Source organism: Ursus americanus, chromosome 12, assembly GCF_024610735.1.
Source record: "Ursus americanus isolate L20-20 chromosome 12, mUrsAme1.1.p, whole genome shotgun sequence".
In the NCBI taxonomy this organism is placed as follows: Eukaryota; Metazoa; Chordata; class Mammalia; order Carnivora; family Ursidae; genus Ursus; species Ursus americanus.
This window is the reverse complement of record NC_142138.1, coordinates 62,675,061-62,819,239: the sequence shown is the minus strand read 5'-3', so window position 1 is coordinate 62,819,239 and position 144,179 is coordinate 62,675,061. Positions and strand designations below refer to the sequence as shown.

The 144,179-nt window shown below is 45.3% G+C and overlaps 1 protein-coding gene across 1 annotated transcript; it reads left to right on the top strand.

Moving 5' to 3' along the window:
* The first annotated feature begins 60,885 nt into the window (after positions 1–60,885).
* Positions 60,886–112,456, top strand: NGF (nerve growth factor). The gene is made up of 3 exons (XM_045801333.2): positions 60,886–60,934; positions 104,569–104,692; positions 111,570–112,456. The coding sequence occupies exon 3, from the start codon at positions 111,582–111,584 to the stop codon at positions 112,302–112,304; it is 723 nt and encodes a 240-aa protein (XP_045657289.2). The 5' UTR covers positions 60,886–60,934; positions 104,569–104,692; positions 111,570–111,581; the 3' UTR covers positions 112,305–112,456.
* The last annotated feature ends 31,723 nt before the right edge of the window (positions 112,457–144,179 follow it).

The following is a 144,179-nucleotide window of genomic DNA, read 5'->3' as shown; positions in this document are numbered from 1 at the left end:
CAGTGGGATATAGACAGAGGAGGCTGGGATTACTAGAAAAGAACTGTGTGTGTATGTGTGTATCCTTATTCTATTATTCCAGAATGTTCTTTGCTCTCTGTGAGGTAACCATCTGGGTTATATTCAGTGGGGTGCTGGTAAATGTGCAAAAACTTGCCTATCAGGGGAAAAAAGGCACTTATTTGGAGTATTTGCTAATTTCCTTGGTATAAATACTCCCAGCCTGGTTGATTTCAAGATACTAAAGTGAAGTCACTGAACAAAGACTTGAGAAGAAACGCACATCATCAGCTTTGCCTGCAGTGTGAGTCTGGTCCAGCACAGGGGGCTAGAGAGACCAGGGAAGGTTTATAGAGCAAGCAATTCTGGAGCTTGAATCTAGAAAGACTAGTAGGTATTTTCTGAGTAGATACAGACATGGGGGGAGAAAGGCAAGACGCAAGTACTTTTGGCAATGGGAGAACAACTTTAGCTGCATTCTAAGTGTATACGCATACTTGCTTGTGTGGTGTGTGTAGTGTATGGGAGCTGGATTGAGGGAAAGACTCCCTCAAACAGGCCATGTGCGGCTCTAGCAATGAGCCTTCATCATCTCCCTTATTCCCGGATTAAATGTAACATCGATGGTCTCAAGACTGTGAGTTCTAATCCAGGAGGACTATCCTCTCCAACTGGGCTCCTTTGGAAAAAGAGTTGTTTCAAATAATCCTTTGGTTACAATAGCCAGTGTCATAGTGCAATAGTCTTTATTCTAGGAGCCAACATCAATACTCTATTATTACAGAGAATGGCCACACAACAGAGCACAGCCAAGCCAAGGAAAAGGGAACTTCAGACTGAGAGGCTGGCAAAGGTCATGCTGTGATTTGGTCTGCAGAGGAAGTGGACAGAGTTTAAAGGGAAGAGTGATGCACTGTTTGCGTCAAAATACACGCTCTGTGTAACAAGAACTATTTCAGAATAGTCTAATTACCAACTGTCCCCATCACATTAGCTTGCCCGCCAAAGGCTACGTTTCCTTTGCTGCATCCAAGGGCAATTCCAAGTGTTGCTCAAGGCATGAAGTCTGGTATTCTGAAGCTGAGTGCTGCTGGGTCTCATTCCCCTCAAGGAAATCAACAAATATTTACGGAGTGGCATCTCAGCCCATGATAGCAGGCTGTCCTTAGTTCTGGCACAGCACCTCGAGGCTCTGAATGCCCTCCTCTCCCCTGCTCTCGCTGGCATCTTCAGAAAAGAAACAAGGATGTCTCTAGAGATTTCCCATCAGCTGGTTCCACTCCTGCTTCTTGACCTACAGGGCAGGCTCCAGAGTTTGGGGATTCTCAGACATAGCTTCTCTGGCTTCTTTGTCTTTCATGAGGATTTTATATTCAAGCTTCTGTAACTCATTTAACTATTGTTTGTATAATTTAATTATATTTAAACATATAATTTAATATAGCAAGATACAAAAATACTATATATAAACTATAAGTTAACTCTATCTTGTAACATGAACACGTTCTAGAGGCCTTTGGTAATGAGTTTTTTAAAAAATGAAACAGAAAAATTCACCACAGTTCAGGAGCACAAACTGAGTTTCTCCGTTAAGGTCCTTTTTTTAAAAAATGAGTTTGCCTTTTTTTTTTTCAGCTATGGGAAAAATGCTAATTTTCTTGCACAGGAATCTTTAACAGTCCAATTACAGTGAATAGTAAAAATAGTTTCCTAGTGGGAATATATGTTAAGGCTATTGAAATAAAAACTCATTAAGCATATTGTAATAGTTGGATTATTTGTGGGGTTTTTTTGGTGTTGAGTCGTATCAGTTCTTTATATATTGTGGATATTAACCCCTTATCAGATATGTCATTTGCAAATATCTTCTCGCATTCAGTAGGTTGCCTTTCTGTTTTGTTAATAGTTTCCTTCACTGTGCAAACCCTTTTTATTTTGGTGGAGTCCCAATAGTTTATTTTTGCCTTTGTTTCCCTTGAAAGAGGAGACATATCTAGAAAAATAGCTGGTGTCAAAGCAAGTACAAATGACTGATGGCAAAGAAGTTGTTTTCTTCTAGAAATTGTGGAAAATAGTATGAAGGGTCCTTAAAAAATTAAAAATAGAATTAGCATATGATCCAGTAATTCTGCTACAGGGTATTTACCTGAAGAAAATGCAAACACTAATTTGAAAAGATATAGGCACCGCTATGTTTATAGCAGCATGATTTACAATAGCCAAGATATGGAAGCAAACCAAGTGACTTTCCATTGGTGAAGGAACAAAAAAGATGCGGTGTGTATATATGTATATATACACAGGAATATTAGTCATAAAAAGGCATGAAATCTTGCCATTTGCCACAACATGGATGGAGCTAGAGAATATTATGCCAAGTGAAATAAGTCAGTCAGAGAAAGATGAATACCATATGATTTCACTTTTATGCAGAATTTAAGAAACAAATAAAAAAAGAGAAATAAAAAAACAAACTCTTAAAAACAGAGAACAAATAGATGGTTACCAGAGAGGAGGGGATGGGGAGATGGGTGAAATAGGTGATGGAGATTAAAGAGTACACTTATTGGGATGCCTGGGTGGCTCAGTTGGTTAAATGTCTGCCTTTGGCTCAGGTCATGATCTCAGGGTCCTGGGATCGAGCCCCGCGACGGGCTCCGTGCTCAACGGGGAGCCTGCTTCTCCCTCTGCCTGCCACTCCCCCTGCTTGTGTGCTCTCTCTCTCTGACAAATAAATAAATAAAATCTTTTTAAAAACAAATAAGGAGTACACTTATGATGAGCACTGAGTAATGTGTAGAATTGTTGAATTGCTCTATTGTGTATCTGAAACTCATATAATATTGCACTCGAATTTAAAAAAAGAATATTGACATAAAAACTCACTGGTAATGGATAATTAAGACAGAAAAGTTCTCATAAAAGGCAGAAATAAGAATGTGGACGTAGTTTATCACCTAAGTCATCATTTTGCTGCCTGGTCCTAGTGGCCAGCGTGCTTCCTCCCATGTTGTTTAAATAAACACGAGATTAAGGTTTATACTAAGATAAACATGATTAAGGTTTTTATCACCCTGCTGCTGTCAACAGACAAACTTTTAAGTGCCATTTCCCTTCAGTTACTAAGTAGCTGCTCAGAAAAGACCTGAGAGCCAAGAATGGCCATTAGGAGACATCACTTCCCTAACACAGTGACGCATGTGTGGTTGTAAAGAAAAATAAATATAACAATTTATATTAGGTAAATAAAATTTTAAATTCTACAAAATTGCTTCAAAAGGAGTTTCTGAATGAGAGGGAGGCCACCCCTGCTAGAACCGCAGGCTGAGGGCTGGGCTTTTTATAAGGTCATCCCCACCATCTTGTTTCGATCACTTTCAGCCAAGCCCCATCACACAAGAGAATGAAGATGGGGAATGAAGTCATTCTCTAGAGCTCTGAGCTCTGGAGCTGAGCCTCCTCTCAACCCAGGGGTGGCCCAGGGCTCATCTCTCTTCATCTCAATTGTCCTGAGGGACCAATGGAACCAGATCTTAAGAGAGCTTTCCTCCGGAACACAACACTCAGAGAGAGGTGACCATATGGCACAGCAGGATAACCAGGTTAGCCTCGTAGCAGCTGAGTGAGTTGGTGGGCTATTTAACCCCTCTGAACCTGTTTCCTCATCTGCAGAGTAGAGCTAATGATAATTACACGACTGTTTGAATGATTAAATAAAATGGGAATATAAAGTGCCTGGCACAGAGTGGAACCCAGTCAGTGATGGCTCTCATCATACTTCCAAGTTACTGCCAATCCTCTCCAGAATGGAGTTTCTTTCTCTCCGCTGCCAACAATGTATTCCCCTCCACCCCAAAGGAGAAAAGAGTGGCTGGCATTGCCTCTGCTAACATCACACAATAGTCCAACTTCAAATGAGGGTGAGGGTGAGGCTGATGGAGAGGAATGGGGGCTGAAGCAACTTTTAGATAGCTCTGGAGGAGCTGGCTGTTCTGAGGCCAAAGGTCTCATGGTGGGGCAGGAATAGCTTTCAGTGGACATAAGCTTAGCTCAGTAAAGAAGGGCCAGGTCCCATGCTCTGAGAGGACAGGCAGCCCCACCTCTGCTTTCTACCACTTGGCCGGGATGCAGAATGCTTGAGCTGCCCAAAACTACCTATTCTACACACAGTGTACATTGCTGTTTGTCTGTCTGCCTGCTTGTGTTTGTTTTCAGTGTCTTAGCAGATTGGCTCTGGGTTCGTGCTGCGTGTTGTGTTTGGCAAGAGGAGGTGTTTAAATATCCTTGCCTGACTGGAACCATCTCAATGCTGATGAGTTCAGTTATTTTGAATAGGATAAAGTATTGCTCCAGGTTTCTGCATAATCATAGCATGGGACAGTTCAACTTTAAACTTGAATTATCTATCTTGGGAAATAATCACTAAAATAACCACATCTGGAGTGTTCCCTACAGGTTCCTGGAGCTCTGACCAACTCGGGCAAACCATGGACGTCAAAACACACTCGATGACTTATCTGAGCTATAATCTGGGAAGCTGAAATTGATAAAGCATCCTCGTCCCTACCCTTGACCTTCCTCTGTATGTGTCTGTAATCCAGTACCTTAAGTGGGTGAGATAGTGAAGATTCAACAGTTTCCTTATTCAAAGTTTCTGTGATTTATATTCGGTCCACAAAGAATGTGTCCACCCACCCAAATGAAGTAAGGCTGAATTTATTCACTCATTCAAAAATACTTTATTGCATCCATTTGTACCAGACACTTTATAAGCACTGGGGATACAAGTGTGAGTGGCCCAATCTCTGCCTGAAGGCCTCACAGTCTAGTAGAAGAGGCGGTGTTCAGACATGTGGACCTTCCAAATGAGGGGAGTGGTCAATTCCATAGGGATTGGAAATCAGGAAAGATTTCATGGAAAAAGTGACCTTTGTTCAGGATCTAGACTTCACATCAAGAAGTATTTCCTGATTTCCAATCCCCATAGAATTGACCACTCCCCTCATGAACTCAGGATTATCCTAGCCGCCAATGATAATCAATCACACTGTGACAACTTTTCTGGCTTGAATTATCCACATAGACTAGTGACCCTAAGTTCACTAGATAATAGAACAGTTACTGGTTTTATGACATGTGTTCATCTTTTAAGTCAGCAAAAGAAACTCTGCTTTGAAATTTGACAACTTCCACAGTTTTAGCCAATTCCATTAAAGACCCATGTGACCAAGCTCTTTAAACAGAGGCATTTGGGGAAAAAGAAATATTTGAAATCATGACCTTTGTTTATAGCCCATGTCTCCACAATAGTGAAAGTTTAAAAGTTGACTTTAAAAAAAATTGAGCTTAAGATGAGCTGCCTGATAACAAAGGCAAGGAGGGAAGGCACGAATTGGAGTATCGAGCCATTGACAATTAATATGATTTCAGAAGCACTGTATGTTCGTTCCTAAATGTTTCTCATACCTCTACCTCCAAGTAATAATATCTAAACTTCCACTGGTAGAACTCCCATTTCTTTATTATAAGGTTTGATCCTACTTAAAGTATAACTATCCCCATAGATAGATGTCTTTTACTCCTTGGTGTGAATAAATTTATCAGATTCTTTCTTTAGACTGGTGGGACCACAGATGAAAACAGGAGTTCTGCTAAAGCAGAAAGAGGGGAGGAAGAGTGAATAAGATAAAGTCTGGGGGTACCCCTAAATTGTCTTTGTGTTGTTTTTGTTTTGCTTTGTTTTGTTTCTTAACTTGCAATTTGCTAAAGGTCAGCCCTGGTCACAGTTTAGAAAAAAGACAAAAATTCACAGGTGAGAATGGTACCCAATACCTGAGATTCTAAAGAGCTGTAAGGCAGGTGAACTTGATGGTTTTGATAATCAAGACTAAGACACCCCACCCTTCTTCTCCTGCCTCAGCTTGTAGTCACATGAGAGTTTCTGGTCCAGAACCAATCAGATTGCAGCAGGTACACAGTGGCATGGCCAGATATCACCTCCCCCCATGGCACTCTGAGAACACAGCTGTGGTCACAGCTCCTCAACAAGGACAGTCAGAGTTGCATCTCCATTTTCTTTTTTCCACTTTTATTGTAACATGACAGTCCCTGTTCTTAGATCTGATTGTTGTGGAAAGCATCGCATTTCTCAGTCCCCACCCCATGGGCCAGTACAGACCTGCTGGGGATGGGATGAGTCAGTGTCTCAAAGCCCTAGTACAGTCACCAAAGGAGCTTTCCATTCCTACCTGGGCAGAACATTTGCACATATTCATTCAAAAGTATGAACTGAACACTCTCTGTGTAGCATATTGGGCCTGCCCTGTGACAGATATCAGAACAGTATCAGACACAGCTCTAGTTTCATTGTGCTTATGATTGTATTGGAGAAACAAGTCATGGAGGTAGTGGAAGACTAACTCCCCAAAGAGCATTATAGCAGGTCAGGGAATGGAAAGATCCCCATAACTGGAGTGGTTAAGCTCCATGAGGGCAGGGACTGTGACTAGCTGTTCATTGTTGCATCCCCAGGGTCTATCACATGATGGGTACTCAATAAATATTTGTTCAATGAATGAGTGGATGGATGGGTGGGTGGATAAAGATGGATAGATTGGCCATTATGAAATGATCCATGAAATAGATAGTTTTTGAAGCCTGGCTAAACTTTTGATACAGAGGAGAAAGGGCGAAGGAATATCAGAAAAAGTTCTCCTAAAGAACCCCAAGACATCAGCATGATTGGGATGTCACCAAGTTAGGGCAAGCATTCAATACCCTTGGCCAGTCCTAAAGCCCTGAGCAATGCCACAACTCCAACCTCTATCACCATCAGTGGGCAGTAAAACAGTGTCAGCCTAGAACCCAAAAAGAGAAAGTAGGAGATAGGAAGATAGAAAGATAGAAAGGAAGCTTCTTGTTCTAAACACAACCCCTAAGTCACTGGAGGTATCTCTTCCACCAGCCATTCATCCATCTGTGGGGCAGGCTCACAGAGATTACAGAATGCCATGACTGCCTGTGTCCGTGGTAACACTGAAGGAACCAGAGCCAACCTGTGTCAGTCACAAGTTGGACACAAAGGAACCTGGGAAGACCAGGATACAGCAGGTGACAACTTTCTCATCCCTTTATGCTGGGCCCTACCAGGTTTGGTTCCAGTCTGAACCCTGGCTTTTCCCAAGCCGATCTACTTGATCCATATCCAGAGGTTCTCAATACCCAACTACTTAGATACATCGAAGCACTGACAATAGTATCAAGCCCAAGACTTACGGAGGCAGCAGGAGGTATTCAAGCTGAAGGCAGTGACTGTGCTTTCCTTTGTATTCCCAGCATCTCACCCAGTGCCTGACATGTAGCAGGAACTCAGCAAATGTTTGCTGAATGAAGGAGTAAGGCAGCTCTGGTTCCATAGCGCAGATCAGCCTTCTGCTAGTCTTCCCCTTGCAGAACAAGAAAATACAGTGTTGATGAAATTAGCAGGAAAGACATAAAAAAAAAAAGGAACAAGGAATAAATGAATGAATGCCTTCTACCCATCAGGATGGCCTGAGCTAAGACCTGTTTTTGCCCTCTGCCAACTATTCCGATCCCCTACACCGACTATTCCCTCCCTTCGCTCCCCCTAGTTCAAGTGCCTGAACCAGTCCTTCTCCCTTCTACTTACTGCCCCCTGCCCCTAGTCATGAGTCCTTTCCTTGTCCCATGTGGAGTGTGTACTGCTGTGTCCCATAATATGATACTTTGTTTAACATTGGCCTTCACTTTTATAAATTCAACTATGTGTTCTCAGCACTGCTTATGGTTTTAGAATTTAATGATATGTATTTTTTGTACAACTTGGCTCCTAAATAGTGCCATCTATTTCATTTGGCACAAAGAAACACTCACTTGTTCCAACAGTAAGGGGAAATTGTTAGATTTGTTTAAAGATAGTAGACTCTGTTCTGGACTTGATGGACAATTTAAGGGATTTTTTCAAAGATACTTTTTGCCTATAAAAAATTTTTACCTTACACTCTGATTTTATTGCATTTTTAAAAATTTCATCTGTATAGTTCAGGATGTATCTCAAAGAGACAAGGAGTACTTTTCAGTAATAATCGCAATATCATCGTCACACAAAGAAAGCCAAACATTCCTTACATTGAATGTCCTATACATTTTGTATTTATTTTTATATATTTTTGAAAAGTTTGAGGTTTCAGTTGCAATCTGAATAAAGTCCAAACCCTGCAACTGGCAAAAGTATCTCTTAAATTTCCTTTAATCTATAGGTTACGTCTCTATTTCTTTTTTTCTTTTTTTTTGCACTTTTTTGGTTGTTCTCATAGAAACCACATTATTTAGCTTGTAGTCTCCTGCAGTCTGGATTTTGCTGATTGCACCTTCATGGTGTTCTTTAACATGGTTCTTTGTCCCCTGTATATCCTTCAAATGGCTAGTTAGATCTAGAGGCTTGCTGAGATTGATTTGATTTTTTTTTTCTCAAAACTGTCTCATAAGAAGTATTGTGCATTTCCATCGGGAGGTACAAAATGCCTGGGTGCCTCTTTTTTTATAATGTTAGTATCCACTGATGTTGTTGCCTAGGCCCATTATTTCATTAGGTTTTGTGAACTAGTGAAATTCGAGTCCCATTATTCCTTCTTCAGATGATACCTGAAGGTAATACCTGAAGAAAGCAAACTTTCTCTGACCTACTATTTATTTGCCCTAAGCTATGTGGGTTTTGTTTGTGTTTTAATCAAGAATGAATACTTGATTGCATTAGTTCTCAGTTTTTCAGTGGCTCTCTAATAATCTTCAGAGGTGATAAATGGAAAAAACATAAAATATCTTTACAAACGCATGGATTTAAACATATTCGATGCATTTCATTCTATTGTGGTTTGTTATTAGCCTTATTGACGTTCAAACTGTTCCCTCTTTACCCAAAGGGAGACTATGTAATTGGCTCCCAAGCCCTTTGGCATGACCCCAGTAGTTTCTGGTAGCTACTTTTAATTTTGGTATGACAAGATGTTTACATTCATCTTATGTAGCTCCTGCCCCAGACCTGGAATCAGCAATTTCTCCAAGAAGCCCTGCTTCCTTTTAGTTGAAAATAGGGTTTATGAGCAGTAATTTAGGCCCTAGGGGTGCTCAGTATATTGTACTGCTCGCTGCTGCTAGGTCTTTTTGGTGAGCTGGAAAAATCACGGCTTTATAGAGATATGTCCAGTTCAAATTCAGGACTACAGGGTTTTCAGTTACCCTCATTGCTCTTACCTCTGTGTTTCCTTTCTCCCACACCAAAAGTCTTCTTTCCGATGACTCCACATTATTGTTAATTTGCTCTATCCCACAATACACAGTTTTAATATAATAACAATAACACTACCATAATAGATCAGTAAAAATAGATTAAGATCTTTTTTAGCTTTTGTTGTTTTGTTTACCTTTGATTATACACTATGAGGACCTATGGTCAAATTACTGTGTTTTAAAGTCATTGCAATAGTTTCAATCAACTAGATGTGTCATTAAATTTATTTGGTTCGTTTTACTTCTGTTTTTAGAGATTGTCGCTGCAATCTTAATTTTGGCTTATAATTACAATCTTAAATTTGGCTTATAATTATAAAATTGGCTTAAAATTAAAAATATTTACATGGTTTCAAAGTCAAATTTATATAAGAAAATAAATTCAACAAAATCTATCTTCTCTCCCTCTTCCTTATTTCTTCCCTCCCAACAGCCGAAACTTAAAAATATTATGACTTCTTCTCCCAATTTTTAAATATAAACGTATACATATATGTATACACATGTGCCGGTGTGTGTGTATCCTCCTCCATTCCTAGAAAAAAAGTGGAATATTATATGTACTATCAGTGTATCCCGGAGACCACATCGCTGTAGGATAACAGCCTGAGGAGAGACCCCCCATTCCTTTACATAGCTGCACGTGCTCCATTTATGGACACAGCGTAGTTTATTCAACCCATCCCCTTGTGATAGATATTTAGGTTGTTTCCGTCTTTTGCTATCACTAATAGTGCTACAATAGATTGCTTTGTGCATACATCTTTTCATAGTTTTGCAGGTGTATCTTTGGAAAGATTCCTAGAAGTAGATTGCCCAGATAAAGTGTAAATGCATAAACAATTTTACTAGATCTTGTCACATACCCCTCCATAGGGTTCAACCTTTTGTATCTCCACCACCAAGTTTTGAGGATGCCTATTTCCCCATAGATGTGCCAAAAGACTTTGTTCTCAAACTTGAAATTCTGCCGATCTGATAGATGAGAAATGATATCCCAGTGTGGTTTCTTTTTCATTCTGCTTATCATGGGTAGGTTTGGGCATTTTTCATAACACTCAAGACCTATTTCCACCTTTTTTTGTCAACTGTTTATATCTCTAGCCCGTTTTTTCCAAAGGGTTGTTGGCTTTTTACTTCTCTATTTCTATAAATTTTTAAATAGATTATGAATATTAGCCATTAGTCTGTGCTATAAGTTGCAAGTTTATCTCTTGTCTTTCACTTTACCTATGATGTATTTTTCCATGTACACTTTAAAAAATTACATAATTACATTGATCAATCTTTTCCCTTAACGAATTTAAAGTTTTCACTACTTTCAGGTTATAGAGGAATTCAACCATTTTTTTCCTCTGGTACTTGTATTTGTATGATCTGTTTGGATTTATCCTGGTGTACAGTGTGAGGGATACATCCAATTTCATTATTTTTTATATGACTATCCAATTATTCTAACACCAGTTTTTAAAAAGTTGATCATCTCCCTACTGATTTGAGATGCTGCCTTTATCATATGTTAAACATCAATATGCTGTTGGATCTATTTTTTAAATTTTTTCTTTAGATCTCTTGGTTTGTCAATTCATGCCCTAGCACAAATCTATTTGAATTATAAAGCTATATAGTAGCTTTAGTTTCAGTATATTTTAGTATCCAGTATGGCAAGCACAATTCAATACTCTTCTTTTTTAGGCTTATCCTATCTATTCATGTTCATTTGCTCTTTCAACTGAACTTTATAACCCCATTGGTTAGGCCTAAAAATAACATGATGGCATTTTCTTGGGATTGCATTATATTTATAAATTAACTTAGAACTGACATTTTTATAATTTTGAGTCTTTCTATCCAAGAAAGTAGTATATCTTCCATTTCTTCAGGTCTATTTCCATATCATTCAGGAGAGTTTTACAGCTTTTCTCTTACAGGTTTTGGATATTTCTGGTTAATTTTATGTGTAAGTATTTTATTTTGTTATTTGATATCACAAATGGGGTCTCCTCTTCCATTAAGTCTCTAATTAGTTTTTATTTACATATAGAGAGAGAGACTATTGATTTTATGTAAATTTTATAATTTGCTACTTTATGAAATTCTGTTATTTTAATAGGTTTTCTATTGATTCTTTTAGGTTTTCCAAATATATAATCATGTTTCCTAAGAATGAAGATAGTTTTGGGGTGCCTGGGTGGCACAGCAGTTAAGTGTCTGCCTTCGGCTCAGGGCGTGATCCCGGCATTACGGGATCGAGCCCCACATCAGGCTCTTCCGCAATGAGCCTGCTTCTTCCTCTCCCACTCCCCCTGCTTGTGTTCCGTCTCTCGCTGGCTGTCTCTCTCTGTCGAATAAATAAATAAAGTCTTAAAAAAAAAAAGAATGAAGATAGTTTTACTTCTTTCTAATTATTATGTCTTTAATTGCTTTCTCTTGTCTAATTACATTGATTAATACCTCCACTGCAATATTAGCCAAAGACTTAAAATCTAACATCAATCTAAGAAATGACTACACTAAATCGTAAACAAACAGCCTCTAAGAAATGATGAAGAGTTAAGCTATGGTTTCTATGTCAGATTAGAAGACATTAGTAACTATATTTACTAACTACAGTTACATAAATTGGTGACTTCCAATGGAAATAGGTCCCTCTTTGTGACATCTGGGAATATGCCTCCCCTAGAACTCCAAAAGATAAGTAGATGTTAAAGTTGATAGGATCCTTTCTGAATTAAGCCTCAGAGGTCTCATGGAAGCTCACTAGAGAAAGGATAAAGTTCATCCCATGAGTAAATGCACCAATCTTTCCACTCCTCTAACCATTTATAACATAGATTTCTAAAGTTTTGTTTTATAGTAACATCTTACTCATTTGAACTTATAGAAAAAAATCGATCTAAAGTAACAGAGAACTTGCCACACATTTAATGTTGTTTGTCTGGATTAGATGGGGGTGATGTGTTTCTGGTGTCAGGTGTGGCTCCACACCTCAGAGGCACGTGGTACTCCAGGTCAGAAGGGTCTTTACCCACTTACTAGGTCACAGTCAGGGGCTTAAGCACATGCCACCATCTTCTGGGAAATTAGAACCAGCCCTCACACTTCGGTCTACATATATTGGACAGCCTGGCTTAGTGGTTAAGAGAGCAGACCCTGAATAGATCTATACCCAAATACTAGTTTCCATACTTATTATCTATGTGGTCTTCAGCAAGTTATTTAACATCTGTTTGCCTTGTGTTGTTTGCAAAATGGGGATGTTTCCTACCTCCTGGGGTTATTATAAGGATTAAATGAGCCGGTGTATACAAAGTGCTCATTTCTATTATTAACCTAACAGAAAATGCCAAATAAGCAATATATCAGTGCTACTGCAGTCTTAGCCATAGAGATTAAACTGTCAAACAGGAACATCTTTGAGCTGCTATCAACATTAGATTTGTTTAAAAGTATTATAAAGAAGAATTATGTTGGCCATTTCCTATTGTAAAGTAGGTGGGGAATAATTAGTTTTCAGTTAGAATTCCAATTGGAAAGTTACTTTCTCCTCTCATTATTACTGAGTGCCCCAAAATATAGCTTTTCTTCTCCAGCATCCCCTCTGGTGTGAGAGTGCTGAGGATCTAATCCTGGGTGGGCCTTGGGAAGTTAGACACTAGAGGGGCTGAACCTGAGGTTGGGATGAGAGTCCAGCCAGAAAAATAATGGTCACTTTGAAACATCAAGACTAATGTTGCAGGCAGAGGCAAAACTGGAGCCAGGAGCCAACCACTGGCCACCAACTGAAAGAGGTGAGAGAATTTGGAGTTGAAGCTTGACAAGGTCACTGAGGCACAATGAGAAAGAAACTGTGCTAGCAAGGTGCTGCTAAGGGCACCATGAGGTTTTGCACAGATAAGCTGAAAGCAGAATGCTCACATCTAGGCAGAGAGATAACTGGCCGTCCTAGGCACAGGCCGCCAAACACTGAAGTCATTCTCAGGCTTGTTATTTTGTAGTTTTAAGTGACTTGCAAAAATGAAAGGAGCAAACTTCTTTAGCTATGTTGACTTACATAAGGTCAAATTCCTATAATTAATCAGATATTCCATACCACTCACAGTGGTTTTGTTTCTTTGACCAGACATGAAGTGATACATAATTTGGTACTGGAAGTGGGTGCTATGGTAAAAAACAAAAACAAAAACAAACAAAAAACAAAACCCTAAACATGTGGCATAAGTTTGAGGATAAAAACTAAAAAAAAATATAGAAAACAGGTATTTTTAGACATTGGACAACAGGCAGCACAGGCGTGAGGTCCCTGATAAAAAGGAAACAAACGAGGTGAGACCTACCAGTGCCTAGGCTTTCTGTGCGGGGTAATTCCAAGGTTGTGGCACAGGGACAGAGAACCTAAAAAGAGTCCACCAATCTTGCTTTGTTGAAAAAACAAACGTCAGGGGTCTGGGAAACAGAAGCAGCTAGAATTTCAAGGGTAAAAATATCCAAGAGAAGGGAGTGACACCAAGAAGGAGCTCCAGACACCAGCAGATGGATTGAATACCAACCTGTACCCATGTAGAGGAAATCCAATGAGGCCAAACAAGAGTAACATCAGAGAAAAGGACGGTCACTCGGAGTTACAAGACAAACAATTTCAGCAGCTTGCACAGAGCCAGGGATTGTTCAAATTCTTTTCAGACAAAATAGAGAAATCTTGATGTATAATACATGGGGCATAAACTACAGATTCCCAAAAGGCCAAGCCTTAGAATTAGGACTAATTTAGTCCTAGAATGAAGACAACTTTAGTCTGCCTTAAAAGAATTTTTTAAAACTACAAGAAGGGGCGCCTGGGTGGCACAGTGGTTAAGCATCTGCCTTCAGCTCAGGGCGTGATCCCAGAGTCCTGGGATCGAGCCCCACATCAGGCTCCTCTGCTGGGAGCCTGCTTCTTCCCCTCCCACTTCCCCTGTTTGTGTTCCCTCTCTCGCTGGCTGTCTCTCTCTGTCGAATAAATAAATAAAATCTTCAAAAAAATAAAAATAAAAAATACAAGAAGAGGGATGCCTTGGTGGCTCAGTCAGTTAAGTGTCTGCCTTCAGCTCAGGTCATGATCCTAGGGTCCTGGGAAGCCCTGCATTGGGCTTCCCGCTCAGCAGGAGGCCTGCTTCTCCCTTTCCCTCTGCCACTCCCCCTGTTTGTGCTTTCTCACACACGCTCTCTCTCAAATAAATAAAATCTTTAAAAAAATTAAAACTACAAGATCAAATTAACTAATGTGTGATACCTTAATTGCCCACCAATAACAGTTCAATACCCTTTAAAGTAATACAACACAATAGAGTACTCAAGATAAAATTCACAATTTGTAGCATTCACTGTAATATTGCTAACATGCAAAAAAAAAAAAAACCCAAATTAAGTGACCCATAGCTAGGACAAAAGTTAGCCAATAGAAACCGAACAAGAAAATACAGTGTTGATGAAATTAGCAGGAAAGATAGCAAAGCATTATACCAAGACATCAAATATTATAAATATGAGGCTTGTTATGGACTAAATTGTGTCACTTCCAAAAATTCATATGTTGAAGCCCTAACCCTCAATGTAACTGTATTTGAAAATAGGGTCTTCAAGGAGGTAATTAAGGTTAAATGAGGTCATAAGGGTAGTGTTCTAATACAAGAGGATTAGTGTTTTATAAGAAGAGCCACCACAGAGGAAAGAAAGTACCCTATAAGATAATACTTATGTGAAACTTTAAATTTATTCAACCTCTCTCTCTCTATCTTCCCCCACCCCTGTCTCTCTGTCTTTGTCTCTCTCTCTCTCTCCACCACCTTTGTGAGGACACAGTGAAAATGTGGCTATCTGCAAGCCAGGAAAGGAGTTCTGACCAGGAACCAACTTGACAGATAACCTTGATCTTAGATTTTCCAGCCTCCAGAACTGTGAAAAATAAATTTCTGTTGTTTAAACCATGCAACCTGGAGTCTTTTTTTATGGCAGCCCAAGCAAGCTAATACACTCCCACTCAAGAATGTAAAGGAAATATCATCATGATGAGAAAATTAATTAAAGATATTAAAAAGACTGAAGTGAACTTAGAAGTAAAAATACAATAACTAAAATGAAAAATATATCAGTTGACATTAAGAGAAGATGAGACACTGAACTTGAAGATGTAGCAATAGAAACTATCAAAAAAGGTGCAAAGAGCAAAAGATGAGAAAAAAAAATGAACAGAGCCTCAGTGACCAGTGGACAATATCAAATGGTCTAACATAAGTATAAATGGAGTCCCAGAAGAAGAAAAGGAGGATCTAGAAAGAATATATGAAGAAATTATGGTCAACATTTTTCCAAACTTGATGAAAATATGAGTCTATAGATTCAAGAAGCTCAACAAATCCCAAGCAGAATAAACAAAAATAAATCACACTATGGCACTTAATAATCAAATTGCTGAGAACCAATGATAAAGAGAAAATACTGAAAGCAGCCGGAGGGCAAAAAGACCATCACACACAAAGAAACAGATATGTGAATGATATTTCAAGCAAGTAGACATCTCATCAAAACAAATAGGACAGAAAACAATGGACTAACATCCTTAAAATATTGAAGAACAATTCAATCTAGAATTCTACAACCAGCAAAAAAATCTTTCAGAAATGAAGATTAAATAAAACTTAAAAAAAAAAAAAGTCAGAAATTTCATTGCCAGAAGATGTGTATCACAATCAAGTTTTTAAAAGTTCTTCAGATAAAAGGAAAATAATAATAAAGAAATTTGAATTTGGACCAAGGAATAAAGATCACCAGAATATGCAGTTCATTTTCTGATTTTAGAAATCTATTTAATAGATAAGATCACTTAAAACAAAATTAATAACATATTGTGGTAGTTATAACACATGGAGAAACAGATATATGATAACGATAGTATAAAGGAAAGAGGAGGAAGGGAAGTGTATGATGGTAAGATTTTTATAATATATGTGAAGAGATACAATACTATTTGAAATTAGACTGTGATAAGTTACAGATGTGTATTGCAAGCCCTGGAACAACCACAAAAGTAATGAAACAAAGAGGTATAGCTAATAAGTTAATAATGGAAATAAACTTGAACAAATGAAAATACTTAATTTAAAAAAAAACTGGGGAAAAAGATTAAAGGACTAGCAGGAAAAACAGAAAATGAATAGCAAGATGGTAGACTTAAACACATCTATATCAATAATTAAATTGAATGTTTAGTGGCCTAAGCACTCCCAATTAAAATGAATAGATTGTCAGATTTGACTGAAACAAAAGGAAAATCTAACTACAGTTGACCCTTGAACAACACAGGTTTGAACTGCCAGAGTCCACTTACACACGAATTTTTTTCAGTGAATACAGAACATCTCTCTTCCTTATGATTTTCTTAATAACACTTTCTTTTCTCTAGATTACATTATTGTAAGAAAACAGCATATGATACATATAACATACAAAATATATGTTAATGGACTGTCTATGATATTGGTAAGGCTTCCAGTCAACAGTAGACTATTAGTAGTTAGGCATTTGGGAAGTCAAAAGGTATACATGGATTTTTGACAGCTGGAGGGGGCAGAGGGGTCAGCATCCTTAACCCCTGTATTGTTCAAGGGCCAGCTGCATACTATTGACAAAATACTCACTTTACATATAAAGACATTGATACATTAAAAACAAAAGGGTAGGAAAAGATACACTATGCAAACATCAAACTAAAGAAAACTGATGTGGATATAATAATATCAGAAATTTGATTCAGAAAAGGGAACAATACAAGGTATAAAGAGGAATATTTCATAATGATAAATGGATTAGTTTATCAAGAAGACGTCCTGACTGTAGCAATCATTTTCTTATGTATACATATATCAAATCATCATATTGTACCCCTTAAGCATGTAGAGTTTCAATTGAAAAGAACTAATCTAGAAAACAAAAGAAGGCACACAATGCTAAATATAGTTACACCTAATAATGGAGGTATAACAAAACATGAAGCAAAACCTGACAAAACTGAAAGTAGAAATAGACATCAGCAATTACAGTTGGAGATTTTCATAGTCCTCTCTTAATAATTGACAGAACACATAGACACAAGAGCCCGTGAAGATATGGAGGACTTGAACAATACTGACAACCAGTCAACTTAGTTGCCACTTATAGACCATACTACATAACCATAGCCGAATATACATTATTTTTAAGTGCACATAGAACATTCACCTAGATCATATTCTGGGCCCCAAAAATAGGTCTCAATAAATTCAAGAAGATTGAAATTATACAAAATGTATTCTTTCATTCCAGCCCAATCAAACCAGAAATTAATAGAAAGTTAGCTGGGAAATCTCCAAATATTGGGAGATTAAACCACACAGTTAAAAATACAGCATGGGTCAAAAAAGAAATCACAATATTAGAAATTCTAATAGAAAATATTAGAAATATTAGAAAATATTTTGAGCCAAATGAAAATGAAAACACAACACATCAAAATTGGGGGAATACTGCTAAATAATGCTTAGAGGGAAATTTATGGCATTAACTGATATTAGTGAATAGTTCTTAAATCAATTATCTAAACTTTCACCGGAAGAAGGAAGGAAAATAGCAAATTAAACTTGAAGTAAGCCAAAGGAAAGAAATAATAAAGATAAGTTTTAAATTAAAATTGGACAAATAATAGAGAAAAGACTAAGAAACCGAAGCTGATCCTTTGAACACATCAATAAAATTGATAAGCCTGTAATCTGTTTAGGCTCATCAACTCATCCTGGTTTGTCTGGGACTTCCCCAGTGCTAGTCCTGAAGGTTGCACATTTCAGGAATCCCTCAGTTCTGGGTAAATTCAGACAGTTGGTCACTTTAGCCAGATTGATCAGGAAATAGAAAGAGGAGACACAAATTACTAATATCAAGAATGAAAGACAGACATCATTATAGATCCTAAAGACATTAAAAGAAATAATGAGAATATTATAAATAACTCTATGCTAATAAATTTGACAGCTTAGAGGAAATGTACAAATTTCTTGAAAGAAAAAAGCCCTACCAAGGCTTACTCAAGAGGAAGTAAATAATTTGAATTGCTCATTGTCTATTAAGGAAATATTTATGGATCAAAGTCTTTCCCCAAAGAAGACTCTAGGCCCAGATACTTTCACTGGTAAGGTCCGCCAAACATTTAAGAAAGAAAAATAAAACCAATTCTATAAAAATGCTTCTAGAAAATAGAAGAAGGAAGGGGGGGTAATCAGAAGGGGGAATGAAGCATGAGAGACTATGGACTATGAGAAACAAACTGAGGGCCTCAGAGGGGAGGGGGGTGGGGGAATGGGATAGACTGGTGATGGGTAGTAAGGAGGGCACGTATTGCATGGTGCACTGGGTGTTATACGCAACTAATGAATCATCGAGCCTTACATCGAAAACCGGGGATGTACTGTATGGTGACTAACATAATATAATAAAAAATCATTAAAAAAAAAAAGAAAAAGAAAATAGAAGAAGGACTTCTTACTTTATGAGGCCAGCATTATCCTGATACTAAAAGGAGATAAAGACATTACAAGAGAATAAGACTATAGATCAATATCCCTTTTGAACGTAGATTTAAAGATTCTTAACAAAAGTTTAGCAAAGCCAATGCAACTAATAAACCAAGTGAGTTTTATCCCAGGAATTTCAGTTTGATTTAGAATTTGGAAATCATTAATGTAATCCGTCATATTAACAGACTGAAATAGAAAAACCATACAATCATCTCAATAGATGCAGAAAAAAAATTTGATAAAATTCAACACCCATTCATGATAAAAAAAAATTTCTAGGAGAGTGGGAATAGAAGGGAACTTCCTTAATCTGATAAAAGGCATATAGGAAAAGCCTACAGTGACAAATAGAATATTTTCCTACCAAGATCAAGAGAAAGGACTGACAGCTGCTTTTACTGAACAATTCCGGGGTTAGGCGTGCCGACCCACCCTCTCCATAGTTGAAAATTCACATATAATTTTTGACTCTCCCAGAACTTAATTATTATGGTCCACTGTTGACTAGAAGCCTTACCAATAACATAAACAGTCGATTAACACATATTTTGTATGTTGTGTGTATTATATACTGTATTCTTACAATTAAGTATGCTAAAGAAAATGTTATTGAGAAAGTCCTAAGGATCAGGGTGCCTGGGTGGCTCAGTCGGGTAGGCATCTGCCTTTGGCTTGGGTCATGATCCCAGGGTCCTGGGATCCAGCCTGGCATCCAGCTCCTGGCTCAGTGGGGAGCCTGCTTCTTCCTCTGCCCACCCCCAACCCTGCTCATGCATGCTCGCTCTCTCTCTCAAATCCAGAAATTAGAAATCTTTAAAAAAAAGTCAAAAGGAAGAGAAAATAGATTTACAGTGCTGTGCTATGAACACTCCACTTTAGGCAGTGTGCCGGGCAATCCTGGGGATCTGTGCCTTGCTTCAACAGTGTTTGGATGGAACAAACCCAAGAACACCCCTTCTTCCAGTCTCCAACCACCCTCCAACCTCTTTTCTAGTTGCAATCTTCAGAACCATCTTCTCAGACATCCTTTGCATCTGGGACCAGCCAACACCGCTTTTGGAGCTTAGCTCCTTATTGCCCATCAATCATGAGTTTCCGGATTCTTTACAATTACTCTCCCAAAGTGAAGTCTCTCTTAATCCACCTGGTCAACATGCATCTGTACCTACCTCCCTCTAGGCTGCTATTTCCACCATGACTAACGAGATGGCTCTGGAGTGCGCCCTCTCTCAGGATGTGCAGAAGCCAGCCCAGGATAAGGGGGGTAGACCCTGGAACCATGGAAGCCACTAGGGTCTTGCAGAAGACCTCACCCAGGGACCTCCTGGATCTGCATTCTCCGGGCTCTGCAGGCACAGACTCTCTGATTTTCTGGAGAGCCACTTCCTGGATAAGGAGGTGAAACTCATCAAGAAAGTGGCAACCACCAGACTAACCTCTGCAGGCTGTACCCCCTCCCCCTGCTGAGTGGTGCGAGTATCTCTTCGAAAGGCTCACCCTCAAGCATGCCTAGGAACCTCTGGAGCCCAGCAGCCTTTCTCTGGAGGAGTCCCTCTGGCATTCCCCAGTGTCAGGGCTTCTGTCTGAGTCTCTCTCTGCAGCCACCAAGCAGCTTTTTAACCACCACGGAGCTCTCTCCCAAGCCATGAACCAAATACAAACAATAAAGTTTTAGAAAGAAAAAAAAATCCACATGTAAGTGAACCAGTGCAGGTCAAACCCCTGTTGTTTAAGGGTCAACTACTTCTGTTCTTCAGTCTACCTGAGATCCTAGCTACTCCAATCAGGAAAGGAAAAAAAGGCATCCAGGTAAGAACAAAAAAAGTAAAATGGTCTTTATCTGCACACATGATTATCAAAATAGAAAATTCTAAGAAATCTATAGAAAAGAGCTAATAATACCAGAACTAATAAGTAAATTTAGCAAAACTGCAGGACACAAGGTCAATATACTAAAATCAATGGTGTTTCTTTATACTAGAATCAATCATTAGAAATTGAAATCTTAAAAGATAACATCAAAAGCATTGAATTCTTAGGGATAAATTTAACAAAATAGGTGTTAGACTTGTACAGTGAAGATTACAAAACATCGTTGAAAAAGATGACGAATTCTTAAGTGACACAAGGTATGGTGTTTTTGGATTAAAAGACAATATTGTTAAGAAGTCTAATTCTCCTTGTGTTAGCTTGCTAAGGTTGCTATAGCAAAATGCCACAGACTGAGTGGCTTAAACAACAGAAATTTATCTTCTCACAGTTCTGCAGGCTGGAAGTCCAAGATCAAGGTGTTGGCAGGTTTGGGGTCTCCTGAGGCCTCTCTCCTTGACTTGCAGAGGGCTGCCTTCTGTGTCCTCACATGGCCTTTTCTCTGTGTATATGTATCCCTGAGGTCTGTTCCTCTTCTTATAGGGACACCAGGCATATTGGACTAGGGCCCCTAAGAGCCCCATTTTAACTTGGTCACTCCCTTAAAGGCCTTTTCTCCAAATATAATCACTTTCTGAGGTACTAGTGGTTAGGGTTTCAACATACGAATTTAAGGGGAACACAGTTCAATCCATAACACTCCTCAAATGTCCTATAGATTTAAGTCAACTCCAACCAAAATCCCAGCAGATTTTTGTAGAGTTTAATGTTCGTTTTTAAAATTTACATGGAAAATCAAAGGGCCTAGAATAGTCAGAACAATTTTGGAAAAAAAAAAAGAATAAGGCTGGTGGACTTACACTACCTGACTGTCAGATTTACTCTAAAGTAAATCAGCAAATAACACGTTGTAATATTGGCATAAGGCAATAAGGCATAAGCATTTGGCAAACCTCAGGCCACAGACTAAGTTCCTGTTTTTATAAATAAAACTTTATTAGAATACTGCCACCTAGTCATTTATGTAATGTCTATGCTCACTTTTGCACTATAACAGCAAAGTTGACAGGTTATGACACAAGTCTAAAATATTTATTCTTTGGTCTTTTGAGTAAAAGCTTTCCAACTTCTGATCAGTAAAAGAGAACAGAATCCAGAAATAGCCTAACACAGGATTTCTTAACATCTGCACTGTTGACATTTTAGGCAGCATAATTCTTTGTTGGAGGACTTACCTGAGCATTGCAGAATGTGTAGCAACATCCCTGGTCTCTACCCACCAGATGCCAGTAACATCCTATACTCGTGACAAACAAAAATGCCCCAGATGTTACCAATGTCCCCTGGGTGGGCAAAATGGTTCTCAGTTGAGAACCACTGGTCTAATACCTATTTGGTCAATGGATTAGCAATAGTACCAAGGTAATTGAATGGGGAAAAAAATCTATAGACTCTTCAATAAATGGTACTGGGAAAAAATCAGATATCCCTGTAGAAAAAAAAAAAAGAACCTTCCACTATATAAGAAATTAACTTAAATGGATCATCTACCAAAACATAAGAGCTAAAAGTATAAAAACTTCTCTAAGAAAATATAGGAGAAAATCTTCATGACCTTGGGCAAGTCAAAGCTTTTTTGAATAAAGACCAGGCCACACAAAAATAATAATAAATAGAGACTCACCCAAATAAAACTTGTGTTCTTCAAAGAAATTGTTTAAGAAAATGAAAAACAAGCCACAGCCTGAGAGAAAATACCTGCAAAACATATATCTAATAAGTAATTTGTATCCAGATTATATAAAGAACTCTGACAACTCAAAGAAAAACAGCCCAATAAAATTTGGGCAAAAGATTTCATAGTCAACTCACCAAAGATTATACAAATGGCAAATGAAAGCCCATAACAAGATTCCCAAAATCACTAGTCATCAGGGAAATTTAAATTAAAATCCAAATGAGGTACTGCTGTGTACTCATCAAAATGGCTAATGATTTCTTTAAACAAAACCAAACGGAAAACATCTCTGACGACACCAAGCTGCCAGATTTGTGGAGCAGCTGGAGCCCTCGTAAATTGCTGACAGGTATACAAAATGGTACAACCCCTTCGAAAACCATTTGACAGCTCCTACAAAGGTAAAAATCACTTACCATACAACCCGGCATTTCCACTCCTAGACATCTTTTGAAGAGAAGTAAAAACATGTGCCACGAAGACTTATAAGCAAATATTCATGTGACAGCTTTATCATAATTGCCACAAATAGAACAAGCTAAATGCCCATCAACTGATGAGGGAATAAACAGATTGTGGTATATCCATATGATAGAATACTACTCAACAACATAAAGAAAGAAGCTACTGATACCTACAATGGCGTGGATGAATCTCAGAAGTATTTTGTGGAAGATGGAAGCCTAACACAAAAGACTACAGATGATGGAGTCTTCTTTATGAATTCTAGATTTCTGTTGTAAGAGTGACAGAAATGAGGTCAGTGTTGCCAGAGACTAAAGGTTGGGGAGGGGATTTATCGCCAAGGCGTACACGTGAACTTTCTGGGATGATAAAATGTTTTACATACATGACAGTGTATAATTAGTTCCACAAAGTGTCTACAACAATCAAGATCCTTGTGATGGGAGGGGAAGATTGGGTGGTGGTTGCAATGGTGGCCATAGCAGGAGCTGTAGTGACCCGTTCATGGAATTCTTACATTGTGACAAGCCCTGTGATAAGCCCTTGAGATGCATGATCCCATTCAATCTTCAAAATAACCATTTGAGGTGAGTACTATTGCTTCCTCCTGTTACTGATGAGGGAACTGAGCCAGAGGACTTAAGTTACATGTCCAGAGTCATTCCCTGGTCAGGAGGTCTCGTTGATCCCCAAGTCTGTGCTCCAAATGAAGCTCTTACCCCAAAACCTGCACAGATGCTGTTTTGACACTTATTTCTATCTGATTGTGTTGCACGATGATACAATACCAGTATTTTTTTCCCCAGCCTGACCCTTCACAATACAAGCTTGTGTGTTTGTGACATTTTAGGCACAGGTGGTTAGAGCATTTCAGCCTAAATTGAGATTCCCTGAATTAACTTTACCCTGGCCAACTAGGAAAAGACACATCAGGTCTTCCTGTGCGTTGCAGGCTGTGTTCTCTAGAAGCAGCTGCTGAGACAGAATGCGGGGTGCAAATTCTGTGACACTGTGAAAGGAAGCAGAAAAAGCAGGACTGGGCCAAGGGATCAGTCACACAACTGTTTAGACCATAAAAGTCTCAGCCAACCCACTGGAGAGATCTGGGGTGAATATCGTCCTCAGAGTAGCCCCACTGGGCCCCAGTGGTCATGCTTTCATAATCCCACCTCACGCACCCACTGGCTAAGGGTTGCCCCAGGAAGAGTGTGACCTTGAGCAAGGGGACTCTCTGCAGCTGATGCAGCCCTAGGCACTGTGGCTGGGTAGCAAGTCTTTCCTTGAAGTGGGCATCTGGGTGGTGCACCTCTGCATCTATGGCATGGTGCTACTCTCAGAATGCTTCCCCATGGCACTGCAATGTCACTAAGCTATCCCAAGTCCTCCCAAATGTTTATTTTTTAAAAGCATGTAATATTTCAATGGACAAAATGATACTTTAAAAAGCAAACAAAATCTGGAAAGTGTTGTTTTAAAGAACTGGATTTAATGACTTAAAACAAAACCACCAAACATAATATCAATGTTATACTTGTAACTAGATGCTACTAAAAGATAATAAATTCGGTTTTATTACCAATAGCATTTATTTAGTCAACTAAAGTGTATGGTGCCCTCCTATGCACCAGACACTCTGCTGAGTATTGAAGATATGAAAACAAATACAATATGGTAAGAATGAATGAATGAATGAATGAATGAATGAATGGAAAGACAAGATTCTTATCCTCCAGCAGCCTAAAATTTAACACGTGAGGACAGTTGGGAATCAAGTGACAGTGAAACAGTATGCTGCCTGCTTTATGGAGAGCAAGAAGAGAAGAAGCATTGTAACCCTGAGCCGGCCCCAAGGACGAACTGTCGGAGCTGGATGTGAAAGGGTAGAAGGACACCCCAACAGAATTGGCAACAGAAGCAAAGTCAGAAATGTGAGCTGGCCAGCGTGAGGATTGTGTAGGATTGGATTGGCAGAATGCAGGCTGGTTGGGATGGATTTTGAGTGGCCTTGAACACCATGCTAAGGAGGCTGGAGGAGTCACATGAAGGCTCTGGATAGACAGGCAAATCCATTCCTGTGTCTGGACAACTCAGTGCACATGTCCTTCCAGACTATTGGGATCCTTTTTGGTTTTTGCTTCAGGCTTTGTCTCTCTGTGTTTCAGGACTCTTGATTTGTTTTCTTTCCAAACCCATCATATTCTGTTCTTCCATGTCATTTCTGACTACCGCTTCTAAAAACAAGCCCTCCCGTCTCTTTGTTAAGCAAGACGGGGATCAGGCCACATCAGTAGCAGCAGGACCTTGAGCTGAATGAGCAGCAGATGTCAGTCCTACAATGTAGACACCATTACCCTTGGACAGCAGGTGAATGTGCCCACACCTTGGGCGCTTCCTCCTCTTCCGACCAGTGCTGAAAAGAAGAGATAGCATCACTGTTTTGTGTGTCCTGTAGTCCTTGTTTTGTCCTATGATTTCTGCTCCATCTGTGTGCCCACTTTCAACAGGACTGGATACAAATACTGTATTTTGACATGATCTCTTAGAACTCAAAGAGAAATCTAACAGATTCACTTAACTCAATCAATTTCTAGAAAATCTGCCTCTGAATCACACAGCTGATTTACATATGGTAAGTAAAACAGGAATTAGCAAATATTTTCTGAACTTGTAAAATGTTTTTAAGACACTCTGATGAGTCAGTGTTTAATCCCTTCTCCATAAATAGGATGAAAGATCTTTGCCATGTTTTCTCTTAAGTAAATATATTTTAAAACTGTGCCTACATAGTGTTCCAGTTTTCTTTACAGCTGCCACTATGAATGGACATAGCAGCTGGAATGAAGCATAACACATCACACCTCAACTTTGAATTTCCTGCCTTTTGTTTTCTTGAATCATAGCCTTGATGTTGTTTAAATAGTGCTCTGTATATTTAATTTCCCTTTTCTCTTCACAAAGACCAAACAATTTTTTAACATCACCCCATCTTTCACAGTGGGTTATAAAAGTGTTCTTGAGCTGAAATTGAACTGGTCTCTTATTTAAACATATAAATATATATTTAGGCATTTTAGTCCACTGTCGTTTATTTTATTGATTGACTGCTTGGGCAGAATTGTATTTGTGCACATTTTATCCATGTCATGTGCTTTGCATTTAAAGATAACACCGCTAATAGTGCTGCTAATTGTATGCACAGATGGCTGGGCAAAAGAACAGACATCTTCCAAGGTACATGTACACAAAGTCTGTTCTCTGCTGTTTGCAGACTGTGTCGCTTGTGACTCTCTCATCATCTCAGGTCTTCCCCAAAGAATCAAAGATAGCTGGCATTAGAAGGACACTTAAATATTATTAAGTCGAGCTACCCAAATAAAGCAGGGCACCCATCATTCTGCAGCCTCCACTTGTAACTTTCAGCAATAAGACAGCCAGCACTTCAAAAAGGTAGCCCATTTCATTGTCATCCATCTCTAAGTACTAGAAAATTCTTCCTTTTATCGAGCCAAGGTTTTCCTTCCTGTAACTTCCACCTATTTGTAGTGTCCTTTAGACCCACACAGAATGAGCCCAGAGAAGTCTTTCAAAGGCAGCTCTTACATCTTCCCTTATGACTTTTCCAAATGGAAATTTCTAATTTCTTTCAGGGTTCCTCACTAACGTGATAACTGCGTATCAGGACACATCAATTTGTCAACTTTTCTCTTTCATGCAGATCTTGAAACTCCTCATGTGGACTGACTAGTATAGTGGGACAGAGGATCCCGTACCTTCCCCTTTCTCTTCCTTCCTCTAAAATGATCTTACTAGTGACTTGCCAACTTTGGCAACCAACTTGCATTCTTGTCTTATAATTAACTTACCCTTCAAAATTTTATATTTTTTTAAATAACCAGTTAAGTCATATCTATTCTGTCTAGTACTTGTTTATTTTACCATTAAGACTAAAATGTAGGACTTCGTTTTCAAGTCCTATCTTGTCTCATTCTTCCTATTCATTGTTCCAGAATTGTTTTTTGTTTGTTGTTTGGTTTGTTTTGGTTTTTTGCCAATTCTGTCAACAAGCATAATAGTTCTCTCTTCAAGTTTGGTTTCCCCTGAAAAGTTGGCAAAAATATCCTTTGTCTTCATTTAAGCCATTGATGAAAACATTGCATGGGATAGGCTCAATATGGATCTTCATAATATGCTATTAAAGATGCCCCCTCCTTTCCAATTATATATCAATTTTTTAATCAACAACACCTAGTTAATGGCCAGCAATCTCTGGCCTAATTTCTGTCCTGTTCAAAAAGATACAATGAGAAACTGTCAAATGCCTTACTCAAACTATGCTATGTCTGAACAGCACCTTCCTGGCCTACAATTTAATAACCCAACTAAAAGTGCATTAGATGCCCCTCCTAAGTGCTTCATAGCAAACTAAACTATGCTCATGCATGTTACAGCAACTAATATGTTGCATTGTAATCACTTATTTATACATATTTCTGTCCCAATTAGATTCTAGGCTCTTTAATGGCAGGGAATCACTCTTTTTATTCAGCATTGATCCCTGGTACTTACTGATGGAGCTTGGCAGATGATGGGTACTCAATAGATATGGGTTAAACTATTGAATAAGTGAAGAGTGGCATGATGGAATATAATAGAAGCAGTTTGGAGGACATGTGGGGTGAGATATCTGTGGGTGAGTGCAGTAGATTTCCACATTAGTCGATTTTATGTACAGGTTAGGAATTCAAGAGAAAGACAAAATAGATTTTTGAATAATCGGGAAAATAAGTGAAATCAAAGCCAGGGCTAAATGCATGGGGTTGCTTAGGGGGCGAGAGTGTGGGGTGAGAAGGAAAAGGAAGCAATATGGTGCCAGTGTGCCATCAAGGCCCTGGGGCTCTAAAGTCAAGCCACCTGAATACTAGTTCTCCCACTTTCCCACTTCTCCCACTTCTTAGACAAGTAATAACCTCATGGACTTTATTTTCCTTGTCTGTAAGATAGGGATGCAATAATAATTACTACATCATATGCTCAATGAGTAGTATAAAAGATGGTCAGAGAGGTAGAAGAGGAACTAAGGAAGTATTTTGTCATATAATCCAAAGGAGAAAGAGTTTTGAGAAGAAAATGCTCATCAGCAATCCAAAAGGCACATCAGTGACCTGTTTGGGGGAAAAACTTCTCTCCAGATGTAGCAGAAGAAGCCAGATTTTAGTGGCCAGAGGAAAGTCAAGGAGATGAGCAAGTGCAGAGAGCATGTATTGATGGTTCTCACAAAGGTTGAATGTGGAGGGAAGGAGAGAGGACAAAGGCTAGATGGGGAAGGAAATCAAGGAATTTCTTTGCTTGTTTTGTAGACTAGGCTTGACTTGACATGGTTACAGGCTGGGGAAAAGTGAGCCATTTGAGAGAAGAATCTAGAATTACAAAAGAAAAAGAAGAGAACTAAGTAAGACAGTACCCAAGAACAAATGGGAGGTAGAAGGGGGCTCAAAAGGAAAAAAGAAGGACCTCTGTTCCCCAACAGTCTGTCCTATCTTTGATGACAGAGGAAATATGGTACCTATCTTTTCACAGCAGGTGGATAATAAATGTTGAGACCATTTTCTAGGGTGGGAAGAAAAGAGGAAAAGATGGTGTGAATAGAGGTTGACAGGTGAGGAACAGCAAGTTGATGAGCTCTCTTTTTTCTGTGGTATAGGCAACGATGCCATCTTCTCAGAGGAAACAGTTGAGGGTTGAGTAAGGAGCTTGAAGGGAGCAGCTGAGGGTGAGTCTAGAGGGAAAAGGCCAGAATCGGTATGAGGATAATTGGTGGAAGCAAGACAGGAACTTCTTGTTCAAAATTCAACTGTATTTATTGAGCATTGACTATGTGCCAGACACTGTTCCAAGTGCTGAACATATAGCAGAGAACAAAATAGACATTCTCCCCACTTTCACAAAGCTTATATTTTAGTGGAAGAGACAATAAGTAAACAGATATGGGCAATTTTGATAACTTAAGTGTTATGCAGGAAGTTAGGGTGGATTTGGTAGATTTGAGTAGGAGGTGGAAGAGAATACAATTTGGATGTAGAGAGGTCAAGGAAACCTTCACTGAAAAAGTCACACTTGAGTTAAATCCTGGAGCTGGGGGGAAGACAATGGTGTTCTGATTAACTGAGTCTCAAAAAAAAAAAAAAGATTAAAAAGCCCTAACCTGTATAGTTTTGTTGATTTTTATGGTGTAAATACACCCAGCCTATTTCCAGATGCCAACATGATGTCACTGAATTCAGAGTTGGGAGGAAAGGTGCACAGTTGGCTCTGGGAAGCTTGGGCGGGGGTGGGGGGGAGCATTCCCAGCACACTGCTGGAAGAAAGTTCTAGAAGAAAGAAGAGTATGTGGAAAGGCATTGTAACAGGAAAGAGCTCAGGGTGACTAGGGACAGGAACTGAGGAGGAAGGAGTATGGGAAGTCAGAGAGGTTGGCAGATGTCAGAGTTTCCACGTAAGGAGTTGGATCTCATTCTAAATGAAGTGGGACAAGATCTGATTTACATTGTAAAAATGATCACTCCTGTTGTTATGTGGGGAATGAATTTGAACAGGGGTAGGAATAGAAGCAGGTAGCCAGCTAAGAGTTATTTGAAGTTTTTCAAGCAAGAATGAGGATGAGAGCTACAGGAATGAAAGAAGTGGATATATTTGGGAATATATTTTTGAGGCAGAAAATAGGACTTACTGGTAGAATGGATGTGACCATTCAGGGAAGGAAGCACTCAGAATGATTCCTGGATTATCATCTTGACCAAACAAACCGTTAGGTTTCCAATGCCATTTGCCAAAATAGGGGAAGGGTTGGGAGGAAACTAGATCTGAGTTTGGGAAGTTTACTTGATGGTATAGTAGGTGTCCATGTGGAAACATCAAGTAAACATTGGATATAAGAATCTGAAACTGAGGGGAAGACTGGGAATGGAGATATAAATTTGCATGTCATCTGCGTCAGATGGCAGTTGAACAATGTGACTGGTTGGGATTGCGTCAAGAGAGCAGATTGATAGAGGAGAGATTCACCCATGAAGAACTCAAGCATTCAGATGTCAGCTAGAAAAGGAGAATTCAGCAAAAGACACCAGACAAAGCGGTCAATTAAGTCACAGAGAAACAGATCATTGTGCCATCACGGAAGCCTGGAGGAAAAAGTATTTCAAGAAGGAGGAAGTAGTCAACAGCACTGAATCTGCTGAAAGGTCAAGTAACACGGAGACAGAGAGTGCCCACAGGATGCAGCAACATAGAGGTCATGGGTGGCCTTGAGGAGAGATGTTTCAGGCCCTGGTGATGCAGAATGAATTGGGGTGACACCCCCAACTCTGACATAGCAAAGCAGAAACTTGCTTAGCCTGCCCCATCCCAGAGTTAGTCTCTCCCCTGGAGAAACTGTGTGATACACTGGGGAAGAAGTAGGTGGAGGCTAACAGTCTCAATCCACCCTCTGAAGAGCTGTGTGATTCTAATTAACCAGATAACCTCTCTGGACTTTCATCTTCTTGTCATTAAAATTAGAGGCTCTGAAATTCTATTTATTCATTTACTCATTCAGCCAATAAATATTAAGCAGCTATTCTATGCTAGGTCCTGAGTAAGAAAAAGACCATGTCATGCCCTTGAATAATTGTCTCTAAGTCATTGACTTACTTTTTTGTGTTTATATGTGACTTACTTCCCCAGCAAGTTGGTAGAGTCCTTCCTTGGGGCTGTATCCTTCTCATCTTGGCCACAGTGTGTAGGACAACGCCTGGCAAATACCATGCATTTAATATTGGGGTCATGAATATGTTGTTGTCCCATTACAAATTATATTCATCATTTTCTGATTTGTGTACAAATCTTGACCCTGCCATTCATTGTTTGGGCAAGTTACTTAACCTCTCTGTGTCCCAGTTTCCTTAACTAAAATGTGGGTCATAATAGTATTTATATAATAATGTGAAAGTTAAAATGGGTGCCTGGCATGTCTTAAGCTATTATTTTTTTAAGATTTGATAACTTTATTTTAACACAATTGATTTACTTTACAATCCTATATATTTTATGTTATGCATTTTATTTTTTCAATTTAAATTCAATTAATTAACATATAATGTATTATTGGTTCCTGAGATAGAGGTCAGTGATTCATCAGTCTTATATAGTACCCAGTGCTCATTATGTCACGTGCGCTCCTTAATGTCTATCACCCAGTTACCCCATCCCCCCACCTCCTCCCCTCCAGCAACCTTCAGTTTGTTTCCCGTGATTAAAAGTCTCTTACGGTTTTTCTCCCTTTCTGATTTCATCTTGTTTTATTTTTTCCTCTCTTCCCCTATGATCCTCTGTTTTGTTTCTTAAATTTCACATATAAGTGAGATCATATTATTATCAATAATATGTGCTCAAGGTAGTAAATCCATAAAAATAAGACGGAGAAGTAAACTAAATTACTCATGACTTCACAGCTAGAGATAAGCACCACTTTGGTGTATGTCCTCAGTCTTTTCTTTGCATGATGAATTATCTCCTGAACTCATATGGCTCAGATGGCAGCTGCATATCATGGTGCTTTTAACTGGAAATATTGTGTAGAGTTCTTGATATTATGGCTTTTACTTTTGCTTCATGAAAAATAGGGTGAAATTATGTTCATACTATTATGCTTTAAAAAAAATATGTGTAATAAAAGCTACAAGTTATGAGTCTTTGCCATTTGAATCCTAAGCATTTTTATATATTATCTTACTAACTTGCCACAACAACACTTTTTGATAGTTACAATACCCATTTTATTGATAAGGAAAATGAGGGGCAGACAACATGGCATTACCATTGTTCAACAATAACCTGTTCTACTCTCTTTCGGGGCACATGTGAGTAACTGTTCTCTGCCATATTGATATTAGTTGTGGCCATATGAAATGTGGCCAGTGAAATGTGACTGGTATGTGTTACTTCTGGGGAGGAATGTTTAATTGTGGGTGTTTAAATCTCCACCAGTCTTCCCTCCACCATGGTGATCATGGAAACCAGCATAGACGTGGAAAGTTAATGCTGAGCCATCATGAGAACAGCTGTGCTGGAGAGTTGCCAGCCCTGGATCAGATTTTGCTTGAGCAAGAAATAAACCATTCTTGTTTAAAGCCACTGACATTTTGAGATTATTTGTTACCACAGCATTGTTTGACTTATCCTGACTAAGGTAGAGCACTGAAGAAACTCCCCAAGGTCACAGAGCTTGATTCAGACCCAGACCTGTGTGCCCCGAAGCCCATGTTCACTAACTTACCTAAGATGAGTCAGACAGAGATTTTGTGAAAAATGTAGCTTAGAACCTACTGTAATAGTCACTACTACCAGCTTTCTCATTTCACCTTGAATATGGCAACGATAGCTTTATCTTTGAGGTTGTATGGCATTTCTCCAGAACTGCACTTATTGGGGAAAATATAAGCAAAACAGAATAACCTTGCTATTTATGGTGGGATCTGTGTTTTGGACATTGTGGAAGAATAAGGAAATGTCACATTACACTTGTGAAGCAAAGAGAGGTGGTAGCAAAGCTTGAAAAGGAAGTATCTAAATTAAATAGTATTAATAAAAAACTTGTACTCAGCAAGAAGTTTCAATACTAAATCCTTCAGAAGAACCTCAGGGAAGCCAGTTCAAGAGTCTTTGGGAGGCAAAGGTGATACAATTGATAAGTCAAGCTGCTGGATAAAGGTTTTAAGGACAGAAAGTGCTGAGTACCTGCCAGACTGAGTGGTTAAAAGAGGAGAAACAGGCAGAATACAGAAACAGTCATGGTTTTCAGACTATGATGGTCACAACAGCATGAAGCCCTATATTATATAAAGAACTATAACAGAAACGCCCTAACTGGTGGAAAAGGTCCTACTCCCCTAGAATCTGATTGCTGGGGGATCTCTTTCAAAACCTCGGGCAAAAACCATGTGGTTAGCTTTTGTTGATAGCATCCTTCATGGTGGAGGATATATTCAATTTTAATGTGGCCCCTAAATTATTTCAAAGCAATTAAAGATAGCATCTCCTTAGTATCTCTAACCCATCAGCACAACCTGTTCAAATTAGGCATTTCTTAAAATCAGAACTCTAATTACAAGGAAAAGCCATCTCTTTCTTGTTCAGTAGACAGAGAAGGAAATGGCTCCAACTGTGTACGTCCCTACTCTCCCAGCCCTGATCCCAGGACAGGATATTATCATAGTCCAGTCACTTTCCCCTTAGGGATGGATGTGATGGATGACAAATGAGGTGTTAATGGCTCCTCTGGACTAAAGTTCAGATGCATGTGGGTCTTTGCCAAGACTCTGGTCCAGGGAGACCCAAAGGAATAAGCTTGGGTCTTTGTGTATCATCTAAACAGAATGGATATAGCACCAACTGCAGAAACACAGGCTGTGAGTAGGTTCTGGCATCTTCTAGTCTCCTTATCAGCTCCATTCACGAGAAACAGGCCTATTCCTCACCAGGTTATTTCCACCATGGCTATTACATCAGAATCTGAGGCTTCATCAGCACTAGCTTGGTTGCTTTATCTGATATAAGACATTTATATCCAAGAATTAAAAATTTGTGTTGTCAAGTTGTGCAGAGCATTACAAGGCTGCTTGCAATCTCCTGGCTTTCTAAACTGACACACACTCAGATGCTAAACCTAAGCCAACTCAAAATAATGTTCATTTCACTTTTACTCAGAGGGAGATAATAATAATATTGCTTAAGAAATTCCTCATAGTGAAGATGTTTTTGCCTTCTTGATGGAATCTCCTTCTGTTAGTATTCCAGGTGAAAATATTTTACTCCCTCATCAGCCCTTTGTACAGTGTAAAGAGAGCCCTATGTACCAGAGGCCTCTGTACATTTCCCTAGCTAGGTGGCCAAAAGCATGGCTTTGGTTTCCAGGGACACAGAGCACATCACTAACTTGTGGCTTGGTAATGTTCAATCTCCCTAGATAAAAACCAGTATGCAGTCAGAGTGCTTCTGTTTTCCAATCTCTCTCTCTCAGCACTTCTCTGCTTACTAAAGGAATATCTCAATTTCTATGCTGGCAGGAAGTATATAAAGAGTCCACATTTATTCAGCAAACACTATTAAACACCTTGTGCTAGATAGTAGAGACCCAAAATCAAATCACGCTTCCTCCCAAACATGTCGTCAGAACTTGGGGTTGGACTGAAACTGGTTGAATTTTGACTCTCCTTTTTATTAGCTTTGTGACTTTGTGCTAGAAACTTAACTTCCCTAAGCTTTTGTTCTCTCATCAATAAATGTGGACAATGACAGTCCATTTCACAGGGTCATGTAAATATTTATGATTGACGTAGTGAGTTAGAACACTGGCTGACCCATAAGCTCTCAATGAATGCTAATTCTTCTTACTAGTATTATTATCATCTTCTGGGGAAGTTGAGGATGAACAAGATAACCCAGAGCTAGACCTTAAACTAGATTTACTGAAGCCATGCTATATCCAGCTTTCTCTTAAATGCTAGATGTTTTCTGTCTCTCCATTTTGCTGCCTAAGGGTGGCTGTTTCATCTTAAACCTGGTTCACATCATAGTGTAGGATGGCTGTTGTAGAAGTCAGGGCTACATGCTTCCTGGTTCCCACCCACTTGGAAAACAAGACTGACCTTAGGTGTCTTTCGTTTAAGAGCAAGAAGAAGCTTTCCCAGCAAACCCCTCCCAGCATCACGTTCATCAGAACTGGGTTACACAGTTATTGAGCCAGTCACCTGGAAGGGGGTTGGAAAGCTCCTTAGAGTTTGGGGGCCCATGGGCTTTTTCAGAGCATTTCCTTTCTTCATTACTTACTCATTTATTTTATTATATTCTTTAAACAGTTAGGATTGGAGAGACTTAAACATGTTTATTCATGGTTCATGCTATGATGGTCAATTGATTGTAACAAAGATGGTAAACGTCATAGTATAAAGCTTCCAAGAATGCAGGAGGGGATGGGAGTCAAACACATATGGAGGGGGACTGGCCCAGGTAGGCGAGGGAGCCCTCTTTTATCGCAACAAGAGACAAGGAGGAGCAGATGGTCCCAGTCTAGGCAGGTGACTCCAGCTACCTTTGTTCCCTTTGGCAGTCTGGGTGGAGCAACCCACTGCACAATTTCAAACACATTTACTGCCATAGGGACAAGCTTTCTGCTTTATGGGCTGCTGCCAAGCCCTGCCAGAAGAAACCATTGAAAAGTGTGCCCATTCCCAGAGTGCCAGCATTTCTAATTAGGCTTTTCCTATCAAGGTTTGACATGGTGGAACATTCTCTAAGACATATATTTAGTTTCCTCTTTGGATACTGTCTTCTCCTCCATTCACTGCCACCTCATGGCAAGCTCTGGCACTGCTTTGGACCAGTAGCCTAGAGGTTCAGGCACAGGCTTGTGGGGAAGATTTGCTGAGAAAGCCATGAATGCACTCTCCTTATTTATCGAAGTTCTAATAAGGAAAGCTACCTCTCTCAAGATATTTATTAATTACAAAGGGAAAACAGTAACTGTAGAGTAGAAACACATGGCAGGCACCAAATAACCAACTGATCAGGGTTAATATCACTAGTAATAAGCCATATTGACCTTAGGTACTTCCTAGATATGATGAACAACAGAAGGGCACATCACTTCTGTGGTACTCATGCCAAAAATGCCATAATCTTATCATGAGAAACATCAGACCAACTCATATCAAGAGATATCCTACAAAAAACTAACCAGTGCTCTTCAAAAGAGTTGAAGTTGTTCAAATGTCCTTCAACGGATGACTGCTTAAATAAACCGGGGCACATCCTACCATGGAGCACTTAGCAAGAATGAAAGCAATCGATACACACCACAACTTGGATGGAGCTCAAGGGAATTATAATGAGTGAAATAAAACAATCTCGAGAGGTTACCTACTGTAAGATTGTATTTACACAGCATTCTTAAAATGACAAAACTCTAGAGATGGAGAACAGATGAAAGGTTTCCAGGGTTGGGGAGTGAGAGAGGCAGGGAGATCACTGTGGCTCCTTCCTTGTGTACCACAAGGGATCCTTGTGATGGAACTGTTTTTTGGTGGTTGTCACACAAATCCACACATGATAAAATTGCATAGAACTAAACAAACCACGCACATATACACCAAAATCCATATAAAAGTGGTGAAATCTGGAAAAAGCCCATGGATTATATCAATGTCAATTTCTTGGTTGTGATATTGTGCTATAGTTATACAAAGTGTTGCCATTGAGGAAAACCAGGTGAAGTGCATAGGGATCTCTCCGCATTATCGCCTCGACTGCAGGTTTATTCTTCTCAAAATAAGACGTTTTTAGAAATATGTTGAGATTGTAAAAGTCAAGAAATTTTGAGAAAATCCTAGATTAGAGGAGATGGAGTCATGAAACTAATGATGGAGTCAGCCCAGCAATATGGGACTTTGGTTTGGATCCCAAGCCAGAGAAAGGACTTCAGTCCAACAAAGTCTATAGTTTGGTTCATGGTACTGTACCAATGTTCATTTCTTAGTTTGATCAATGTTTTATAGTTATATAGGATAGTGACATTAGGGGAAGCTGGGGGAAGGGGATTCTGTACTATTTTTGTAACTTTTTCTATACGTTTAAAGTAATTTAAGTTTTTTAAAAGATTTGTTTATTTATTTGAGAGAGAGTGGGGGAAGGGGCAGAGGGAGAGGGAGAGAGAATCTCAAGCAGACTCCTGGCTTAGTGTGGAGCATGACACAGGGCTCAGTCTCATAACCCTGAGATAACAACCTGAGCCAAAATCAACAGTCAGACACTTAACTGACTGAGCCACCCAGGCATCCTGGTAATTAAAAAAATTTTTTTTTAATTTTCAAAATTTCAAAATAAAACGACTTTAGAAGTTCTATAGAGGAAAATTCCTTTTATCCCAACTAATCAGAAATACAATAACTGTCTTTTAAATATAAACTGGAAAGCTAGTAAGTAGAGTAAGCAAAATAAAAAACAAAGAGCATATGTAAGTCTTAATATTCTTACTGATAGGTTTCTTCAAGTTTAGGACCATTTATAGCAGCTATCATATAAAATCTGGAGTGAAAGTATCACATCAATACTACTTTTTTATTATAGCAGCTTCTACAATCCACTGTGTTAAAATTGCCTGATCTGATATTTGTTCCTCAGAGCAGCTCTCTCCCTGATGACTGTCCTATGAGCAAGTATTTTCCTGCTTTCCCTTACCTGCTATTTATGGTGGAGACCAAAGTGGGCCTTGGGATTGCCTTGACTAGTTCCAAAGAACCCATCCAGGCCGCTCTAGTCCAGAGGAATGACCCAGCATGACTCATCACGTTTTGCAACATGATTGGTTGAAATGAGACAGAATTCTCCACACCCATGGCCTCTCAGTGTCATACTTCCAGGGCCATGGGCTCAGAGGAGACAACTAACTCCCACCTAGCATTGTGCCCTGTGCAACCATGCTCTCCCGGCTCAGCTTCTGCCATGTTTTTTGGCCAAATCGTCTAAATGAGCCAGGTTTTGCTGTGTGTGGACTTTTTTTTCTTCCTTTAAATAAGTATTTTTCCAAGCATGGAATTCAGAGGAGAGGTCACTCTTTCTGCATGGGAATCTGTCTGCTTTCTTTTTATGGTCATTTCTATATCCAGAAGGTCCCAGGTCCAGTACGCCATGGGACATTCTAGTAAAGCTCCCCTGAGCAAATGTCCCTGTGTTCGCCTGCTGTCTTGTCACCAAATCTCATTCAGACGCCACTTTCTTGAGTTCCCTTCAGTCCCTAGTTTTTCTGCTCAAGTGTAAAAAGAACACTCCTTTAGTTTCTTCTTTGGGTTCTTATCTGTGCAGCTCTAATGCAAGGCAGGACTGGTCTGGTTTTCATCCATCTAACTGCAGAGGTTATAGCAGGATGGACAGAAGTTTGGACATAGCAGTCTGGGAAAACTTCTCCCATAAACCTGACTTGATACATCTGTCCTGCTGGCAGCCAGAGGCTCACCAGGCGTCCAGCTGGCTCTTCGCCTCTTCCAAGAGGCTCAGTCCAATGAGGAGCTCCCTGATATTCTTCACCCTGGAAGAAGCAAGTGTCCTGCCCAAGACAGCCTGATGAGTTGGGCATATCATGGGCCCAGGTACTCCACAAGCAGTCTCCCACCCCAGCAGGTGCATAAGGGAGATCCAGGCATCCAGCAAGGGGAATAAGACTGGAAGACCAGATTATGCCAACCCTTTCTGCTTTCGGAACATTCTCTTAGAAACACAAAAAAACAAAGCCCCACGTACATCTGTCTGGTTCTGCTAGATGAACCATTAGAGCATAAGGCTAAATTCCCAAGATCCAGACTCCTGAGTCAATATGTTTATTATTATACAGGAGATCCAGCCTAGAACTTCAGGTACTTCCTTTTCAAGCCAAGTTGTCTGGCACCAATGACTTTAAAGAAAACCTGACCCTCCACCCAAACTTCACTGGCATGAAACCCTCACCCAGTAGATGTTAAGAAAATTCACCCCATTGGTATCTCAGGATGTGTGGCAGCCCTGGAGAAGGGAAAACAGGCCAGGACACAGGAGGAGCGGGGTGCTGTGTCAGCCTGCAGCAAGGGTCTCTGCCCCTTGGGCGATGCCGCTCAGCCACGAGGGTTTCCAGGCGCACTGCAGGGAGCGGGCGGGCTGAGCTCATCGCACTGGTAGGCTGCGGGTGCTTCCCGGAGATTGCCTAATGACTATCACATGGCTGGACCGAGATCCCCACCCTGGGGCTCAGAGCACACTCCAGCCACAGCCTGAGGTGCGAGGCGGCACAGGAGGGGGCCAGCCACTGCCATTCTCACCCTGCTTCTCACTGCACCTCCTGCTGCCTCCAGAAGGTCCTCGAAGGAGGGCCTCCGGGGCTCTGGCTGCCATGGGCACTGTAGGTGGGGGAAATCATCCATGGAACTCTGACATTTTCTCTGTTTATTCTTTATATTTTAATGGAATTCTGTGGTCCAGACTTGGTTTCAGACTCTGTGCTCTCAGAGTCAGCTAAAGTACAAAGGGGAAAAAAAAAGAGAAAGTAGTGGGAAAAATTAGATTCTTGATTTGTGTCCAGATGGTACTGGACGAAAATAGACTCAGAGATTCTCACTGCAAACTTGCCTCTGGTATGAAGCTCCCCTCCCCTCTTCATTTAAGGTCTTCTTGGTAGAAGAGGGAATGGGAACGGGAAAAATACTGGGAACATTCATTTTTCTTTTTCCCAGCCGTATATTACAAGGCTTGCACAGGTTCCAGTTGGGGACGTGGTGAAACACCAGGAGTCGCACCACGCGCGTGCAGGGCCCTGGGGCGGCAAGGCGGGCCCGCAGCAGGATGCGGCTGCTCGGCCCTGCAGGCAGCAATCGCATGGGGCATGCTGGGCAGTGCGGCACCACGGGCCTGGCCAGGAAGGGCCACACCGCCCTGCTTCCGGCTCCGCGTTCAAGGACCTGAAATCCAAGGAGGCAGGCAAGGCACAGCCGCTGGGCTCTGGGCCCACCACCTGCAGAGAGCGGCAAGGTCTCATTGGCGCGCCATTCTCCTTCACGGCAGAGCGAAGCACGCAGGGGCTTGGCGCCCGCTGGAAGACCAGCCAGAACGCGGAGGGCACTCAGTCCTCTCGGAGGGTAGCGTGGGGAAGTCTTGAGGGAGTCCACCTGGCAGAAATAGAAAACCCAACAGATGGCTCACCTTGGATTCCACCCAGCATGAGCTTGACCACAAAACCAAGTGATCCCAGGGCCTCATCCTGAGCAGATAGAAGTCATGCCTGCAGTAGTCAAAGATTATTCCCCATCATTCTTCTGATGCTCCCTGGGAGCCCAGTGTCCATAAGCCACCACACAGGGAGGGTATCCTAACGTCTAGGACCTCCTCCACTGACGGGCAGCCCAGTGGCAGTCAATTAAATGCCAACGGAATGAGTAGTGGTCAGATGGAAGGTACTTTTTTTTTTTAAGTGCAACTTTCTCACAATTGGGTTTCCTTTCTAATGTTTAAACTGTCTTGGAGGACAGGCAGAGTGTCAGTGAGTCCGTCCTTGGTTCTGGGAGCTGGCGCTGGGCAGGGAGAAGAGCTGAGAGGTCTCAGGGCCCAAGCAGATGTCAGAACCAAGAACGGGCACAGCATCCAAGGAAAGGATCCATCTGAAGGCCAGGTGCAATGAGACAGGTCCCAGGCCACAGGCAGACACTGGAAGAGACACAGTCCAGAATCTCTCCCTGGGCGCTGGGATTCAGAGGCAGGGACTTCTCTGCAGTTTGCCTGGGGCCACATCTGGGTTCAAAGTCAAGTTTTCTTTTAGAGCTTGAGGGTTTGAACTAAAATCTGTGCATTTTCCTACCCCCCCCCCCCGCCCTTTGCCTATATGTTGGGTATTTTCTCAACTTCAAATAAGCATCAAGGGAAACCTTACTGCATGGCCAATGCCAGCAATATGTTTGAACAGAGAATAATATCTTACATGTTCCTGTGTTTTATACTTGACAAAACGCTTTCATATTTTTTCCCTCATGTAGGCCTCAGGTGTGCTGTGTGAGGAAGAAAGGAAACAGCTCCCAGTGAGCTCCTTGTTCACTGTTGTAACCTAAGCTCTTACTATGCTGCCCGCACAGAGTAGATACTCAAATGTTTGCTCAACAAAGGGATGGGTAGATGGATGGGTGGAAGGGTCAGAGGATGGATGGATAGAATTGGCCTCAGTTTTCAAGCTGGATTAAATTCCCAGTTCCACTACCTACCTATACGTGGCTTTCTCCAAGTCTCTAAATGTTCTCCTCATCTATAAAATAGCAGTAAGGATGTCGTTTCTGCTACTACAACAAAGAAAAAGACACAGACTCGCTCAGTGTCATAGGGATTAGGAGCAGAGCCAGGGCTTGAGCTGGGATGTCCATGGTATGGCCCATTGTATTATGGCGGAAGAACGGAGCAAACTATTAGGTGCTCATCTGTCAGATTGTGCTTTAGGAACTTAAAAATCCTTACGACAGTCCTATAGGGTAAGTATTATCATTATTATTATTATTATTATTATTATTATTATTATTATTATTATTAATTCCCACCTTACAGATGAAGAAAATAAGACTCAGAGAAGTTATGTGACTTGAAGCTTCCATAGCGGAGGTGGGCTTAGAACCCATCTGACCTCAAAATCCAAGTTTTTCACCACCTGCCATATTTTTTTTTAGCACACACACAGTCCGTGGTCGGAGGCCTCCCAGGTTCCCCAGCCACCCTGGAAACAAGACTGGCAGTGGCTGCAGAGACTCTGGTCCTGCGGTGGAAGCCGCCACCTGAGAGGCCGTCAAAATTTATCTAGTGACCAATATATACAAACGGCCCTTCAAAGTCAGAATATTTTGAACAGAAACATGGCTGTCCACTGCCACATTCTAGAGCCTCAAACTGCTCTCTGGTTGCCCAGATTTTTTATTCCAGACAGTCTGAAAAACAGCAGGTAATGGTAACCTTTATGAGACTGATTCTATGGAACCATTTACAGCCCAAAATAAACTTGAGGTATATAAGGATTTATTGTGGAAGTCACAGTGGAGGGAAACCTGGAGGAAAATGAAAACAGAGCTTAGTCTAAATCATTTCATAGCCTTTCTATTAGAGCAATTGGTTGAGGGCCCTCCCCGCTGGGAAGCAGGTATACAAAGCAACGGAGCATCCAACACTCTGATTCACGATGCTCCAATATGGGGCACACCTGTGCTCAGGAGGAGGCGAAGAAAAATGGGATAGAGGAGAAAGAAATAGCTTTAATCCTGGAACAAATGGAAATTCTTAATGGGTGGGGCTCGACAATATCTGTCTCCAAGATGTACTTCTCTATCAGTTCAAGCTCAGCTACAAGGGATAAAGAACGCAGCCTGTTAGTCTAAGCAAAATATTAATTTATAGGTCCACATAACTTATAAGTGTAGAGATAGGTTGTTATAGGCCAAATATTGCTGTCTGCCTTCCCAAATTCATATGTTCAGACCCTAGCCCTCATTGTGATGTTATTTGGAGGTGGGGCCTTTGGGGCTAATTAGGTTTAGAGGAGGTAATGAGGGTGAAGTCCTCATGACGGGATCAGTACCTTCATAAGAGAAGACAAGAGCTTTCTCTCTCTCTCTCTCTCTCTCTGCAATGTGAGCACACAGCAAGAAAGGCAGCCATATACGAGCCAGGAAGAGAGCCCTCACCAGAACCTGCCCATGCTGGCACCCTGACCTTGGACTTCCAGCCTCCAGAGCTGTGACAAATAAAATTCCGTTGTTTAAGCCCCCCAGTCTATGGTATCTATGATAGCCTGGGCTGACGAAGATGCAGGTCTAGCTTCAGGCATGGCTGTCTATAGGGGTTCAGAGCTGCCATTCTTAGCTCATTCCTCTCTCCCAGTATCTCAGCTATCTGCACTCTCCCCAGGCTCTGTTCTCAGAAAAGCTCGTGCCCCAGTGAAACAAAAATGGCTTCCAGGTTCAAGTTGGAAGGGGAACCTACATGGAGGCACCTCCTCCTGTCCCAGAATTCCCAGCAAAATCTCATTACACCTCACTGGCTCTGATGGGGCCACGTGCCCGTCCGTGAACCAATCTCTGTGGCCACAGAATGTGATGTGCTACCTGCCTTGGGCCTAGGCCACATGCTTCACCCTGATTCTCCGGACACAGCCCCACTAAGGAACGCAGTTTGGGTGTGGGTGCTGAGGACACAAAGAGCACATCCTGCCACAATAGGCTAGCGGAGCCCAGTTAGATCTCAAGAGCAAACCACTAGGACAAGGAAAGAGTGATACCACAAGAGAACAGACAAACACCAGCAAAGAAAAGGCCAACTTTTATCAATAATCCAGTACGCTGCTTATCATCAAGCTGTGAAATGTTTTATCCCAAATAATAACTTAAAAGATGGAGTTTGTTACGATGAAAATTCATACCTTATGGAGTTTAATCTCCCAAACTCAGGGCCTCGGATTCAGCAAAGGGTTGGTTGATCCTAAAGAAACGTGTTCTATTTAAATAAATACAGGTGTGTCTCACCTTTCACTGTACATTCATTCCTGAAATTATGTGTAGGAACTGAATTTGAGACCAATGGATTGTGTTTTCCAGTTTGGGGCCCTTAAAGGGGTACTGCAAAATTCATCAATGGTGTGAAAAATCTTCTTTATTTTCACTGTAAATTTGGATTGTGGCCTATTGGCTTTTTCTGTAGTGAGGCCACGGTAGTATTCACACACACGCATGTGTGCACATGCATACACAGACCCCATAGCAGTACCTGCAGAAGAAGTTCAATTATTTTTCCCCAACAATCTTTCTGCATACGAGTCCATCCTTGGAGGACTAAATCTCTTTAAATTCACTTCCCCAGACTATGTTCCTCCCCGGACAACAAATCCCATAAACAAATGGCCCTCCAGTGACTTGACAGCAGAAAGACTCCAGGAGCCAATGCTCCCTGAGCCAACAAACAAAATTCTGTTTCAATACTGTTTCCACTGGATCAAGGGTCAGGCCCCTGTGCATCTCGATGGCACGAATTTGCAGGGCGCTCCAGCAAGTTAAACAGAGTTCACTGGCAACACCTACCCCACGCGGAGGAGCAATAAGGATAGCTGCCAAAGCAGGCATAGACTGTGTGTGGATTGTTCTGAGTTGTCAATTTGGAAATTTTACTTGAACTGTTGATAAGAGCTGATATTTAATCAGTACTAGAACATAAGTTGTGTTTATTAGGAGTTCTCTCTTGAATAGGCTGGGAACTCAGAGATTTCCTTCGGCCAGGGGCATGTGTGGCAATCTTTTAAGAACACTGTCTTCTAGCTGAAATGCTCTGGGATTTATGAACATGATCTTGACATAAACATCTGAAAGTAGGGCAACAAGGACAAGAGGACGTATTTTCGGCCACTGTATAATAAGTTTCTTTTTCAAGCATGAAGAGGGGGAGGAGCACATTGCAAAGGACTTACTTTCACCATCCCTGTGCCCTCCCAGGAAGGAAGCAGAGAAGACTTTTCCTAGGAGGAGCAGGGAACTCCCATCCTAGCAGGGTTTCTGGGGGCACCTGCCTCACCCCAAGGAACATCTCCCCCCAGGTGCTCTCCTGATGCCACAGCTCATTCCCTAGCGGGCACACTACTTAGTTCCTCAAGTTCAAAGGTGACTGTTCTGGGAAATGCTGGCTTAAATCCACTAACATTGACCTTAGTGATGTCAGAGCCTTTGCCGAGAAGCCGTGTTGATGGTATCATTCATTCATTTGGGGAACGACCTCATTTAATCCTCCAACCAACTTGATGGACAGGCATATGCTCATTAATGACATTTTACAGATGAGGAAACTCACATTTAAGAACAGTAAGGTGGGGCACCTGGGTGGCTCAGTTGGTTAGGCATCTGCCTTTGGCTCAGGTCGTGATCTCAGGGTCCTGGGATGGAGCCCTGCAATGGGCTCCCTGCTCAGCAAGGAACCTGCTTCTCCTTTTCCTCTGCCCCCCCCCCAACCCCTGGCTCGTGCCCTCTCTTTCTCTCAAATAAATAAATAAAATCTTAAAAAAAAAAAGGAGCAGTAAGGAATTTGCTGTGGTCACACAGGGTTTCAAGAAGTGAAGGGATTGGGAAGGGGATAGAACAGTATGAGGACAGGTAGGTTTCACCTGCTTCACGGTTGTTCCTAAGGCTGAACCCCCAAACAAGCACAGCACAACTCTCTTCCCCCTCCTCCCCCAAAGAGAGAGCGCGGCCAGAACAGGCACAGGTGGGGCGGGGCGAGAGCACATACCCAGCCAGAGAGGAAGTGAGGTACAAACCATGCACCCTTCTGGGCAAACAAGTCCGCCCTCATTTTGCCCTTCCAGGTTCCGAGGTGGAAAAGAAAGGACCCAAGGGATTCTCCCTTCTTATCTCCCATCAATCACAAACATGTTCCCATCCCACCAACCTTTTACACCTGGGGCCTGAAGCTTGAGAGTTGCAGACAGGAAAGACATTCCCCACGGGCCTCCCGCGGAATCAGACGCTGGCGAAGGGAATCTAGTCCAGAACTCAGAATTAAGGCACCTGATACTCTCCCTGCGTCCCCCCTTCACAAACACTGCCATATGTAATGCATTTAAAAACATGAACCGCCCTGGTGTGTCCTCACTGCCAGGAATTTCCTCTCAGTATCTACACTTTGCTTTGTAACCCTAGGCGCGTTCCACCAGGAAAGCTCCAGTGCACCCACACGGGGCAGATCGAGAAACCGCTGGCTGCTGAGAGCTCCCTCAGGCAGCCACCCACCTGGGAAGGCCCGATGTGCTGGACCGGATCGCGCTCCCATGTCCCCAGGAATCCAGATGCTCCTCGTTAAGACACTTCAGGTTTGTGATGTTAAATTAATTTGTCCAATTACAAGTGAAAAAACAGGCTCTGATAGCTCTCTTTGCAAATTCCCACAGTTGAGGGGATCAAAATTCTTGCAGCTACTGAAGAGGGAAACTTGCCTTCCACCCAGTGGATTTCTGAATCAGTTGGCTCATTCATTTCTCAAGTCAGTATTGAGCCCCTACTGTGTGCCCAGGGACAGCAGCTGAACCTTCAGAGATCCCCCCAGGGGACACCCTGGAGACAAATCATGACAGTGGTAAGTGGCTAATTTGCAATAGGAACAGGCATACCTGGCACCAGGGGAGAAGAGGGCAGAGTTCAAGGCTGACAAGTGAAGGGTTCACCATTACAGGTCAGGCTCAGGTTTCGTCCACACTCTGGGATCCATTTTTATACTCAGATTCCAAGTGCAGCAGGACGCTTCCCGATACAATGAAACCGCGTCACCCATCACACATCATTATAACTAAGGAAGTCCCCAGAAGCCTGTAGAGGCAGGTGTTGCAGGGCCCCTGAGCCCGTGCAGTCTGGCCTGATGGAGGGGGCTGGCCCCTCTGCAGTCCTCCCCACGCTGAGGCCCAGGAGCGTTGAGGGTCATGCGTGGGCCGGAGTAGAGTGAGCCCTGGCCCGTTTGCCCAACGTGCTGTGCCAGTCATTCAAGCAGTCACTCACTTGTTCATGCAACAAATATTTATGCTGTGCCTACTGTTGCCAGACGCTGCTCTGGGGCCAGGGCTGAAAAAGGATAAAACTCACTGTCCTATGCCGCTGACAGCCAATGGCAGCCAAACAGACAACAGATCAGAATAGCAAGGACTATGGCTGTGTGCCAGTTCCCAGTGCTCTCACACATTTCACCGTCACCACCGCCCCGTGAGGTGGGCACTATTATTAACCCCGACATCCACACGAGGAAACTGAGACACCGAGAGGTCAAGTATCCTCCCCAAGGTCACTAGCTAGGAAGTAGAGGCGTCGAGGATTGGAACCAGAGTAATACAGAGATCATGCTCGCAATAATTATTCTTTGTCAGAAAATAAATGTCAGTTCCATGTTATATTAGGAGATGATAAATCCAGAAGAAAAAAAAAGAGCAGGGAAGCAAGATAGGAAATGCTGGGGTGTATATGTGGGAGAGCGTGTCTTGTATTTTTAATGACAGTGGTCAGGAAAATCCTCAATATAAAGGAGCGCTTGAGCAAAGAGTTGAATGAATTGAGGAAGTGAGCTCCGAAAGCTCTTGGTGGAAGAGCCTTCCAAGGAGCAGACAGCAAGTGCAAAGGCCCTGAGGGGGAGTGAAAGTCCTGCACCCAGTTTCAGTGTGGGGGGTAGGGGAGTTCCACACCACCAAGCAGTTTGGACACTGGCTGGGTGTCCTCCAAGTCAGCTCAATAGTGACAGATCCCACAGGCTAAGGCTCAGTCCTGCAAGACTGTCCCCTTGCCCCTGACTTCAAACGCCCATGGCCAATCCAAGTTGTCACTTGTGCTTCTGACCCATCAGCTATAGATCAGAGGTTCCAATGACGCCCTCTTTGGGTTCCGTTAGTTTGCTAGAGCCTGTCAGAGAAACATTTTACCTACCGGATTGCCAGTTCATGACAAAAGCATGTAACTCAGAAACAGCCAGATGGAAGAGGTCATAGGGCAAGGTATGCGGAAAAGGGGCAGAGCTTCCAGACCCTCTCTGAGTGTGCCACTCTCCCCCGATCTCCACGTGTTGACCCAACCAGACACTCCGAACACGCTCCTTTTGGGAGGCTTGGTTACACAGGTACCGTAGATTAAATCCTTGGCTCCTAGTGATTGATTCAACTGCCAGCCCCTCTCCCTACCTCTGAGGTCAGGGGGTGGGGCTGAAAGTTCCACCCCTCTAATCACTGTTTGCTTCTCCTGGCAGCCAGCCCCCATGCTTAGGTGTGGTCCAAAAGTCACCTCATTAACATAACAGGAGATACCTTTATCGCTCTCATCACAGGAAATTCCAAGGGTTTGAAGAGCTCTGTGCCAGGAGCTGGTCCAAGACCAAATATACATTTCTTATTATAAGTCCCGATATCTCAGGGGGTCTGCCTGTGAAGCAGCCAGCTGAAGTGGAGGGAAAGGAGAGTAGGATGAGGTGAGACCGAGGGGTAATGGGGTTGGAAGTCACACTTGCTGGGCCCTGGATGGTGTGATGAGGACGTGGGATATTTTCCAAGTGAGAAGGGGAGCTGTGACAGCCATTATACTTCTGCCAAATATTTCCCATCTTCCCCCTTACGGCCACAGGAGAGGATTGCCCTTCTCGTCCTTTTGAGGCTATGTGTGGCCATGTGACTTACTCCATCAACAAAATGGGAGCAGGGGTGATTTGGTCACTTTCAGGCAGAATCTTTGATTGGAAGGGAAACGAGCTCCATTGGGTTAAGCCACTGAGGCTTTGGTAGTGTTTGTTACTTTGGCATAATCTAGCCCGAAGGGACTTCACAGAGATTCCGAAAGAGGATTTTGACTTTTGGCGGGGTCATTCTGGCAGCAGCTGGACTGAAGGGAGACTCAGCTGGAAGCCGAGAAAGCAGTTAAGAGAATATTGCTACAATCTAGGTAAGAGATAAAGAAGATGGTCTACGGACCCTCGGGAACACTGCAGATAAAAGTGATCAGATTCTAGGTGCCTTAAATTGAATGAACCAGTAGGATTTGCTAATGAACTGGATACTGGATGAAAGAGAAAGAAGTCAGCGATGTCCCCAGCGTTTTTGGTTTTGGGCAACTAGAAGGATGAAAAGGCTCTTCACCATTCAAACCACCCCTTCCGTGCAACACACACACACAAACGCATGCGTGCGCACATACACACACATTTCAAGAAAAGAACTCTGTTTTTCACTTGGCAGAGCCTGAAATTTTACCATTAAACAGTCATTCCTCTTGGATAAGCATTGCCCTTTCCAGGCAGCTTATTTCAAAATGAAAATACCCACTAGAGAGGCTGCTTAATGTGGATTGATTTATTTTAGCAACTTGCAACTCAAAGACACTCTTGAAACCATCTAGCCCAAGCCTCTTGCTTCATTTGAAGAAACCGAGGTCCGGCGAGGTAAATGATCTTGCCCAAGGTCGTGGAGGAAATTAGAGTCAAGCCGAGATCCAAATAGAAGGATTCCTGACGCCCTGCCTGTTGTCCCGCCTGGGCAGGGAGGACCTACTGAGCTTCAGTCTTAGAGGGGTGCAGGGAGAAGAGGGGGAGCCATGTAAAAGGAGCAGTCCTTCCTTCACTATATTGCATGGACCAGTCCTGAGCAGGACTCAAGAGCATCTTCCTTCAAGGCTACAAATCCTTCCATCACACTGACCTTGACTTTGCTGGTCCTGAACCGAAGAGCAAGGCTGAAAAGAAAATTATTAAGAGACTCTGAAAAAAAAAAAACGCATCCCGTTCAACTTCATGTGTGAGTGTGTCAGACACTTACACTTACCAAGCACGGAGCACATTCAAGTCCCTTCTCCCCTCAGTCCTGTTTGGTATTTTCCTGCCCTGCCAGCTTTGTGCCATTCTTCTTGCAAAGCATTCTTGGAGCTGCACCCCATGGGTCGGGCACAGCTAAAAACAGACAGTGCCAACACGCCTCTTCATATCCTAGCACACTGTCTCCTAGCACGCTGACTAGAATCATTTGTATTATGCATTTTTATGTCATGCATTATATTTGCAAAGTGCCTGACTATAATTTTTATTAGATTTTTATTATTAGTCGTACCTTTTAAAACAGCTATTTGAAACCATTAACAGTGAAACCCTTCTCTGACTTTGGCAAATCTTGGATGGCGCCATTATTAGCGACTTTTGTCTTAGACCCACCCTGGGGTCTAGGGAAGCCAAGCCACCTCCTTCGGTAGTTAGTGAGCAGAAACTTCCCATGAGGGGCAGAATGGAAAGGGGCTGCAAGGAGGGTTACACCTGAATGTCCTCTTCTAAGATGAAGGTAAAGAATGACCTGAAGAGACTGACTTTAGAGGCCATGTGGCAACTTTCAGAGCCATTGGAAGCCACGGATGCTTGCAAAGTTTCCCAGGCCCCGGTATTAGAAAAATGTGTAGAATAAACTAAAATCGTGCTAACTGACTTTTGTTTCTAGAGTGCAAATGAGTATCTGCAATATATGAAAGTGCTGAAAAGTATATCAAAGCCTATAAAAATGTTAACTAAGAGTATTTCCAATGATTTTGCTTTCATTGGAAAGGAAATGTCCCCCATAAAAAGGCAGAATCTTTGCCTCATTCCTCCGTTGAGAGATCTGCAAATACTGCACTTGATGTCCTGGGTAAAGCTCCCTTTCTTCCAAGGCAAACCGATCCGTCTTTCCCTACACACGTGCAAGGAGTTTGGAAAGATTGCTAAAGCCACTCTTGGAACAATGTGACTTTGTACACTGCTTCTGGACACACGGCCTGTTTCATATATTAACTGCACTCTAAGTGCCATTAATGACAATGCCATGTGTGCTGTCTTCAGTTTTTACCCCCATTTATACCTTTACTCCACCCTAACAGATCCCAGCTGTTCATACTGAAGAACGGTGGCTGAGTCTCCTTACAATAAAGATTTCTCTATAACGAAAGATCCCAAACAATGGCCCATTTCTTGGAATCATTTTACTCAAAGTCCAGCTTAACGACTCTTATTGAAGGTAGTTCTGCCGGGTACTGTGTGTACTCAGATCTGCCGATGCAGAGAGGAAAAAAAGCCAAATATCTGATCTCAGAGCACCCAGGATTTGAAATGACAAAATTCCAATGCACCAAAAGAATTGTGGTTATCCCTTGAACTTTACTCTGACAGAAGCTAATAGAGGATTCCAAGTGGGGGTGGCAGTGTTACTCTCTAGGAATTTCAGGGTTTTTTGTTTCTGTTTTTAAGATTTTACTTATTTATTTGAGAGAAAGAGAGAACATGAGCAGGGAGAGGGGCAGAGGGAGAGGGAGAAGCAGATTCCCCATTGAGCAGAGGGCCTGAGAGGGGTCTGGATCCCAGGACCCTGAGATCATGACCTGAGCCGAAGGCAGACATTTAACCGACTGAGCCACCCAGGTGCCCCTTTTCTTCATTTCTGTAGCTCCTTGGTCAGGGGTCTGATGGCTTCTGGATTCCATCTAGGGATAGGAGTCCTTCAGCAATTTGCTATTCCTGTGACAACACAGACTCCGTTCTAATGGGGTCTGAAAAGGCCTGCTTGTCCCCTTAATCACACCCGTCAGGACTGACAGGGTGATACTGGCATTGACACTACACGCCTGAACTGGGATTATCTGCACCAAGGCACACATCAGATGCAGACTTTAACCCAGCTCTTCACCCATCCCAGGAACTCGGTAGCGAAGTAGTCCTTTATTTCATCTCAGGCCAGTGGGACGACGTCAAACGGGAGCTCTGCTGCTCAGGACGCTTGTGCAGGCATTTTTCCCCTCACCGCAAAATGTTTTTCTTTTTCAAAAAAATGAACAAGTTGCTCCAACTGGCTTGGTCTCTGGCTCCGGGTCCAGAACTTGAGGGTAAATGGTGAAGTCGAAATGTGTTTTTGGATTCTGTGGTTTCAAAGTGGTTACTCTTTTCCAAACTGGGGTGGGCCCTCTGCAAAACTGTCAGGTTGGTGAAGACTGCCTCTCCCCTCCTGTCCCCCCTAGCTTGATCTGAGCAGAAGGAAATGCATCTGTGGAATCAATAATGATCCCTCACCGAACACTTACCATTGCCCTGAAACATCCCATAGTGCCTTGCCCTCACTGTCTGTGTAAACCTCCCGGAGTTTCCATAGGCAACCCTGATGGGGATCTCCCTCCTTTGAGCAATCTGATGCTCAGAGAGGTTAAATCACTAGCCCAAGGTCACAGAGATGGTAAGTGGCTAAGACAGGCTGGACTCAGACCTTGGATGAAGAAACAGTGAAGGCCACAGGCCCAATGTCTATGCCTCTGCGGCCTTCTATCAAAACCCAGCCACATTTAGGGTTTTACTCCACATAATACAAATGCATATAAAAAAGCCAAAGAAGAAAGTTTCTTGGAACATATATAACTCAGCTTCAACCAAGGTATCCCCAGTCTTCCCATCACATCCTAGGAGGCCAGAACTCACTTCCTCCCTGAGCTCCTTGCTGGAGACGTTACCCTTGCAGGCAGCAGGGTCATACACCTGCTTGGTGGGGCCAGAGAAGCCCGTCTGTCAGGAAAATGTCTTCCCCTAATGCACTTCCTTCTTAATTAAAATAACATTTTGAAAGTAAAATTATACAGTGTGTAGAATAAACAGTAGAACAATAGCTGTGATTAATCTGTCAGAGATTGTATAATGCAATGCTAATGGGAAGAAATAAACTCCTGCTGAAGATCAAAGTCATCTCTGCACATGGAGAACTTTTAAAATTAGAATGACGATAAATGAATCTCCATTCCTGGGGGAAAAAAAAAAAAAAGCTCTGCAGGCTTGCAGAATGAGGGAGGAAAGACAGCCCGAGGACGTTCTACTGCCCAGAGGAGCTAGGAGCCTGGAGCTAGGAGACTGGAGAGTTCCGGTCTGCAGCCTTGCCTTCTGCTGTCCCCAAGCGTCAGGCAGCCTCTCTTTCTCTGACCTTGTGATGAGGGGCACTCGAGCCTCCCTCGGTCCACCCGTGTGCTGCTCCCATCCATCCAGCTCATCCCTGCCAGGGCGTGCATGCACGGGGCGGGTGCACGTGGGGGTGCTGTGGAGGAGGGGAGACACCCAGGTCTGTGTTGAGCACTGCTACACAGAATCTCTCCTGTGCCTGATAGGCACCCATCATTTTAATTTACAGGTGTTGGGCTCCATAAGCAAAGGAACTGGAATAATGAACCCAGATCCTTCTGGTTCTAAAGGCCCGGCTTGCTTTGCTTCTCTCGGGCAGAGGTGTAAGCTAAGGACAAACTGTGATTATGTATGTTCGACCTGCATCCCCAGAAAGGCAAAGAAAGAGTTGAAGAGTGCACATGTAAACATGCAGTGAAGCAACAGTTGAGAACGGAGCACCTGCTGTGTGCGGGCAGCATTGAGGGCTGGGGATGCCACCCCAGAGAGAAGCTTGTTGGGGGAGAGAGAAGGGGAACAATGAAGCAGACAGGACTTTATAATCAGCTGTGGATACTGTGGAGGCGATGGGGCCACCGAGGAGGACCCTATCCCAGAGGTGAGCAGTCAGGCTGCCTCCAAAGTCACACCGGTGTTGAGACCTCATTGAAGAAGCAGGGTCAGCTTAGTGAAGGGAACGCAGACCAGGGGAAATGTCCCAGAAGGAGGAAAGAGCGTGTGTGAAGGTCCAGAGACAGAAGAGCCTAATCCATGGAAATCTGTACAATTGGTCTATGACCAATTGAGAAATGACCTCAGCTCCACCTCCCCTCCAGACCCTGTGTCCCCCCAAGTATCTCCTTCTCTCAATCTACAAGTTAGCTCTTCCCCTTTAGAATGAGCTCTGCCGCACCCCGAATGGTAGGCGTCCCCAACGAGCCACAGATTTCGGTGCATCTCAGGCTGGGGCCTATGAGGATCCCCAGCGCTTCCTGAGAGTAGGATTAAGACCTGAGGGTGGTTGGTAGGCTCCCAGGGGGAGGCAATTTTTGCCAGACTCACAGTTTGGCAGAAGTGAAGTCCTGCTGGAATGGATTCTTGCCAAAAAGGTGACACGTGTCTCACCCCTGGTCCCCCTGCAGCCTGCAGCCCCATGCTGAGGAAGCACACCTCTAGTACCTGAAAGGGGTCCCAGCAACTCCCTGCTGGGCCCGAACTGCTGCTTCCTTAATAGGACAACAGCCAGGAGAGTGGGGCTAAAGGCACCCCACGGCCAAGGGTTGCAGAGGAATGAAGCCCGCCAGCACATCTGAGCGGTATAGTCTTCTTAGCTTCTGCCATGCCGGCAAAAATGATTTTAGAGACCCAAGACTGGGTTCTTTAGGAATTTCCCCAAATATCCGTCAATGCGGTATAGTACTGGGGGCATGGGCTTGATAGGCCAAAAGACTAGGTTAGTTATTCACTAGCTGTGTGACCTCAGGCAGATTATTCAAGCTCTCTGAGCGTCAACTTATTCAGTCATATAAAATGCATTTATTGAGGACCTACTATACTCCAGGTGTTATGATGGGTACTAGGAATTGAGAGTTGGCAGGATTTTATAGTTTAGTGGGGATGATAGGCCCACTCTTGGGCCTGTCCCTAACGTGGCGGGTGCAGGGTGAGTGCTACTGAAACAGATAGGAGAGAACCAGAGATTGCTGGAAGAAGTGGCCTATTTCCCTGGCCCAGGCCTCTGGGAGATGCCCCACAGCGGGCCTGGGACCAACACAGTGGAGGAATGGGCAGGGCATCGATTGGGGAGGGAAGTCGGCAGTGGAGACTTTGAGATAATGTCGCTGGTTCCCTTCAGCCTGCGTGCAGTGTGCTGAGACTGCTAGCCCTAACACCTTTCCTGACCCTCAGACTTTCGTGTTGCACATATGCCCCTGACTATTCCACAGATCCCACAGAATCCTAGACTGAAGAGCTCTGTACCCTGACCCTCCCACAGGCTCCGTTTTCAAACAAACAACCCATCTCCATAGCTGGCAGTTGGCGCCACCTTTTCCAGGTCAGGCAAATTTGGAACCCAGGGTGCATGCAAGAGACCTTTCTCTCCCTCACCCCGCCATCCACCATTCCCCACATCCGGACGGATTTCCCCCCTGAATTCGTTTTGAACGTGTCTCCTCTCTCTGCTCAGCTCCCAGTGCCCCGTTCAAGCTGCCATCATCATTGTCCACTTGGATCAAACCTCATGTTTCAATCCTAGGAGACTGGGAGAGCAAACTGGAAGGAGAGAATGAAAGACTCCAGGGCATCAGGCTGAGGACGTGGCATAAAGTATTGGTGCCATTGCCCATTCCCTCCAACCCCACAATCATGGTGCATGCTCATGGCCTTTTCCTGTAAGCACTTGGAGGCTTTCTCTGGATGCAGGAGTGTGTTCAAGGAGCCCCAGAGGCAGAGAGTAGTGACGGAAGATTATTCTCCCCTCCTCTGAAATCACCTTCAACCATTTTTGAATGGGAATTGGTGGATCAATACCCCAACTTCCTCGTTTTTCACCAGATATGATGCAGAGGAATGATCACTCTGCCTGGACCCCAAGTTGTTCTCCCTGCACCTGACCCCACCCTCCATAATCCAGGCCCTCTTCATCCGTGACTACTCTGGCTCCATATCCTGCAGTGTCCTGCTCATCGACTCTGAACTGGCTGTAGCTTCCTGCATGCAGTGTGCTCTTTCGCACTTCCATGCCTTAGTTCAAGCTTTTTCCTCTGTCTGAAATGATGCCCTTCCCTGCACTGTTCCCCAGCTCTTTCTCATGCTTCAAAGTTCAGCTCAGACAATACCTCCTTTACAAATATTTATTGAGCATTTGCTTACAGAATGCTACAGAAGTACCTGGAAAGGGCGCCAAGTCTTTCCCTGGGGGACCAGAGAAAGCACCCCATCAGAAGTGTCATCTAAGATTCTAAGAGATGAGTCTCAAAGGAAGAGGAATGGGTCAGATGAAGAAGGAGGTGGGGGGCTGACTGTTTCTGAGGCCCTGGAAATGGCATATAGGACCCAGACGTGCTGGAGCAGCTTGTTAAATGAGCTAAAACAAACAAAACTGGCCGAGGATGGAGTGATAGCAAAGAGAAGGACCTAGCAAGGCAGGAGGATGAGGAGGCATGAGGTTGCAGGACGACCCAGGGCTTCGTGTCATTTTCAGGACTATGGAGTTGATGCTCATGCAAGTCCCTAAAGCTCCAAGCTAGTCAAATGCTGCACCCCCTGAGCTTCCATATCTTCCCTGGGCTAGGTCTTACCAGTTTCTGGGCCTGCTTCTCCAGTGACTAGCACATTCATACACAGCACGAAGCATTTCTGAATCTTTGTTTCCATACACCTAACACAGATCCTGCCCCAGAACAGGATTGTAATGAATGCATTCAGCTGGAGCACTGAGGGGCCAGAGAGCCACCCACGATGCCGCAGAGCCCACCTACCCCAAACCCCTCCACGGGAGCTGGCTCCTCTCTGCCTCAGCACCACAGAACCCTCACTGTCGACACCACACTATGGGACACTAAAGTGCAGCTGAGATGCTCTGTGGGCAGAATTTGACCACTGAGGGGTCCCTGACCCAGGGACATCTCTGGGGTGGCCAAGCAGGAATGGCCCACACCAGTAGTGAGTGTCTACGTGGGGAGTACCCGGAAGAAAACTCTGGGGCAGCACAGGGCGGGGGAGGCTCAGGAGGAGCACCGAGGGCTTGCCCCTCTGACAACCATGGAGGTCTCCGAAGACAGCACCAATGAAGACCTGAGCTCACTGTCCACGTGGTGGCCGTGGGGTCATCGGAGGCCCTGTGGGGACAGAAAGCAGTCAGAAGTTGGAGGCTCACAGCTGTTTGGGTCAGGAGAGCAGAGCATAGACTCCAACCCACTGGGAGGCTTGCTCCGCTCTCTTTGCACTAAGGAGATCATCGCCTGCATCATTACTGCCGGTCTCTCTATCTGTCTCACCCCCCTTCCAAACCAAGCTCACCAAGATCACAATTTCCTCTTTATGGGCCTGGCATACCACGTACGTTAGATAAATATTTATCAGACGGACGGAGTCGCTTACTGGAATTTAAGTGCCACGTGCCTAGAGGCTGTTTTGTTCACTTGCTGAATCCCCAGCACCGAGACCAGGACTGGTAGCTAGCAGGTGCTCCGAAGTGACTTACTTGATCTATCTAGTTATATAATTATAAGGAATGAGAGTTATCATGGCTCAAAGGGGATAGATCTTTCTCCCAAGGTCACAGGACCTTAGAGAATAGATGGGATGGATGAGCTAAATCTTCCAGGTTCCAAGCTGCCGGCTCTCCTGGGCTGCGGTGCCCCTGCTGGAGAAGAGCCGAACTACCCTGAGCCCTGCTAGATGCTCTGACAGGCTCCAGTGATGACACCTGGGGGGGCTCTGGCAGCTTAGCTGAGACCAAGGACTTTGGATGGGGATGCAGAGGGTCAGAGGCACATAGGCTTTGCCAGTGCCTGGGCAGATGGACTAAAACAAGCACCTCGGTAGCACTTTGCAAACAGGAATGCTCAAAAAAGGCTAGTGACCAAAGGAGCAAGGGTCAGAGCAGGGGCTGGGTTCAGAGTTACAGCGTGAGGAGGACTGAGAGTGGGGAAGAGTATAAACCCCAGGCATGAGCCATGAAAGCGCATGCATTCCGAGGGCAGACAAAGAAATCAGAGAGGACAACGGTAAGCCAGGACAGCACAGCCACAGATGCCTTCAGAGGAAGATTTAGGTGCCAGAAGTCATCAGCAGAGGAGACGGAGGACAGGCGAAGTCTGCTGAGCTGGGCTGGATGGAGGAGGAGTGGAGTTAAGCAGCAAGAGCTTGATCGCACCTCTACGTGGCCAGTCCACCGCCTCCGAGGAACTTAGGATGAGCAAGAGACTTACCTTTTAGTCTTCAGCCTCCTTATTCACAAACAGATGATACCTACCCATTGAGCCCGGAAGATGCCCTGCCCAGGACCGGAACCACAGCACGCACTCAAGAAACAGTGCGATTATTATGTTGGTGGCGGTGCTGTTATTGCAACTGGTGACCTTTAAGGAGAAAATAGCAGTTCGGTACTGGAAAGGGGAGGGGAGGGGAAGAAGATGGGAACCAGATTGCAGGAAGTCAAGGGGAGCCAAAGAAACGGTGGGTGTAGATCACTTTGCTGAGGAATTTGATAGTGGAAGGAAGTTGAGAAATCCGGTGACTGGGCAGCAGGAGGGCCGACAGTTTCTTTGAGAGAGAAGAGGCAAGCGAATGTTCATAAGTACCCTGTAGAGATGAAGACATGGAAGATCCTAGAGACACCAGGGGCAGGGCCCAGGAGCAGGCAGGGATGCCCCCCCCCCTGCCACCATGAGAAGACAGAGACCCTGACTCTTGTCCGCACCCTGGGCTGCCTTTGTTCCCTCACCAGCCTCCCCACGAGGGCGGGGGGCAGAGATCTCTCGCCAGGCCTCTTTCAGAGAGGGTGGTAGAAAGCCAGAGCCAGGTTCCGGGCCTGACCCTGGCCATTTGTACTTGGCGGAGCCCTTGTCCCTCCCGGGGCCCCTGTGTTCTCCTGTATCAATGAGGCGGCAGGAGCGATCATCTCTGATTCTGTGGCCACGTCGTCTCAGTCAGCATTATAAAACGTTTTCTCTCCTGAAGTTTTTCTCCACTCTGATTAGAAGGAAGGAAAAAAAAAAAAAACCCGACTTGGAGCTGCAGCTACCACTTCCCCCAGCAACTGGGACAATATTTCTGTTGCCCACGTCTTGCGAGCAGATTCGGCAATTCCATCAGTGCTGGCAGATCGCTGCCGAGCCTCCCGGTGTTTTAAATAGCCTGTGCACTTTGTCCTGGCTTCTGGAACGAAGCAAGGGAGAGTCAGGAGCTTCGTGCTCAGCTCAGTGTCGCTGTTGATGAGGCCTCGATGGCTGCAGCTTCCCGGAGCCTCAGAAATAACAAGTGCTGCGCACCACAGTCTGTCCTCCGAGGCAGCAAATGCATCCACTGCTGGTTATTTTGATACCCTAGATAAAAAGCTCTTTCGAGAAAATCGAGTACAGAAAAACATTCTTATCCTCTGCTTGTCTGCACCATTCCTTCCACCCGCTGTCCCTTCAGCGGTTTTGCATTTCCTGTAGCGGGTCAGGCCTTCAAGTCCTTGTCTCAGTGACCCAAGAGAAGGACATTTCCTTGGGGGCCCTTCATGCAAGTGGAAGAGGCAAGAGAAGACACACCTGGTTGCGGCTTCTGGGCCAAGACCGGCCTGATCGGCAACCTGCCGGAAACCACTGCAGTGTGAACGGGTTGTCTGGCAGCCGCAGATAGCTCTGACCACTGTTGGATTCAGCAAGCATTTACTGAGCACCTACTGTGTGCCAGGAGCTGTGCTAGGACCTGGGGAGATTGTGATAAACACAGGTAGGGCCTAATAATCCAGCTCCCACAAGAGCACGAGCTCTGATCAGGGCGGTCTCACAGTCAGGGCATGGGACACAGTAGGCGCTCAAGAAGTAATCTTTGGAGTGTTTATTTGTTTGTCATTTCTGTGTTCTTATTTACTTGAGATCCTTAAAGTTCAGGGACAGAAACGGAGCTAGTCAGGGATGGAAAGAGCTCTTATTAAACCAACATGTGCCATCAGAATATAATCAACAATTTGGGGGGTAGGGCATCTAGGCTTATATTCTGCTTACATCATTTTACATTTCCCTCTCACACACCACATGAAAGAGAACCACAAGTGCCCCAAATCCCTTTGTCCTTCTGGGTGACGCCGCGAGTTTGCACACAAAAGCTCTGCGTTCAACAACCAAATTCTGTTATTCTACAATGTTCAACCTCATCCCTAAATTTGCAGGCAGCTATTAGGTAAGACTTAGGGCTGGTGCTTTCCAACAAGTTTCTACAGGACCCGATTGATGAATGAATTTGTCCTATTGTCTGGAAATCCCTTTGTTTATTTGACAATGCTAAATTTCCTCATGCATCACCCAGACTCTGATGCTACCTCTGCAGAAAGGCCATTTATGGTGTCCCCAGTTGTCAGCCCCCACCCTCGAAGTGTGTTCAGCCCCCAGTGTGTATCTGAACAACTCAGAAGCGGAAGAACCTTTGCTGGGAAATAACGAGGTCATCCCAAATCTAAGACTGACTTTCCATTCTGGGGCTTTCTTCCTACTTCATCCTTCTCAGTGCGCATCAATGGAGTGAACTTAGGTATCGGGGCAAAGGTACAAACAGAAAGAAGGGAAGGACTCAGGCCGATATGTCTCAAGTGGGTTGGAAGTGCCTAAGCAGAGCCTGACTTTGCTCAAGTGACCTGCACTGGGGGTAAAGGGCCACTCTTGGACTTAGAACAGGAAGTCCACCCCTGTGTCTCCCTAAATCCCAGTACCTGAAGGTGACCTTCACCTGAATTGTGCAGGCATGGTTTCATCAGAAAGGGGGTCTCTGCCTCTCTCTGTCTCTCTCCCTACATCTGTTCCTCCTTGTGGCATCGGAAACAGGGTAGGGGGTTCAGCATACAATTTATTCAAGGATGAAGTGAAGACATCTGAAGAGCTCCACCCCAGAGGGAGTTGAGGTGTGAATTTTCAAAGACCTACGGATCTCCCAGAACCTTACAATTAATGATGTGCACTTTTTTTTAAGATTTTATTTATTTATTTGACAGAGACAGCCATCGAGAGAGGAAACACAAGCAGGGGGAGTGGGAGAGGAAGAAGCAGTCTCATAGCGGAGGAGCCTGACATGGGGCTCTATCCCAGGACCCCAGGATCACGCCCTGAGCCGAAGGCAGACGCTTAAGGACTGAGCCACCCAGGCGCCCCTAATGATGTGCACTTGGTGAAAAATCTGCCTTGCTAGTTTGGGGCTGGGGTGGGAAAGGGCAGGCCACGGGTCCAGAGGAGCTTCCCTGTCAGGCTCTGAATCCAGGAACCCAAGAAATCTTGGAAAGACAGCCCAGAGATCCAGCTTGACTTGAAGTCTGCACTGTGAGGGTAAAAAGGAATTTGTTTAGGGCCTAAGGCAGGGCATCAGGCTCTTTCTGCCTAGATCAGTTTAGAGTGACAAACTCCTGCAAAACTGTAGAAAGCTGCAGACCCTCTACCCAGAAAAATGCACGCATCCAACACAGACATACAAATTCGCCTACAATGTCAGAGGGTCAGTGACCCGCAAGGAAGCTTCTGGAACCCAGGCCCTTAAGTTGAAGTCCTGAGTTTAGGTCCTGCCGCCTAAGTACTCCAGCTCTTGTCCCCGCATCTTGTCCCCGCATCAACTCGCTCCTGCCCCGGGGGCCTATTAGCTGGTTCTGGTTCTCAGAGCCGCCGCCTTCCCCTGAATTGGAGGAGACCCGGCACCTGCATCTCGCCAAGCTCCCCTGGGTGCTCTTTTCTCCCGGGGCGATGGGTGGCGTCCCAAGCCGAAAGCTCTCTAGGTCTTCTCTCTCGCTGCTAGGAGCGGAGGCACCCAAAGCCTTGGGCACCGAGCGTGACGTCGGGCGGACCCCCAAAGCGCTGGCTGCAGGCAACGCTCCAGGCAAGGGTAGGGAGGTGCGGGGAGCTCCGGACAACTCCTCCCACAACGGAGTCCGGAGCCCGCACCCCCTCCTGGTGCCCTAGAAAATCCCCGTCCAGGCTTTGCTCGCGCGGCCCCTCCGACCTCCGTGCGTTTGCCTTTGACCTCTGGAGGTTTGAACCCTCCCAATCCTCCCGGGAGCCATCGACCTCTAGCACCCAGGACCCCCTACAGCCGGGCATCTCCGCCCACCAGAGCAGGTGCGGGGCCGGGGCTGGGGAGGGTTGCAGTGGGGGGAAGGATTTGGAGTGAGTGACTCAGGAGTCCGGGAGGAGGGGCTAAGAATTCAAGAAGCTTGTGTTAGAGCAGCTCGGCGCTCATGCACAGCAGAGAGCGCTGGGAGCCGGAGGGGAGCGCAGCGGTGAGTCAGGCTACCCCGAGCCGAGCCCGGAGAGGGGCGCAGCGCGGGCAGGGGCGCGGGCTAGCGCGGCTGGGCTCCCTGGGAGAGAGTGCATGGATCCCGGTCTGGCGAGATCTCCGGGCACCCCTGAGTCTCCCGCGGGCTGAAGTGCAGCTGTGAGAGGAGTGTCCCGAATGGGTGCGGGAGCGCGGGAGCCTGGGCAGGCGGGCGAGTCGAGGGGAGCAGCGCTCTCTCTCTTTGGTCGCAGAGTTCCCGGTCTCCCGATGTCCCCAAGTCCGGGGAGGCAAACCTGGAGCCTGCAGTAGCCGCACGGCGCTGCCAGGGACTGCTAGTTCGAGGGCTGGAAGGGGACAGCGCGAGAGTAAGGGAGCGCGAAAGAGCTTGGAGAGAGGGATGCGCGGGCTGCGGGCGCGCCGGGGCGGGAGGAATGGTGGTCTGCACCGCGGAGGGCCAGCGCGCAGCGCGCTCGGGCTAGTGTGTGCGCCGAATCCGGAAAGTGCTACGCCGCCCCCAGGTAAGGGGAAGAACCCGACAGGGTGCGCTAGAAGTGTTGCAGAGAATCGGGTAAGGGTCTTCGGGCCCCTCTGCGCGTTGCTGGAGGGCTGGGAGACTCGAGTGAGGGCCCAGGGACTCGACAGAGGAAGCCTGCGCACCAGGGGACCTCCAAGGAGCGGCGCTGGACCGAGGTCGCCAAGGCTCAGCCCTGCTACCTGGGTCACACGCCTCACCTCCAGCAGTCTGCTGCCAGGTGTAGGAGAAGCCGGCGTGGAGGGGTGGGGCGGGCAGCGCCATGTGTCCAGGCGGCAAGGATTGAGGCGAGGCAGAGAGAGGATCCAGGGGTCAGGAATGGGCATCTTTGAGCCAACGTAAACAAGTGGCTTAGCTCTGTTTGATTACAACTCTCCTTCTTTCAAAAAAATCTCTGAGATTCTCCTGGAAGGTGTTTTCTGCTTGAACTTTCTCTTCCCTTGTGACTTGAGAGATTAAAAAAGATCCTGCTTGCTGGGCTGGTTTTTCCAAGTTGTTCCAGGTTGGAAGTTGTAACAGTTTGAAGGATAATTTATGGGTGTTTCATGCATTAAAGTGTATTACAGCAAAGCCTTTTGGGTGCTGTGGGTATTAAGGAAAACTTAGTGCACGTTCCCAGCTGGAAACCAAAATAGTGCTCTCCTGGGTGTCTCTGCCCCATCTGTCATCCGAGGCCAATGGAAATCCTGGAGAAAAGGCACTTGATTAATTGTCCTGGCTCCATCCTCTGGGCGCACCCACTGCCAGTGCCAGCCCCTTCCTCCCCTACACGTGCATGGCCAGCTGCATTCTGCAAATTCAGACATAGTGGTGGAAGGCCCACCAGTAACATCTTTGCAGGGTCTTCAGACTCTGGAAGCTGTCAATTCAGCTGCTGGAGGGGAAATACTTCTCCCTCTCCGAGCAGTGCAGAAAGGGCAGTAGCACTTGGGTCCTGCCAGCCCTTCTTGCACAGTGTTTACAGTTTTGTTTTGGGTTTGTTTTTTTTTTTTCTTACTGAGCGTCTGAAACTTTTTCCTTCTGCAGAGGAAAGTCTACATTAGATCTGGATGGGCTCCTTCTGTGGGTCTTATTCTGGAATAAGTCATATGTCAGCCTGGGCAACCCAAATGTCGATCCATGATGGGCAGTGTTCCCAGAGATTCAGAGGGGACTGCGGGACTGGGCAACGATGGTGGGGAGGAGTGATCTGGGGGCTGGGACTGGTGCTGCTGGCATTGACTCACAGAAGTGCGTGTTCCTGTATTTGGGTCCTTGGAGGGGGTGGGGTTAAGGTCACATGCTGCCAAACTCCTCCTCCTTTTCCCAACATTTTTATGCAGGTGAGAAAAAGGGCAGCCTTGAAGGGGAAAATGTTAGGAGGCACCACAACCGGGAAACCAAGGTCTCTGGGGCATGGGGATACATGTCTTGGTGGAACTGTAGGAGCACCTCAGAGGATTTGTAACCAGCTGCTAGGACCACGCCTTCCCTGGGCAGCCATCTTACCCTGAAGCAGCCTAGGCCTGCTAGCGAATCGGGAAAACTGGGTCCATTCAGGACAGTCATCCTAGTCTTGGTGACTCTTTCTGTACCCTCAGCCTTTCTCAAAAGAGTGAGGTTCTTGCCTCCTCCTGTGGCCCACCCCACATCTTCCCCAGCTGGGGTGGGGGGGGTGTCAGACGGAGGCCTGACACTCTTGTTCCATGGCGAAATCTGTGCTGTGGCCAGGAAGGGGGCCCCAGCTGCCGACATCAGCAGGGAGGGTAGGGCATGGCAGGGCAGGGCTGGAGCCTGAGGGAAGTTTCTCATCATTACTGAGATTAAATTGATGAGAAAATCTCACCTCTTCACTTGGAAACAAGTGCTGAGCACTACTGCAGAGCACTCACTGATGGCCCTGTTGCAGCCGTAACTGCATTGGAGCTGCAGAGAAATTACAGGGAGACAGGCTACTGCTCTCCCCACTGTGCCCGGAGCAGGGGCGAGGCCAGGGCCGCAAACAGACATCAGTGCAAGACCAGGGACCAGAGCCCCAGCCATTTATCTTCTCCCAGTAAGAACTTGGAAGGACTTCCGGGTCCCGAGCAGGCCTCAGAGACCTTTGCTGGCAGCAGATACTCTGCTCTCAGGGGCCAGTGGAAGGTTTGCTGAGGATTCCCTTAAAATCTCTGGGTATCTCTGAGCAAACAACCCCTGTTCCCAGAGGAGTTCTCTTTCTTTGATTGGCACTTCTGATCTTGCAAATCATCAGCTAAACCATCAGCTCTCAGGCTTAGCCAGTCTTGAGAAATCAACTCTGTGATGGACCAATTCCACTGAACAGTGTGTGGTGGCGCCAGGCAAATGAATGTAGATGGAAGACCCTTCCCCAACCCATTCCCAGGGACCTTGCTTGTTGACAGTGGGCAGACGGTTCACATTCTGACGTTAAAGGGCAGTAACACCGGGATGGTCCTGAGGCAGAAATGCAGCTGGAGAAGCCCAGGCATTGGCCATTCGGTTGGGTGTGCAGGAGGATGGAATTGTCCTTCCTCGGAGCCTAGGAGCCAAGGAGGAGGCTTGGAGCCAAGGAGGATAGACCTTCAGCCACAATGATTGGCCAAGACCAGAATAATGACAACATACAATAAAGAAGAGTTTCTCATGCTTCCTCGTGTTTTCATTATTCTTCTATTGGCTGCTTACATGTTTTTGAGGCGCTTCTATAGACTGCTGGCCTCAGACTTTGACATCGTAGAATTGGATCGAAGCATTGAGATGGTCCCTTACATTTTTCTGCTGTACTTTGGGCAAATGTTCCGTGGTAGTTTCCTGAGTTGAGAGACAGGAGAGAGAAAAATCTTCGTGACCTTGAACCAGTCGTTAAACTTGTCAGACTTCACTTTTCCAATCTATAGGACTGTTGTATTGAATTAATAGTGTTTTCCAATGCAGCTGTTGGCATTTGGGGGCAATTCTTGGTTAAGTGTGACCTACTTAACTAATGCAGGAAGTTTAATACCCCTACCTTGCCTCCTAAGTGCCAGAAAGCATGGTGATAACCAAAAATGCACCCCCTGCCCCCACACATGGCTAAATGCCTATTAAAAGGATAATGCTGTCCCCAGTCAAACCTCCTTTGGAAATTACCGATAAGGGCCTTTTTTCTAGGCCCTACTGTCAGGGCATCAATTATTGAATCATTGAAACGGGGCTTCAGAAGTCCAGCCCTGGGCTGCATCTCCAAGAACCAGCATACCAGGCTCCAGGAGGCCACTGGCAGGAACCTCAGTGCTGTGGTCCCGCCAGGCATCACTCTTTGCCTTTTGTCAATGGAGTGTGACTACCAATGACCCACGTGAAAAGAAACCCAGAAAGAGTGGGAGGAAGGGACAGGTGGTATTAGAGCATGGCAGCTTTCTTTCTTGGCCATATGCTCTTAAAAACACCGGCAGACTGCTTGCCCCGGGTGTCCACAGCTCTGGGAGGGAATCCTTCCCTCCTTTACTAAATGGATCGCGCTTTGGCCCCGGGAGGTCCCTTCCCTGAATGAGAGCACGTAGAAGCAGAACTCTCTCCAGCACTGCCCTCACTTAAATCAACATGGGGACGTGTTGATATCAAATTAATACAACTGTGCCCAAGCTGTGAGAATAAATGGGAATCCGAAATGGGACATTTGATTGCAAAAAGCCAGCAAGCAGTGGGATGCGGGCAAGGTGGCTTGTGTACTGGATTTATTCTCAAGAACAGTTTACATCATACTTAACCCTGCCCCAAGCTCTCACCATAGGACAAAAGATGGAAGCGATTCATTATTCCTAGTGCCAAGGGCCAAGATGAGGGCTATCTTTGGAGGGTATTATAGAAACACCTGCCTGCTACACACCCCTAAGTAGCAGGAGAGAGAACACTCCCGAAGCCGGAGGGCTGGCAGAGTTCAGAGTTGATTCCTAATGAGGGGGAAGAAAAGGACATAGGAGACTTCAGGAGATTCCCTAACGAGGCTCAGAACAGTCTGGTGATGCAATCTGTCAGGTGGGACCAGCAACAGTGCTTTTGAAGTTGCCCAAGAGTTGGGCCAACCTCCTTCACGTGCAGAGAGGCTTTTCCTTTGTAGTAGCATTAGTCAGAGTCAGACAGTCAGGGTTTCCCTGAGAATTGACCACGAGGCTAAGCAGATGAGACGTTTTGGCACCACCCGGCATGGCTTGTGCAGGTGGAGAGCCCGCAAGTGCAAGGACCTGGCTCCCAAGTAAGTGGGAGTGAACGGCCCCAGCTGTACCCAGAAGCCATTCCATGTCGAGGGCAGTTACGATCCACGACTACTGGACTCGTTTCCTGATAACCACAAAGTATTTGCTCTTCGGTACAGATGGGCTGATTTTCCCATCCCATTTCCTTTGGCTGTTCCTTCAAGTAGCCCGGGTTGGTGACATTATCCTGTGTCTGCCTACCGCATGCTCTTCCCAAGTGAGCCCGAGGAGGACCGACCGTCTGGTGGAAGCCGTGAGAGCTCAGCCCAGGCTGGGGGGCGAGGGAGGGCCTGTGTCACCTCCTCCTGGATCTGAGGCACGGTTGAAGTGACTTGCATTTCAGTCTGGGGAATTGCTGTCCCGTGTTTGGCCCCGAGCACATCTGGCGCGGTGGCGGACGCACTGGGCTACCACCTCATCCATGTCAATAACCAGAGGTGGACCCCCTGCCGTGTGTGGGAGATGCCAGGAGACGCAGGGTCCCTTTTGGACAGTGATTTTGAAGTTGGAGCCATGCTGGGCTCTCACTGCCTAACAGATGCTGGGCTAGGTGGCTGAGGGGAAGGGGGTGATCACCCAGCAGGAGGGCATCTCTCGTATGGGCTCCTCCGCGGTGAAACAGGAGAAACAGGAGTACCTGCTGCATTGGCTGTCGTGCGTGCTGAGTGGGACACACACCAGCACAGGCCTGGCACACAGGAGGCCCTCCGCAGGCGTGAGTTCCCCTTCTCGTGTTCTCCCTCAGTATGGGGAGGTCTCCCTTCATGCTTTTCCACTTCCGATCACACGATCTCATCTTTGCACTTTTTATATCTCTGCATATATAAAACTTGGCCTCACTGGGAGACGAAATCTTTTTGGTAGCATCAAAGGCTTCTCTAGGAATTTACCCACCTATATTTGGACCTTCTGTAATTAACATTCTCATTTTGATAGAATTTTAGCCAAACACTTCTTTTCCGAATGATCTTTGCCTCATAATATCTGGGTGAAAGGAGACGCGTGGAGAGTCTCCAGCGGCAAACTTCTCCTAAGACTTTTACTTCAGCAGTGTTATGCAGAGCTCTCTAAATAAGGCATTTCTTGAGAATGGCCATTTGTACTGGCAGCTTTAAGAGTGTTTTGGTTCCTTACCCCACATACCAACGCCTCCTCCTCCAACCACTTGTGTCTTTAGGATTTCATGTATCTTATCAAGTTTACAAGAGAAGAAGGGGGAAGTGGATTTTCTATAACAGCAGGGCAGTTGTGCTCCCCGTACCCAGGGTCTGTGGCTGAGCAGCTTTGTCTGAACCACATATAACCTGCGGCTAAAGGGGGACAGTCCCCACCCCACTGGGGGAGGTAGGTCCCCCAGATATCAGGCCACCAGATTCATTTTCCTTCTCCCAAGTGAGCGTCTTTATTGACATGCTAGCCGGGGAACTGGGCACTGGGGTTGGGGGGAGTGGCTCATGACAAAGGTAGGTCATGATCCCACCCAAGGAGCTTGCTCAGGAGTCAAAATTAAAATGGCTTTACGGGCTCATCGGCTAATGTAAGTGGAGTAAGTCCAGAGGCTGGTGGGGACCACAGTAAACTACAGAGAGTATGCCCCATTGAAAGGGGACAGGCCACCTGTTGCTCTGCAGGATGATATGTCCAGTGTGGCCAGATCTCCCAACTTTTCAAGGAAAGTCAAAACTTGGAGCCTGAATGTGTGATTTCTCCACTTCACAAACATCCATGCAGACCAAACAGAATGTGTCCGCAGGCTTGTTTATCTTCTCGTTTAGATTAACACAGTTGGAGCAGTGGAGAGCAGCATCAGAAGGGGGACAAGTGGAAGAAGTGCTAATGTGGTGGCTGTAAGAGCCACAGGAAGGGAGAGGTCTGAGTGATGTGGTGCACTCCAGGGAGGCTTCCTGGAGGTGGCATGTCCTGGAGGTGGCGTGTCCTGCAGGCGGGCAGGGTTTGTTAGAAGAAGCCCTGGCACAAAATCAGACAGCACTGGCTTCAGATCCATGCTCCACCTCTTCTTGGTTCTATGACCATGTTCCTTAATCCCTGTATGCCTCAGTTTCCTCATCTGTAAAAAGGAATCCTAATGTCAATCGCAGAGGGCAGTCGTGAGGTGAGAGAAGAGAATGCTGGAAAGTCCAAACTTAGCCCAGAACCTGTGAGTGTCCCGGAAGTCTGAGCTCTGCTCGTAATGCTGGGAGTGGGGTGTCGGGGTGGGGGATTGGGCCAGCCCAAAGGGCCTTCAGAATGCAGGGCCACAAGCATGAAGGAGAAGGATCCCTTGCTGAGCTCTATGGATGGTTGCTTTTCAAGAACTCGGATCTCATGTTGCTTTTTCTGCCCCAGGAAAGGGACAGAAGGTGTCGGTTATCTTTCTCCTCTTCTGCCCTCCTCCTCCTTCTCCCCAAGGCCTGTGGCCACGTGCCTACTTGTTCTCAGTCAGGATCCCACCCTTTTCAAAACCTGACCCGGGCCACAGCAGAAAAACACAACTCTACTCAGGAAGAAGGAAAAGTACTCCAGGAGGCTGTATAGACACGCACGGCAAATATTCAAGGAATTCTTAGGAATAAAAAAAAAAAATTTGTAAATCTGGATTTTTGCATGAGGCCATCACAGGAACATGTTTTCTCAATTAGTGTGCACATTGCTCGGAGTGAAGTCACCGAGTCCACGGCTCGTCGGGGCTGACTCGCGCTGAGCCATCTGATCTGGACTTCGCTTTCCATGACCTAAATCTGATTCAACCAACCCTGTCACTCTCCCTAGCTGTCGAAACAGAATTGTCCCCGAAATCCTAAACCAGGGTGAAGACATGCACACTCCCCTAGAAAGCATTCTAATTTTAGATCCTAGGTGTATTCACAAAAACCTGAGCAAAGCAACAGTACTCTTGATGGTGGGTGGATGGATTCCGCACAACACCTTGCCTGTTTCCTTTCCTTTGACATTGTGAGATGGCCAGCGTGCATTGCCCCATGAGAGTGGATGAGTCCTTTAGGTTCTAAAAGCAGAGAAAAGAGTTTCTTTTGCAAACATGCATCAAATGCTTTTAAAATATTGTATTAGTTGGTGCTTGAGATCAGCGGTTATGTTTTCTGGATGGTTTCCTGGACTGACTCTTTTCCAAGCAAACGGCTTTGTCAGATATTTGTAATTTCTGAAATATTTGATTAATGATGACCCCTCCACCAGAGGGATGGTCCAGAGTACACAATTAGCAGCATGCCTCAGAAGCAAACATGCTGCCCAGCATCCAGCAAGATCAAGCAGGAAGTTGAAAAACATTTCAAGTCAACCGCCATAGAGTAGAGAAAAGGAAAGTGTTTTTCAAAGTACAGATTGAGACCCATTAGGGGAATGTGAAACTAATTTAGGGGTACAACTCTCTCTCTCTCTTTTAATGCAAGAGATTAGAATAAAATTGTTAAAAATCAGAATGCGTCGCATGTAGCAAAGGGAAAGTATTCATGAAACTTGTTTTCATTGTATATATGCTTACCCTGCATATGTGCAAACCGGATCATGATGGAAAATGAATTTTTTCACCGTGAGTCATTGAAAAAGGTTAAAAGCCTGGTATAGACGACAGCATGGTTTAGGAAAGGGCATAGCTCCAAAGCCAGACAAACTGGGAGTTCAGTTCCCAGTTGTGTGATCTTAGGTGACCTAAGTGCGCACAGCATCACTGTCCTTCTCCGTGAGGTCACATGGGTTCCGTCTTCACAGGGCCGTTGTGTAGATTAAATGACAAAGTTGTAGGAAGTGCCTGACACCGAAGGGGTCCTCTGTAGGTGAGAGCTGCTATTAGCATCTGCCTTCTCCTTCCTCCTCCTCCTTCACCTCCTCCTCCTCCTTCTTAATCACTACTCAGCCTCATCAGAACTATGACTTCTTCCCTAAATGTGATTATCCCTGAGTTTTGCTGTTTCTCTGGCAAACCAAGCAAAGAGACAGCAACAATCATCTCCTGTCTTCGTTCCCAGCTCCTGTATCACCTTTCTCCCATTTCATGCTTGCAAAGTCATCTTCCGGTGATTCTGTTCCCCACTCGGGACCATGACATCATTGTCCGAGGGGCACAAGACATCCTTCTCTGTCACCAGGAACTGTCAGAGGGGTATCACTGCCTTGCCTGGCCTTATGACCAAGATAAATGCTTTGGTCCTAGTGTGGGTGCAGTGACTCTGGAAGGAGCTTCTGTTCCCACAAATCACATCCTTCCCCTTTAGTATATTTTTATAAGGGCAGCAGAGCTAAGATGCCATTAAAATGTTGACATTGTCAAAATTCTAAAGAAGGTCCTGCCCAGAGCAGAGAGCCTAACATTTTCTCATGAGCGAGGCTCCAGGCTGGCCCAATGCGGGGGGTTAAACTTTGTCTCCTGGTATAAACAGCTTAAAGTCTCCTTATGTGGACACTGGAGTGGCCACCTTCAGGCAAACCAAACCCTAATCCTAACTCCACCCTCGCCCCAGCCCACAATCTGTCACTGACCCCAGACCTTCCCTTCCCAGCGGAGGCTACATGTACATGACGGTCCGTGACCCACACCACGATTCTGGTTTGGGGCCACAAAGGTGACATGTCCCAATTTTCTTGAGAGCCTCGCTAAAGCAGCCCTGAGGACAGATCAGTGATGACAAACTGCCTGCCTCTTTGTTCACTTGGAACTTTCGCCTTCCCCCCTCATCTGTGTGTCTCCACGCTCCCCTGGGGCTCATTCCAATGCTCTCCTCATAAAATGCCCTCCCACTGGGCCCCATTTTCACCACTAAGACTCAGAGAGGATTATTAGTGACATCTCCTCAAATGCTGAGTTCCTGTCCAGACCAAAGATTTAACGTTCCTTTCTGGGCACTTAAGACATCTCTATTTGAGGTTTCAGGGCAGTGGGGCAGAAGGGGAGAAAAAGGACCTGGTTCTAGGGATAATTTTCATCTCTCTAAGAGTATTCTTCTCTCCTCTCCGCCACCCATTCTGCTATTCCCTATGAAATTAATGTCACCAGGTCAGTTGCACGTTGTAACTAACGTTTATAACAGAGGGACGTTTGTGCACCAAACCCAGCTCCCTTCCCCCAAGCAGGTGGGTTATCTTGAGCCAAGCGCTGGAGTTGAGAGGGCTGCAAGCAAGGCAGCCAAGAGCCCATTGAAATACATCACCGTTGCACCTGGTTTTGTTGTTGTCGTTTTCATTTTTGAGGAAAAATGCTGGCTGACTTTTTCTGTGCCCAAAAGGGGGGAAAAAGAGCATATTTCCACCCTTTCTGAAACTTGCAATGACAAATGGAATCAATTGTCCCAGGACATGACACACCACCAAGAATGTTTCTTAGGCATGAAATGAATTACCTTTCTTTTCATCTGGGTTCAAGAGCGTTGTGTCTGTCCTTTCCTGGGGAAAGTGTGAACACCCAGAAATGTTTTCATTTTCTTCTTTGAGGAGGTCAGACACCAAAGCCTGACTCCAGACTTCACGCCCACGTGTCAGCATCTCTGTATCTTGGAAATGAAAGAAAATATTTGGGAGGGGGAAGGGCTTTTAAGTGTTGTTGTTTTGAATTTTTCTGAAACAGAGTGGGACATGTCAGGAAGTGGAGGGCTTAATAAAGCAAAACTACGTTTCAGAGGTTCTTTTTAAAGGATCTTTACAGTTAAGCAAAAGAAGAATTCAAATTGGCTCGTACACAGAATGTCCACCTCCTAATCATTTCAACTTCTGAAACGATTATGGACCTATTACAGAATTCTGACTGGCAAACTCATGCTTGGGAAAATTCCACAAACCTGTCTGTCATTTATTTCTTTCAGGGATTGGGAGAATTGTTATATAAGGAAGAAAAAATGGTTAAGTCGGACAGGAAAGACTTATTTCACCTCAGTCATACTGAGATTCAGGAGATCAGGGATTTACCCTTGGCTCGGCCTTCTCCTAGCTGTGTAACTTGGGCAAATTACAGAACCTCTCTGAGCCTCCAAGTCTTAATCTGATAAAATGAGAGTAATGATATTGCCCCTGTGTACCGGATAGGGCTGCGTTGAATATGGTTGCCCACTGGGGTAAGCACCTCGGCCATGGGGATAAAAGTTAAAACGTGAGACATAAAAGTAGCCCGAGAGTCCAGGTACCTGTGTTGGCTCTGCCCTTGGTTGGGTGGGGGGACCCTGCCAGTCACTTGCCCTGCGTGAGTGATCCTAGCTCCCTCCTGCCCATACCAAATGCAGCGGCAGACGTGAAAGCATTTCACATAAGCCTGGGCAAAAATGAGCTGTTCCTGCCACGATGGGAACAGAGCCCGTGCCAGGCATGGAGCGGGCCCCTCATGCAAGAGGCCAAGGGCACTGTGGAAAAAGTGTGAATGTGGAATCAGACTCTCCAGGGTTCCAGGTCCAGGAGTGGGGCTAAAAACATGTGTGATCGACGGTGACTTACTGTAGCTCTTCAATTTTCAGTTTCGTCTGCTGAAAATGGGACTAACAGCACTTCTTAGTAAGGATTAAACACGGTGACTTCTGCTGAGTTGTTTGCTTGCCCCAACCTGGGTTTGTAGGGGTCGTTGACACTGAACACAAATGGCTGTGTCTAAGGAGCTGCCCGACTGGTGACTGGGCCGATGGAGTTACCGGGCCAAATGCCTCAGGGACTTCATGTCCCTTCTCCTTTCTCTGTTGCCCTGGCTGGCTTTGCCTTCTCCTGACTCTAAATGTTGGAGTGCCCTGGAGCTCAGTCCAGGCTCCTTCCCGTTCTGTATCACTCTCTTCTGAGATATCTCATCCTCCCAGGTGTTAAATACCACTTTGGGTGTCTGTTTCCAATGCAGACCTCTCCCCTGGGCTCCCAGCTCTTAGGGGCTACCGTCATGTCCTCTTGGATATCACGAACTTAGGTCTTACTTTAGTCTTCCCCATTTTAGATAATGACATCATTATCCCCACAGTTGTCTGGACCGCAAATCTAGAAATCATCCTTGATTCTGTCTTCCTTGTCACCTTTCACTTCCCATGCACCAGCGAGTCTTGATTTCAACATAAATTCTAGATCCAAGCACTGCTCACCATCCCACCACTGCCTGGTCGAGACTGCTGTCACCTTTCCCCCAGACTACTACAGGAACCTCCTTATGCAGCCCCTTGCCTCCATTCTTCTTCCTTCACAGCTTTTTAGCCCAGCTGTGGTCAGAGCACCCTTTTAAAGATGCCTGGGGTGCCCGGGTGGCTCAGTCAGTTAAGCATCCCACTCTTGGTTTCAGCTCAGGTCATGGTCTCTGGTCATAGGATGGAGCCCCACATTAGGCTCTGCACTCAGTGGGGAGTATGCTTGAGATTCTCTCCCTCTCCCTCTCCCTCTCCCCCTCCCCCTGCTCATGCTTTCTCTATAAAACAAACAAATAAAATCTTTAAAAAAAATGGCGATGTCAATCACATTATTTCTCAAGCCTCAACCTTCCACTGGCTTCACACTATGGACTCATAGTCTTGCCATGGCCCTATTTCAGTGGTTCTTAATTGGGAGTGATTTCCCCTCAGGGGACATTTGGCAACATCTGGAGACAGATTTTAATTGTCACAAGGGAGGGTGGGGGTGTGACACTGGCATCTAGTGAGTGGAATCCCAGGATGCAGCTAAATATCCTACATTCACAGCATGGTCCCCCACAACAAAGAATTATCTGGCTCAAAATGTCAGTAGGGTTGAAACCCTAATGGGAGAAACCCTGCCTTCTTATGATCTGGATCCCGACCCTCTCTCTGACACCCTGCATCACTCCTCTCCTTGCCTGCTGTGTGGCAGCCACACTGACCTTCCTGCTATATCTTCAGCATGCTAATCTGGTTACTGCCTCAGGGCCTTTGCACTTGCTATTTCCTCTATTTGAATAACTTATGCCCACAGATCTTCTTTGCATGGTTCACTTTTCATAATTTAGGTCTGGTCAGATGTGACCTCTTCATTGCCCTAACTTATTATTTTTTTTAAAGATTTTATGTATTTATTTATTTGACAGAGAGAGAGAGAGCATAAGCAGGGGGAGTGGCAGGCAGAGGGAGAAGCAGGCAGAGGGAGAAGCAGGTTCACTACTGAGCAGGGAGCCTGATGTAGGGCTTGATCCCAGGACCCTGGGATCATGACCCGAGCTGAAAGCAGATACTTAACTGACTGAGCTACCCCGACGCCCCTTGATTGCCCTAATTTAAAATCTATTTTACCCCCCACCAAACCCTGCCACCAGTAGGCTGTAGTCTCTTACCATGCTTTATTTATTTCCCAGTACTTAGTTCTAGTATTTGTTTGTGTCTGTATTATCAGCTTCCTCCACAGGAACATAAGAATGAGGGCAGGAACTTTGTTGAGTTCATCATGTGCGCCTCACATAATAGGAGCTCAATAGGTGTTTGTTGAGTGAATGAAGTTGATGAGTATGGCACAGACATGGATTATGACAGAAGATTAGGAAAGGACATCAGTGGGATCCTGCATTTCAGGGAAGGCTTCCTGGAGGAGGCGTGACATGGGCTGCACTGCAAGTTTGTGGAGTCCCCTTCAGCTAAGGGGCCCCAGATGGAGCAGGGCTCTGGAGGCTTGGCCTCCTGTGGTAAATGTACAGGGGAGCTGTTGTAGTCCAGAGCTGGATGTGAACTTTAATATTCAATAGGACAGAGAGCAAGGCTGGAGGGCTCTGAGATGTGTAACTGAGGACAGGAATCAGGGAAGGGAGGTGAGTGGGAGAAAAACAGGAGCAAGAGGGAGAAATCTAAGCTCAAGTTGGTTCTGGTCAGAAGCAGAGCCCAGGATAGAGAGAGGGAAGAGTAGCCAACTCCAGGGAAAAATCTCTGGGTCAGCTCATCCTGAAGGGCCACTGGTCTTTCCTGGAGAAGGAACTGGGTTGGAGGGGGTCTTCTACCATCATTTTCCAGGGGCCCAGTGAGGGGCTGAGTAGGACCTAGAGCACTGGGAAGGCCAGTGAGGGGTGAAATCAAGCATCCCACACAGCCTGGCAGAGACTGGGACCTGAACAGACACACTGACCTGTGTTGAGTTGATACTACATGAGGGAATTATGCAAATTGTGGTTCCAGGATAGTCTTCAGTGTCAAACATCGGTCCTATGCTCCAGTTAAGAAAAGTAATTTCCATAATGTCACATGTGATGATGTAAAGTCAGTCTGTGTTTAGCACATGGCAAGTGATGAGTAGATGTTCCCCGCATCCCCAGATCAGCCCCCTGTGCCACCTCACAATAAGGATGTTGATGTCCAGTTCTTGAGGCAGGGGTGGGGGGTCAGTTCAGACCATGGATCACTTTCTAAGGTCTCAGAATGCCAAGGTAGTGGATCATGGAGTCTCCCGTGGGAGGGAAGTGCCTGGTCCCAAATATACAGCTCTGGTCGTCCCACCATCCCCAAGTGACACAGGATGGTCAGGGTCTGTGCCCTCACAGCTACCTCAGGACACTTACTCATAACTCTGGTTCCTTTTGCTGCCTGGATACTTCTGAGGATATGACTACAGGGGATTAGCTGGCCAACACCTCATTTTATTAGTCTGTTAAATGTAGGTTTAAAGTAATACACCTCAGATGGAGACAGCTTATTCCAGCCTACCGAAAATATCATTATGAACGTTTACAAGGTCTAAAGGATGATGTAATGGTGATGAAATTCAGATGTGTCGCATTACCCTAATGTCTAATTTAGCCCTGACTCAGTCCACAGAAATATGTATTTCCCCACAGACGTGGTCTCATAGCTTCCTTGTAGGGCGAAGGTGATGAGGTTGTCTGTCACATCGCCTCGGAAGTCGTGAAACAGCCGAGTGACCCTCCCTTCCTTGCTCCCTCAGAGAACCTGTCTGCCAACTTGTCACTGGGACCCCTTCCTTCATTAGGTCCCTTCCCGGTATACAGAGGTTTGACGCTTTCAGACTTCTCCATCAAAAGATGACCTCTGACCCTTCATCATACTGAGAAATACATGGTTGATAAGGGCTCAGACTGATGCTTATCCTAGGCGCAAATGCTTTTAGCAGCCATCACATTCACTCCATCAGAAGGCAGCCAGCCACTCACAGACAACAGAGCGAGCAAAAGGCTGGCCTCGGGCCTTCCTTCCTAATTATTGTGTGACTTTATTTATTTTGTTTGTGTGATTTTAAGGACATCATATAAACTCCCTTTGATTCTCAGTTTCCTCGACTGTAAAATTGGGATAATAATAATAATAACAATACCTGCTCTATAAAGTAGTGGTTAAATGACAGAATGTATGTAACCACACAGTATTTGGCACATAAAAGCTTTTCAAACAGCAGATACTCTTTTTTTTTTTTAAGATTTTATTTATTTATTTATTTATTTATTTATTTATTTATTTGAGAGAGCACAAGTGGGAGGCAGAGGCAGAGGGAGAAGTAGACTCCCTGCTGAGCAGGGAGCCCAACGGGGGTCTATCTCAGGACTCTGGGATCATGACCTGAGCCGAAGGCAGACGCTTAACCGACTGAGCCACCCAGGCGCCCCTCAAACAGCAGATATTCTCATTGAATTATTAAAATCTTGGAAAGTTAAATTCCAGGTATCAGTCAGGGACTCCTGGAAATATTTTCGAGCTTAAGGTCTTTGTACAGTGAGAGAGAAAGGGAATGGAGTTTAAATCCCTTGACAAGGAAGACAACGGTGTCACAGTGTCAGTGTGATCTATCGCTCATTTGTAGCGTGAGCCTCAGTTAAGCCATCTGCGAGATGGGGGTAGTAATGCTTACAGAATGGCTAACAGAGCACCTGGCGCATAAGCCTCAAAGAGTTTAGTGCTGTTGTTATCGTAATCACAATCTGTTTTCCCCGTACGACTTCCTCCACCAACGCTTTCCTCGGGTCCAGCTTCTACACACACAGGAACAGCCTGATTTCCTCAGCTCTATTCCAGAATTTAGACCAGGACAGCTCTCCCCCACCTCTCAGGGTCTGTTCCTGTCATGGGGCATTTGCAGCCAGCTAAAAATCACTCCCACAGATTTCTGGGATCCACTCCTCACTGCCTCCATGTGGCTTTGTCCCATGGAAAGGCAATGGCATGCTAGGTACAGACAGGGAACAACCCCTTTCCCTTCCTACCAAGGGCCTGGAGGTGGTCCTATCTGGCTCTCACCTCTCATTCCTGGGATGGTCACAAAAGCAAGGGAGCCTTGGCCCCTAAAATGAATGCATTCAGCAACTAGCAAAGGGAAAAGTGGCTCCGAACTTAGCTTTTGCCATCGGCTCCGCCAGAATGTGCTGGAGCCAGACAGAAAAGAAACCCCAGAGACAAGCGTCTTCTACGTTTCTTAGACTCTGGGGAGAAGTAAATTTTAAGTTGTCTCATTTATGATCAAAACTACCAAAATGAGTAAAATGTTCTGAAGATGTTTCTATCCATGTGTCCCTAAGCAAGCATGTCAACATGGAAGGAATTTTGTTCCCACCAAAACTGGTAATGAAGACTAATTCTTACGACCAAGGTGAGGTCTGTCTCGAAGCTAAGTATTCAGCAGATGTCCATCCCTGAGCTCTCGCTGTGTGCCCTGTGCTGTTCTGGGCTTTTGTGGGCAGCAGGGATGCTTACAACCGAGTCCTGCCCACAGGCACTTATGAGCTGATTGGCACTTCTTAGTTCCCTTTTTAATTCCAAGGAAGCTTTTAGCCTTTTGGGAAAAGAATGACAGAGATGAATCTAATACCACAGAGCTGGCTGTCAGACGGATTCTTCTATGACCCAGTAGCCTTGAACATGAAAAGGAAACAAAACATTTCATCATAAGATTTTTTTTTCCTCCCTTCCTCTCTCTCTCTCTCTCACACAGACACACACAGGCATGCACACACTCATGTGAACACGTATAGACACGTGCATACATCACACACACACACACACACAAAGTGGACACATTGCTGAGATGGCTGCAAACATCTGAAAATGCACTACCCTTCTGAAGTCTTGCAGTGTTTGTTTTATATATATATATACACACACATATAAAACATATCATATATATCAATATAAACATATCATTATAAATATATCATATATATGATATATATATGAATGGGAAAAAAAGGAAAGAAAACCAAAAGGCTAGAGAATGAATCCTCTAGAGGATGATCACAGTGGCTCGAGCAAAGCCTAGGTTGGGCCTCAGCTCCTTTCTTTCTTTCACTCGTCCGCAGCTGTTTCTTATGCGCTAACTTTGTGCCAGGCGCTGTGCTGGGCACTGGTGATCCAGGGGGGCACAATTGTACACAGTGCCCTCCCTCGCAGGGCTCACAGCCTAGCCAGGGAGACGGTGATCAACAGTCACACAAAGGAATGGGAGTTTCTACTCCGGTAAGAGATCCACATGCCATTAGAGAGGACGCCTTAGCAGGGCAGGAAAGGTTGCGGCAGGCATTTGAGGTTCGTTTGAGATCTGCAAAGTAGGCAGGGGCTGAAGGGGAGATGCTCCCAAGATAAAGGACAGTCCTCTTGCCCTGTCCAGGAAAATTCTTCGATCCGTGGTATGGCTGGGGCTGGCTCACAACAGGCTCACACCTGCTCCCCAGTAAGCTTCTCTTCCTGGCTCACACTCAGTGAGGTCACACTGGTAGTTTCCAGTTGGCCCTGGTGGGAGTATTCACTCAACCGAAAGCAGTAGGTGCTACAAATCGGGACTCCGCTCCCTTCGGAGAGCCAATTTTACCAACAGACCATGGGCTCCGTATATCCCACCTGCTTCCTAGCTGTGGGTAGCACAGACCCTGCCCTTCTGGCCAAATGCCCGATCCCCTTCCTGAGAAACTCCTTGAAGAGCCTATTCCCAGAAAGGCACTGTCAACAAGTTACTTGGGCCTTAGGGCTGTTTACTTCAGACCCTGGGCCATCTGGCTTCTCCTGGGATCCAGGACATCCCAGCAAGTTAATAGCAAGCAAGTAGCAAGCAAGAAAGAGCCCATTCTTGCGGTCTTCGTCACCCCCCTGCCATCTAATGATATTTTATCAACCACCCACGCGGGCCCAGCACTGTATGAGACACTTGGCTGGGCAGATTTCAAGTCAGGCTTTGACCCCTCAGGAATTCGGAGCCTGGCTGAGGCTGCTGGGCTGACATTGTTCTTCCTTAACATAACTTGGGCTGCTCAGGGCACAAGAACCAGGGGCTGAAGGGGATTAGGGGATGGCACCACTGCTCCTTTTCCCAGTGTTTCTGGGCACAGGAAACACTGAGTGAGTGGAGGTCAGCGTTCACCATATATGACTTAGTCAAGCTTCTAGAACAACCGATGCTGCTATCCTTGCACCCCCACTGCCAATTCTCTGAGGAGAGTGGCCAGAAGAAAAAGTGAGTTCTGGGTCCTTACAAAGACCAGCAGAAAGCAAGGACGGGTGGGCATCTCGGAGACAGAATTTGCAGGGGAAGCACCTCGTTTCCAGGGCACATGTGCATGTGCGCGCATGCACGTGTATGGCGTCCGCTGTGCAGACAGAACACGAGGGAGCAAGCAGTGGCTGTGGATGGTGGTGCAGGTGCACGTGAGGTAGGCAGGCAGGGCTGTGAGATGGAGAATCCCAAAGGAAGAGAGTACTGTGGGGTCTGGTTGGGAAAGAAGCTGGGCACTGGAGATGGAGAGAATCCCTTTCCGGCTGCTCCCTTCCGGTTCCGGGGCAGGGGCCAGTGGCTACCACGGTTGGCCCCTGCTGGGGAAGCACCCCATATGCTATGGAAGTTCATTTATTTACCACCTGGACCTCCAATCTGCTTTGAAAGCTGGGCGACACCAGGAAGCCTCCCAGCCAGGATTCACTGTGAAATCTGGGCATGAATAGGCGTGATTCAGGGGGCCCTGTGAAGCCCCCCAGCATCATCTGCCCCTAGCCCCACTCCAGGCACCACCGCTTGGGTTGGCAGTGAGTCTCCAGGAGGCTTCTGTTAAAAGCAAAACCAAAAGTGATCACGGCAGCATTACCACCTACTAACACCTAGTGTCAGAATCGCTTCTAGATCCTCCGGCTGCACGCCGAGGGTGGCGGGGAGGGATGCGCGGAGGGAGAGAGGTCTCCCAGGGAGAGAGGGTGTGGGTGGGAGGCCAGCAGGGGGGCTGCCGGGCGGGTGGGGAGGTGCTGCTGCCAGAGCTGTTGCGTTGGTCGGTGCTGTGTGTTCAGAGTACGAAGGAGACCATGAAGGGGAGGGTGGCCAGAGATCACAGAAACGGTGGGAAAGGAGGTTGGCTCCAGGGAAGCCGCCCCCAGTAATGCAGGAAAGGGGGGGGCGGATGTGAAGCCCCCGGCTGCCCTGCAGAGAAATTACATCCCCTTCCCTGTGCCTTTCGTGACACTGCCTTGGGTCCCCAGGGGCTCTACCGGCCTTCTGGCAATGTGCGGTAATCTGAGGGTCCCAGCCTGGGTGCTGTGAGTCAGTGAGAAAGTCCGCAGTGGACCCCTGACGAGTCATGGGTGGTGGGGACAGTGGACAGACTCTGGTGTGGTTGTGCAGGTTGTGTACTGGGGTGTCTAGCCATGGGGATGAGTGGGGGGGACTCTGCCAACGCAGCCTTCCCACTGGCAGGGGGCTGCGTCTGCCTGAGCGAAGGGCACCCTCGGCTAATGCACACAGCAGCTCCCTATGATCCGGCTGAGAAGAGGGAAGGCAGGAGGCATGGGGGACAGAGGAGAGGCCCCCTTTGTGAGAGGGAAAGGTGAGGACCAGTGTTGCCCACTTAATGACTCCTGGAGCCCACGCATGTTTTATCGGTTGACTCCCCCGAGATGCACGCTGTCTAGAGGCGAAGGGAGTCTCTCCTTACTAACATCGAAGTAATTAACGTGTTGATGTTATGATGCTCATTGTCTAAATATTGTTAAATAAAACATCTTATTGCTGATAATTATCCAGAGATCACAGAGAACATGGGGCTCCTGCCAGCGGCAGGGATGCATTTCCAGCTATACAACGAGCACCGAGTGTTGGCTCTGCTGCCAGAGTCACCTGACTGGGGTCTCCTGACTGGCTCCGCTGGGTGGCAGCTCCTTGACAGTCCCAGGTGAAGAGTGCTCAGATAAAGTGCGAATTATTCTCCGTGGTCAGATCCCAAAGTATGTGGGTGACAAACACAGTGACATTGTTTCCTTGAGTGAGTCTTGTTTTCCATACGTGGGAGGAATTCCAGACTTGAGAATTCTGCATCCAGACTTCATAGATTTTTTTTTTCCTATTGAGACAACACAACTAATGATAAAGAGCAATACTAGCCTGGCTTCTGAGCTCCAGAAGGCTCTGGGTCAAAACCTGACCTCCACAGGGATTGGACCGGACCCAACAGCAACTACCGTCTTCTCTTGTTAAGCTGGACCACAGGCTCCACGAGACCAACTTTCCGTTGGCTTCTGGAGTGTGGAAATAGAGCAGATGTGCCTGCCTACTAATGTGCTGTAGGATGGAACCACTCTCCAGGCTTATTGAAATCAGATGTCCAGCCCTCAGAGCTGCCCTGCAAACAGATGGTGCCTCCACGCAAGCGCCATCATGTTGGAAAATTACAAGAGCCATGCCTCCCTCTCCTCACTGTCGTGTGAAACTCCGTTTTTACCAACTGGGCAAGAGAGAAGGGCCTTCTCTTCTCTGTTGCACACTCTGAGGGCACAAGTCTGGGTCAAAAAAAAGTACTTCTAGATAGCTAAAGTAGTACAAAAAAATTGAATACCACAGACAGTTCTAGAAGGATGTGCTCTAAATGTTAATATTAGTTATCTCTGAGTAGTTAGGATTAGAACAAAAAACAAGATGGCATATCTGGAATTTTGCATACTTGTTTGAGAAAATTCCACTCAATCCCCAAAGAATTTTCCAAGGTTTCCTGAGGTTATGAGGAAATCTTTTTCTTTAAATGCAATATCCTTCAAGATAAGTTTATCTTGAAATTCTAGCTAGGTAATAAACTATTTCAATTGCTCTAAGGTTTAGAAGTTTAATCTAAGTCGTATTGACTTTCTTTGAGATTTTCTGGGTTAAAATTATGTAATCTGGGTAGAACATTAAGTTGGTGTGAGTTTGTTGGTTAGCTGGTTGATTTTTGAGGTTTACCTTAGCAAATATATAATATATATGCAGCCTCAGTTTCCTCCTCTGTGAACAAAGCAGACAACTGCACCCATAGAACTCTTATGAGCATTAAGCGAGATCATCTATTTCAAGTATTTACAATCCACAGCATATACCAGATTTTTTATGAATTTTAGCTGTTGTTAGCCATTTATATGAAAATAAACAATTTATTTGAATGAAATGAATACACATATTTCACTTTCCTTTTCTTTTAAAGATAACACCAAGAACCACAGAAAATAAGTGGGCAAAAGAGCAGATATCGAGTGTCTTCTTTTCTGAATTCGTCTCATTTGAAATAGACATGAGTGTAAACAAATATCCAGGGCCCAGCTCAAGCCCTCCAGCCTCATGTAATGCTTCATGTGGTGAGGCTGGTATTTAGCACCACAAGGAATCTTACAGATGATCAGTCCAGATCATTTTACAGATGAGGAAGCTGAGCCCAGAGGTGGGATGACTTACCTGACATCACAGACCGGACCCCGGGGCCCCGATGGTTGGTGCATCCCTCCCTCTGACAGACGGTCTCTCGGGTTCTCTACCGGCTGATCGTAGAATGACACTGACTCCGCCCTGTGCCTTATACCACTAGTAATATCACACAGTAGGCGCCACAGCTCTGGGCGTGTAGTAGGTACTTGGTAAATGCTTTGCTAATCCAATTCAATAATGGTTTTTGGCCTCTGATGTGCCAGGTATGTGCTCCGCAGTGTAAGGGATAGGAAGCTAAATAGACGGTCTCTGCTTTCAGGAAGCTTCCAGAGGCTTACCAGGGGAGGCAGGGCAGGGGTTAAGGAGGGTCTCAGAGAGGGGAGACTTGTTTAATTTCCTCTACAGAAGATTGAAGGTCAGAAGTCAAGTCACATAATAAACGTCAGTGAAGTAGTTCTTCAGGCTCCTTATCCCAGAAAGGTTCCAAAGCTAGATATTTCCAAAATGTATACTTACAGCACTTGACCTCCTCCTTTAACTCCAGATTTCTGTGTCAGCTGCCTACTCAGACGTTCCACTTGTGTGTTCCATAGGGATCTCAAATTTAACATGTCCAAACCTGAACTTTTGATTCTGCCCTTGAAACCTGCCCCTTCCCCTATATTCTGCACCCAGGTGGAAGCTAAAACCTTGGAGTCATCCTTGATTCTCCTCCACCTCACAGCCCAGTAGGGAATTTATTTGCCTCTCTCCTTCCATATATGTCGCTCAGAGTGTCCTCTCGTCTCCCATACATCGCTATCCTAGCCCTGACTGTCACCACCTCTCACCCAGATTATGACAGGTGCCACCTGAGCGGTCTTCCTGCTTCTGCTCTTGCTGTCCATGGTGCAGGCTCAGTGCTCCTTTAAAAATAAATCAGCTCTTGTTGCTTTCCTGCTCAAACTCTTCTAATGGGTCCTTTTTTCTTTAGCATAAAGTCCAAAGCCTCACAAGTGTCCATAAAGTTCTAGGAAAGCTGGCCATGGTTGGGTCTCAGAGCTCATCCTCTGCACTCTCCTGGGCGAGCACTCTGCCCCAGCACGCTCACTGTTTTCTACCAAGCACACTCCTGCCTCAGGACCTTGACACTGGCCATCTTCTCTACCTAATGTTCTTCCCACATTTCTTCATAGCTCTCTCCCATACTTCACGCAGGCCTCTCTGTAAGAGAAAGACCTCATCAGGAAGACCTTCCCTTGACCAACCTAGCACTTCCCCGACTTACAGTTCCCAAGCCTTGCCACGCTTTGTTTTTTCCAGCACTTACCACCGACTGACATATTCTTGGCTATTTTTTTTCCCTTAGTTCTCTGCCTAACCCTACTAGAATTTAAGCTCCCTGAGAGCAGAGAACTTTTCCACTCTGTTCACTACTGTATCCCCGTATCCGGAGCAGTGCCTTGCCACATATTAGGTGCTCATTATATATTTGCTGTGTAAGTGATTCAACAATATACTTGATTCTGTGTTTCTGTTTAGTTGTTTGCATACTTCTCTTACGACCCCGACTAGACCAGCCTTATTCCCCTCTGTTATCCCTGTAGTTCCAAGCATGGCGCACCTGCACGGAACAGGTGCTCATTACACATTTGTTGAATTAATTGAACAATTGCCAACCAACTAGCCACAAATTATGTGACTTAAATCCAGTTCGTGTCATCTACAAGAGGCTTTTTTGCCCAAAGGCTTTGTTCATTTTCCTGAGAGATGGTCCCAGTGTTTCATTAGAACTTGGGCAGCAACTCTGGGGGGAAGGCACACACAAACGGGGCTTTGTGTGATGGAGAAAACAGGGAGGTGCAGACACAGCCCAGCTCTCTGCAGCGACCTTTGGCCAGGCCCGTGCATTCAGAGCCAAGCTCTGGGGAAAGCAGCAGAAGCAAATGTGACCAAAGGGGCTGATTAGACCTGAGCCACGAGGGTCACGGGGTCCGTGTTGGAGGGGAAGGGTAAACCACACGGCCGCCGCAGCACCATGCAGACAGACCTCGGTGAGTCAGACGCCCCAGGCTTTGCGCTCCTGTCTTATTCCTCTACCCTTCCACAGAAACTGACAACTTGGTTCCTGGGCTTTGAAGTCATGTGCGTTCCTTTGCGGGGAAGGGACGGGGGCCTTTCTGTAATGCCGCCCTCAGGACCCATACCCAGAGGCCCTCGTGTCGGTGAGGCTGTGCTAAGGCCCCTTCCCAACAACCAGAGCCTTTGGAAGGCATCCAGAAACAAAATTCAGGATTATACGTTGGGATAGAACATGACACAATGTACTAGGAATCATTTTACAAATTTATCTTAAAATCAAAGCTACTTGCGAAAATGATTTCGCACTGCCTCAACTGTATCCTCAGGCTCAAATGTTTAAATAGAAATAATTCACAAAATGTGTCACTGTCTGCTTGTGTTTTCTCCTGGTGGGAGCAGAATGTTACTCAGCCCTCCGGTTCCCCATCAATTATTTTTAAACTGCTTTGTCTTTTAATAAAAACCCTTTGGGATCTGGACGGCTTGTTTCGAAAATTGACGAGAAAAGGAAAAACAACTATACATTTGAAAGGTATATGAAAGGGAAAAAAGGAAAATCTTTTAATAAGGTAAAGAAACTTAATATGCTATGTATTTTTACTTTTACCTTTTTAGTGGATTGGTGCCTGTAAGTGATCCTTATAATTGGAAACTGTGCAAGGAAACCCACCGAAATCAAAGCAAGTGCAGATTTGCAGGAAAACAAGCAGCAGCTGCTCCAGATCATCTCGGGCTCTGGGGCCAGCAATCTGCTGAGAATTTATCAAGCCCAATTGAGCAGTTCAGGGCAGAAGACATTTACAAAATAAAAGTACAAGCCCATTGGGAATATTAAGAATAGATTCATCCAAATTTTTGAAAAATGTGCATCCAGGGCTCAAGCCGTTAACAACAAACCAAAGCAGGACTCAAGAAACCAGGGCTGCTGAGGCCACTTACAAAAGCTCCTTAAGGGCAACATAAAAAATACCCTGGTCTACCCTTTACACAGGCCTGGCTTAGAGAGACAAGACTTCCTTTTTCCTCTCTCTAGAAAATCTCCAAATCCTAATTTTTGAGGTTCCATCGTACTAGTTATCAAAGCAGTGGGCAATTCAAGAAGCCATTTTCTTCGGATAGCGTAGACTGTTCTTGAAGTGGATTTTTTGGTCTATTGATCCAAAGTTATGTTACCAAATCTTCAGCTAAAAGAATGTTTCCATGATCAAGTAAGTTTGACCTCACATAAGTGAATCCTTCCAGAGATTCCCAGTGCATATTGGCACGTGGAATACTTTGATAAAGAAAGCTGTTTCCAGCCCAACAATTCTGAAATGCATTTGACCATGGAACCCTTGTTTGACCAAAACTCTTTGGACATCCTGGGGGTGGGAAACACTGGTTTAGACATTCCTGGGACTTCAAGGCCAAGGTTAAGGTCCGCTTCTTATTCAGATCATCCATTCGCTTCCTAAGCGTATGTTAATTTAGTGGATTCTCCAGGTCAGGCTCTGTCTGGACACTGAGACAGATACAGAGATGAAAGTGTCTAGGTCCCTCCACTCTGGTAGCTGTCAGTGTAATGGGAAAGATAAATATCAACAATTTCTTGTGATACAGTCTTCTCTGAACCGCATTGCTGTTGACAGTCTATCCAACACAATTTAGAACCCAAGTTACGCGCTAAAGATTTCCTGTGCACGGGTCTTATCTCCTCCCCTATGTTGTTTATTGTTTGAAGGCAAAGCTCATACTTTATCCTTGTCTAGTATTTGTGGTACTGAGCATGGAATTGGACACAGTAGACCCACTATTCAGTGAACACTAGTTAGTTGATTAAAGACTAAACCAAATGAAAACAACAAAGGCTAAACTAGATGATCCCTTAGTCCTTTTAAGTTTTGCAAAGTGTCTAAGAGTCTTTGTCAAATATTTGTACAACCCTATGTCTACAAAATTACGGTGAACCATAAGAATATTGAATAATTCATGGCTCTCGTTTTCCAGAAAGTAACAAAATTAATGTGCCCTACCCCTCCAAATATGCAAGCCACAGCAAACTAAAGCAATTTACTCTCGGCTTATATAGACATCGCTTAAGTGTTAAAATTTAGTGATTTGACCTTGTAATCGGAAAACAGCCAAGTTTCTGATTTTATGTATGGGAATCCTAAGACTCAAGTGAATGTGTAGCTATTCATCGTAGAATTTAATACACATTAGGGTTAGCCACAATTGGTAACACTTGGGGAGCTGTTAATTTCTTGCTGGCAATTTCACTGTAAACTCCCTTCATAAATTTTAGATTTAAACTTGGCATTGTCGTCTAGATTTTATGCACATTTATTTGATTTACATATGCTGAGTGGTTCCTAATTGTATGATCAGTCAACAGACAGCCTCTCAGATGCTTTATGCATTTCAGAATTGTTTAGAACTCCAGAAATTTCATTTCATAAGTGAGCAAGGAAGTGAATGTAGTGGGGTAAGTTACATTGGCATCTATTAGGATACGGCACAGCGTCTCAACCTCAACACATTTTGGCCCAGATGATTCTTTGTTGTGGTAGGTGGTCTTGTGCATATAGGATGTGTAACAGCATTCATGGCCTCTACCCACGAGATGTCAGTAGCAACCTCCCCCCTTCCCCCATTATGACACCAGAAATATCTCCCTGTGTTGCCAAATGCCCCCTGGGTGTGGGGTTGTGGGGTCAAAACCATCCCTGCTTGAGAACCACGGATGATAAAAGGACCCCCAGTTGTTAAAATCAGTTCTAGATGTTTTTTTAATTCTGTGGATTATCAATTAGGATGTGCCCAGAGAATGGAAGCTAATGCTCCCTGTGCTTTGGAACTAGGTAATTCTTTTTTCTAGCCTGTGTGGCTTAGGACAAGTTACCTAACCTCTCTGAGTCTCAGTTCCCTTGTCTGTCTGATGAGTGTAAGTGAGCAGCCACCGAAAAGCCCCCAGTATAATACCTAGCAAGTGGCAGGTTTATTAAATGTTAGTAGCTCCCTTCCTCTTCCAGCCACTGCTCCTCCTCCTCCTCCTCTTACCCCAAGCCTAGGGTGAACACAACCAAATGGTGCGTACAACAAATAGCTTGGTGGTTTGTTTCCAGTTTTTTCCTTCCATAGAACAGATAATCAGGAGCTGACACTTTATCCAAACCTTATGTGAGCCTCGGAGGATGGAACCGCCTAAGTCAACAATAACTAAAGGAGAATCTGAGTCCTCAACCCTTTGCATTCATGCCCAAGAACCGCCAAATATAGGGAGTGTGTCCACACACATTGGAACCATTCATGTGTTTCTTATTCTCTGTTCAACGTGATAAAACTATAGCTTGAGTAAAGAAAGAGGCTGCTCTTGGGTTGAGCATGCCCCCGACCGACGCCCACCTACCCAAAGCCATAGAATGAGCCTGGGGCCTTAGTCAGTGACACTGACTGGACCACTGCACGATGAAGAAGCCCAAACTAGGCACCACGGGGGCAACACTGACATGGGAGCGTGTCTGCTATTGCCTAACACCTGAGGGGTTTACAGAAAGAACATATGGAAAGGTTTATGGACTTTCTTTTCATTATAAAGGCATTAAAACAACATTACAAACCATTTGCAATATGGGGGAGAAGAGAAGGAGATCACCCAGAGTTCTAACACTCAGTACAACTGTTTTCATTTTATGTATTTACTTCCAGGCCTGGTCTGTCCACATGGGATTTCCCTTGGATGCAGTGATTTCATGCACTGCCTTCTCTAACCTGCCCCCCTCATTTCACACTAGATACCCAAACGTCCCCTCTGTTCTTATTGTCTTCACAGTTCTCCTAGATACTGACTACAGAGAAATTCTTGAAAAAAGATTCTGCACAATGTAGCTAATTACCCCATTACCGAAGAATACTTCGCTTCTGATTCTGCAGTTATAAATCATTTAGAAAAAAAAAGTTATGAATATAGCTTTTTCCCTTTCAGGATCACTTTCTTAGGATCAAGTTTCAAAAGTGGGGTTTCATGGGTAAAATCTCTGAACACTTCTACAGCTTTAAATGTAATATTGTCAAAGTTTTGCAATACATCATTCTGATTATAAAAGTGATCAGCGACTCACTGCAAAATATTTAGAAAACGTAGGAAAGTATAAAAAATAAAAATCGCACGTAATCCCTTTAACTCAACCGCTGCTCACATGTGCTGGATTTCCTTCTAGCGGTTTTTCCCGTGTCTGTCTTTAACATGTGCATCTATTTAAAATTAGTTTTATTATAATAACAAAACCGGGCTTTCTAGAGGAGCAGTTACATATGTTACTAGCCTCAACTAAGACAGATGAGTAATTCAAGTGTATATGGAAGGGGTCTTGTCTGAGTGTGAAGGAAGCTCAGGGGCTACCCTAATTGCTTCAGTACACCTGAAGACTTCCCCCCATCACCCACCTTCTGTTAAAGGCCATCTCTCTGCCCTTCCTGCCAACAGGACCCTTTTCTAGCATTCCTCATTCCTATCAGAGCCTGGCTGCTTTCATGCGGGGGCTGTAAAGTCAGCATGCAAGAGAACTGTGAAGTGTGGCCAGATGGACTTTCAAAAACCCCTAAGGAAGGCGCCTGACTGGCTCAGTCAATTGGTGACTGCCTTCAGCTCAGGTCATGATCTCAGAGTCCTGGGACTGAGCCCCATGTTGGGCTCCCAACTCAGTGGGGACTCTGCTTCTCTCTCTCCCCCTGCTCATACTCTCTCTCTCTCAGATAAATAAATGAAATCTTAAAAAAAAAAAAAACCCTAAGGAAGACCCCACGTTGGAGAATAACATAATGCCCCCAATAAGTACAACCAGCTAGTTTTTCTCCAGTGTGAGAACAGATGGGTCTTTCTCTGGTTGAGCACCAGGTGAAGTCGTGGGCTTGCAAAGGGGACATGCCATTTAAAACATACCAAACCCTGACAGTAAATTCACGCACAGGCTCACAGAATGAAAGGTCAGTGGGAACTAATGCTGGTAGAAGAATGGTCTCCATCTTGTGTGCTCACCTGGTGGAATGATGTGAAGAATCACCGTCACTATTAAATCGTTATCCATTCTCTCTCCTTCTTTCCTTCCTCCTCCCTCCCTCCCTCTTGTAGTCATTCAGATTGCTTATAACGAAATCCACACAGGTTTAATGCTTTTGTAAGGAGAAGCCATTACAGTTATTCAGCCTGACTTGAACATGGGATTCTAGCTCAGTGGGCCACCCATCCCTTTGTCTGGCTGTCAGGAGCAACCTCGCGTGGAGGTAGGACCTGCTTCTCCTCCAGTTCTGCCCATTCATCCCAACTGTGTCTCCTGGAGCAATGGAGAGCAGCTCTTCTCCCTCTCCCCTCGAAAGCCTTCCTGAATTTGTAATATCTCCCATTCATCCAGTCACTTTTGTTCTGGAGTGGTTTCCAGATGCCTCGCCTTCCTGGTTTGCCTTTAATGCTTACCGTGTGGAGAAGGGAAGGGCTGCGGTCCCCTCCATTCGCAGACTGCCTGAGCCCAGAAACAGGGAAACAGCAGGGCACCAGCGGAATGGTGGAAGCACACCCCCAAGCCAGTCTCTTCTGCAGCTCGAGCTCCAGCAGCCTGCCTTCCAGATTTATGGATGGCACCTGGGGAAGCAATGATGCAAGCCAATGTGAAATCCAAGTACATCATCATTTATCTGTGTTTGGATTTGGTTTGGGGTTTTATTAATGACAGAGGATTTGATTAAACAAAGTTTACACTATAACCAACTCCAGCTGGATCTAAGCATCAATGGGAAGCCCCAATTCCCCTGATATTGTCTTTTTGTCCTTTTCCCTCACAATTTCTCTTCCAAGTCATTTTCTCTGAATCTGATAATGGTGAGGTCATTCAATCTCATTTATTTTAAGGGCCAGTCTGGCACTCCCAGCACGGCAGCTCTGTGATGAAGGATTTTGTGTTGAAGATGTTGTGTACCCTGGGATGTGGCCTTATCCTAACCTATGGAATGAAATCACTGTGTCATTCTGCCAAGGCAATGTTATCACTGGGTTTGGGCTCAAATTTGGGATTTTTCCAGCAAAAATCATATTCTAATGGACTGTTGATTGAAACATCGTCGGGATTATCTTGTAAGGTTACCAGAAGCCAGTTCAGTGAAATCTGGGTTCTTTGGGGCGGGGGGGACTTGCTAATTATAAATGGCTCTGATTACCTGTTGCCTGGGCTTTTTCTCTAGGCTGAGGAGTGAAAGTCTGTTTGCGATTATAGGCAGGGATTCCTTCCACCTCACGACAGCTGAGGCTGAGGCCATCTTCAGAATGTTCCGTCAATCTGTCTCTTTCTTCTATCGCCTGCTCTCTCTGGTTCCTCTCCAGGCCACTCTCCATCTCCTTTCTATTGTTCATTTGCCCTGTGGGTCTCTCTCTTGACCCTCCTTCTGCTTTACCCACTCCCTTCCTCTCTCGATTGCTTCTTACAATACCATTGACCTTTGAACTGCACAGGTCCGCCTGCATGTGGACTTTTCTCCATAAACACCGTGCAGCACTATGAACATATTTTCTCTTCCCTCTGATTTTCTTAACTACATTCTCTTTTCTCTAGCTCACTTTATTTTAAGAATACCGTTTGTGATACATGTAACATACAAGATGTGTGTTAATCTACTGTTGATGGTATTGGTAAGGGTTCTGGTCAACAGTAGGCTATCAGTAGTTAAGTTCTGGGGGAGTCAAAATTTCGTGTGGATCTTCAACTGCACAAGGGTGGGTGCCCTTAACCCCCACGTTGTTCAAAGGTCAGCTGTGGCTCCATCTTTCTCACTCTGCTTCTTCAGTTTCCCTCGATAATGACATCAGGTTTCCCAAGGGTGGGGCGAATCCCAGCTCACTTAGTTTGTCCTGCAGGTGTTTGACTGGTCTGATACCATCTGTCCAGGACTCATCTATTCATGCCACAAACACCCCCTCAGGCTCCCAGCTGATGGGAAATGAGAAAGGCGTTTTCTCCCTCTGTCCCTGACCTGGGCTCGGCCCCAGGCTGGCCCCTAATTGGAAACAGCAGGTCCAGCACCAGAGCCAGGCCCATCCTGGTGCCAGCATTATTCAGATCCCCCATGGTGCCCTGTGGGGATTAGGCCAAGCCACTTAATTCATGGCCAGTGTGCCCTTCTGATGTGTCTGCCAAAATGTCACTGTCAGCCTGTAGGTGACAGCCATTGCTCACTGCTAAAGAGCCTTCCTGTGATTTGTACTTTCCTGCTCACGCTATTCTTGAGATGTTAAAAGAAGACAGAGACCCTGTGTCTTTTAAAGAGAGTTTCTGGAGGCTGTGGGCCGGTGGGCTAAAGAAACTGTCAGATTTTCACCCCAGAGCTTCCGATGGAAACCCCTGATCTGGTGCACACATAGCAGCACGAATCCTCATAGGTATTCTCTTTTCCATAAAGGGAGTTTCTCATTCATCTCGGAAAAAACCATTTCACCTGCTAACAAGGAAAACAACCATGTCTGCCTAAAAAAACAAACAAACAAAAAAACAGAAAAAAAAAATCAAAAAACACTGGTAGTAATTCAACTCCTCTTCTTTGCCTTTTGATTGACTTCGGTTGTGTGAAGTACTCACTGCTGAGAGCATGCGGCCTGGACAACTGAGCCCTGATTGAGTAATTCACACGCAGTTCTGGGAAATAAAGTCAACAATTCACAGACTGAATCCACTTCTGAACGCTCATCCTCCAAGGACCCTTGATATTCGATCTCTTTGCATTTCTGTTCAGTGTTTATTACTTTCTACCCATCCCTCAAACCAAAGTCATAGCTTGGTAATTTCTTGTTTTAGAAAGTGACAAACAGAGCAGGCAGAGAAAACACTGTATATTTTGGACTAAAAATGAAATCATTAGGGTAAGTTTCTATTCTTAGTGACTGGAATTTTACTCTGGTTCTGATTAAGCTCAACAACGATATTATATTCGATGTTTTCCTGTAAATGTATGAGATGGTTTTCTATTGCATGTCCATGAATGGAAATATTAACAGACTCCACTTGGCTCCATCAGCCCCTGGCTTGGTCTTCACACCCAAAAAGCCAACCGGCAGAGAATCACATCCCAGCCCAGAGTGAGTAGTTCCTGTCTTGCCTGTGGCTTTTGTTCATGGTCTCACAATTAAGAGTAAATCGTATCCAGAAAATGTATGAAAGTAAGTGGAATGGCTACATTCCAATGTCTATAAATTACTCAGGAAGAAAACAACCGCAGATTCTAAGCATCCATCTTTTCTGCCTCCATTTCTTTTTTTTTTTTTTAAGATTTATTTATCTTATTTTGAGAGGGAGAGAGCAGAGGTAGGGACAGAGGGAGAGAGGGAGAGAGAATCTGGAGCAGACCCTGCGCTCCAGATGGGGAACACAATCTCACAACCCTGAGATCATGACCTGAGCTAAAACCAAGAGTTGGATGCTTAACCGACTGCCCCACCCCTGTGCCTGCCTTTCTGTCAGAATAGCTGGTCTTTCCAGAGTCCATTTCATGGTGGTTAGAGTATTTCGGCGAGGGCAGAGTACGGTCTGTGGGTTCCCTCAAGGTTGTAAACAAGGAGAGTCTCCTGACAGGCAAGTGGAGACGTCTAGGTATTTTATAATTAGAAAATTATAGATGTCAGCACTAGATTTTCAAAAGCAGTTAGGTAAATTCAGAAATTAAAAAAAAATACATGAGAAGTAATGGAATAGCTACATTCCACCTGTCCATTACCCGCATCACAGAAGGAGAAATCAATACTCAATACAAAACCCAGAGGATGAAGCTCTCGCTCCTTTGAATGGTCCGATTTGTGAGCAATCTAGAATAGGGTGTGGAGGAGGGCACCACAGAGCAAGAGGCCTGGGCCCTTGTGCATCACGCCGTCCACTAAGCAGTGTCACCTTGTGCTTTTGCACCTCATGCGGAGTTGAAGTTTCCTTATCTGTACAATGCGGATCATACTGATCTCAGAGATTTCTAGTAAGTATTTTAAAAGATAATATATGGAAAGCCCTCAGTAGGGTGTCTGGCACATAATACACAATAAATGTTCCATATTATTAGTGGTGGCAGGCGTATTCACTTCTAACCCACAGTTTATGAGAGTAAAGTACTTAACCTACTTTGTATTACATTACATTTAATTTTACACCTAACATAGAGCTAATTCTATCTTTATTAACACCTCTCAGACAGACTACTGGAGAGGCCTAAGGGGAATCTTTGGGGTATTTCTATGCCACCCCTGCCTTTTCTCCCACCCACCCCCTCCAAGCACAAACTCAAATTTCCAGTGCTGATGTACTCACCCCTGTGGCTGAGGACGAAGTATGCCAGGGAGTTGGCCAAGCCTCCCCCTGGGACAGCTGGCGGGCCCCTTCTCCTGCTGGCACGGAAGGCAGGGAGAGAGCCATACGCGGGCTCACAGGAAACTCCCCACTTACAAGTGGGAGCCAATCAGTGCTACGGAATCAGACTAGTCTGAGGAGTACCTCCTTCTGGAGGTTGAAGGGAGGGGTCAGGAAGAGATTTCTGTCCCTTCAGGAGCCTAAACACAAAATCCACTTGTCTTCAGATGTGAGGACATAGAAATCCTTAAAGGTATTGGCAAAAATTGTACACTTATCCTTAATACGATGCATTAGGCATATGGAAGAACCTGCCTCATTTTGGAGGACCAAGGTACATAATTCCTTATTTACCTTTGTGAATGTGTGTGTGTCTGTATATAATGTCCTTGGGACCATCATAGATATTCCTCTTTTGAGGTGATTTTATCAAGGTTGAAACTGAATAATGTTGTTGTCTACATTATTGGCCGTACAAAGATAACAGCAACAACAAAACAACAAAATCTCAGGAGAAAGAAGGGGGGAAAGCAGCTTTCAAAATCGGTGCTGGGAAATGTATAATGGAACAGACAGGAAAGCAGGAATACTGATTTCTAGACCCGGCTCTATTCACCACTCCTTCGGAAGTTATATGGACCTAAACAATTCATTTAACTACTCTGGAGAGAATAAATGACCTCCAGGTGTGGCTCTCTTCTGGTTCCTCTGATTCTATTAAAAGCCTAAGAGGAGATGTTGGGGAACATTGGCCAGACTTCCCTGACTCCAGAAGGTTCTTTAAGCCTTTGGTGGTGGTGGTGGTGGTGGTCATGGTGGCAGTGGTGGTAGTCATGGTGATGGAGGAGGCGGTGGTCATGGTGGCAGTGGTGGTGGTCATGGTGATGGAGGAGGCGGTGGTCATGCTGGCAGTGGTGGTGGTCATGGTGATGGAGGAGGCAGTGGTCATGCTGGCAGTGGTCTTGGTCATGGTGATGGAGGAGGCAGTGGTCATGGTGGTGGTGGTGGCAGAGGGGATTGAGAAGACGCTGCCATGCTCCACGGGTCTGAATAATAGACATGACTGGGACAAATGCTGTGATGGGTTTGAGAAGTGGACAGAGAGAAGTGGGCAATGACGCACTAGGACTTAATGCGCTCAAGTGCACAGGTCCAAGCCTGTAACTGCAGCCCGTGCCTTTCGAGATGATTCCTCTCTCGGGGACGACTCAAGCAAAACAGACATGCTGAGGCAGATAGATACACACTGTTCTACTGGTTGTGACTTTGGGGGGTTTTGTTTGTTGAAAATTTTTGTTTTATTTTTACATTTTTATTTATTTATTTTTTTTTACCCTAAAAATAGTTTGAGTCTGTATTTTGGGAATATGGAGATGAGGTCTGAGGAGAGAAGGAAAAGTTGAAGCAGTTAAATAGAAAGCCAGGACTGCACGTGGACGCAGTGTAGGCACATAGGAGAGCCCTTCTTGCACAGAGCAGACCACAGTCTGGCTCAGGCAGTGTTTAAAAGCAGTTGAAGTTAATGCACAATTCCACAGGCTGGGGAGGTGCCCTGGGACAGAGGTGAGAGCTGGAGCCAGGCCTAGTGGCTGGGGCCCAGAAGGAGCTGGGACAGCCAGTCCAAGTGCCCTCCCTCCTGAGGACAAAGGGCAGCACTCTAGACTAGACTAGACTGGACGTCCGCCATGGGGGCTCATGGCGGACGAGTCCCCGGAAGGCCTGAGAGGTGCAGCTCCCTGCACAGACAGAGGCCTGGCGCCAGGAACCCGGCGGATTCACAGAGAAAGGAGCGAAGTACTAACAAATGGTTTTCATTATCATCACACAGCCTCCACCCTCGTTCTGTATGTGTGTGCTCTGGTTTTTTCTCTTTTTTTCATCTTTTCCTGGGTTGTAACTAAACAATGAGGTGATTACCATCCCACTAGATTGCACAATAGAACCAGTGGCTGGGTTGGAGCATAGCTTTCCCCAAATAAATTCTGGACAAGAGAAATGAGGGAGCTGGAAATCAGGAGTTTGCTCTGCACCACACCTGTGTGTGCTTTTTAGCGCACAGGAGGTGGGATGAGGGTCCTCGGAGAGCTAAGACACTTAGTTCCTCAGCACTGCACCTGTCAGCCCACCAGTGGGGCATTCTCCTTCTTCAGTGAAGCTTCCACCACCAGTTATCCAGGAATATAAACTGGGACCACTTGTTATTTCCCAATATAATAGGAAACAAGGATTTACTTTGAATAAACCGGTGCGGCTGTGGGAAAAGAGTTTTCAATTCTGTTCAATATTCATTCATCAAGTGCCTACTCTGGGACAGCCTGTGGTTAGAAAAACCCTGAAGATCTCAAGAAGTCAACAATCAAGATTTGTTCCAAATCCCTTGGATACCTGAGCATTAATTTAACCACGAGGATACCTCCGCGTTGTAGTCTCCTTGTGATTCACTTTCTCTGCAAGGCAGCGATGACCCTAAGCAAAGATGCTATCAACTCTACAGGGCCTGGCAACGTTTTTGTGATGGCCAAAGAGCGCCATGCTCCCCAAACCATAGTCATAGCTGGGGCAGCTTCCTCCCTCTGACTGCCACGTGGCTGAAGAGAACGGATCATTCCAAAAACAAACGTTTCAGTTCATTACTCAGCATTTTTGTTGGAAAATGATTGCAGATAATCATCTTGCAGCTGCAGACGGAACGTTCTACACTTGCTCAGACGGGGCCACTGAGCATGTGCCTGGCCAGCCATTCCAACCAAGACTGGGACAAACAGCAGGATCCTTCCTGCCAGAGACAGCCAGGCATGGGACATAAGATGGACACAAGGCATTGCTTTCCGTTCTACACCCAGCCTGCTAGTAACCCACTGCTTGATTCTAGCTGGATGTCTTTAACGATAGTCATTAGAATAGCTGATATTTACGTAGCATCAACTAGGTGCTAGGCACTGGGCTAAATGCTCATTCTATTTAATCCTCTCAATAGCCCAATGTGCAAGATAGAATTATTGTGGTGTTTGAGGGGAGATACTGAGGCACAGAGAGGTTAAGGCACTTGTTAAAGGTCACACAGCTGATAAGGGGTAGGGCTGAAATGCAAGCACCTGCAGGCCTCAGTGTGTCAGCAGGCCAGTTTGTCAAGGGAAGCACCCAGACTGCAGAATTAGCGGTGACCCTTTCTTTACAGTCTGTCGTTATATAAAATCACAACTGAGATTCTAAAATAAATTAGTTTGTAGTTCTTCAGATTTTAAATCTAAATTGACCTCTTTAGAAATAGCAGGATGAGCGGCTGGGGTGTGGGTGTGTGCGTGTGCGCACGCGCATGCATGCATGTGTGCACGTGCGTGGTGATCGAGTGGGTGAAACTGCCCTCATCTTTGGAATTTCCAATTACCCACAGTGTTCTGGGTCCCCAGAGACAGATGTGTGCTGTGAGTCTCTTGTTAGCCCTGGACTGAATTGCAGCAGTGCCGAGTTTTTCTTTTGTTCATGATGTCATGGTCAAATAAAACCTAAAAGAAGAAACACTAGAAGATTGGGAATGTTCTGGAATATAATTATATGCAAATCAAGGGACTTTCAAAGGGACAGCAGGTTTTCATCTCCCCTGACCTTTCTCCTAAGATAATGAAAGAGCTAGATGAAACTCCTTCAAGTAAGCTGGAAAATGCCCGTCAAATAGCCCCTCATTATAGTTAACCACTCCAGTGACGCTCCGACGTCCCCCATCAGGGATATACCTTACCGTGTGGTAGGAACCCATTTGGGACTGGGATGGTTAAAGCCGTACACAGGAAGTAGCTAAAACAGCATAAAGCCCCCTGACAAACACACACATGGAAATAAATTCTTCATTTCCAGCTCTTATCTTAGCCTCGGGTTACCTAGGGTTTGCATGTGCTGCGTGCCTGGGCAAAGCTGGGCTGAGTTATCTCTTTATGCCTTGAGTCAGATTTTCTGGGTGTGAAGTCAGCAGACAAGCCAGGAAATGTCAGTGCGGAAGAGCAAGGGAGCTGGAGACAAGGTGGCAGCTGTCACTCCAGAGTGGTGTGGTATGGGAAGGCATCCGACCCATCTTTGGGACTCAGTTTCCCCTTGTGATGTGTTTGGTGCTGGCTACCGTGATCCAGGTTTTCATGGACGCAGGGTGGTTGAGTTGCGGCCGTGTTTGCAGAGACTGAGGTCCAGCTGCTCAAACAGAAATGGCCCTGACTCATGGACAAGTGTGTCTCACGGACACGCATGGGTGTCTCACGGACAAGTGAGTGTGTCTCACAAGACAAGTGAGTGTAATTCACGGGCAAATGTGGGTGTCTCACGGACAAGTGAATGTGTCTCATGGACAACTGTGGGTTTCTCATGGATGAGTGTGTCTCATGGACAAGTGTGTCTCACAAACCAGTGTGGATGTCTCACAGACAAGTATGAGTGTCTCACGGACCAGTGAGTGCATCTCACGGACAAGTGTGGGTGTCTCACGGACAAGTATGGGGGTCTCACAGACAAGTGAGTGTGTTTCATGAACAAGTGTGGGTGTGTCATGGGCAAGTGTGTCTCATGGACGAGTGTGTCTCACAAACAAGTGTGGATGTCTCACAGACAATTGTGGGTGTCTCATGGACAAGTGCGGGTATCTCACAAACGAATGAGTGTCTCACAGACAAGTGTGTGTGTCTCATGGGCGAGTGTGTGTCATGGACCAGTGAGGGTGACATTTTACTGGGATCCTTACATTCAAGTCCTATAGCTTGTGCCTTATCCCTCACCAATTGCCTTTTGAAAAGCCCTAGAGCACTGTTAGGCCAGGACTTTTCTCGGTCTGTCTCAGAACTGTAGACCTTTAGCTTGTCTTTATTTCTGAAGCAACATCTGAATTGCATTATAGACTTACGTGCTTTTACGTTGCTTGACCTATTGCTTGGAAAACATACCACACACTGAGAGGAAAAGGCTAGCTCAAGAGGAGCTGAGGACATTTAATACTATAAAGCAAGTAGAAGGAAGGGCTTCGATCCGAGTTAGCATTCACCAGCAGGGTTTTGTTTTCATTCATGCGTTCCTTCCCAGGTGGTCACCCGAGGTCTGCACCGAGTTAGAAACCTCTCTAGGTGCTGGTATTATCGAAAACAACCTTTGACTCCAACCAACCTGAGAGTCCTTTTCCCCCAATACTTCTGTCTGCTCTTAGTCCCAAGTATGGGAACGGGAGGCAGGGAAAGGCCAAAAGCAGAGCTGAAATAGATCTTTTTCTTGTGGTTTAAGGATCAGCCAGTTGGAACCAAGGAGATGTTTTCTTAGGGTTGCAAAGAAGTTTGAAAAACGATTGGATTGTTTTTGGCACTGAAATGTCGATTATAGATATATCATTAGTCTTACTAAGCCGATGGGCTATAGTACGAGGACTGTTATTTAGCAGTACATTCTTGCAAAAGGGCACTGCCCTCAGCTCTGTAATGGAAGGCTGCGGTGTGTTTAAATGTCTTATCTCCTACCACCACGTTGATGTTCTAATTACCCACGCTTTGAAAGCCTCTCTGCGGTGTTGGCATTGCACAGCTCATGAATTCAGCCAGGTAAATACCATGCTGCTTGTGGCCAGCAACACACACCAAGAGGCCATGCACATTTGTAGCAAATGCTCCTTGATTCTGAAGCTCAAGGTCAGCCAACCTCGGTGGTTTCTTCCTTAAGCTGCCTGACTCTCTGGAGAAATGCTGGGGTTTTGTAATTTACCTCAGAGTCTCCCAAAGAGCCAGAGGACCATTTATCTTTTAGAGAAACGTGGCAGGACACTTTAGAATTGTTAGCATTGAAACTTTCGGTCAAAAAGAATAGCAGTTTTGCTGAGCCTTGATGTCTCCCTAAGCCCTTGGTGCCAGATGCGCCATTTTCCTATTGGACTTGCCAAAACCACTAAATAGTTAAAACACATCAAATCATCTCTAAGTGGCCAAAATTGAATCCCCCTCCCCCAAAAAAAGAGCTTCTAGTCAGCAAACCTCGCGGTCATGTTCCATTCTAGAAAATTTCTGATTAGGCTAAAAATTAGGAGAACAGACTTACAACATGAAAGACTTCAAATTTCATTTTTGCATACAGGCTCAGAGTAAGAACTACCAGAGAAAAGAGAGAACCAAGGGGGGAATGATCACAGCAGTGAAAATCACAGCAAGAGCACCAACTATTATTATTATTATTATTATACCCTCAACTACACATCCTTAATGCCCAACATCCCCAGTGAGCTTTCCCAGCACAGAACTCTGGCAGGTGGAAGCTAGGAGAAAGGAAGCTGCAGTTCACGCCAGTTGCTTTGGCATCTTTGATGTGCTCAAGCTGCTCTTGGGACTAGCCATTCATTGCTTCCGAGCACGTGCGAGGAATGGTCCAAGAGGTTTTTTTGGTCAAGCATCCCCGAATCTTTGGTATTAAAATTGCCAGCACATAATCCCTGGGCTTAATAATAAGCTACCCATAGCTCCAACCACCAAACAACATTTTAAGTGGCATGCAAGGAGTAAAAAGAAAACCTTTCAATTCATGAACATCAATTATATCTAGACAGTTGGCCGGGCAGAGGGTGGAGAGTCTGGAAGCTGTATTCTTGTTGCCTAAATGTGACCAGGTCTGCACTTTCCATTTTCTGAGATATATTAATTTCTTGATAATTTCTCTTAATTGCTAGCTCAATCAAAGGCAATGTCAAGCTTCCTGTTCATCCTGTATAGCAATTGTCCTCGGCCCTGGCTTTTTCCTTGGGATCATCTCAAGAGCTTTATAAAATACTAATCCCCAGGCAGCACTCCACAACAGTGAAGCTGGAATCTCTGGAGATGGGACAGCTGTCAGGAGTTTGGAAAGCTCCTCGGGTGATTCCGGGGATCAGCTGGGGTGGAGAGCCACTGCAGTAGAGGATTTGGGGGGAGGAGGGCTGCGAAAAGGGGAAGCTAGGAGGCAGGTGAAATCTTCCACAAAGTTCGAGCATGGAGGACTTCGCAGGATGTTGATTGACAGTTAGCAGGTTGCAATTGCTGCAGCTGATGCCGCTCACTCCCTGATAACTCTCCCGCAGAGGCTTAGTTTCCTCAAACTGTATATTAAGTTGGATTTTCAACAGTTTGCCATTGTCTAAGCTTCTTAACTGAAATTGACCAAAAGGTCGCATTGAGACCTTAAAAAAGTGAAGGGGATACGGAGGCAGGCAACAGCAGAGAGATATTCAAGTAGGCTTAACCTCAGGCTGTCCTCAGAAGGACCTCTAGTTCTAACTGACTCAAGGCTGGTTGGTCCGGGGTTCTGGGGTCATGGTCTAGACATAAGATGGACAATAATATGGAAAATTCCAATCAAGCAGGCAGTCCACAGTAGTAGACTGACTCTGGGTTGACCTTCTTGCTTGACCCTGGATCCCTCACCCCATGGGGAGCTTGCAGACAGAGGAGAGCCAGAGTAGACCCTCTAAAGCAATGATTCTCAAGCTTAGGTGTGCACAGAATCACCTGAGGGATTGCTAAAACACGGGGTCTCACTCAGCATTGCTAGGTCTATGGTGGAGCCTAAGCATTTGCATTTCTAATAAGTTCTGGGTTATTGCTGATACTTCTACGGCCCACACTTTGAGAATCACTGCCTTAAACATGAGACCCTGACAGACTAGGGTTGTCCTGATCTAGAAGAGATACACCAGACTTCAAGAGTATTCCACCAAGTGCTGGAAGTAGGAATAGAACATGGGTCTGCAATGAGCTTGGCTTTATTTTCATGCACTTGTAAAAGGGTGAGAGCCATCTGATTAAGTGATTACCTCATGAGAACAGACAGGGTTTTAAAATAGATAGGCATTTGGGTTGCTTTCCCTCATATCTTTGCATTAGAAATTGGTAATATTTAAATCAGATTTAATTTTAGAGCCCCAACCTTCACTAGCATAAGACGAAACACAATGACAGCAGCATCTATGAAAATCATTTGGTGTTTCAGTATTTTGGACAGGGAATTATTCTCTCCAGCAGCAAACCATCTATTTGGTCGAAGGCATAGGAGATGCTAGACAGTGTCTCAAATATAGCTCTCAGGCGTCTAGAGTGGCAGGTGATTCTGGTGCACCAAAGTGGCTTGGCCCAGTTTGCATTATAGGGCCAGGGAACTTTTTGTGATAGGTCTAGAGCAAACCCCCAAGAAGACAGTTCTGCCTAGAAGTTGTGGGATTTTTTTATTTGAGGTCGACCTTCTCTCTCCTTATCATCGAAACTGGAGGCCATCCTGGCGTGTAATGGAATATCCAGAATATTTCTAAAGAATTCATTTTTACTTCCCCAGTTGTTCCATAGAGGTAAAGTGGAGGCCTTTTATGTCACACAGGAAATAACAGTCAGTGGGCAGGCCACTGCAGTGAGCTCCGCAAGCTCATAAGCACCTACTACGATATATAGTATGGGTATAAGACACATCACTGTTCCTTTCCCCAAGCCCCCTTTGAGCTGCGTTGAACCTCTAGCCAATTCTTGACCTCTGGGGGCTCTGTGATGCCTTTCCTTCCTTCCTTTCTTCCCTGGTGAACTTCTATTCATCCTTAAGAACCCTGCTCAGATGTTACATCCTTCATGAACCTATGTCTCCCATTTATCTGGCCAGATAATACTAGTTCCTCCTTCGATTAGGTTTCCATATCGTGTCAAATAGACATCGTACTTATCACACTGCACTTTAAATGCATGTTCATGTGTTTGCCTTTCCTCACTTCTAGATTATTTGCTCTCGGAAATTAAATATTGTGTTATATTCTTCTTTGTGTCCTTAGCACCTAACGTAGTGGCTGGCACAGGGCCTGCAAATTTTACCATTTAATTAATGAAAAGAAATGAATTCTAGTGTTTGGGTGGGAGAAAGCATCCATTAGGGATACAGGCCAGAAAATATGAATTGACCTTGTAGAATCACAGGTGATCAGAACTGGAGACCTTAGCTATCATCATAGCAGTTCCTTGTCCTGTGGAGGAGGAAGCTCAGAGATGCTTAAAGATACTAAGTGATTTACCCAAGAATCAGAGTGAATTGGACCAGGATGCAGCTCTGTGGGTTCCAGTCTAATGGTCAGTCAGTCTTGGCCAAATGCCCAGATGAAGAATTTGTGGACTGGATCCAGACCCTCTTTCCCAGGGGCCCACCTGTTACCCTGGGGACATGCCATCCTTCCTCTCCAGTGCTAACCCCAACCCCCAGAGAGTATGACAGTGTATTTTGCCACAGAATCCAACATTTTTAAAGCGTGTTTAGGTAAATTTCCATCTCTAGACTTGAATCCCAATTGATTATTGGAAGGTTTTTCTGGTGCTTCTGAGGCAAAAAGGGTATTTTGAGTGGAGCGGGTGAGGAAGAAGAATGGAAACACCCCAGTCCTTAATTTCATAGTTTCTAACAGCAGGAAAACCACCTCAGATGCTCTTTCTACCTCCCTGTCCTCTACCTCCTCTGTGTGATTAGGGACTTGGTGGCTTCATTGACGTTTGCTTCTGTAGTACAAGATGAGAGGGCATTGAAGGAAGAAAAGTGGTGGGGGTCCATACTGGAAAAAATACTTGATGTGGAAAGGGGTTTTTAGAATTGGAAAGAAAATATAAACAGGAAGGATCAGATGTCATTCTAGAATTTTTGGGGGGGGGGCAGGGGATTCAATCTTTCACAAGTTCTACAATAGACATAATAGTTCATTCATTCATTCATTCATTCATTAAAAATGTCATGTCATTCTTTTGCTTAGAGCCCTCCACTCCCTTCCTGTTTCCCTTAGGATAAAACCGTAGCTCCAGCTATGTCCTTGTAGACCTGGTTCCCTCTACCTCTCCATTTCATTTCTCTACATTTTCAGCAACTTTGACTTGTTTCTACCTCAGGGCCTTTGCACTGGCTGTTCCTTTTGCCTGGAAAGTTCTCTCCCTCATTCCTTTTCATCCTTCAGATCTCAACCTGAAGACCACTTCCTCCAAGAACTCTTCACTGAGCAATGTGTCTACAGGATCCCCTCGCTACACCCCGCAGTCACCCTGTATCATCATACCTTGTTTATTTCCTTCATGACATGTAAAGAGTCAGAAAATCTGTTGTTTATTTATGTAAGACTGTACGCTCCATAAGAGAAGAGACCCTGTCTGTCTTATTCACTGCTGGGTCCCCAGCACCCAGATCAGCGCTTAACAAATAGCAGGTGCTCAGGAAAGATTGTTGAATGAATGAAGGAAGTACTTACATATACAAGGTTTATAGAAGGGGGAGGAGAATAGAAAACTTCCATTGCTTCTAGGAACTACAACCTAAACTTGAATAGTTTTTTTTTCTTATTGTACCATATATATAAATATATGAAAGTCATATAAAATGTGACTTTTGGTATGGTTCTCTAAGAGTCACAACCCAATTCTATAAGAGTTTTTTGTTATCTATCAAGTGGTCAGGTTGTCATATTTGCCACCAAAACTCATCAGGATTTTTATCAAAGTACCAACTTGTTCTCAATTGTCAGGACTTTTTCTTCTGTATAATTTATCTTAAGTTAGGCTGGTCCCAAGTTGGGTTTACTACATCTGCATGTGTGTAATGTACAAAATAATTTCCATTTTGGTGCTGGGTTAGGGGTCTGCTGGAGCAGGACTCTGGGGTGGGACTGGAAGCCCTCACTGGGACCCATGGACTGCATCCAGGCAGAAACCAAGTGCTTTGGCACAAGAATGGGAGGCAGGCGCCACCGTAGGTCCGTGCAAGATCAGCCCCTGGCAATTTCGGTAGCTAGACTCTAGGTCCTTTCCAGGTGCTGATTCCCAGAACTCAGGGAATGGGGTTTGTCCTATTGGCACATCCGTCCTCTCCTGCCTACAGTACAGCTATCCACCTGCTAGAGAATATGGTGAAGCACCCATTTAATGCCAGCTGTCTCATCCTACAGAGTCCTGGCCCGTGGTCGTGCAGTCCAGGGGGCTGGATGGCATGCTGCACCCAAGCTCAGCTCAGCGTCCGGGCCCAATAACGGCTTTTCCAAGGGAGCAGCTTTCTGTCCTGGCCACACCGAGGTAAGCAATTGAGGGGCTTCTGCCTCACCAAGGGTCCTGGCTCTGGAGCCTCCGGGACAGCTGGAAATGAGCCCCAGGCCAAAGTAGGGGAGTCACATCACCTGCTAACCAGCAGGGGTCTGGGATGGGTCCTAGTGACCCAGCACATGTGGTCCTCCCTAGTCCGACTGGAAAAGAATTCCCCCATGCTTTCAGCTGGCCCCGCAGCTTCCAGGGACATGTAGAGTCTGAGCTGCCCCCCTCTGAAGTAGCAGAACACAGGGCCTCAAATAGACAGAGAGCATCAGTCAGACCCTCCACACAGCTCCTGGTCTGAGCAGGCAACCTCGTGAGACGAAGCATCCTCAATCACTCTTATGCCCTGGGCCATGGAGCAGAGGGTGGGGAGAAGTCCAGATCTGGGGACAGAGGCCAGCACTGAGTTCCACTGCCTCCGGGTATGTGCCCACATCGGGGTACTCACTCTTACCGCCTCTCTGTTTCCTCCTCTGTACAACGGGAATAATAAGGCCTCCTCCCAGGTTTGTTGTGATGGTTAGTGAGGTACTTATGCCCAATAAACCATAACGATGGTAATTACGATCTCCCATCATTCATTTTAAGATGTGTGTCTAAGACTTCAGACCTGTAGATCCCATTCCCAGTAAAGCCGCAGGTGCCTCTAGAGCTTTCTGGCTGCATATTTCTATCATGGGCACGTGAAGTGCTTTTGGACCAAATCTACCTGATGCCCAGAATGATAAACCAAATATGAAAATAATCGAATATCCAGGTATTCCCCAGTGTCCAGATTTGTGGCACGAGGAAGGTAAACCTTACGGTCTGTTGAATGGAATTCTCATTTTGATGTTGGTGACTGAGTGTAGCCGTGGGTTCCAACGTGTGCGGCCTCAGGGCTCTCTCCTCGGGAAGGTGCTGAGGCTGAGCGAGGCCCAGCGCCCACACGCGGAGCCTGCCACTCACTAGCCGCAGAGCCCTAGGTCACTCAGACTCGCCAACACCCATGTCTCTCCTCTGTCAAGTTCAAGGATTGGACTAGATCACTAGTTCTTAAAATGCAGTCCCCGGCCCAGCAGCATCAGTATCACCTGGGAGCTTGTCGGAAACAGATTCTTGAACCCCACCCTACACCTACTGAGTCAGAAACTCTGGGAGTGGGGCCCAGGAATCTGCAGTTTAGCAGACCCTCCAGGTGATTCTTGATGCCCAGAACCTCTGAACTCGATCATCTCTGATGTCCCTTCCAGTCCAAGCTCCCCATCCCCCCACCCTGCCCCACCACCTCTCCCCCACCCTCCTCTGGGAGATGCCAGCAGAGGCACTCACTGGTTTCTATCCTGGCGATGCTGTTCTCTGTTTTGGCCTCAGGGGTAGCTCCCTGGGGAGTTGAGAAGCCACAGAATGCCTCTCACACTCCACACAGGCCCTGACAACCGGGGGTGTCCCAGGCTTTACAACTGAAGACAGCAGTGTGTTTACATTTAGAACAAGGCCAAGTGTACGTCGAAAATGACCCCCGACACACTCCCATAATGTGGCAAGTAGAATAGAGGAGGAGGAAGAGGAGGCTGGATTTCCTCAGCCACAGGAACTTGGCCTCACAAACACTAATGACCTCGGTTCCCTGATCCGATCTCTGGCCCCAGAATCACTAACAGCTCTAGGCAGCCCTGGCCCGAGGCAGGAATCATCACACTCCCTGGACAGTGAACCTCCACGGGCACGGCCTCCAGGCGCTATCAGCCCTCCAAGCCACAAGGATGCAGGCCAGTTGCTCAGCTCCGTCCAGCAACTTCGTCATCTCACCAGGTGCAGCCCGAGTCTGTGTGATGATCACTCACCTGGTGCAGGAAATGTCTGTTATCATTGGAGCATAGGAACCACTGGAAATCCACAGAATGTACCACTGGTCCAAGACAGGGCACAAAAGTTGGGGAGTCCTGGATAAAAGGCACCCCCCCAACACACACACACATACACACTCTCTTAATCACTTATTCTCCACTCAGGCTAGGAGCGGGACGAATACAGAACATTGAGCCGTGACACAGAACATGTTCCCACATGCGAGCCCCTAACGGCGTCATCCCCAGCTGATCGTCCAGCTTACAGGGCTCTGCTTAGTGGAGCCTCGGCGAGGACTGTCATGTCTTTGGGAGAAAGGCTTCAAAGGTTGTTCTTAAGAATAAATAAATAAAACTCACTCCCTGGTTCACATCAACCAAGGAGAGAATGTTCCTTTAATTGTGCTTTGTTCATTATATCACTAGAATAGAAATCACACTTGTTTTTCTTTTCTTTATTTCTCCATTGATGACTTTTAAAAAGGAAGACTTATTTAATTCAAAAAGAAATAGCTGAGGGGGATTAAAGAGTATACTTATGATGAGCCCTGAGCAATGTATAGAATTGTTGAATCACCGTATTATACACCTGAAACTCATATAACACTGTGAACTTTACTGGAACTAAAATAAGAAACTTAATGAAAATGAATAAATAAAATTAAAAATATTTGATATTGTCACTGCATTATGAGAAAATGTCAGACATGGCAATATTCTCACTTTAAAAAAAGCTAGGAAGTATATTTTAAATATAAAAAATAAAGTTTTAAAAAAGATTATGGGGCACGTGCTATTATGGGTGAGGCAATTAAAAAAAAACTTTTATGAGAGATATATTTGCAACATTTTCAAAAATCTTAATGAAACTATCTGTCCCTGATGCAAATCTCCACTGTAATTAAACGCCTTCCGCTACCATGCGTTATTCTGACAGTGAATCGAGAAGTCACATTTGACGTGAAGAACTCTGTGAAGTCAGTCCAGCAGAGCCTGCAGAGTGCTTCGCAGAGCAGCAACCCATACGGCTGCTTAAACTCGAAGCATGTCCAAGCCGGAAGATTCCTTAAGAATCGGCAGTCACATGGGGAAGTGAAGGAGCAGTGGAGGTGGTACTTAAGTTGGGTGCTTAAAGATAACGGGAAGGACTCCAACCAATAGAGGTGGGGAGCAGAAAAGGCACAGGGAGGGTGAGGGGGAGCATTCCTGCATAGAAGACTCAGAACCAAGGGCAATGGTGGGGAAGCACAGAGCAGTCACTGCCGTTCGCCTGGAATGCAAGCCATGGGAGGAGAGAAGAAGGAGGGCATGATCTGCCAGGTTCCTGGCTCCCCAGAAAACCACCCACCCCTGGACCCTCAGGGCAGGGTGAGGTGATCAGAGCGGTGCTAGGGAGAGTAGGCACTGGAAGAAAAGAGATGGGGGTCCAGAGCATCCATTGGGAGACTGTTCTGTGACCTGAACTAGGAACAGGAGGTGAGAATAGAAGGTACGATTTCAAGAGTTGCTACCGGAACAGAACGCAAAGGGCTGGGGGGAGGGCCAGAGGAAGCAGCAGAGGCCGGCTATGAGCAGAGGTTTGGAGCTGGGGAAAAAGGGGATGGTGGTTCCAGTGTCAGACTGAAGGAAAAGCTTGGAGAAACCCATTTAGGAGGGTGGAATGCGGGGAGATGTTCACAAGAGATAGCAGCTGGGGGAACACCGTCCGAAACCGTCGAGCGGCCCGCAATGGGGCTGCTGCCGTGGAGTACAGGGAGGGCGGGGAGTGAGCATCCTAATGAGGAGTGGGGGTGTGAAGATTTTTGCTTGGGATGCCTTGCGTTTAAAATGTCAGTATCCCTGGAGACTTGCCGGAGGTTCAGAACTGGCTTTCAAAAGAGCAGTTGGGCTGTAGATCCCCGTATGGGCATCAATCCCACAGAAGCCTCGGCGGACTCCTTGGAGCTTACCGAAGGGGAGACTGGAGGAGGACGTGGACATCTCTGGTCATGGGAAATAGGGAGCAGTATGTCCCTTATTACCATCAAAACTCTCAATTTTAGTGGTTTTCTTTTTCCATTTCCCCACCCAAATTCTAAGTGTTACGAATTTGGATAGAAACGGATGAATTCCGGTTTCGTTTCTTCTCCCTTCTTCTATCTGATGAGAGATACCATGTATTGAGAAGAAAGAAAAGGAGCAAACCAAGGGGCTTGACTTAGCTGCCAACCAACCGTAGCGACCCACTGTAGCAGTTGGCTGGACAATTACCTGCCAAACTGTTAGCCAGCAGAACCAGCTGTGGTCAAAACCCCGATGTGCCACGACCTCCTCTGCGTGGCCAGCTGGAGGACTGGAGTAAACACCAGTGTTTTTCAAAGTAACCCAAGAGAAAAGAATTTGGTGGTTTTATTCTTGGTATCTTACCAAAGACCTGCCTATTTCCAGCTGAAAAAAAAAAAAAAGCACAGTATTGAAGAGAAGAATGCATCACTTGGAAACAGATTAGGAATGCAGCATGCAGCCATCTCCCCAAAATCCAAAAGAAAGCATGGGCCACAGCGAAAAGAAGGCAGACAGTGAGCTTCTCGGGCCATCCCCGTTCACTGCTTCATTCATTCTCCTTATATTTTTTGAGGACCGACTGTATGCCAGCACTGCACATGGCCCCAGAAATACATAACTTCCAATGGCACAGCTTCTAAAGTGCTCTCAGGAGATAGACATGTACTTGATCATCCACCGCACTAGGAAAAGTGATGGGGTTATGCACAAGCCGCCATGGAGGACAAGAGAGGTGCACACTGAGGATGGAGTGACTAAGGGCAGGTGGACCTTGCAGCCAGTGGGGAGATAGTCTCAAATCATTGGGCTTGAAAAGAAGCCCAATCGAGGTAATGAGTGTGCTAGGAAAAGGCGTAAAAGGAGTAAGCTCAGTGAACAAGCAGCAGTGTGACCGAAGAAGACAAAGTCCTTGACCACAGGACATTGGAATGACTCAGAATCAAGTAGATGTGGGGGTACCTTTCAATCCTAGCAACAGCCCTGTGAAACAGTGGTGACTGCCCGCTTTTTACCAATGAGGAAATTAAGGCTCAGAAAGATTACGTGACTTCCCTCTGCTAGCAAGTAGCCGTGCTGGGAATCCAAACAAGGTTTTCTAACCCCAGATCCAGTACAGAATGACCTGTGGGAATGGGGAGGAGGAAAAGGGAAGGGATGGAATAGGAAGTTGGATCACCCTTTCTAGGGGATGCCCCTAACCCTACCAAGATTTAGGGAAGCTTCACAGGGAAGGTGACATTTGATATCCATCCACAGGTGTGACTTGGCCCTCCATAGTTAGCTGCCCTGGGGGGTGGTCACTGGTGGGCAATTCTGGTGCAGTGTGGAGCTCTTTCTGGCCCATACTCTAAAAGGGCTTGCACTGCCTCTTGGGCACAGATGGATTTCTGCCATTTGGTCTATTCTCATATAGGAGTAAATAATAAAAAGAAAAGGCATGTTTAAGAATGAAAGACAAAGGTAGGGGCGCCAGCGGTTAAGCGTCTGCCTTCGGCTCAGGGCATGATCCCGGCGTTACGGGATCAAGCCCCACGTCAGGCTCCTCCACTATGAGCCTGCTTCCTCTCCCACTCCCCCTGCTTGTTTTCCCTCTCTCGCTGGCTGTCTCTATCTCTGTCAAATAAATAAATAAAATCTTTAAAAAAAAAAGAATGAAAGACAAGGGGATGCCTGGGTGGCTCAGTCAGTTAAGTGTCTGCCTTCAGCTCAGGTCATGATCCCAGGGTCCTGGGATCGAGCCCCACATCAGGATACTTGCTCAGCGGGGATTCTGCTGCTCCCTCTGCCCCTCCCCCTCCCCCTGCTTGTGCTCTCTCTCTCTCTTCCTCTCTTGCTCTCTCAAATGAATAAATAAAATCTTAAAAAAAAAAAAAGAATGAAAGACAAAGTGAGGGGGAAGGAAGGAAGGGTAGACTGGCTTCGAAAGGGGTCAGCTTTGGGTTCTGTTCCTAGTCTAGGTTGTGCTGATGACTTTAAGCCTGTTGGTTAATTTTCCGTGGATCGCTTTCCTTGTATATGAAAGAAAATGATAAATCCTAACCTAAGTCACAGACTAATGAGAAATTAGAAATGAATGCACTTGAAAAGTTTTAAAATGTCCCACAACAAGGAGCTATTATCAGCATCGATATTTCTTCTTTTTTTTTTTAAGATTTTATTTATTTATTTAACGGAGACAGAGACAGCCAGCGAGAGAGGGAACACAAGCAGGGGGAGTGGGAAAGGAAGAAGCAGGCTCACAGTGGAGGAGCCTGATGTGGGGCTCGATCCCATAACGCCGGGATCACGCCCTGAGCCGAAGGCAGACGATAACCGCTGTGCCACCCAGGCGCCCCAGCATCGATATTTCTAAGTGCTGGCTGGTGGCTGAACAGGGTGGCAATATTGGTCCCAGAGCTATATACTTTTTCGCCGAACATGATGCTTTGTGCATTTGTAACAAGGGTTCCAGGTCACCAGATCTCCGAGCTGACCCAGGGCTGCTGTCTGAAGACGGTATATTCAGGGCTGAGGCTTCAAGACAAGTCCCCGCAATCCTTCCCACTGCCTTCCCAGGGAAGTCAAGCCGTTGGGCACAACATAGTGCTAAGGACAGGTGTCAGAGCCATACTGCCCGCCACAGCTGCCGCAAGCTGGCAGGCACAGCCCTCAAGGGACCCTGTATGCGGTGCTGCCAAGTTTGCATGGTGCCACAAGGCAGAATTTCAGGTTCTCTGTCCTTCCCTGAAAAAGCCCACCCCCTTGATGACGTGACCATACCTCCAGGTCATCTGAGCCAGCCCTGTTTGTCCTATGTCATTGTGGCCAGCAGCCCCTTTCACTCTCACCAGCCTCTCGGTTTGCATGGTGAATTCCAGGGTCACCTTGCCTTTAGACTCCCGGGTGAAACAAACCTCCTTGTGATCCCCTTGGGAGGTCAAGATCCAGACGCTGCCTTGGTACAGAACTCAGCGCCCCGTGGGCTAATCTCCGTTTCTGTTTCCTTCCAGGTGCATAGCGTAATGTCCATGTTGTTCCATACTCTGATCACAGCTCTTTTGATCGGCATCCAGGCAGAACCCCATCCCGAGAGCCATGTCCCAGCAGGACACGCCATCCCCCAAGCCCACTGGACTAAGCTTCAGCATTCCCTTGACACAGCCCTCCGCAGAGCCCGCAGCGCCCCGGCGGGGGCGATAGCTGCCAGGGTGGCAGGGCAGACCCGCAACATCACTGTGGACCCCAAACTCTTTAAAAAGCGGCGACTGCGCTCACCCCGCGTGCTGTTCAGCACGCACCCCCCACCTGTGGCTACAGATACTCAGGATCTGGACTTGGAGGCCGGCAGTGCCTCGGTCAACAGGACTCACAGGAGCAAGCGGTCGTCGTCCCACCCTGTCTTCCACCAGGGGGAGTTCTCGGTGTGCGACAGCGTCAGCGTGTGGGTGGGGGACAAGACCACCGCCACGGACATCAAGGGCAAGGAGGTGATGGTGCTGGGAGAGGTGAACATTAACAACAGTGTGTTCAAACAGTACTTTTTTGAGACCAAGTGCCGGGACCCCACTCCCGTGGACAGCGGGTGCAGGGGCATTGACTCGAAGCACTGGAACTCATACTGTACCACGACCCATACCTTCGTCAAGGCGCTGACCATGGACGGCAAGCAGGCTGCCTGGCGGTTTATCCGGATCGACACAGCCTGTGTGTGCGTGCTCAGCAGGAAGGCTGGGAGAAGAGCCTGACCTGCAGGACGGCCCCCACCCTCCCCGAGCTCCCCCTCCACACCCTCCTGGGCCCCTCCCTACCTCAACCTGTAAATTATTTTAAATTATAAGGACTGCATGGTAATTTATAGTTTATACAGTTTTAAAAAATCATTATTTATTAAATTTTTGGAAGCATCCCGTGTGCCGGCACTCCAGTCATTTTCCCCAGGGTGACCATCTGCAAGTCTTGCAGGGTGAATTACCCACAGTGTCCCCTGGCTGTCACCCTCACCCTACCCCAGCTGGCTCTGCAAACATCAGGGAAGGCTGACTGGGTTCACAGATTCACCTAAGCTGGACCTGATTAGAAAGGGCAGTCTGCTGGATTGCAAATTTGCTCTGCATTCCAGAGCCAAAGCTACCTAATCCTTGGATTACCTGGCCCACCACCCCAAAGCATGGGCCTCAGGGAAGTTTATGGAGCCTCAGCAGAAGCAGGTCCCCCACCTCAGAGTCCCGGAGGGACTCACCATATAGTACGGTGAGACTTGCACCAAAGGCCTATGAGCCTGGCTAGTTTTTATGGGGAGAACTGTTTTTGGCTGAAATGCTGTGTGGAAGAATGGTAATGAAATAATCTCATGAGAGCTGTCATAGTCTGATTGCATGTTAAGATTGCCGTAGGACCAATGGTGGCTCCTCCAGAGGCTTCCTGCAGAAAGACTTCATTACCCGAGAAAACATGAGGGCCTCCAATACTCTTGCCACCCACTGATGGCCCCACAGCAGCTTCCATTGCCCCAATGTTGGCCCAGAATCAGAGAGGCCAGAGATCTTCCCAGAAAGAATTAATTGGGGGATTTCCCCAAGTGACTGAAGGTGGGAGGGGTCAGGGAGCTGCAGACTAGCTGGTGGGGGGGAGAAGAGAGGTAAACAGAGTGAGAACCGACACAAAGGCCAGGGAAGTGCAGAGGAAAGGTGAGCCAAGCCAGAAGGGAACGATGACTTCCTGCCCCTCCCTGACTGAGGAGGGGGCGCCAGGGCAGAAAGAGGAGGAAGGTGTGTTGTGTCTACCCGCATCCGTATCCCGGGCCTCCAGGAACCCCAACACCCTGAGTAGTTGTTTTGGGGGGATTGTACTCATCAACACTAAGTAGTACTTAAAGAGGTCTTGGCCAGAAATGGGGGTGACAGAGAGACTCCAGAGGACAGCCTGGAGCAGGGCCCCACCCATCCTCAAGCTGCCACCTTCCCCTGTAACATTTTTATTTTTTCCCTGAAGGCACATTTCCGCCCCCCCCCCGCCCCCCCCCCCCCCCCCGCAGCGGAGCACTTAACATTGAAATGGAATTTCTGCTTTCCTAGCCAACCCTTCCTGCCCAGAGTGAAAGGCCTACTCTAGTTTTTAGACTCAAATGGTCCCTTGGATTAAAAAAAAAAAAAAAGCAAATGGTCATGTGCACTCCTCTGTAACTTCATCTGTCCCACCCGCCCCCAACCCAATCCAAAGAGGGCAAATGGGAAACGTAGAGCACTTTGGCAAGGGAGACATTTGATTGGGGTGAAAGCATGAAGAAATGTGCCCTGTTTCTCCTATCAAAGCTACTGCAATTGGAGTAAAGATTTATGTTCAAGAAACATCAAGCAGAACATTGCGTGCGGAGATACTCGGTCAGATAAAGGCTGGGGCCAGGGAGCCCTCCCACTGGCCTGTGTCTGTGGCTTTTTCCCTGGGCTCCAGTGCCTGTGGCCTCAGCCCTCCTGGCTTCGCCGGCAGACCATTCCTGGGGGCCTTCCTCCTGGGGCTGGCAGGCCTGCGGGGTCCTGGCTGTGGCGAGGGCAGGCTGTGAGGGAGGCATTTCGGAAGCTCCCAGCCCCGAAGCTTTGTTTGTGAGCAGCTACTAGGGCGTGAAGAGTCTGGGGAGCTTGTCCCGGCACTGCAGGCCGCTGGGACATCTAAAATACATATTCTGGACTCTCCCGGCCTGCCTGGAGGGAAGGCAGCGTCTAAGCCTCCGAGGAAGGACGGAGGGCGAGGGTCAGGTAAGAGGAGGGCCCCCTCACCCCACTAACGCCAAGGCCTTCCCCAAAGGCACAGAGCTGGAGGCCCAGCCCCCGAGTCGCCGTGTGGGAGGCAGTGTTTGCACACCATGCGCGGGGATATCAGCGCGGCCCAAGAGAGCGGGAGCAGTCCAAAAACAACCCCGAGCCTGGGGGTGGTGCGGCTTGGACTCTGCCCCCACGTCCGGGGGGAGCTCTGGCCTCCGGCTGCCCCTGAGAGGCTGGCCCAGGTCATCGGGCGCCCAGCGCTTGAACACATTGAAACAATAGCTCAAAACCACCCATTGTGTCCCACGGAGGGCGGCAGCTGCGGACCCCACCAGCCCTTCCTTCGCTCTCCACGCTATTTCCCGCCCAGTTCCCCCAGTTCCCGGGAGTCAGAGCAGACACCCTCCCCTGGCAGCTTCCTCCGCCGGAAGGCTTCCTTCTAGCATGCCAAAGAAAACGAGAGGAGACCCGGGCTCATCCTCAGCCTGACACAGCCCAGCCCTCCAGGCAAAGCGGAACTCCTGGCTCTGGAAGACGAGAGCAGCTATGGTGCTTGGCTCTGGTTTATATTCCAAGTCTGTCCCTCGGACCTCCCCTCCCCCAGCCAGGGCGCTAGCCAGCCCTAGAGCTGCTTCGGGCACTCGCAAAACACCTACCACAGATAGACAGATTTTCAGCAGCCAGCAAACGGCTAGTTTTATCCCCATGAGATACGGGAATGTTCTTCTTCAAAGTCTCACCCCTTTCTTCTATATAATCTGTATTATGGGAGAAGAGTCCACCCCAAACCTGGGGGACAGAGGACAGAGGGGCAGGATCTGCCCCTCCCAGGCCACGTGTTCTCTGCTCCTTAGAGAAAAGGGGGTGTTAGGAATGGGGGTGCAGAAGTGAGTGCAGGTGTGGGCTATGAAGATCACAGGAGCCCAGCTCGGCGGTGTCCTCGGGCCTTCTTCCACGGGCCTGAATGGAAGAGTGGGAGCCCCCAGGCCCCTGGCACTGAGGAAGCAGCCGGGTGTGATGCCACCAACAGGGAGCCCGGTGTCAGCAGCGCTAGGTTCTAGGCCCCGCTCCCCCATTCCTATCTGTGAGCCTTGGCAAGCCACAGCTCCTCTTCGGTCTCAGATCCTGCAGCCATGAGATGAAAGTAATCATGCCTATCTCCCAGAGTTGTGACCATGAAGCAGAACCTCGTATTTGAAAGTAAACAGCCACGTCCCATGCAAGTGTAAGGCAAAGTAATTTATCCTCAACGGAACAACTCCTGTGCTGATTGTAGGAAAGTAACAACTATACTGGTACTCACGAAACATTGGTTTATTGGTAGAGGTATAAACCGGGTAAAGGAAACCATCTGGGCCGTGGACGTCATGGAATATGAGTATGGGGATAGCACAGCCAGGCCCAGAAGGTCAAGAGCAAGAACAGCAGTTCTTCAGGTTCAGATTCTGTTTGAATCCGGGCTCGGGAAGGCCACTTACATTCTAGAGGTTCTAGCGTCACAGGGAAGGGCGTGGGCTCTGGAGTCAGACAAGCCAGGGGCTTCTACTTCAGCTGTGTGACCTTACGCAAGTTGCTTCGCTTCTCTGAGTTTCCATTTCTCTATCTGTGAAATGGGGGATAAGAGTAGCACTGTTCTCAGAGATGATTCTAGGAGACAGTATATAAATACACACAAGCACCTGGCCCTTCAGAAGCATGTAGTACATTTCAGTTGTGAGAAGCGAGTGGGCTGTGGAAAGCTAGAAGGATGTTAGAAGGGGGTGGAGCAGCTTTCAACAAGGCGAGGAGGTGCGTGAACGGACAGTTTCGTGGATGCATCATGGGTTTACTCTGTGACAGGCAATATTCACAGTGACAGTTAGCAATGACTGAGAGCTTGCTATGTGCCTGCACAGAACTCGGCAGTAAGCAGTTCACGTGGCCAAGCTCCGAGCAAGCCTCTGGGTTCTAAAACTAAGAGCACCTTAAGGCGAGTGCCGGAAGTCTGGGCTTTCTGTTTGCATGCATCACGGTCAGAGGACCACTCCACAGTTCTCCGGGATGTGTTTACTCCTCCAGCCTTTGGCAAGTTTATAAACCATTGGTTCTGAGCGTTTCCATGTGCCAAGCACGTGGGATCTGTGTTGTTCCAGTTCACTTGGGTCTGCAACCAAAAAAGCTGTGACCTTCTCGGCATTCACCTGAGTTTGTGAAGACAGCTCAGGAGGTCCAGGGCCAAGATCAAATTCCCGCAGCAGAAGCCTGAAGAGACTCCCTCTGACCACGGGCTGCTCCTTAAAATCCAAGATGCGTTCCATCCGTGTTCCCCTTGGCATCCGGCATGGGATAGGCACTCAATCAATGTCTTAGAGCAGGTAAGACAGCATTTAATTCCCATCTTCTTCTGCACCACCTCCACCACCCCTGCCCTGTCTGTGCCTACCCTGTGTCAGCAATAAATGGGTTAAGGGGTTAAAGACAAGGTCCTTCCTGAGGCCACGGAGTGAGAGTCATCCAAAAAGCTTCCAGAGGTTGGTGTCATGGCAACGATCATATTCAGACTGCCACAGTCGAATCCTGGCCTCACTGCAAGCTTGGCTGAGTGATATCAGACAAATGACCTTAGTTCTCTGCACTTCAGTTTTCTTATATGGAAAATGTGGGTGATAACAATAGAACCTACTTTGTTGAGTTGTCCGGGCCTGGCACACTGGAAATTATTGTATATAAGCCACGCGTAAATATGCACACGACTGTATGTACATATATGCCCACTTATAGACACAACACACAAATACATATACAAAGAGAGCCCCCGAGAGCTACGAAGCAGCCGGGAAGTGCACCTGCTACACTCCCATGCACCCACACACTGACTTAAAAACACAGAGGGACATACAAATCAGTGCAGGTAAACGTTCGAAACGACAGCGACAGTGATAAGAAGCAATTGGTGCAAAGAGTAAATCAGGGAAGACTTCCTGAAGGAAACAACTTCAAAACCTTTGGAAAAAGTCTTTGAATGAAATTATCGTTTGCTCTGGGACTCTTCCCAGATTTACGCACCATGTAAAGCCCACCCAAGAGGTTGCCCAGCGCCTAGACAGGAGAGACAGGAGCGCCGCCTCATTCTGAGCTACAGGCTGGCAAAGGAACTAGCTTCTCCTGCAAATACAGACCCTGGGAAATCCAGGGAAGAGCCGTGTGAAATCCTGCGGATGAACACAAGGTCCTGGTATGCCGGCCACAAAATCTTCGTCCTCAGCCCAAATGCCAAAGAGCTGGTCAGATGGCTTTTTGAAGATGCGACTTCCTCCAGCCTTATCAGCCAGCTTTCTTAATGCCCAAACTAAGTAGGAAAAAGACTGGCCCTCCGAGTGGGCACCACGAGCCCCTGGCTTCAGGGAAGGCCTCGGGTTGGAGGCCCGCTAGCCGTGGGGGCTGACATTCGCGACCACAGCTCAGTGCCGTCTCAGGCCGGCGGCCTCTCCCCCTTTATCTCGCCCTCGCTATTCTTTTCACTTTGACATAATGAAAGTGCAACTTGCACGCTGTCTCAAGATTGCATATGATAATTGGAAACATGTGTCCGGGCTGGCATCCCTTCAAAGGACTTGGGAGCTCTGACTTGGGCCGTCTTCTGATTGCAATAGCAATCCCCTGAGCAGGCTCCAGGGCCTTCACATTCCTTCGGCTGCACCTTAGCGCTAACTCTTGCCAGAGAAGGCAGTTGCCAGCGGAGCTCATTCCTGAGGTTCTGCAGAGGTGGGCACTAAGGAGCCCCCAGCCCCTTGCACGGCAGGGCTCTGGATCCAGCAGCTAGGCACCAGCTCTCTCGGCAATAAGAGCAAGAACTTAGCAGGTCCATTTTCCGTTGCGCAGAGGTGGCCCGTGGACGGGTCGACACCCGGCTGGGAGCCTGGGTCTTCTGGCCGCTGCCTGGGCTTTCAAGGGCTCTGATGCTGGACCCTCTCTGATCCAGCTGGGTGGTTTCTGCTAAAGAAAATACCAAAATGTCCTTATCTTACCAGGAGACCCCGGAGGGAAATGCAAACTCGCTGGCGACTTGCCACCCTGATTCTCCCAGGCCTTGTGACTGACAGGAGAGGCTAAGGGGACCGATTTCGTTGGGCAGACAACTCAGCTGCCCGTCTCTGCTGTGTAAGTGCCATGCGAGGCCCTGAGGAGACAGAGGGTAAGCTAGGTCCCTATCCTCCAGACCCCTACATTCAAGGAGGAAGCTGAATAGAGCTTTTAGTCTGGATATATCCCCATGCCCCACACCAAAACGCAAGAGGCAGGCTCAAACACCCCCCGGTGTTGGCAGTAACCATCCTGCTACTCGCCTTGCCCCCCCCCCGCCCAACCCCCCTGCTTGTCCTGACCTGCTCTCATGCCCATCTCGCCCCTACTGAGTTCCAAACTCCGGCCCATGCCCCTGACCTTGACCCTGCCCTGGGAAGTACTTCTCAAGCTTTAATGTGGACCTGAATCACCTGGGGATCTGACTCAGCACAGTTGCCCACCCTTGATGGGGAGACATCAGCAAGAGGCAGACTTGACTTATACATAGAATCCTGGGAAGAAAGCAAGGGAGGCTCCAACCAAGTCCTGAAGACGTAGGAACTCGTCCCAAAGGGAAGCCAGAGGCCAAGGCAGGGTCGAAAGAGTCAGGTCTCAAAGGGGTATTTAACAGCGAGGCAGGAAAAGGGGCATCTGCCCCACAGTACCGAGCTCCGTCCTACTTGTAGAAACAGAGTCAGTGACAAGCAAAGCACCACAACAGAGTCTCTCCCTCTCAAGATAAATCTGAGCAAGCTCCCATCCTTTTCTGACCCTCAGTTTCTTCGTCTGGATAACAGAAGGATGAAAAGTCATCCTCAACAGTGTGAGACGTTCTGGTCTGTCCTAAAATTTCCCCGAGGGGCTGTTTTTACTGTTTTCCCTGGGACAGTTTACATAACACTCGATATAGCTATCGGCAATGGTTGTAAAAATGAAAAATGTCGCAGTTAAGTGTGTACAACAAGGAGCTCCCATCGGTCTCAGAATTTGTCTCCCTTCAGCTTTAAATAGATTAATTCCATAGCCCAACCATGTCAGGAGGCACTCAAAGCATTTGAAAACCCCAAACCAGATCTCTTGATGGCCATATGTGGAGTTTCCACCTCTGGCTCTCACCCTTAAAGGGCAATATACAGTTTATTTACGTCCGGTCTTATTTGAAGACTATTATTTAAAAATGACAGCGGGTCTATTCTTCTCTCTTTAGGTGGCTCCTTTCTGGATCTATGACAGTTGCTGCTGGAATTACAATCTCTTTTTTACCCGTTGAGTAAAAATACCACGATTTTGAGTAAAATATCATGAACACACAAAGAAATGAGGCTTTCAATGGCCCTACGAGGAGCTTTGCTGGAAAAAATTGCAAAGAATTCAAGCCACCTCAAGTTTATCACAACAGATGGCCAGTTAGTTCTCTCTGAATTAATAGTTGCTGGAAGCAATAAAATCAAAGAAAACGTTGTATGTGTATACCAGAAATCGTACCTTCAGATAACTCAGTGAACCTCTTGCTATTGGTACTTACAGCCTCAGGTGGTAAACATAAATTTATCTCTGGAAAGAATTTTGTTTCAGACACTGTTTGAAGGGTGGTTTGTATTTTTGTGTTTTTTTTTTTCCACAACATGATTCTACACAGAACAAGAGCCAGAAGACAAAAATGTGGGCAAAACTCCCTCTAAATCAGTCTTGCTCACTTATTCCAGCAGCCCCTGGATTCAGCACAGGCAAGGATTCCAGCTGGGAAAGCTATCCATGTGCTGCTGATTTTCTTCTTCTAGTCTTACCTTCCATTTGGGTCACTTTCCTGGTTTTTCTCCACATGTTCCAGGAAGCCTTCCCTCTGTGCCTCCTATTAGACAAGACTTCTTCTCCACTGAGAAATCACACGAGCCTAAGATTCATGGCTGGGGAAAGTGATGATAGGACAGAGGTCTATGAGCAAGAGGGCCCAACATACATCAAAGGGTTTGGATGACTTGTGGTAAAAGCACGCAAAACTCTTCTCATTGAGAGATTTATTCGACATAGACTCTAATCGTGGCTTTATTGAGTTGTGGTTTGAGTGTATTTGGTGAGTCATAGAGGATTTTAGGAGGAAAGAGCTTTTCAATTGTCTTACTCATTATAAAGGACTTCGTCCCACGTAAAGCAATAAAGACACAATTAGAACAGAGTACCCAGATCCCTGTGGCATCAGGGGAGAGTGTCAGAGAAAGAAGGCAATATTTACATCAGAATCCTGGCCGTGCCACTAAATAAAGTAGGCTCAGCCTGGTGACACGTGCAGACCATCTGGACCATGGGGTGGATCTGAGTACTGTTTTCTTTTAACAAAGACACTGTGCACAGTTCAGGTAGAAGAAGTGACAAGTCCAGAAGCACACACCGAGCAACGCTGCCCTCAACACACTCACACAAGCTACATATTTATTTCTGCCATGTACCTCTGCCCCCTGGTCACCGGGAAAAAAACATCCTACTCCATTAGTCCACTTAGGTCCTAACCCCTAATCTGCCTGGTTTGTTTTTTGTTTTTTCATGCATTTCTGTTTTGGTAGAAAAAAGGCAAGTATAGCAGGGTGGCTAGAATAGGCTATTAAAGTAGAATTTCTGGGTTCAAATCCTGACTCTCCCATTTACTGACTGAATTGGTCAGCTTGGGCTGCCTTAACAAAATACCGTTGACTGGATGGCTTAAACAACACAAATTAATTTTTCTCAGTTTTGGAGGCTGGGAAGTCCAAGATCAGTGTGCTGGCTGATTTGGTTTTTGGTATGGACTTTCTTCCTGGCTTATAGATGTTGCCTTGTCACTGTGTCCTCCCATGGAGGGAAGAGGAAGAGAGAGAGAGGAGGGGCATAAGGGGGAGGAAAAGGAAGAGGTCTTATAAGGACACTAGCCGTATTGGATCAGAGCCCTACCCTTAAGACTTCGTTTAACTTTAATTTTTTCCCTGGAGGCCCCATTTCCAAATACAGTTACATTGAGAGTTAGGGCTTCAATATCTGAATTTTAGGGGTACATTATTCAGTCCACAGCACTAGGTATGTGACTTTGAACAAGCTATCTAAGCTTTGTTTCTTCCTCTATAAAATGGAATGATGACTATATTTATTCCATACTAATTTAAGCAATCAGTATCACCACTATAAAGTACTTAGCAGAGTGTCAGTTGTCAATATTACCATTTCTCTCACACAAAAGTAAATTCTAAGTCTTCATTCCATCATCACCAAGAAGAATCAAGGATTTGAGATCGTTAGGAGGAAAAGAGAACCTGCAAACCAGTTCTTGGAAAGAGAGGCAGAAAAGGAGACAAGAAGGGGAAGTGCTACGAAAAGAGAACACCCAGTCCACCGTTGGACAGCCTGGATGCTAGAAAGTTTCTCCCCGTGTCAAACTAAAAATCTTTGCCCAACATCTCCACCAGTTCACCCAAGTGCTATCCCTGAGAAGTGTTCTCTGTAACAACACATGTAGTTGGCCCATGCCCTTTCTGTATGACAAATCTTTGAAAATAGCTATTATGTCTCCCACCTAAGTCTTTTATTTCCCAGCCTAAACATTCCCAGGTCCTTCAATTATCTGTGTATGATAGGGTTTCCAGCCCCCTTACCATCCTGGGCAGCCCTAACTAGACACACTCTAATTTGTCCATGTTTCTCTTTAGATGTGGTGTCCAGAAGGAAACACAATATTCCAGATGTGGACTGACCAGCACTAATTACAGTGGGACTATTAACTCCTTTGATCCACATAGTATATTTCTATTAATGGAGCCTAAAATTACAAAAACTTTTTCAGCTGCCACATCACTCTAGATTTTCATCTTGAGTTTATGGTAAATTATAATTCCTTGGGTTTTTGTTGTGTTTTGTTTTCTTACTATTATTAAACCAGAACTCCTCCATCTTGCATTTCTGCCAGTGATTATTTAGGTTAAACATAGGAGTGTGGCTGACTAAACGGTGAGATCGAAAGCCTCTGTGGGTAGGAACTATGTCTAACCCGTCATGGTGTGCAGAGCCTAACAAGGTGCCTGGCTCACTGACGTGTTAGCTATGTCTTGTAACAGCTGCTTCTCATCATGATGACAGCTTAAGTCATAAAGGTACCAAGAATGCACCAGGCAAAAGCTTGATCTTTACTCCTAAGTATAGCATTGCCCCCCTCCCCATCCCTATAATGTCTCCCACCCTGGTAACCTGGACTGGAGCACCTCCGACTGTTGTAGAACTTGTGTGAACTCATCCAAACAAGCCCATCTGATGACAAACACAGCAGGGAAGAAAAAGAAAAGAAACCAAGAACAAAAGAAAACTGTGGAACGGAGTGAATAAAAGAGGATTTGCTGGGTCCAGCTCCACTTATAATTGCATTATTCTTCCCACTAGGAGCCCCACCCCTACTACTTTGGTCACCTGGTGAGAGGAGGAGAAGCCTAGAGCTCCCCCTAGAGGTTAGAATGTAGGACTGATAAGAGATGCTCAATGATTTGAACCATCATTGATCTTGTGTTCTTTCTGAAATCCTGCCTGATCTGGTGATCCAACGTACTGATCAATTCTCTCAACCTCCAGAGAGCTGAGACTTGAAGAATCAGGCCAACCTGGAACTTTAAAAGAAATGCCAACATATGTGACCTTGGTCCAAGGAATTCACTGCAAACTCACTTTGTCTGGACATATTTGTTTGCTTGTTCCTGTCAGTTTTGGACCCCAGGCAGCCTCTCACATACCTTCAGGTCTTGCATTTGCTTAACTTGGACTGTAGCTTTCCTATTCATTCATTTGTTCATCCAAGCCAAGAGCTGTACAGGAACTGAGAATGCACCAGTAAGAAAAATCAGACATGGGAAAAGAAACATCTCCTTAGAGTCTAGTGAAGAAGAAAGATAACCCCCAAATAAATAAAGTTGCAGCCATGAGGAGTGCTACAAATAGAAATAGGAGGGGCCACTGAGCGTCATAACAAAGGGGTTTGACCCAGTTGGGGAGAAGGAACTCATGTGTGAGGTGAGGGATACGTGGGACCAACCAGGTGAGGATGAAAGTAAAGAAGTTTCCAGGCAGAGGCAAAGGCCTTCTGCAAAAGGTCTAGTGGTGAAGAGAGTCCAAAAAGTACGGGAAGCTGAAAAGAGGCCAGCATGGCTGGAACGGAATGCAGAACAGGGAGCCTAAAGGAAGATGAGGCCATGGGAGAGAGCCACTTGGCTTGTCACCAAGACCTGCCTCCAGATTAGTTTCAATCTATAACCAGTGCTCCTTAAACTCGATTGTCATAAACCTTTAATCTGCTTTCCCCATCCTGTCTGCAAGGATTTCGTGAGCTACATTGTCAAATGCCTTGAGGAAGTCAAAATACTTTGTGTGTATCATGACCCTGAGAAGTTTCATCATGGGTATTAGAAGTGGAACTTCAGGCGTGATTAGAGGTTACTTGTTTTCTTCTCTTGTTTAACATGGAATGTATGAACACACTTTAAAGCATAGGGAAGAAGTCAAAGAGGGAGAAGCTATGGAAGCTAGAGAAGCTTTGATATGGGTGAAAAACAAAGTCCTTCCTGAGGAAACACTAAGTGCCTGCCTGATACCTTTCTCTAAAGGGTTTCACTACTCCGTAAGGATCACATCATTCCGCAATGCTTTCCACTTGTTTAATGTTTTTCCTTGTTGGTAAGAAATATCAGCTGGTGACCAAGCAATTTGAAGCTCATTTTCCTTCATTCCTGGACTATTGAACACAAGCTGCAAATCTGTCCAGGCAGCAACGTTCTCTACTTTTATTGTTCTTTCACTTAATCATCTATTCTCTCAACAAACATGTATTAAGTTTCTACTATGTGCTAGACATCGGAGGGAAAATATGAATAAGACAAAGTATTTGCCCTCAGAGGGCCCACAGTCTAGTGAGAAAACCAGACACAATCCAGTTACTGAGTAATAAAATAGATGTGAATGTGACAAAAGGTAACATGAGGTAAAAGAAAGCTTTTAACTCTGCTTAAGGAAGCCAGGAAGGCATTTGACAAGAGGGGCAATTTGAGCTGAGGCTCAGATGATGAGTAGGAGCACACTAGAAGGACAAAAGGAAGTCCCAGGCACAGGAAACGGCATTTACAAAGGCAGGGAGGCAAAGGGAAGCATGGGATTCTGGGTAACTGGAGGAATGGAGTCCAAGATATCCTTAGGAGTCAGGAAAGAGATGATGCTGGGAAAGCAGTTACTCGTGATGAGCCTTGAACATTGTTCTCCAGAATCTAGATTTTATCCCATAGGCAATGGCTATCCCATGAAGCCCCTTTTGCACTTTAGAAGATTGACCTGGCAGCCATGTAGAGACATAACTTGTAATCTTGAAAAGTCACAGAGAATTTTAACTCATCTGACACCAGTGACTGGTTGGCCCATATACATTCGGTGGTTCGCATGTGGTATTATCTTGATTTATTTAACAGAAAATCTTAATGTTAATGACGATCACAGGATCTCTGAAAAGACAGCTAGAGGTGGCTCAGTTCTTCCCAGAGTGTGTTCTACAAGATACTTGCTCTGTGGGGTATTACTAGGTGTTAAATAGTAAGGGCAGGGGGAATATTTGTCAATTATGTTTTAGGATATGATACTTTAGGTTACTACCCATAGGGAGTAGAGGGGCCTGATAGGTAACCCAAAGGAGATCAAGCAAAGAAAGTGCCTCTGCGCTTCTTCAGAAAGCATCAAAGAAGACATAAGGCAGAGAGCTGCAGACACAGACGTAGCCACTTGCTTCTCTTTCTGTGATTGCTTTCCTTGGACTGGTGCTAAAATGGGATGATATTGGTACTCTCCAAGCATACAGCTGCTCATGGTAGGAAAGGCTGTTCTGGAGACACAGCAACATGGAGAGACTTCCACATGCTCTCTCCCAAGGTCTTTTCCTCAGAAGCTCTATTAGTTCCATGTCAGGGAGGCTGTCCAGGGAACCCTCTGCTCATGGACACTCCCTGTCCTGCTCAAAGACAAACAATGATAAAAGTCACACCTCATAATGTCTGAAGAAGAATTTACAAGAACAGGCTTGCACATTTTCCAGCTTCAGATGGTGGAGACACTTATTGCCTAATGTCCTCAGTCCAACATTAGTACTCAGGTCTGGCTGGGAAGAGGGCTTTTCAGTTTTGCTCTCTTCTCTAAAGTCAATCTCCCTTCCAACTTAACAAACGTTAATCAGACAGTGACCCCTATGCCACGTGCAAGATCCTGGGATCACACAGAGAAACCAGACACTGTGGTCTTGTGGTCAAGGCACTGGCAGCCCTCAGACTTCACATCTGCACATTTTGGCCTCTCCTCAGGGGATCTAGAGCCCAAGGGGTATGGGTGGTGGCTTCAAATCAATCCACTGATAAGTATTCATGGCGCTATGTTATTCATCCCTGGTTCCAACGAACACAGGTACCCTCCTCTCATCCATTTGCATCCTCAGAAACTTCATTCCATTGTATTCTTTCCCTCTGGCCTTAGGTGAAGTCTGACATCTCCTGAGGATACCACCCCAACATCACCCACTCCAGGTTTTCTCAGGCTAAGGTGGGAGCAGAGAAGGAGCAGTATTGGGCTCCCCCTACTATCGCTGCTTCCAAAGATACCGTTGCTTTGCCATGGTGCCTCACTCCCTGTGGACTGCTAAGGTAGTGAAGAGAATTTAAGCAACCTTAAGATACAGCTCAGAATCAACAATCATCCTGCCAGTTTTAGCTTCTGGTTTTTTCAAACCTGTTCCCTCTCTCCCAGCAATTACTGCCCTGTGGTAAGCCTCATTATCTCTTGCCTGGAATATTTCAATTGCTTCCTCCCTGATGTGTCTGCCTCCAGTCTCGTTGCCCTCATAGATGCCCCCTCCCTCTCCCAGCTCACACTATTTAAGCCACAAATGTTACTGTCATACCTTCCAAGTGCTTGTGACCTCATAGATGTAGATAACATTTATTGAGGGCTTATACTGTGCCAGACCCTGGATGAAGGGCTTCACATGTTACTACTACTGTCACCATTTTACAGAAAAGGAAACCGCAGTTGAGAGAGACTAACTCAGTCAGGATTACATGGCAAGTATGTGTCTTAGATGGAGTTCAAAGGTATAACTGTCCAACTGCAGAGTCTCCCCACATAACCACTTGCCACTGAAGAAGACACAGTTAGTGTTCACCATTATTTCCAGTTCCCTACTCCCTCCAGGTGCAAGGGAGGATTACAGTGCCCAGCCTCTATAAAGTTAGGAGTGGCCACGTTACTTGCTTTGGTCAATGAGAAATGAGTGGAAGTGATGTGAGTCATGTTTTGGCAGGAGTATCCAAACACCAGGGTTCAGCTCTCCACACTCTTCTTCCCTGCTGCAGTGAACTCGAGAGCTTTCTGTACACATGGTGGAATCATAAGAGGGCAGGGCCCTTGTCAGCCTGGTTCCTGAGTGACCAAGCTGAGCTGAGTTTTCCCATCAACCTACAGGGTTGAAGCCTGAGTAAGAAATAGACCTTTGAGGGGCCACCTGTGGCTCAGTTGGTTAAGCATCTGACTCTTGATTTCAGCTCAGGTCATGAATGATCTGAGTCATGAGATGGAGCCCCGCATCGGGCTCCATGGTGTGTGTGTAGCCTGCTTAAGATTCTCTTTCTCACTCAGCCCCTCTCCCGCACCCTGTGCTAATCTCTAGCTCTCTCTTAAAGAAAAAGAGAAAGAAGAAAGAAAGAAAGAAAGAAAGAAAGAAAGAAAGAAAGAAAGAAAGAAAGAAAGAAAGAAAGAAGAAGAAGAAGAAGAAGAAGAAGAAAGAAAGAAAGAAAGAAAGAAAGAAAGAAAGAAAGAAAGAAAGAAAGAAAGAAAGAAAGAAAGAAAGAAAGAAAGAAAGAAAGAAACCTTTGGTTTACGGACTTTTCAATCACTGAGATTTGGAGATGCTATAGAAACGTGCACACACACACATATCTTGATGAATACAGGTATACTGCCTCACCCCATTATAATAACCAGGTTCTTGTCTTCTTGCAAAATCCTCTTACTCCCCAGTTTTAGTTCATTGCCTTTACTAGCTATGCAAACTCAAACATGTCACTTACCTCTCTGATTCTCAGTTTCTTCATTTATCCGGGAGTTAAAGGACAAATTAAATTTTATTCAACAAACACCTACTGAGATTGTGGTAGGTTCCAGGCACCATGCTGAGTGTCTCCCTGACATGAAAAGCTCCTTCTCTGCTATTATTTCCTCTGCTGAGCTTTCCTAACCAGCTGCGTAAGACTGTTCTCTAGAACTTAACTGCTGAACATAAACCTGGGACCAAGCCCTGGCTCTGCCACTCACTAAATATGAGATGAGGAGCAGGCTATTATTTTATCTCTGCCTCCGTTTCCTCATTTAGTAAAATGACAATATGATTTCCCACATCCTAGGTCTGTTTGGTGGGTTAAATAAGGTGTGTGTACATAACTCTACAGTTAAATCCATTGGTGATAGAAACAGATCTGGTACTAGTGATGGTGTCACCTCTTACCTGCTCTGTGACCTTGAGCATTTACTTAGACACTTTATGCCTCAGTTTCTCCATCTATAAAGGGAGAAGAGTAGTGATATCTCTACTTTCATTGGATTTATTGAGAAATATTGAACTCTTGACACATAGTGACACTCAACCAATGTGAATTATTCCTAAGAAAGCCACTCTAGGGCTATAAATCTATAACAAATATATTTAATATTTAGTAACAAATATACGATATATTAATATATAATGAATAATATCTATGTATCAAAACACAATTATTTATTGAATGGGTATTTCTTCCACCTTGAAGACAGGGACTGAGTCTTATTCCTCTTCACATTTCCAGTGCCTGGGAAGTTGACAGGTTAGGTCATTGTTTGGGGGAGGAACTGAATAAATTCCTCACATTTTCTATTCTCTTCTTTCTAGTGTCCTGAAGAAAACTCAATCTCTTGGTCTCAGAAAGTCACACGCTTTTCTGGGGACTGTGCAACTGTCAAAGGAGTTGCACGCCACCCGCTTTCAATGTGACCTTGCCCCATGCCTCCTGGAGTGAACAAGCAGAGGGAAAGGCTGAGGGAAGGGCAGAAAGGAGGACCAGGCTCCCCACCTTGCCTGAGTCTCTGGGTCGTGTTTCTCCATAGTCTGAGAGGTTGTGTTTTTGATTTAAAGAAACAAAACAGTTTCCAAGGAAAACTCATTTTGTTATGGTTCAAAGCCATTTAATTTGTGATATTATTTCCTCTGCTCAGCTTTCAACTTTCTAAACTCCTTGAGGCTGGAAGAGCTCTAAGGCTGTGAGTGCTCTTAAGGGCGGAGCACACGGTTCCTCTGCAGAGCCCGCCACTGGCTGCAGAGCCCAGAGATGCAGCTCAGAGAAATAAATCACCATCCCCCGGGCTTCTATTCAGGTCCACGTCAGCAGCAGCCTTGCAAGTGGACTCTCCCGCGTCTTTTTAATCATGGAACTTTCCCTGGAGAAAGCATAGGGTCTGCGGCCAGACGCAGCACAGCCGAGGCCAGGGCTGATGAGGTGAGCAGCTCTGCATGGTTTTGTGGCCATCAGCTGGGAGTGCTTCATCATATCCGTGGGATAAGTGAGTGGAGTTCCACATAGTGATTCTTTGTCCTCCCAGTTCATAACCACAGAGAGCCTGCACTTTGCCTCAAACCCCCACCAGTGTGTTGTGCAGTTTGGGAGAGGCCAAAGGAAAGATCTTCCTTCACATGATGCCTATGTCACAGCAATATATTTAAGAGCTGTTCCACAGTGACCCGGGGCCTTCTGAGGCTTTTCTCGAACAGGAATATTCAACCCAAGTCATGAAATTCACTGATGTGCCTTCTCTCAGATAAGAGGGAGCCACCCCTCCCCTCTGCACCAACACAGTGAGTTGCTGGGCACATGGGCCAATGTTTTCCTTACAGCCTGAGAGGTAGTTGAGACTAAGGATGCTATACTGAAATCAGTTTTCGATCAATGTAAGACTGAATTCTAGCATAATTTTTTTTTTAATGAATGAAGACTCCTGTCACTAGAATTATTTAAATAGACCGAGCACCAGGCAGAAAAGTTATGGAAGAGATTCAAACAAACAAGTAAATGTTGATATTAGGTGACCTTAGTTATCCCTTCAACCCTAAGGTGTGATGACTGAATTAAAACATGTTCCTTTAACCAACACCAAGAGCCTGGTACATGCACCATACTCCAGTGGTACCACGAGACCCACAGAAGCAAGTGAAGTCTCAGTCCTGGTGCTTAGTCTTACTCAGGAAACAAGACACCTCGTTAGGCTAATTTCTGAAACTTAAAATAACCAATGCTTAAATGCTCATATATGCTACGTGTCTTTCATAAGTCATGGGGGGGGCGGTTCTCTGCTCCTTGTCATCCTCGGGGATCCAGGTTAACAAAGGCTCAACAATTTTGTGGAGTGTCACAGGTCATGGCAAAGCAGGAGGAGAAGAGGGAGAATCCGTACTGACTTTTCATCTTCTGCCTGAATGTGACACTTGTCAATTCTGCTTGACCTCTTTGGCTAAAGCAGGTCACATGTCATGACTGACATCAAGAGGCAAGAAGTGTGATCCTAGTGTGCCCACAAGGAGGAGAACCAGAAATACTGATGAGCAGGACTAATGTCTATCTTTATGATATATATCAAATAGGAATGTATCAAATATGAATATAAATGTGTCGCAAATACATGCAGCAACTGGACAACAATCTAAGACAATATTAATCAAGTTCTCAATAAAGAAAGTGCTAAGTGAATGTTTGACGAATTAATGAATGAATGAGAAATCCATGTGAGCTGAATAGTAAGTGAAGATTTTGTGACAGAGGTGGGACATGAACACACCATTAAAAGTGGGGAAGTGAGTGGGTATGGGGTGCAGAGAGGAAAATAGCATCTCCACAAGAGGGGAAACCAACAGAGAAAAATGGGAAGGGAACTAAAATTTATATATCACCTATTATGTTACAGGTACTTTGTAGGAAGGTTTACATTTTATGCTCTCCATTTTATAGATGAGACTGAGTCTCAGACTGACCATGAGGCTTGTTCTCCCAAAAACATACCTCCAATAATGACAGAACTGGCCTTCCAACGCTGGTGTCCTTGGTCCCAAAGCCTGTGAAATTTTCTATTCCACGCCAAGAAAGCAATAAGCACTATGTTTTCCCAGGACCACAAGAAGACAGGATTGTCTAAAGCAGCCCTGGAAAATAGCAGAAGATAAAGTTGATGGAGAACTCTGGCGGTAGGCTGAGTTTGGAACCAAGATAAACAATGGGGAATCACTGAAGTTCAGGCTAAGTATATATAACATACTTTTGAAGCACCTACTCCTATAGCATTATGGGAGGCATAAATATTAATAAAAGATTCCTTGCCTTCCAGGAGCTCACAAGACCTCAGGAAGCAGAAGAGTTATTCTGTAGCACAGGCAGAATCTGCTATGTTTCATAGCAGAAACAGAAGCACAGAGTGTAAAGATGGGAAACATCCTGTAAATGTAGGTGTTCCTGATGTTCTCAGGCAGGCGATTAGGAGAATGGCCCCTGCCTTGAGTGTAACCATGCCTCTCCGAGCCACACAAGCCAGAATAGGACCCAGCACAAGAACAAACTGGTATTTCCCACCAAATTCTTCTCAATTATTTCATGACAGTACCAGGGAATAGCTCACTTGTTCCTTCAAATACAGTTCTCTTGTCTACCGCAGGTGGGGCCCACCAGGTCCTTCTTTCCTGCCTTAGCTCTTTACAATGAATCAATTCCAGGAGTTGGGTGACTTGACTCATTAATAACAATAACAGCAACAATAACAAACCCAACATTTATGGAAGGCCAACAATATGGGTCAATCAGGCACATTATCTCATTTATGATGAGAAACCTGAGATTCAAAGATTATGCAGATCACACAGCTGGCAAATGTCAGAGCTAAGATCTGAATCCAGATCTTTCATACTCCACAGTACAACCTGGAGACCAAGGACTATGTCTTATAGAACTTTGACTCATCAGCACAGAGTGTCATGCTTGGCATAGAAAAAAAAATCTCTTACTGAAATGGTTAAAAGAATAAAAAAATCAGACAGTTGAAGTCACATTCCTGTGGTGGCAAATCTGTTTTCTTTTTAAGAGTGGGGAATGCATGTTAATGAATCAGGAGAAGTACGGCGGTGAGAAAGGGGCCTAGGATGCGTTGATGGCAGGCGGCATTGGAGGTCAGAAAGAGGAGGTGGGATGGCTGGCATCAGTGGTGAGCAGCACAGTAGCTTTCTGAGCAGCAGAGAGGGGACTGGATGGAGATACAGTGGTGAGATGACAGCCTGGACTGGGGTGGCGACAATGGGAAGAAAACACCAGGCGCCACAGAGGTGAAATCAGGAGGGTTTGCTAGAAAGTGGGATATAGGTGATAAAGAAGAAGGAGAGGCTGAAGATGACTCCAAGTTTTCCAGGCAATGGGAATTTGATAAGAAACTTCTTGCCATTGCAGTATTCTAGGGGCACGTTTGACCACGAAGACTCACAGAATCTCAGATAACGATCGCCCACCCCAAAGCTCTCTGTTCACTGCAATAATCGGTTCTTGTGCAGACAGACAGCTGGGAGCAAGGAAATTGAAGTAGCAGACATGGTTTTTTAACTGAAAGGGAAAAAGGTCTGAGAGAAGGAACCAGATACTTTGGGGTCCTTGATGAAGACTCTGTGTGAGATGCTAATGCATGCTCGGCATTTGGGTGGATGGTCTCCTCTAGAATAAAGACAGACCTACAGGCTCTAAGAGAAGTTTGCGTGTCCAGCCTAAAACCAGGGGCTATGGTCCCAATACTCTCTGAAGAAATGAAACTCATGAGGAAAGAATCCTGACAGAAAAGAGAGAATGGCTGCATCGTGTTGCAATCTTAAAAGAAATGCAATCAGTACATGTGTCTGGTTAACCACATTCAACTTCCTTTCTGCAGCCCCTGTCCTTCAGGCAAGGGACACAGCAGGAAGCCTTCAGGGTTAAGAGGGTGAGTCTTACATCCAATTTCCCTCCCTTTAAATAATTTTCACTGCATGGAAAACACTGTCATTAATGAGGTTCATGAGAATTGGATAAATAATTACATAATCCCTGCAGATGGGTCATCATTACAAGAAAAGGAAGGGGCACCTGGGTGGCTCAGTCAGTTGAGTGACTGCCTTCGGCTCAGGTCATGATCCCAGCGTCCTGGGATCGAGGCCCCACATCAGGGTCCCTGCTCAGCAGGCAGGCAGCCTGCTTCTCCCTCTCCCTCTGCTGCTCTCTCTCTCAAATAAATAAATAAAATCTTTTAAAAAAAGAAAAGAAAAAGAAGATATGCATTCTTCCTTCTCCCAACCCCCAATGAAATGCAGTTTACCCCTTCCTATCAATGCTTTCTTTTTAATCACCATGTACTAGAAGTTAAGAAAATAAGACTTTTTCAAGGCTCCATTTGGAAGACTTGACAAGCAAAGAAGTTCTTGCAGAATTCCTTTTGTTCTGTGGCTGGAAAACAGGGTACCCTGGTTAATTCTTTACATCTAGTGTGTTGGGATTTGTGTTCACCAATCTGTCTCCTGCACAGGCATGAGCTCTCCCTTGCAGTCAGGTGCTGCACGTGTAGCAGATACTAGCCCATAAAAACGACTCAAAACGTGAATGCTGAATGACAGTCTCTATCAACTCATCTGATGAGCATGAATTAACCGGGGTTACTCAATGAAGTTGTCTGAACTCTCACTACTTTCCATTCTTGCTCAAAGCCAAGTGAAAGATACGCGTGTCCTCCTGCCAGCAAGTTCATACCAAGCTCCTCCTTGATACTTTCTAATTTGCCTCCTGAGGAGCAGAGGCCAAGTAGAGCAGTTGTCTCAGCCATGGCACTTTGAGATTTATGTAACAGACTCGGGAACTACCTCTCTCTGTAATTGTGTTTCCTAAGAAGCTGCCATCATATGAGTCGTTCTACAAAAGAAAAAAAAAATTGCATTGGCGTGTGCGGTGGTGAACATGGCTTGTCTCCACCCTGACCATGTGGCCAGAACTGTTTATCTGTTAATTGCCTTGCAATTAACCTCAAGTCATTTTGTGCAGGTAAACCTATTTCCTGATTTGGATTCTAAGCTTCCTGAAGACCCGGGCCCTGTTTTTCTGTCTACCTGTATTATCACTCAGGCACAGAAGCCTTATTAAGTCCATTTAAATCCACCCGGAAAAAAGAGAAGTCAGGAGAAAGGTCCTCCAGGGGTGGAAACAAAGGGTTTGGGGGTGGGGGCTTCTCTTTTGCTGTAGAATTCATTCTCTGTGCCCCAGATTTCAACGGCGCAGAAGTTCTTCTGATCATCTTCATGAAAAAGTTATGGTCAGGCCAAGGAGTTAAAACTGGTCTTTATCCAAACACAGGATTTTTTTTTAAATATTCCATCCAAATGGACTGCCACATTACTTGAAAACAGTCCTTCATTTGAAAAAGCAGCTTCAGACAGCCTGTTTAGATTTCCAAAACATCTGTGCCTATAATGCTCGGAAACTCACACGCGGGAGCATAGACACCATTTCCAATAGGTCCTGCTGCCAAGCTGTTTAGAAAATAACCAAGGGAAGAGAATAAAACAAACTCTCCAAACAAGTGCCTGCCTTCTATACTGCATAGACTTGCTTCATTTCTCTTTATGTTTTTCCAAAAATGGCTCTGTCTCCAAGGCATTGTCCATGATATGAAAGAGGGTACAGGCCAGTAACTGGCCAGCAGGCTGAGACCACAGGGTGGGCAGTGGCCCCTTTCACTGCCATCTTTCCAGAAATAATAGACCAACTCCCAAAGACCCCCTTGCATTTCCCTCCAGACAGACTCGTGAATTTTTTTTCTTCAAAGGAATTTCTCCCGAACCTACCAGACCCTGTTCACGGAATGGCGAATCTCAGAGTAGGCGGGACACTTAATTCTCATCCAGTGGGATACTCCTCCCCATTTGGGAATTTTCCTCTAGCACAAGGTGCTTGGGGGGGTCATCTCCCCTCTGTAGGGGGTCTCCCAATGACAGGTGCTTGCCACCTCAAGGGGTGGTCCAGGCCTCTTTTCTTTAGCTCATCTCCATATTCCACTCTCAATTGCTCCTTGTAACTCAAACCATCAGACCTGTTCTACCCTGTGAAGCCTCGAAGAATACATCAAATCCCTTTTTCCCGTGGCAGACAGTCAAATATGTTGAAATGGTTGACAGGCCTCCTCCGAGTCTTCCCTTCTTTGGGCTAAATAGTCCTGGTTTCCTGAACCTGGCCCACAAGCTCTGGGATTGTCAAACTCTTTCCCATTCGGGCAGCCCCCGGACATGCTCCTGCTTGAAGATGTCTTGCAGACAGGCTGGATGCTCCCAGATAGGAATAAAATCCTCTAGATGTGGTGTGCGTCCAGAGGAGACTGGAATTGCTATCTCCCTTGTCCTTTGTTCTTTAAAAAAAACCAACACCATCATAGCATTCTGCAGTTTATCTGTGTGTTTCCTGCAGTAACAGGCTTTTAGGTCACCTTTCCCTCATCCTGGACTTTGTTGAGCATAGAGCTGACCTTGACCTTCACCTCTGAAAGCTTTATGTTCACAGTTTATAGGCTACATTTAGTCTATTGAACTTGTTTTAAATTGTAACTTTGTCATCTAACATTTCATCTGTCCCTCTAGATTTGTGAGGAAAGTGACTTCTTAATCTTAATCCAAGCCCAAAATCTAGAGAAAAAAAAAGTGTGTATACAACAGGGCCCAGGACAGAATATATAGCAGTTAACAACATTTACTGAGTGTTTACCATGTACCATGCTCTGTTCTAAACACTTCTTGGGGTGCCTGGGTGGCTCAGTCAGTTAAGTGCCTGCCTTCAGCTCAGGTCATGAGTTCAGTGTCCTGGGATCAAACCCCACATCAGGATCCCTGCTCAGCAGGGAGTCTGTTTCTCCCTCTCCCTTCACCGGCCCCCCACCCCACACTCGGGTGCTCTCTCTCTCTCAAATAAATAAATAAAATCTTTTTTAAAAATGAATAAATAAACACTTCTTAGGAATTAGCACACTTAATCCTCTCATCAATCCTGATATATAGGTGTTATTAATATCCCTACTTTACTGATGAGGAAGCTGAGACACAGAGAGGTTAAGTAACTTGCCAAGGTCCCTCAGCGAGTAAAAAATGGCGGAGGCAGGATTTGAGGCCAGGCAGTCGGGCTCCAGAGCCTGTGTTCTTACCCACTGCTCTGCATTGTCCCTGCTAGAGGACATCAGGAGGCTTCCCTCCACTTTGACGTCATTAAACCAACAACCAATGCTCTTTAGGAACCACGGAGTCAACCAGCTAGAAGTCAAACATGTGCACTATCATTTAACTTTTTCCATCCATCCTTTCCATAAAAATATTAGACGAAACTCCGTCAAATGATTTCCTCGAGTCAAAACCTACTTGTCTATAGCATTCCCTTGATCTTCAAGGTCAATAAACCCATCAAAGAAAATTATTTACTTTGGAACGACTTGCTCTTAGAGCGTCTATGCTGGCTTCCATGCTTGTCTGCCCTCCTTGTGGCCTCTAAGCCAGCCTGGCTCCTCTACACCACTTACCCAGTGGCTCGGGGTCACCGCACAGGGCTATTCTTGCTTATTCTAGTCCAGTCCAGCCCAGTCTTGTTCCCAAACCCTCCCCTGCCTCATCAAACTCCTTGACATTCTAGCCCCATCCCTGATCCTTTCTTCTCACACAATGTATCTACAAGTGTGTTTCATGGAACACATCTGCTGTCAGTAATAGGTTATTGGGGTTTTTTTGTTTGTTTGTTTGTTTGTTTGTTTTAAGGAGTGGTTCTTGGGTTAAAGAAACGAAATTAGTTCATTTACCATGGAGATCTTAATATGCTAATGTGCATTGTGAAGTTTTAGTTAGAGTGGTGTTCTATGGAGAATCTCACATTAGCTGACCAGGGAATCTGTGCTGGGCATGCACGCACACACGCATACACACACACACACACATACACAGTAGTGTAAGGATATCAAGATATATTATATAATAGGGTATATTTGGGCACCAATTAACTATTTCCTTGTCTAAATGTTCACAAATCAGGGTGACTGGCTAGCTCAGTTATGAGTTCAAGCCCCACACTGGGTGCAGAGCTTACTTAAAATAATAAAATAAATGCTCACAAATCTTGCATTTGTTATGCATTCTAGAATTCTATCAAGGATGCAGAGAAATCTAACTGGTTGGTCAGTGCGAGCATCTACCTTTCCTGATTTTTCTTTAAAAAAACAGAATATTTATGTGTCTCCATTTGAGTGAAGAGATGCTATACACCTTTTCTTAAATCCCCTAGGATGAAAGGTCTCTGGGCTTGGAAATTGGAAATGAAAGCAACTACTTCTTACCTAAATTGGGCCTCAATTTCCTCTTAACCATCTCTATGCTCCCCTTTGTAGATTGATCAATTTTTTTCTTGCTTTTATACCACCTTCAAGCCTTGCTCAAATTTCACATTCTCAAGAAAATACAGGTTTTTTGACCACCTTATTTTAAATGCCAACACCCACCCAATACTCTCTGCCTTGCTTTCCTTCATTATGTTTCTCAATAGACCTCAATGCCTTCAAACACAGCATGCAACTTACTTGCTTTGTTTATTGGCTGTGTCTCTATAACGAGATACTGTTGTATCTCCAGCACCTATAATAATACCGGTCATAGAGGAAGTTCCTCATACATATTGTTGAATGAATAGAGAAGGTAGAAGAAGCAATCATCCAAAAACTGTATATAGGGGGGGCCTTCTGTTTGGCAGGCATTGCACTGAAGTGGCTTAAATGCCACTTCCTCAGGGAAGGACTCCCATTACACTCTCACTGCCTTCTTTGCTTTGCTTTCATAGCAATAACCACAATCTACAACTACATGTATTTATGGGATTATTTCATTTCCTCTCCCTTATTTATTCACAAGGACAAATATCTGGTCTATTTTCTCACTTTACCCCCCAGTGCCTAGCCAAGAGTAGGCACCCAATCAGCCACACATTGAATTTCTAATTTCAATTTGAAGTTCCATTTGGTTCCTTTTTAGTTCTTTTCAGTCACTCTTTATAGTCTCCTTCCCCTTTGTAGGGTTTTAAATGCCATCTTATTTCTTTAAGTTTATTGAGCATAGTTTACATCCTATTTTTGACAATTTCAATACTTCAGGCTTTGACTTTCTGTTTCTGTTCTGCAGTTTATGGTGTCTTCTGATTCTAGCACAGGGTGGTGTCTCTCTCTCTGTCTCTCTCTCTCTCTCTCTCTCTCTCTCTCTCTGTCATTCTGTGTGTGTGTGTGTGTGTGTGTGTGTGTGTGTGTGTGTGTGAACTCATAGTCCTTAGAAATTTATCTACAGGAATTTTTGGGTCTTGAAATTTAAAAAATATTCCCACAGACAGGATTTCATTTAATTCTTCCAGGGACATGGTGGACAACGAATCCCGAGATTTCTTTAAAATAAGTATTCACCTTGAAGACAGCTTTAAAATCTTAAAGTGTTGTAAATTTTGGTCCCAGATACCCCAAGGTAAGCTTGGGGTTGGGAATTCTAGTAGAAGACTACTGTCATATTTTCCTCCACCCAAACTCAAAGCCAGGACATGCAAGGATTCCTACTATTTATCTCTGTAGTGTGGGGTTTTTCACTAGTTTACCACTGAAGATGTTGCTTTTCAGTGATGCCAGCTTTAAGCAGGAGTCTCAGATCTGACTAACCTTCCACCTAACATAGGCTCTGTCTTCTGCCCAGTTAAATCCTAAGCTCCAGGGACCCACATAAACCCTGGGGCAAGGGTTGGCAAGAATGTTCTTGTCATTTCCAGACTTTAAAGACATCTTTTATTTTTCCATCAACTCAACAAAGCATTTAAATAAGTTATCCAGCATCTTTAGGTTTCTTCACATGGAGAGTTTCTCCAGTCTCTTCCATGTCATGAAAAACTGAAGCCCTCTTCCTCTGAGTGTTCATACTCTTGTTAAATTTTCTTTGTTCTACAGTATTTTTTTTAGATTGTCTCCATGGACAGTGTTCTTCTTCATTCATCCTCATATAAGGCAGAATCTATCTCTGCAAATAACAGGGTGTCTAAATGTCCTTGGCTCCACTGCTAGGCTAAAGGATGACTCCTCTCCTCAGTTCTGCAGATAAAGGGCAGGTTGATATTCATGGCTCACGTTGCTACAATATCTAGTTCAGCTAGTTCAGCTTCTGTGGCATTTTCCCTTATACTTACTGTTCCAGTCTCTAATACTTTGAACAAGTGTGGCTAAAGAAAATCTATAGTTTCCAGCATGTGTGTTATCAACATTGTTTTTTTCTCTCTGACATTGTTATTTCACTGTTTTTCTCACCTACATTATTCGGGAGAATACCTGTGTAAATGCATTGTTCCCCCTGGTTCCTCCAGCTCTTCCCTAATTCTTGCCTGTCCATTTTTGCTATTGCAACTCTTTTCCAGATGTTCAGTAGTTTTTCCCAGTACACTCACTGATATCATTTTCATAACTGATGAGATTATATCTGTCTTTCTATGAAAGATGGCTAAGTGGTAGGAGAACAATTTTCAGGAAACCTCAAAATGCTCTACCCTGGGCTCTAAAAGAATATTTCCCTGGGGCTCTTGGGTGGCTCAGTCGTTAAGGGTCTGTCTCCAGCTCAGGGCATGATCCCAGGGTCCTGGGATCGAACCCCACATTGGGCTCCCTGCTCCACTGGGAGCCTGCTTCTTCCTCTCCCACTCCCCCTGCTTGTGTTCCCTCTCTTGCTGGCTGTCGCTCTCTCTGTCAAATAAATAAATAAAATCTTTTTAAAAAAATTTTTAAAAAGAATATTTCCTTATTTTCTGGTTTGTGAAAACCCTCAGCCTCTAATCAATGAAGCAGATGTCATGGATTATGAAGTGACTTTTCTTCCCTACGGGTGTTCTGTCTCATGAACTTAAGCAAAACTTGAATGTGCCATGAAGAGAAAGCTACACAGGATTTAGTACCCCAATTTAGTTCTTTCTCTCTTATACTTAAGAGATTCTTCTTAGATTCTAGCATCAGGTTGTCCATCGTTTTTAGTTTAATTTAGTTTCATTGGTTTTTGTCTTTTTTGCTGGTCCTTCAGAGGTATTTATGTCATTGGGATATTTTGAGAAGATGTATTGGGACCCTCAAGCCATATGCCATTTTCAACAAGAAATCCCCTCCTTTGGCCTTGACCAGTTACATGAAAATATGATACTTTCACCCAAAGTTCCTGTCTTCCACATCCCTGATAAGTTGGTAAATATTTCCAGAGGAGCCTAGGACCCTGATAACTGGCTTTCCCAGTATGCTGAGGGATTCTACATATTTGGGACCAGACTTGAGAGTGGTGATTGCTTCATGCTGGTCTCCTACAACAATGCATACCAGTTGATGGGGGAAAAAATCAACTCAAATGTCCAAGCTAAGTCTAAGGTCTCAGGAAAATAATTATATAGCACAATCTCCTCCTCCCACTGACCTCAGTCTCCAGCCCACTTCTCCCAACACGGAGCCCAGTGTTCAAAACTTCCTTTGTCTAAGGCTTAGGTTTCCTCCTAATGACAGTCCCTCCTCCTTCTCCTATTGTCCAAGTCCTTGAATATCTTAACAGTTTCTCACAACTGCAGAGGTCTCTCATACAATTGCTGGTTTATGGAGTAAAGTGAAACAGAGAAACACTTGAAGATTGGGCATCCTGGCCCCTGGGTGGATCAGGATTCCATTGGCTGTCAGAATTAAACCCAGCCAGCTCTTCCTCAACCTTCTGAGACATCAAGGCAAATCAAGAATTTCACATGTGCATTTCTCAATATTCCTGTTATTCAGTGAATGAGTATATTGCCTCTGGGTCAGAGCCACTCCACTGTGTAGGTGGCATTGCTAGCATCCAGAAACCTCATACTGATTAATACTGTCTGCCAAGCATATGCATGTTAAGAACCCTACTCAGATTATTAACAAATGAACTTCCACTCGCTAACTGAATGACTATGGAAGCATCCGGACTTGGGAGTTCTCAAGATTGTACTCAATGACAGCACTATTAAATAATTTTGCAGTTCAGCAAACTTATTCATGGATGGTGGATATGTGCCAGTTTTGGGAAAGACTTCAGTGTTGGGCTAAAGGGCTCTGTCACTGCACCTGCTTATTCAGACTTACAGATGATACAAAGCCAGGAGGAGCCACTAATAGGTGTGGAACAAATTAAGATTCAGTGCACAGACAAGAACAATGGCCTGAAACAAACAGAAGGGGGAGAGAGAGAAATTTTTACCTAATGATAAAGTTATCTGAATTTAGGTTAAAATATTAATTGCTTAATACACTAGTCTAATGTATTAGTCTAATATGTTAGTCCAAGTAAGGCCTAACTTGATAGCAATTTCTATGGACATGTCTTGGGGTTTTAACTTATTAGACACTGAATATTAGATAATCATGCAATCTGATTTTAAAAACAAAAACTGTAATGCTAACAGCCCAAATTCAGGCCAAGGAAGATTTTAACCTTCTGTCCTCCACAATGTTAGAACCCTCCTGGTAGGGCTGAGGTGAGACATTTAGAGAACACAGGAAAATGTGGGCAACCTCAGAGAAGAGCAGCCTGGGTTGTACAGGATCTAGAAACTGTCACAAGAGAAACGATCAGATAAACCAAGTTATAGAGGCTGGAAAAGAGAAGTTTGCTGTCTTTAAATATTTAAAGTTCTGTCAAGTGAAAGAGGGAACGGATTGCTTGCTCTACTTCACAGAACTTGGGCCAATGAAACAAAGACCTGGGGAGGTAAACTTACTTCAACTTATAAAAGAATGTCTTGTCAACTCCAGCTCCACAACAGTGGAATGGTCTACCTCATAAAGTACTGAGCACTTTGCCATTGGCATCAAGAAGAGTCTGGATGACCCTCTGTCAGGGAGTTATCAAAACAATTTTGGGGGTGGGGTGGAGATGGAAGTTGGAAAAAGTGACCTCCAACCTTGAGAAGCTATGCTTTTAAAATTACTTCCCACTAAGATTTTAATGACTAATACATATAGTACGATATCATATGATAAAAACAATGACTAATGGCACCTCACCAGGCATTATCACAGTCATCATCAAAGGGTTTGGAAGATAACATTTTTGACTAGGGTAGGGCAAGGAGGGTCTTCTTAATGTTATTTCACCTGGGCAACTTGAGTTTGTAAAAGGCCTGCTTCAGTTTTCATGCTTGGCTGTGTTCAGCATCTTTGTAAGATATTAGCGAGAAGCAGCAAAGAAAGGGAGGAAGGGAGGAAACTGTAACCTATGAAGCTTAATCACGCACTTTCACATACACTTCACTAAATCTTTGTGACAAACCAGAGCAGTAGGAAGTTTTATGCCCATTTTACAAATAAGGAGACCGACACTTAGGGAAGGTAAGAGCCCAAGGTCACACAGCTGGTAAGTGAGGATGGGAACATAGCGACAAAGACAGAAAAGAAGGCAAATGGACTTTCTCAAACTCTATCTCATGGACTCTCAGATTCCTGAGATAGAAAGAGCATTAGAGGTTTTCTGTTCCAAACATCCATCAGCTACATGAAGTCCTCCTTAGCGTTGGAGAATTAGGTATGTGCGCTTGAACTGAAGGTCAACCTAGTAAGAGAACGAAGCTGACTTTTAAGATCTAATGGCTCTAACAGCACTGTCCTCCCCAACTCCCTCTACCCAGTTTACACCAGGCTCCTGCTGCAGACACCCAGTGAAGGTTAGTGGGTACATGGGGCTGGGGGCAGAGACTGCAGCAGGCTGCCCCCACAGTATCCTTGTTCTCACCATTGGCTTCTAGCCTGAAGGAGCCCCAGGTCAAATCTGGTCCTTGCCAGTGTAGTCCAGGCACCCACAGAGCTGTCTCTGTTCCAAACCACCCCACAGGCCTGCACCCCAGGGACCAAGGCTCAATGGGAAAGAATGTATTCCTAACATCCATATCCTTGATTCCATTTCTTTCTCTGAATTTCTTCATTGAGCTATGGATGCTTCTATGCTGCCTCAGAGGGGAGGCCCCACGATGCAACTTTTTCTTGCCCCATAACTTCCTCTCATTCCCGCAGGCAGGTCTGGGTACAGTCCAGCTTCAGAGCCAGTGCAAGCACCAGAAACTGGCGGCCTCCTGGTATGATTCATTGGCCTCTCATTTCCCAGCCAGTGACATATCTTGGCTCAAAAATGAATTTTAATCTCCATCAAATCTTTGAAGAGGAGCCCAGGAGAACTGAAAGGCATGAGGAAAAAAAGAGGGGGGGAGGAGAAAGAGATATATCTTGGTCTCAGGTATCCTTCAGAGCGGCAATCAAGAGCAGGTTGGGCTAGGGGCACCTGGGTAGCTCAGTTGGTTGCTCATCCAACTCTTGGTTTTGGCTCAGGTCATGATCTCAGGGTCATGAGATCCAACCCCACCTTGGGTTTCACGCTCAGCTTGGAGTCTGCTTGAGATTCTCTCTCTCCCTCTATGTCCCTTCTCCACCCCCCCCCAATATAAAAATAAATCTTAAAAAAAAGAGCAGATTGAGCTAGTTCTCTGAATTCTAAAACAAGAAGTTCCATGATATCTTGGATGACAGGGGCAACGCCATTTTCTCGGCTTCCACCACACTGTGCAATGCTCTGGGAAGAGTACAGAAACTCGTGTGAAGTATTTTCCCTGCCCATAGAAAGTTCATGCCTCCTGATAGAGCCTCCTTGGATCCTCCAGGCCACAATGGCACCTTCCACCATAGCACTCTGCCTGTTCCTCTTCTCATTGAGTCTCACGCTGTGAGTGGTTCACTGCTCATGTCCCTCACTACACTAGAAGCTCAGCAAGAACCATATTTTCATCATCTTTACATCCACAAAGCAGCTAGCATAGTGTCTGCCATGCAATAAATGCTCAATAAATGTGAAATGAATGCAGTCTTATTGGGTAGATAAAAGCTATATAGGCACCGAAGAAAAGTGCATGCGAGGCAATGCAAGTGCGGCATGCAGGAGGAGAACCCCAGGTGGTGACTCAGCCCACTTGGCTCTGAGCCCAGCTCAGCCATTAACAGCTGTGTAAACTTGGACAGGTTGCTTCCTCTCTCAGGACCTTGCCAATCCAGGCACCTAAGCTTCCATGACTCAAATTGATGCTGGTAAAGGATTTTTGGAGACTCTTCCAAAAAGAAGTTCAGAGATGGAAGGGATTCCTCAGGGTCACAAAGGTGAACACATTATCTCCTAGTAGCTCCACTCTGAACTGTACCCTTTGGTGGTAGGGTGTCCCCTCAGGATTATGTCTTCTGGTTCCTTTGCCACCAAGAACTGAAGGACCTCAGGTGGAGGAAATCTCTTGCCAAAGATCTGCCCCTATGGGCTTCTCTCCATACCACACCTCACACATCTTGCTTAGGAAAGAAAGCAAGTTTTCTGGTCTCTAAATCCTGAATATTTTTTTCCACTATTTTGAAAATTAAGACATCTGCCCATCCCAAGTTTGGAAGCACTTAAGATTCTATAATCACATCTGAAATTGTACTCATCCCCTGGCACGTAATTCATCTGCCTCTGGGATAATGGCTCATTGGGCCACATTGTGTGTTCTCTTACCAGCTCTTCACCTCTCTGAGACCTCAGGCTCTGCTGTAACTGATTGATGTCCATTTTTCTTACATAGAGAAATGGAGGAAATGAACAAATGAACAAAAACGGAA

Bases quoted from the DNA above. Each gene is read 5' to 3' on its own strand.
- NGF (XM_045801333.2), top strand. From the start codon at position 111,582: ATGTCCATGTTGTTCCATACTCTGATCACAGCTCTTTTGATCGGCATC.